A 144,179-nucleotide genomic window follows, 5' to 3' on the forward strand; every position below is an offset into this window, starting at 1 on the left:
AAAGATGCAAGTCACTCTTTTAATGTGAGAGGTCAGAACACGCGAAACAGTACAGAATAACGGGAGGGGCTGGAGAGAGTGAAGGAGTGAATCCAGTGCAGGTGGAATCCGGATGAGATGAACTATGAAGACACCGAACAGGGACACGAACCAGAAGGATAGCGGACAGGAAAACAACCGAACAAACACTGAGGACATCAAACCAACGATCTGACAAAGAGAGGAAATAGAGATGAGTATAAATACATGGTGGTAATAAGCAGCAGCTGGTGCAGTGAATGAGATCAGCTGGCACGCTGATCAATGGAACAAGCGGTAACGCCCACTAACACACGCTCAAACACACAGAACAACAATAACACGGGACATGAAGGAAACAGCGAATTCATGAATCGTGACACTACTGACGAAAGGCTTCCCAAGGTGTTTTTCCCTGGATTTAGAAGCTGCAGTGTTTTGCCACTGCCTCAGATGACCCTAAGTTGTATTCCTGCTGGGAAGCATGATAAAGTGGAAAGGAATGACATCGTTTGGACAAATAAAATCACCTTTAAAAAGCTAATGGGGTGGATGTGATACCCTTTCTGGTGGACATCCCGTGGCCTCAGCACTCAGTTCCAGTTCTCTATGTCCCGGGCTCACATTTTGTTTGCTGAAAGGGATAGTTCACCCTAAAATTCTGCCATCGTTCACTTCACTCACCCTCATGTGGTTTCAACCCTATATGACATTCTTTCTTCCATGGAACACAAATTGAGATGTTAGGCAGAATGTTATTATCTGTCACTATTTACTTTTATGACTGGTGTAGCCACACAAACATTGCCTTATGCCCTTGTTCCCCTAACAGCCAATAGCTTACTAGCCTCAAACCACGAACCGCTAACGTCAGAGGCTCAGGTGGGATAATGTCAGCACCAAAGCTTTCAAAACAACAGCAGCTTCCGATACTAAACCATATCGCTTTCATAATAATAAAGATAATTACACTGTGAACACCTGATGCAGCGATGAGAGGCACATTCATTTGATGTTATCTGGTATGGTGCAGCAACTCCAACCATTTATTTCCCTGTTATTATTTGTTACAAATATACTATATGTGAATTGATTGCTCTTATTTAATTCATTAAGTATTTAAATCACTTCTGACCTGTTCATCAAACCCAGATCGAGTTGATCTGATAGATACTGAATTAAATAACTTTTGATGTTAAAATGCTCTCGAACTATACTTCATCCACATTTCTAAGATAAGATAATGTGAATTACAAATATCATATATCATTATAAATGTTATTTGTTATTACTTTTATCTGTTGTATCAAAAGCCTGTGGCAACATTTATAAGCAATAATGAAATCAATTATTTTGGATGATAAAATACGTTTTTAAAACTCTTAAAACTTTCAAACTCTAGCTTCTTTATATTAACTCCATGCATATGGATCAAAATCCTGTCAAAACTATTGCGGTCACAGGTCCAAAAATAATAAGTGTGAATCAAAATAATAAGTGCAAATAAAACAAATAATAAGTGTAAAAATAAATAAAATGCACAGGTCAAAATAATAAGTGCAGATCAAAATAATTAGCGCATTTAAAAATATTACAAGCATTAATCAAAAATATATAAACATATAAAATTTGCTGCAGAAAGAGGGCCTGGGTATCTCAGCAAGTAAAATGCTGACTATCACACCTGGAGTCATAAGTTCGAATCCAGGGCGAGCTGAGTAACTCCAGTAAGGCTTCCTAAGCAACCAATTGGCCCAGTTTCTAGGGTGGGTAGAGTCACGTTGGGTTAACCTCATGGTCACGTCTCCGCAGTAACATGCTCAACAAGCTGCATGATAAGATGCTTGGATTGACGGTCACAGACACAGAGGCAACTGAGATTCGTCCTCGGCCACCCGGATTCGTCCTCGGCCACCAGTCACTAAGCCACAATGAGGACCCAGAGTGCATTGGTTATTGGGCATGCCAAACTGGGGAGAAAAAAAATATGCTTCAAAAACAACAGAAAAATTAGTCAAAAAAGTCAAACGCCGGAAACACCTCTGATCTTTCATAAAAGGCCCATGGGAATTTGCGAGTGGTATTTGCATGCCCCTCCCCCGAACATCTGGATCGATGGTTCAAGCTATGCAAGCGATTTCCATCCCTCACCTCAGCAAATGTAAAAGAGAATATATCCCAAAAGAGAGTATATTCCTAAACTAGCATAGCAACACAGAAAAGACACGTCTTTTTAAAGATGCCCTTCCAGTTGTGTGTTATTCCTGGTTGCAGTCAATACCTCTCGCCTTCTGATGGTTACAATCACTGTCTTTCGTGCCTGAGTGCGGCCCATGCTGAGACATCTTTCATGGATGCGTCATGTCCTCATTGCAAGGCAATGACCATGGCAATGTTGCAGTTGCGGCTCGCTTTCGTAAGAAAGATAACCACCCCAGCGGCTCCCTCCCTTGGTCTTCCTACCAACGGACATGAGGCCAGCGAGCACTGGGGGTGATTCAGGGACCTTATTGGGACCAGTTATGCCCATGGACCTCCCCATCTGCTCGTCACCGCTCAGGTTGATGCATATGAGACTGCTTCAGCACTGGCTCTGGACTTGAGTCCCGAGATGGGCATGGCGCCAAGGCACACATCACGTGGCCATCATGCTGATCTGTCGCCGTCTCTTCAGCCCTTGGAACAACCTTGCATTTCTACAGGCAGGGGTTCCCCTAGAGCAGGTCTCCAGGCGCGTCGTGGTTACAACCGACGCCTCCAAGACAGGCTGGGGTGCCACATGCAACGGGCACACGGCTGCCGGCCCCTGGGCGGGCCCGTGGCTACGTTGGCACATCAACTGCCAATACTGCTGACAATACTGCTCGCCCTGTAGAGGTTCCGGCCATTGATCCAGGGCAAGCATGTGTTGGTTCGAACAGACAACACGGCGAAGGTTTCTTACATCAACCACCAAGGCAGGTTACGCTCCCCTCGCCTGTCACAACTCACCTGCCGTCTCCTCCTCTGGAGTCAGCAGCACTTCAAATCACTGCGAGCCACTCAGATCCCGGTCCACCTCAATACCATGGCAGACGCACTGTAATGTCAGGTCACCTGTTGATCTCCCCAGAATCCTCCCATTGCCCGCTCTGGTACGTCCTGACCGAGGTCCCCCTTGGCATAGATGCGCTGGCACACAGTTGGCCACCTGTACTACGCAAGTATGCATTCCCCCCAGTGAGCCTACTTGCACAGACCCTGTGCAAGGTCAGGGAGGATGAGGAGCAGGTCCTCCTTGACCTGGCACACAGCTGGCCACCTGTACTATGCAAGTATGCGTTCCCCCCAGTGAGCCTACTTGCACAGACCCTGTGCAAGGTCAGGGATGACGAGGAGCAGGTCACCCTAGTGGCCCCTTACTGGACCACACAGACTTGGTTCTCGGACCTCATGCTCCTCGCATCAGCCCTTCCCTGGCGAATTCCCCTGAGAAAGAACCTTCTTTCCCAGGGATGGGGCACTGTCTGGTGCCCGCAACCAGACCTCTGGAACCTCCATGTCTGGCCCCGGAATGGGATGTGGAAGACCTTAGTGGCCTACCACTCACTGTGGTAGACACATCACTCAGGCCAGGGCCCCCTCTACGAGGCGCCAGTATGCCTTGACGTAGCGTCTGTTCACTAAGTGGTGTTCTTCCCAACACAAAGTCCCCCAGAGATGTGCAGTCAGCTCAGTGCTTTCCTTTCTGCAGGAGAGGTTGGAGGCACGGCTGTCCCCCTCCACCTTGAAGGTGTACATCGCGGCTATAGCCGCGCACCATGACACAGTTGACAGCAAGTCCTTGGGAAAGCACAACCTGATTATAAGTTTCATAAGTGGCACTAGGAGGTTGAACCCCTCCAGACCTTGCCTCGTCCCCTCATGGGACCTCTCTATAGTCCTACAAGGCCTCCGCGGGGCTCCCTTCGAGCCCCTTGAGTCAGTAGACCTTAAGGCACTCTCCTTGAAGTCTGCCCTCCTGACAGCGCTCACCTTCATCAAGAGAGTTTGGGACCTGCAAGCATTCTCTGTCAGCGAAACATGCCTGGAGTTCAGTCTGGGCTACTCTCCCGTGATCCTGAGACCCAGACCGGCTATGTGCCCAAGGTTCCCACAAACCCTTTCAGGGACCAAGTGGTGAACCTGTAAGTGCTGCCCCAGGAGGAGGTAGACCCAGCCTTGGCACTGCTGTGTCTGGTGCGTGCTTTGCGCATCTACTTGGATCGCACACAGAGCTTTAGGATCTCTGAGCAGCTCTTTGTTTGTTTTGGTTGACAGCGAAAAGGAAGCGCTGTCTCCAAACAGAGGATCACGCACTGGATCATCGATACCATAGCCGTCGCCTACCAGGCTCTGCACATGCCGCCCCCTGCTGGCCTACAACCAACACGTTTGCGAGATTTTACACTCTCCAAGTTGAGCCAGTCTCGTCCCGTGTCTTAGCAGGAACAAATGGGTAAGTCCGGACCGACCGGCCGGGTATACCGCTTGCGCCTAGCACCTTTCACCTTCCTCGAGCTAAAGTTGTGCGTTGTTGATTCCCAGCAGTGTTCACAAATGTGTTCCCTGGTTGATTTCCTCCTAGCCCTGTGGCAAATAAGTTTGCAGAGAAACTCACTGCCAGCCCAGTACATGTGCTAACTACGCCCCGTGCTGGGACAGGTGCTCCACATGCGCTGGTTCCCTATAGGCAACCCCTTGTAATGTATTTTCCGCTGAAAAACGTTTCCCGGTTGGCAAACTGCGTCTTCCTTGGGCAAACTGCGTCCCCTCTGCCCCAGTCTCCATGCTCTTAGAGCTTTCTCCCCAGCATTGGGTAGGACATACCATGGGAATTCTCCACATGACATACTTCCGATTAGACTCGGCAAGACCATGTAACGTATTTCCACTTAACACCCCACCCCCGACAAGGACACTGGCGTCCCTGTCGGTAAGCGAATTCTCTCTTTTTCTGGGGAGAAAAAGAGGGAAAAGAGGCACGACGAGGACAAGTCTGTCCCCATTCTTTTGAGTACTCGACTCATCCCCAAAGGGCTGTTCAACACTCACACTTGCGTCAGGGGAGGTTACGGGCCGGACCGGCACGCTGGCTAAGCGGCACACAGCAGTCTGCTCGTCACGCAACGCCGATCCACGTAACCCAGTTCAGCCAGTTGTGGCATTTTTGTAGGAGACCCCTAGTGTCACTACATCGACACAACGTCGAGTGAGTGACAGATAGGGAATGTCCTGTTTACTTTTGTAACCTCCATTCCCTGATGGAGGGAACGAGACGTTGTGTCCCTTCTGCCACAATGCTGAACTACCGCTGAAATGGCCGGGACCTTATTCTCGGCTCCTCAGCACAAAACCTAATGAGCAGTATGCACATCCCCTCCTTTTATACCTGTTTCCAGGGAAGGGGCATGCAAATACCACTCGCAAACTCCCAAAATTATTGGCAGTAAACCATAGTGGAGAAATAGCGACAATTCCCATATCTTTCATTTTCATCCGTCCGAAGACACCAGCAAATTGTGCTGGGAAAAAATTACCAAAAATGGCTGATTCTGTTTTAAACATCTAATATTTTTTCAAATTAATAAAAAAATGTCTAGGATAAATCACTCAAATACATAAATATGTCCCAGGAAACAATTAGCTTAACATTAAAAACATACATTGAATAAAATAAATGCTCTTTTTTTTCTGGCTACGACATTGCATCACTTTTCCATACAATGAAAGTGATTAAAGACTACAATATTTTCGGTTGAAAAGCTAACATCTCTTTTTGTGTTTTACGAAAGAAAGTCATGGACGTTTGGAACATGGGAGTGAGTAAATGATGACAGTTTTTTAATTGTTGGGTGAACTATACCTTTAAGAGGGTTTAGGACAATACCCCTCAGCCTTTGTGTGACTTTGTGTGTGACAGATTTGTGTGAATAAGCTACAACCAAACAAGGCAAAATGTAGCCCATTACCTCAGTCTGGGGTAATGCTAACTGTCTGAGCATTCACACATATATGCATGTGAAAACACACATGCGCTGAGCAGAAATGCCAGTGGAGCTCAGTTTAGCTTTGAGTAGTAAAGTGCCTCTCTGCTCCTAATGGGCTATAAATCAGTGCAGTCGCAAGCCTGTTTACTGCAGCAGTGTCCTGCTCCTTCACTTTACAGCCCATGATGGAAAAACCATTTAAATAAACACAGGACCCATTACATCTGAATCACTGCCACCTCAGCACAGGGAGTCAACACAAGCCAGCACACTCTGCCAAGTTTGTAACCAGTTACCCCTGTATTTTATTATTCTAAGTGAATTTCAGCCTCAGAAAATCCTGAGACGGACCAGTGAAGCAATATTATTAATCTTGTATAAATAAGAAAATCAGAAATGAGAATGGCTCACAATTGCAGGGGATTTTTGGATTAGTTTTTTTTTATATATAAGTTAAACACCTAAGATTATATCAGGTGGGGTTGGGCTGAATGTCCAAGCTTCTGTTTTCCATACAAGGTAAGTGGATAGTGATACTGACAAGCTTCAAAACGTTCAAAAGCACCGTAAAATTAGTCCATACCACTCGTGTGCTAAATTAAACTATGTTAGGGACTGGCTACTTAAAGAAAATAACCAAACGGGAACCATATATTTTATAGGGAACATTCTGTGTTTCCTTGATGGATTTAGGAACACATGAGGTGATGAAATTATGACTACATTTTGATTTAAAAAACGTATAGTTCAGACTCCATATTATTGGCAGTAGAACTGGCAGTTCATTCTGATTATTCATATAAATAAATTATTATTCAAATAATTATACATTTTACAGTGGTGTCTTTAATCATTTTGCATGATCGAACTTGCATTGTTTATAGTGCTAAACAATGTAAATTCTTGTTTGATCATGCAAGCTGCTGTGAACGAGCCTCTCTCTTAGCGCTCATAAAAGCACAATGGATGTAACAGAAAGGAAGATTTCCACTGAAGAAATTACTTAATTTTCGGGCTGTTTCTAATGTAAACCTATCCTATGCCTTGGTGCTTTTTTAAGCTTTGAAGTCACTATACACTGCCACTGTATTGCAAAGACGGACTGAGATATTCATTAAAATATCTACTTTTATGTTCTGCATAAGAAAGTCATATGTGTTTAGATTGGGCTGAGCGATATGGCTACAAAAATTATATCTCATATTTTTCAGCCTATTGACGGAATTCAGTATATATCCTGATAATTATGTATTTGCTCTGAAATTTGAAAGTCTTTTTATCAGAGGAACCACCATTTAAATCAAAAAGCCATTGTGGCCAAGTAGATTCACAATGTTTATATAATATATTATGTAATAAAAATCTAGTTAAAAATATTGTAAGCATGTATTTCGCAATTTTTCAATAAATGAACACAAGGAACAAATATATAAAATTATTTTCATGTCTATGCACCGATTTAACAATAAAGAGTATTAAAAGCAATATTTAACTAAGTATAATGTATATTTAACTAAAACACTCTTATGAATGAATATGGTGTGCAAAATAATTCAGCTAAAACTACTTCACTCACTTATTTTTTTGGAACCTAGTTGTGGTGGTGGTTTAGTGGTCTAAAGCACATAACTGGTAATCTGGTAATCAGAAGCTCGTTGGTTCGATCCCCACAGCCACCACCATTGTGTCCTTGAGGTTGCTCCGGGGGGGATTGTCCCTGTAATAAGTGCACTGTAAGTCGCTTTGGATAAAAGCGTCTGCCAAATACATAAATGTAAATGTAATGTAAATGTAGTAGAACGTTATTATTATTATGATGATGATTAGAATTTTTTATACAATAGAAATACATGTCAGTAGTCTTTACTTAACCTTCACCTGGAGCTTTTATTTTGGTGAAAGCTGAAAGTGAAATGCACAAAAATTATAGTTTATAAATTACAATGATCATTGTTGCAAATTTGGTGAAATGCTGTCATCTCCTCCTTTACTGTGTGTCTGTGATACTATGCCCCTTTTTTTACTTGTATAGTAACTTGGCAGTTACAAATCTTTGGAAATGCGCAAATGTTTGAACCTGCACTACTTTACTTTCAAAATGAATCGCACATTGCACATTTTTTTGACTTTCCAAAAAAGAAGAGAAAACGAAATCCTATACAGTCTAAATAGTCTTTACAAAACTGCGTTGGGGGCCCAGACAATAAATATATATTACATATTTTTTTTTGCATTAAAATTATTTTCATATTTCTTTACATACAGATATCCAAGTATGGGGGCATAGAAGCTCTTGTGACTGAGGAACAATACTGTATGGGGGTTCAGGTGTATCTCCAGAGAGAAACTTTTGAAAATGTAAAAGTCTGAATGGACCATTTTTGTATTTTCATTAAAGTGAGAAAGACTAGTCTACAAACTAGTTATTGTTTTGTCTTTCATCCTTGTCAGAGATGATGACATCTGAATAATTTCACAAAATTAGAACTTAAATCTATTTGTTTATTATTTAAGGCTTGGGACATGCTGATTAATAAAACTAAATTTAGAAAGAAAAAACTTTATGGTCTAAAGGGGCTCTGGAAACATGCACATCATGTTTACGCACATGTGGGGAAAAGAGGAAGCAGCATCAGTGAAGAGTGTTTCAGCGCTAGAGAAAAATATTCAAGAATACAGAGCAGAAAGATCCAATATGATGTAACCGGCACTGTTGTTTTGTCACGCTGCTCACTAGAGATGAGGAGAGGGCGTATCAGTCATCATGATGTCTTGCAGTCCAGATGGAATCAATCTGGGGTCAGGATCCGGAACACGGTGACCTGCGTAGTGGGGACAATAGCAACTTCATACAGTCTGAGGCGGCGTTACCACTGAAATCCGAACAAAGCCACTCCCAACGCAAGGGAACCGCTTGCCCTGCGCTGCTGTCAATTTTACAATCCACCTCGCAAGCTTGACCATTGTTGCCAACTTAGCGACTTTGTCGCTATTTTTAGCTACTTTTCAGACCCCTTTAGCGACATTTTTTCAAAAAAGCGACTAGCGACAAATCTAGCGACTTTTTGGACAAACCTTAGCAACTTTCCAAATTCCAAATATCGCCAGTACTGCAAGCGTGAGGTCTTACTTCCCCGCTGCGTCTGCTCTGTTCAGTGAGCGGCTGAGAGGAGCAGCACATTCCGTTGACTGCACGCCAGCGGACATAGACATGAATGAGCTGCGCATGTGCACGCTGTGTTAGCAGGAACCAATCAGTGATCACATAGCAGCTGCCTTCTCCTTTTTTTTTTATTCAAAACATTTAATTTGACCGTTTTTTCTTGGCATGCGCTTATATTCACTACTAATCAGTTCATTCCGGTTCGGTTTCTGAACTCTCCGACTTCAGATCGTATATTTACAGACTCTATACATTTTACTTATCCAAACACAACAATAAACCTTCTTCAAACTCATAAACATGTAACGTTAGCTAAGTTCCGTTCCGTTGTCTAACAGAAAATATGTAATTGAGAACCGTTTTACAGGACATTCGGCTATATACTTATATAACAACAGTATGAGCACGGTTTAGGGGAGATAACCGTTATTATAAACTGAAGTAGGCTACAGTACCGACAAATTAGGCAGAATGCAAATACGACGCGATGACGTCATTAATATGCTAATGACGCATGACGTCATCTGGCGACATTTAGCTACTTTTCGAGCAGGCTTTAGCTACTTTCCATTGAAAATAGTTGGCAACACTGAGCTTGACACTCGGTTTTCATAGGAAGGAATTGAAAGCGCTCGCTCGCATTCGTGCCAGTGGAAACATACGATAAGAAAGCCAAACTGCTAGTGTTTTTAGCAACACGCATGTCTAGATTTAGAACATGGGCTACATATAAAAAATGACTCAAAAGCTTATCGTCGATATCGTGGAGTTTTTTTATCACGATAAATATTGATATCGTTTTATCGCGCAGCCCTACTATATCTTTTTACATTTTTGTGCCTTTTGCTGCAAAACCACATTCAGTTATTTTTGTTTGCATTTGATTGTGCATTAACACATGGCACATGGAAGCAAAAACACACACACACACACGTACACACGCACACACATGTTGGTGCAGCTGTCATTATGAGGACTCTCCATAGACATTATGATTTTTATACTGTACGAACTATAGATTTTATCCCCTAACCCTAACAAAAAACATTCAGCATTTTTACATTTTCAAAAAACATAGTGTAGTGATTTGAATTATGGGAACACTAGAAATGTCCTCATAAACCACATTTATAGCATAATGCCCTTGTAATTACCAGTTTGTAACCTAATAAAATGCCCTCGTAAACCAACCAATCCCACCCACACACACACACACACACACTCTCACATCTTTTGTGAAAAAAGGCATCCATATCTAAAAAGTGTTTCTTGGCACAGCTGAACTAACACCAAAAAGGACAGATTCTAAACTCTATTAAAACACTGCAGTAACTATGCATGTGCGACGAGCATCTCTGTGTGCCAGCTCTCAGCTTGAATATTTCTATTCTGAAAGACACTGAGATCAAAATACTCTCTGCGTCTTTCTCTCTGTCTCCCTCTATTACATTTTTCCTCTTTTGTCCGTTAGGAAACAATGGTGATAATGGAGGCAACAGTGAAGAAAAGAGCGGGAACTTTGCCCAGGCATGTTCCACATCTTGTGCACGGCAGGAGAATGCTTTGACAATCTGACACTTTTAAATCCAAGCATCATTTGTATTAATAAAAGTGAGCATAATCGTCTCTCTCTCTCTCTCCATTAACAAGCAGCTTCCGGAGATCTAAAAAAATTTGATGAAATTCTTCATACAAAGTTTTTATTTCGCCTTATGTTCCATTTCATACTGAATATCGCTAATTGTTTTGCACTGCCAGTATGGAAATATTGAGAGTTTCTTGGCAAAATGGTCCCCACTAATATATGCTCTGTGAGTTTCCTCTCCTTGGCTGGTCTAATTAGCGCCAATGGAGGTGTTGTCAGCCCTCCTCCATCTCTGCAGGTTGCAGCAGCTGTTTTAATTCCAGCAAGAGCAATGCTAAATTTCATTTAGACCAAAAACCTCCACATTACATGCAGACAGGTGCAGGAAGTGCAGTGAATTCACACCACTGTGAGTGACGGATCAGTCAGCCTCCCCAGTATTTCATGTAATGTCTCATTGATGTAGCAGCATCACACTTTTTGTTCTCCCAGAATACGAGATTACGTTTCTGAGAACTGAGATTGCACAGCTCCGGGACTAGATAAAAGGTCAACTTAACAGTGATGACCAGTAGAATTATCCACACAGGGGCCGAGCCAGAACCCAATTTGTCAGGATTCTTTATGAGGGTTGACAGATTCTGCGACTCAGTGGGGAGATGGACCCATGTTATGCCAAGCATGGATGTGCAGGTAATTAAGACTGTGCTGGAGTCTTGTCACTGACATTACCCAGTGCTGTAGTCTATGTCCATTACTCATAGTAAAGCTCATTACAGAGACCAGAGGACTCTGTTTCTTATCACTATATTTCAGCCTCTATTTATGGAAATGGAGAAAGATAATTAACTCAACAGAACTTCATCTTTCAGCAGGAAATATGGACTGATATAAAAAGTCCATACAACTCATATAATGAGAGTCGACATGGCACTTATAAACATGAATATATAGCTCACGATGTTGAATTTTTCTAACTCTTCTCATGAAAAATCTGTGACAGGAGGTTGTATTTATTTTGTCAGCTAAATCTGCTTTCTGAATTTCAAAACTGCTCCCAGTGGCAGAAGTTAGTACTGCAGTCATGCACATGCACAACGCCCTGTGCAAGCACAAGAAAATCGATGGTTCAATGGATGTCACGTGATTATCGGAAACAGTATTAACCAAACAGTACTAAGGAAAGAAAACACAGAATGGGCGATTTTCTTAAACAAATGAGTAATAATTACAATAATGTATTCTTAACCAAAACATTAGCCTAACCCTAATCATACCAGAACACTGTAAAATGTAATAAATTTACTTTACTTTAAAAGTTAGGAAAATTATAAATTGTTTGGCTCAAGTAAAGTGGAGTATTCCTAGTTCACTTTCCTTGAGCCAAATAAGTACATAACTTACATGATTTTTTAAGTAATGTAAATCAATTTGATTTTACAGTGTATTGACACCAAACATGTTATTTCACTTATTTCTTTGGAAATGTAGTACAACCCCAATTCCAAACAAGTTGGGACAGTAAGAAAAGTGCTAATAAAAACAAAAATGTGTGATTTGTAAATTATATTCACCCTTTGCTATATTGAAAGCTCTACTACTACAAATTATATGATGTTTTACCATGTGAATTTCATATATTTTTTTTTAAATGTACAGTAATTTCAAATCAGATGATTGCAACACACTCCAAAAAAGTTGGGACATTCGAGTGTTTAACACTGTGAATAATCACCATTTCTTCTAATAATAGTTATTAAAGTGCACATTTAAACGTGCCTAATTTTGTTTTAAAGGTCTCATACAATAGATTTACATGCATCCAATGTCAAAAAATTTTAATATGCTCATAATTTAAATTGCAGCATTAACTTTTTTTTCCCAGTGTCACAAATGGCTTGTTCAGTGATCCGTTCTAAAGGATTCATTCTAAACTCCACATCAGAGAGCCTTCTCTGCTCTGATTGATCAGATGTCCCAGTCTGTTGTGATTGGTCTACAGCTTACTGCACGTGTCGGAAAGTAAACGCCAACTACTATATATGAGTTTCAGCTCCATCTGAATAAATGTCTGTTTTACCTTAACAATTTGAGCCCGAGTCCGATAGTGATACATCGGAGGATCAACCCGAATCACCATCGCAAGCACAACGAGAACAGGAGGTTTATCAGTGGTAAGTTTATATGTACAACACATTCTCACCCGACTGTCACGCACGACGCTGGCAGTTTGACACATATTGACGCCGGTATACCTTGGCGCATTTTTCGACGCAGGGCAGTCCCATAGACTTCCATGATCTCCCGAACCGAGCGTGCAGCGTTCAAATGTCACGCTCGGTAAGCTCACGCCGCATACGGTGGACAGTCGAGACTGCGATAAATAACAATCAAAAGGAATAGGCTGCAATGGCCCTCCAACTGTTTTGTGATGTTTAAAACCCCGACACGTCACGTTCTACATATCTCGAACCGAGCGCGCAGTGTTGAAATGTCACGCTCGGTAAGCTCACGCTAACGGGTCGAAAGTCGAGACCGCGATCAATAAAATCAAAGGAATACGCTACATGGCTCTCAACGGTTTTTATGTTTCAACGACGTCGTCGAGCCAAAGTACCCGGCGTCATAGCGACGCCACGGGGTCCTGCCCGAGCGTCCGTATGTGACGAGTTGGGGTGTGAGAATGTGTTGCAACGTAGTTTGACAATAACGTGAGTTAGCCAGTTAGCAAAGGCTAACAGCTAAAAGGCTAACAGTGCATACTGGCTGTACACGTAAATAGACCAGAGGCTGTTTTTTTGTTACCAAATTACATAGGTTAGTACAGGAATTAAGTCTGGAATTACTAAAATCTTATTTCATGTGTTCAGAATCGGTTCTTTCTTTTGGGAGTAAATAACTCCTTTTGCCGTGCACTTTGATTTAACATTTTTTTTTATTTAGTACATTCACAAACAGCTATATGACACACAACATGAAAGGTAATATTTGAAAAAACATAATAGGTGCTCTTTAAGCATTTGGGCACTGAAGACAAAAGTTTGTTTTTTGAAAGTGGAATTTTACCCCATTCATCCATTATGTGGGTCTTAAGCTGCACAATTGTACGGGTCTTTGTTGTCATCTAATGCGCTTCATAATGCACCACACGTTCTCAATTAGAGACAGGTCAGGACTGTGGGCAGGCCAATCTAGCTCCCATACCCTCTTCTTACACATTCATGGACTTAAAATTCAGGTATGTGGTTTGATGTTGTCCTGCTGGAAAATTCAAGGATATCCCTGGAAAAGACTGTGCTGGATGGCAGTATAGGTTGCTGCAAAAATTTTACATATCTATCTGCATTCATGGTGTTCTCACAGATGTGTGAGTTGCCATGCCGTGGGCACTGATACACCCCTGGCCCAAACAGACACTGGCTTTTGGACCTGACGATAATAACAGCTTGGATGGTCCTTCTCCTTTTTGGCCCGGACAACATGGCGGCTTTGTTTTTCAAAATCTTTTTGAAATGTGAACTCTTCAGACCAAAAAACACAGTTCCACTGTTCTACTTTCCATCTAAGATAAGACCGGTCCCAGAGAAGTCGGCAGCGCTTCTGGACAGTGTTGATGTAGTTCTTCTGCTTTGCATAGTAAATTCTTAACTTGCATCTGTGGATGAAGCGGCAAATTGTGTTGTCTAACAAAGGTCTACTATAGTAATCCCATGTTCATGTTCATGATATCCATTGCAGATTAATTATGTATTTTAAGACAGTGATGTCTGAGGGATCAGAGATCACACGCATTCTGAAGTGGTTTTCGTCTTGCCCTTTAGGCACCAAAATGTTAACAGATTCCTTGAATCTTTTTACTATATTGTGCACTGTAGAGAGTGAAATGCCCAAAATTCTTCCAATTAGTCTTTGGGGAACATTGTTCTCAAAGTGCTGGATTATTTGCTCAAGTATGTGTTGGCAAACAAGTCTTGAATGATCCTTGCTCTTGAAGGACTAGGCTGTTTTTGGAGGCTCCTTGTACAGTATACAGTGCTATGACACAATTGCCTCAACTGTTTAACATCTCCTGTTTCACATTGTTATTTCAACTCATCAAATTGTTATTAGTCTTAAACTGCCCCTGTCTCAACTTTTTTGGAGCGTGTTGCAATCAACTGATATAAACGTACTGTACATTTTCAAAAGAACTATAAAATTCACAAGGTAAAACATCATATAATGTGTAGTTGTGGTGCTTTCAATATAGAAAAGGGTGACTACAATTTACAAATCACTCCTTTTTGTTTTTATTAGCAGTTTTCATACTTAGCGATTGGGGTTGTATCTCGCTAGATAAAGATCAAAATGGATTTGGCCTAAAAGTCACAGTGCAGGTGATTTTGGAGCATGAACATTCAACAAGAAATGCCACTTGTCCAGAATTCACTGCATCAGGTCCAAAACTAGGTGGGAAAACATTTGGAATTAATACACCAATTTCCTGTGTGATCATTTTCAATGAACACTGAACAAGAGGGATGGAAAATGTGCAAAGGGTAAGACCAAGAGGGGGAGAGAGAATGATCACACCATGCTCCCCAAATCTGGAAAAAGTTTAGCTGAGGTTATGGTGAGGAGTGGGCAAGGTGCCCAATAAAAGGATCATTTATGCAGCTGTGTTCAGTACAGTGAGGGCCTCCGCACAAAGATGCCCTGTTCTAGGGTTGCCCATAAATTGGGGGTCTATGAATAGCTAGCTGTGCAGGACTATCGTGGCTCTTTCTCCACCACTCCTCGAGTGGGGAGAGTTTGAAAGCAATTTCCCCCTGTTAACCAAGCTGATTTGTGGGACACTAACAGCCAATGTTGACGTAGACCTCACCACTATTTTTTCCAGCCATGGCATCTCCTGGAGGGAATATCAAGCCACTTTATCACATCTTTCCCACAGAGGCTGGAAACTCAAGGCCTGTGTGTTGGATAAGGGCTCTTCTGCTCCCATCCACACTAGGTTAGATTAGACACACTGTCATCATTCTGCCAACAAGGAGACATAGTGTATCCTCAAGATGAGCAGGGATGGTTAACACAATCATGTTGGGAATACAATCCCCATGTAGCAGATCAAGACAAGTTCAGCTGGGGAGGTGGAGGGTTTTCAGATAAAACTCTCACAGCACGCTACAGTGAAACTGGCTTACTTGCAAACTGATCTAATTTAAATGTTATGTTAAGAGAACGCAATTGGATTGGCTGCCTGATTACATGTCAAAGGACCTATCAGCTTACTCGAGCTTTGGCTTGACATATTACATGTGAGCAAGCTGATTGGCTAACTAATAACAAGTTCAAAGAAACTATTAGTTTGAGCCATTCAGAGCACCAGTCCTTACCAAGAAATGGGAATGTAGACCATAAATCAGCATGATTTTGCCAAGTATGACACATGCCTGGGTCATGAAACCCTAACCTAAACCCCACCCCTAACCATTAACTACTCACAAAATCAGAGGCAAATTATGATAGATGGAAGTTTAAAAGACTGGTGTACAGGCCCCCAACCATTTCCTAACCCTATCCCCAACTCTAAACCACCTCGAAAATCATAGTTAAATTATAATGGTTGGAGGATGATAAGAATGGTGTACAGACCCCTAACTCCAACCCTAAGCAAAACCATAACCATACCCTTTCTCTTAATACCTAATTTCAATTGGTTTGTACAAATGTTGTTCTAGGACCAACAAGGATGTTCCTTCAGGAACATGTAATATTTGGCAAAATCACATTCACCAAAGGCCACGTCAGGTAGAAGTTTTAGAGCATTTAAATATTTATCAGTGTAAAAGTACCATAATAAGCACCTTCAATTACCTGTGGCCAGTGGGCATGCAGCGTAGTGGGACCCACTGAAAGTTTTATTACAGGCTGATGCATTCAGTAGCATCATTGTTTGTCATTACCGTCTCTCAGCGGCTCACACACTGTGACCACAACAGAGCCTTGGCCTCAATGGAGTGCTGCTAAAACCTGCATTTGCTGGAACACACTTAGCAATACCACATCTGCAGAGTGGCTATGCTCATCTCCTGGTGAATACATCTTTGTTGCAAGTTAGACTGTTAAAAAGGCAATTTCTTCAGTGATTCTAATATTAATAACACTTACATGGATTCACTGGGTCAAAAACCGAACTGGATTTTGCTGCATCTGGAGTTTTTGCCAATCTAAAATGGAGCAGACAAACCCAGGCACCTGCATATTAAGCCTCAGCATCCTGGCATCTCAGCAACCCACGCTGTTGCTGCCTAACCCATTACGTCTCACACAAAAGATGTTTTTCCGCCACACGTTTTGACATTTTCTTGGGAATGATAAAAAATGAATGATGACCTCAAAAGTCTTTTACATCTGCGTGAAGATCAATACGGTGTGGGCGAGTAGGTTAGGGGGTCTCAAGAGGTTGGAGAAAGGGAAGTGTGGGGAGGGGGGTCTTCTTCGAGGTGTGATCTGCCTGTACATGAGCTGCCGGATTCTCTAAGTATCGTGTTTAATTGGAGGCCCAGGCTGGGGCTGGCAGATGGGGTGCTGAGCAAGGCTGTCAGTGCAGAGTGGTGCGGCAGGGCGGCAGCAATGCTGGAGCTTCTCTCCATTGAGAGCCCGGGAGTCCTATACATTATTGATTGCTCCTCAGATAAAAGAGGATGCTATGCCGTACACCCTGCTTCTCTCGGAGGAAAATAAAAAAGGGAGACACAGAGAAGGAGAGAGAGAGATGCCCTGACTTCCAGCACAGAGTCAAGGAAGAAAAACAAGACCTTGAGAGTTTGATTCTTATACTTTTACAATGTTAGAGTATCAAAGTACTTCCAATATTCATTATTCATGGGTAGGCCCATCAAAAAAAGGTATTCTTTTACAATGCTTTATCTTTTTAAGTGGTTCTTGTAAATACCATGAAATAATATAATTTTTGTAACATCATTACTGTCATTTGAATTCTGAACATTCTATAAATGTAAGTCAATGGGTGATTTTTTTACTATAATGTCAAATTTGAAAATAAAAAGAAAAGTGTTTAGAAAATAAAGTTTGAATGGAGGGGTCCAACTGAGAAGCAGAAAAAGGAGTAATTTTAATAAAGTGCTTGACTTGCAAGTACCATAACAAAATGCATTTCAATGTCCCTCAACACAGACAATGTGCATGTGTACACCAACAGTCACGCCATGCCCATAACAAGCCATAAAATTTTTTATATTAATTTAGGTCAAATTGAACTTATAGCCAACAACCGAGGCAAATGGCACATAAACCTTCCCCTCCAACAAGAGGTGCTTGAACAGTGATCGTTGGCACAGGTTCACCCTCTCAGTCACCACACTGATGTGACGGAGAGACAATAGTGCCCTGCTTCAGGACAGTATGGAAGCTTGGCCTCGGCTGCCAGTCCACAAGGCCCATGGGACATCCACAAAGCCCATGGAAGCAGCAGATGTCGGGGCTGCTGTGCCGCAACACCCTCGCTCCTACCCTGGGGCTGTGTGCAGAACGAGCAGTGTTTATAGGACAGTGGGACAGATGGCAGGGGGTAAGGGTAGGGCTGAACAGAGTATGCGAGCAGTCTGCAGTGCCAAAACTGGATTCATAGGCATGTATGACATGTTTACCTCTGTGGACTGAAACCTATAAAAATGTGCCCTTCAATGGTGATGGGGATATGCCTCTGGACTGTTAATGTGGAGCTGCAAACAGTTATTAAAAGACAGGTTCTTCTCAATCATATCTAGCTGTTTCAGCAGATATTATAGCTCACAAATATTTTGGATGCAATGCTATGCAATACATGCTATACATATCTAAAGGATACTTTTTTTGCAATAAAATACATTTTTACTTTTGTGCACACTTATGCATATTATATCAAATGTATGTAGAATACAACACATCTATCTATCTATCTATCTATCTATCTATCTATCTATCTATCTATCTATCTATCTATCTATCTATCTTAAATAAAATGCGTACAAATAGTTGTACAAATAGATGACTAATTGTGTCTCGCAAAACTGAAGCTGCTCTATGAAATAAACGTAGGCCGGGAGGATAGCGCCATCTAGTGCTCAGGAAATTTGGGACTTCACCAAGCAGATTTACTCAACACACCTCCAAAATTGTATAAGCAGCATCCCTAGGACAAGATTCTCCACATCCCAAATGTAGGCCAAGGTGTCTGGAAAAGAAAATGACAGAAAACTATATCTTTATGCAACCAGGAATAACAAAAATGGCGAAGGATTAGTGTCATCTCTCAAGACTGGGTATGAACAAAAACAACATTATCATGGCAATAAGACTATATAATTTATTTACGGTACAAACCTTTCATGTTCAAAGCTTCCATAGTCTGAAATTAAACGGACCAGAAATCCAAACAGATGACACAGATCTTTCAAGATCTAGGCTACGGGCTAGGCCCACACATTATCTCAGCACTCATGAAATGGGCTTAAGTTGAGATGACGTGTTATTATTCATCGCAACGCCCCGTGTTTGACCATTAAGATGATGGATGTAGCATCCATATTGGCGCGCAGGTGAACTGTCTGTGTCCTACTACACCAGGAGACCCGTCTCTTGACTTTTTGAACTCGGTTGGCTTCTCCATACGACGCCAGCCATCTAAGCGCTTCGTATATCACGGGTGAGAGGAAACGATGGCATTGCCATTTATAGCATTTATGCTTTGCCGCCTCACCGACATAATGAGCACATTATGCGCTATGACTGCTGCTCGCCCCGCTCTTTAAATATTCACGTCCAGTGTACAAGAAAGAAAAGGTACGACAGTTGGTGAAGAGGGACCACAAAACAAATGTATAGTACTTTGGGTCATCAATGTGTCACAAAAAAAAAAAAAAAATGGAGGTGAAAAATTACCTACACGCAGCAAACTCTGAACGTTCATCTAACGTTAGCAAATGGTTCCAGTTTGTTTGTTTTGTTTTTGTTAGGTATTTTTATTTTTTATTATTTAACCTATTCCTAATGTTCTAGGAATGTTAATTTTATATATATATATATATATATATATATATATATATATATATATATATATATATATATATATATATATATATATTAACCCGCAAAATTCTGGGAATGGTAGTTTGTGGTTCAAAAATAAATAAATTATATATATATATATATATATATATATATATATATATATATATATATATATATATATATATATATATATATATATATATATATATATATATATATATATAATTTATTTATTTTTGAACCACAAACTACCATTCCCAGAATTTTGCGGGGATGTTTTTTTTATTTTTTTTATGGCAACCTTAAATTAACTTATATAGAATGTTCTCTAATGGTTATTTTTAGGTTTTATTATTATAACTACAAACTAACCGGTAACACTTTGTAAGTTGGTTCCACTCATTAACATTAATTTATGAATTAGGTATCATGAAAAAACAATTAAAGGAATAGTTCACCCAAAAATGAAAGGAGGAGGAAGTGCGTTATTGGATATGGATGTCTTGTTTGGAAGGCTGCGTCATTCAAAGGTCGCATTTGTCATATGGAATTTGCATACATCACCGAGGCTCTCTCGTTTCAGAAAAGGGAGTAGGACACTCAGAATGTGACCTTCTTTCACAGGAATTTGGAGGATGCATGAGGTGTATCCTTCATGGGCACTCACAACCCACAATTCTTTGCTTCAACGGAAACGTCTAAAAAGAAATATGTCAATTTGTCTGTAAATATGATGTTCAAACACAAGTAATGTTAATTCCCAAGTTGAAGTACCTCGGTAGATGGGTCCAGAGAATATAATATGTTTAATTATATTTATATATAATTAAAATAAAGTATTAGACTAAAAGTTCACCTGTAAAATCTGTTTGCTTTTCTCTCTACATCATTATAATTCTACTCAAATTTACCTCATACATTCCCTTCCCAAGAGTTTCCTTCTCACTCAAAGCACTCGCGCTTGTTAAAGAGTGGCGTGCTGTCATGGCAAATATGTTACGATGTTTCCGCTTATCCTACAAAGGCCATCAAGTTTAAATTAGGCTTGTTTAAAGGAGGACACTCGATATTCTTCAGTCTTCAAAGGACACATCCAACCTAGCATGCAGCCTTCCAAACGAGACACAGCCATTGTTTACAATAAAAACTTGCACAGAGCACAGACCAAGCACGTTCACAAACCAAAACAGTCCAAAACAATATATAATAAAATTAAAAACAAATTCCAAATAATAATAATAAAAAAACAACGTAAACATTGGAGATAGGTGCTTCCTGACTCCTCCTCCTCGTGACGCGTGACCTTACCAACGAGCTTACATCATCCCTCTCATGAGCGCACATCTCAGAGATGTACAAAAGCGAACATTTGTTGTTAAAAAGTTGTAAAGGGATCAATGGAAATGAGGAGGCGTAAACGATCTCTCTCTCAGAGGCATAATAAGCCTAATACGGGACCGGGTGCGTAGGATCACGACCCGGCCCCACCCTCTGCCCTGCCACAAAAGTACAGGTGAAACTCGAAAAATTAGAATATCGTGCAAAAGTTCATTAATTTCAGTAATTCAACTTAAAAGGTGAAACTACTATATTATATAGACTCATTACAAGCAAAGTAAGATATTTCAAGCCTTTATTTGATATAATTTTGATGATTATGGCTTACAGCTTATGAAAACCCCAAATTCAGAATCTCCGAAAATTTGAATATTACATGAAATCAATAAAAAAAAGGATTTTAAATACAGAAATGTCGGCCCTCTGAAAAGTATAATCATGCATATGTACTCAGTACTTGGTTTGGGCCCCTTTTGCATTAATTACTGCCTCAATGCGGCGTGGCATGGATGCTATCAGCCTGTGGCACTGCTGAGGTGTTATGGAAGACCAAGATGCTTCAATAGCGGCCTTCAGCTCTTCTGCATTGTTTGGTCTCATGGCTCTCATCTTTCTCTTGGCAATGCCCCATAGATTCTCTATGGGGTTCAGGTCAGGCGAGTTTGCTGGCCAATCAAGCACAGTAATACCATGGTCATTGAACCAGGTTTTGGTACTTTTGGCAGTGTGGGCAGGTGCCAAGTCCTGCTAGAAAATGAAGTCAGCATCTCCATAAAGCTTGTCTGCTGAATGAAGCATGAAGTGCTCTAAAATGTCCCGGTAGACGGCTGCGTTGACTCTGGACTTAATAAAGCACAGTGGACCAACACCAGCCGATGACATGGCTCCCCAAACCAACACAGACTGTGGAAACTTCACACTGGACTTCAAGCATCTTGGATTGTGTGACTCTCCATTCTTCCTCCAGACTCTGGGACCTTGGTTTCCAAATGAGATGCAAAATTTGCTCTCATCAGAAAAGAGGACTTTGGACCACTGAGCAACAGACCAGTTCTTTTTTTCTTTAGCCCAGGTAAGACGTTTGACATTTGAAGCCCATGTCCAGGACCCGTCTGTGTGTGGTGGCTCTTGATGCAGTAACTCCAGCCTCAGTCCACTCCTTGTGAAGCTCCCCACACATTTGAATGGCCTTTTCCTGACAATCCTCTCCAGGCTACGGTCATCCCTGCTGCTTGTGCACCTTTTTCTTCCACACTTTTCCCTTCTACTTAACTTTCTATTAATGTGCTTTGATACAGCACTTTGAGAACATCCAACTTCTTTTGCAATTACCTTTTGAGGCTTTCCCTCCTTGTGGAGGGTGTCAATGATGGTTTTCTGCACAACTGTCAGGTCAGCAGTCTTCCCCATGATTGTGAATTCAACTGAACCAGACTGAGAGACCATTTAAAGGCTCAGGAACCCTTTGCAGGTGTTTAGCTGATTAGAGTGTGACACTTTGAGCCTACAATACTGAACCTTTTCACAATATTCTAATTTTCTGAGATTCTGAATTTGGAGTTTTCATAAGCTGTAAGCCATAATCATCAAAATTATATCAAATAAAGGCTTGAAATATCTTACTTTGCTTGTAATGCATCTATATAATATATTAGTTTCACCTTTTAAGTTGAATTACTGAAATTAATGCTGAACTTTTGCACGATATTCTAATTTTTTGAGTTTCACCTGTATATAAGTATTGTTTTGTTTCTCAAAATAATAAATCGTTTGGGTTCAAAAGAACATTATTTGTCAACTGGAGTCGTGTGAATTATTTTGATGCACCCTAAATATGCATTTAAGACCATCAAAAAATGGAGTACATCCACTTGAATTGTTTAAAGGAGGATGCCTGAAATGAAATCCTAAAAGTCTTCAATTCTGTTTTGATGAAGAAAGAAACTCATTGAAGAAGGATACATCTTGGATGGCCTAATGGTGAGAAAATGATCAGCAAATTAAAATTTTTGGTTGAATTAGTCCTTTTTATATATAGTATAGTAATATAATAATATAGTAATATATAGTCCTCCCATATATATACATCATTTATTAATCTTAGTGTTAATGCAATTGTTCATTGTTAGTTTATGTTAACTAATTTTGTTAGATTATTTACCAAATTAAATAGACATGTTGCAGGGAGGATTTTTTTTTCCTACCAGAAGGGCATTGAAGTAGTCCAGTCTATATATGAAAAGAGCTTGGACAAGAAGTTGTGTAGCATGATATTAGATATGTGTAGTTAGATATGAAATGTCTGATTGGGTGGACTAATCCTTCAACTTAAATTAAAACCTAAAACTCTTGTTTTGTTTCCTTGCAATCACTGGTATTACCTTCTGGAAATGTATATCTAGTTTATAAAGGTCAATAGACTGTTATTAGAACTTTAGCATCATGGAAAGGTCTGATTAGCTTCCAGAGCTACCACTTAAAAAATGTTACGTTACTTTGATCCCCCCTTTTCCACCTTGGTTCATAAAGCTGTTTATTTTTATTACCAATCAATTAAATTTGCAATTAAAAGACAAACAAGCAGAACAAACATGAAGCAATGGCTGGTTATAGTCCTTGAATTGCATATAATTTGTTTGAGGACGTTTTACATATATTTAGTGACCCTTTGTCACACTTTCAAGAAAATAAATGGAAAATGGCTTTCTCTTAATTCAAACCCCTTTAAAAGCACTGAATGCCACTTTTTAACTGTTTGCGTAACCATGGAAATAACACATCTTGACTGGAGGAGGTAGAGGGTGTGTTAAAAGGAACATAACTTATCATATGAGGACATCCACTTTTCTAAGCAGTCCAAAAAAATACACTGTATCCCAAGGTTAGTTGTAATAAGTAGGCATATAATTACCTTAAGAGTTTGTGAAATTTCCGCACAAATGCAATTTCCATCATTCAGGCACAACCTTGAACATGGCTTATGGTTTTGCAACACTGGTTTTGTAACAAATGTTCTAAGAGCACTTAAAATAAAATACGAGAAGTTAGATAGTGCCCTAAAAATGCAATTTTGTCAGACAGTGAAAAAATACTTAAACATGGCTAACACTTACAATAAGGTTCTATTTGTTAACAACCTTAGTTAACATGAACTAGCAATGAACTTTTAAAGCATTTTATAAATATTGGTCAATGTTTACTTTAACCTATAGTAATACATAAACAAAAAAGAAAAAGGTATATAATGTTAACATTAGTTAATGCACCATGAACTAACAATGAACATTTTGAAATTATAAAGATTAATTAATGCTGGAAAAAAAGTATTGTTCATTATTAGTTCATGATTCCTAATGCATTTACTAATGTTAATGAAGGGAAGCTTTTTGTTAAGTGTCACCAACAGATTTAAAATCCATAGACCACAAATATTTGTTTTCTTTTTTTTTTTTTACTTAAATGTACAAAAGCATAATATGTAAATAAAACCTGAAAGGACATGTGCTGTAGGCTGCATTGTGTGAATGTGATCATCCGCGCATGCGCAGTGCGCGCGCTCGAGTAGCTCTTTGGCTTATGAGTACAGCGGGCGAGTGATGGGAAGCGCGTAAAGAAGCGACAGGGGATCGATTACTTACATTTCGGTAGTACTTTATTTTACCTTTTTAATATATTAAAATCTCCGGTTACATTTGCTGATATGCAGTTGCTCAGCTGAGCGACCGCTGTATTATAAACAGACTGAATATGAGGGACGTCGTTTAAATTAGATGTATAGCGACGTCTGTAATACTCTCTGCATCTGGCTTATGTAGCCTACTGGTGCTATTATGTAATGACACAGACGCGTTCAATTGACTTTATTGACTTTGCATTTATTTACATGTTTATTGTAATGAAGCATCGCCGTCGCCGGTATTTCAGCATCTCTCGATGCGCTTGATTTCATCGCAGTACATTTAACACTGATTCTGTACGAGCCTAATGCATTAACGTGTGACTTAGAAATGATGAGACAGAGCATATAGATCTTTACTGTAAAATACAAAAATGTCATGAATTTCATGAAAGAGACAGTCACATTGTTTATATCTGCTGGAGTATTTCATAAACAGACAATAGTGGGTTGAGTCATTCTTATAAACACTGTATTATAGCTGCATTTTCATGTCAAATGTTAGTATATCTGTGTATCTAATATAGCTTATACATTTGTGACTGGACAAACTGATACAAATTTTGATGATGCATGACAAACTAATTTGCATTATTCTCCCTTTAGCCTAAGCGTCTGTTATTCTGATATTCCAGTTTTAGCAATAAACCATTTGTGTCTTGATTGTTCAGAAAATGTGGGGATTTATTAAGCATAATTTGTTGACCAAATAACCTATATCATAAGGCATTGGATCTATGCATGTAACTCTGAAGTGTGTGGAAGAATACACAAAGAAAGACTTTCAGTATTGAAGTGTTGAAGTGAATGCTATGCATGGGATAATGATGCTCTTGACAGCGGGTATGAAGGAATGGGGGTGCGGACGTGTGTGAGTGAGGGAGTATGATTCACCATTGGGTGGTTTATCACTTCTAAGGCAATGTCAGCTACAATAGTCATAGATACTAGCCTACTACTAACATTCAAAAGAATGAAAACCTATTCAGGGGGTAAAATGAGAAAAATATTGACCAAAGTGATTGGTTGCAGCTATTGAAACAGCATTTGAAATTGTGTATTTTTACCTCACACCACAAAAAGGCTGGAGAAGAAAAAACAATCTTAGAAGAATTGAGATCGCATTGAGGAATGCAGGATTTAAAAAGCAGCTGCCACAATTGGACAAGTGTTTCCATATAACTTAATTACCTAAGAACTACATCAGTTGAGGCTGAGAGGGAAAATAAATGCTTTCCTCAATATTTGAGGATTGTCTTGTAGATTGCCTTTAATGATCATGGGATTGTAATCACAGGTCTGAGAGATTGTCTCTTGCTCTGAGTTTTGTGGGTCTGGTCAAATGGTCGAGTCTGGCTGTCGTGTTTTCGGAGTGCGCTCCTATATACACCACTTCTACGAGGAGTGCACAGCCTCGATGAGGGAGCAGCAAGAGGACTTTCAGAACCGGCGGTGGAGCTTAGGCCTCTGGAAGGTATTGGAAAGAAGTTTCATTGTACTATGCACTTTGTTGTTACAGTGATTCAAACCAAATACCTTGTTTTTAAGCAATACGGTACTATGGGTAATGCTATATTGTGAACATTGCCACTGCTAAATGGAGTTTTTAAGCCAGATGCACAGTAGAATAACTTCATAAAAATAATAAGGACACAATTTTGTGTTCAAATTAAATTTAAAAGGAATAGTCAAGGTTCAATACAAGTTCAATCGACAGCATTTGTGGCATAATGTTGATTACAACAAAAATCATTTTGACTTGTCCGTTCTTTCCTGTAAAAAAGGAAAAAATTGAGGTTACAATGAGGCACTTACAATGGAAGTGAATGGTGCGACATTTTGGAGGGGTTTAAAGGCAGAAATGTGCAACTGATAATTTTATAAGATCACTTGTGTATTATTTTAGCTGTAAAGTTGTTTAAATCATTGTTTTTTTACGGTAATTTTATGTTTTTAGGGTTTACAGCATTACGTCGTCATGGGAACGGAGTTATAAAATTGGATATAACTTTTCACAGTTCAGATAGTAACAATTTTATCACACTAATATTATGCTAACAACACACATACTGTTTACATCTTGTGGCTATACTTTTGAAACATTGAGTATTTGAATTGGCCACCAATTGTAAGTGGCTCGATTTAACATGGCATTGTGCTTTTTTGGAAGAACAGGAGGATGAAATTATTTTTGTGGGGTAATCAACATTATGCTACAAATGCTGTAGATTGAGCTTGACTTGAACCCGGAATATTCCTTTGTGGAAATTCATTAAGTGCTTAATTAATTAGCCTTCCTCTACAATATATAGTCCCCGACATAGTCTAAGGTTAATAGCTGGCTTTTTGTGGTGCTGTGTGGTGATATGCTCAGTAGCTTGTTCAACAGGCGTTTCACATCATACCTGTTACTAATTTTTGTGTTTCAGTCTAACAGAATTGCTGTTTTGACTAATCAGCATTCAGGACTGGAATTATCCGTTTTTAAAGTCGTTTTCAAACCAAAATTCTACTGATTCTGTTGTGATTTTAGAATGTTGTTCTTAGCCATTGTACTTTTTCTAAATGTTCTTTTACAATTGGATGCTGCTATTTATCGGCATAGCATATACAAAACCAATAGCAGTTAATTTCCTGATTGCAGTCATGAAGCTCAGACCCTCCTTTCAAACAGACTTCTGTGGTTCTTTGGTGTGCACAAATCAAATCAATTAACAAATCAATCAAACTTCAAAACCAAGCTCCATGCTAAAACCTCTTGTGTGAAAGCAATATATCTTCTGCAAGATGTTGATTCAAGGGAAAGTTGACCCAGAAATGAAAATTCTCTCATCATTTACCCTCCTTACCTTATTGTTCCCAACCCACATGATTTTCTTTTTTCCCTGGAACACAAAAGGATTTGTTAGGCAGAATGTTCATCTCAGTCATCATTCACGTTCATTGTATGGAAAAACGATACAATGAAAGTTAACATGACCGAATCTAACTTTCTGCCTAACATTTCCTGATGTGTTTGAGAAAGAAAGTCAGTGGTTTGAAAAGACAAGAGAATGAGTAAACAACAGAATTACAGAATTTTCATTTTTGGGCTGTCTATTTCTTTAAGGGCTGGGTCTGACCGCTCTCTCCCTCTCTCACTTAGGTCACTCTTGTTCTTGGTGCAGTGATACTGACAGTGGGGCTGGTGGTCATGACAGTGGGCTATGCCATCCCCACTCGTATTGAGGCTTTCGGTGAGGGGGAGTTGCTGTTCGTGGACCACCAGGCCATGCGCTACAATCGGTCGCTACACATGTGCGTACTGGCCGGGACTGGGCTTCTCACACTGGGTGGGGTTTTGATGGCAGGAGGAATCGTGACGTCTAACTTCTCCATGACTCCCACAAAACAGGAAGACTCCAGCCAACAGTCATCAAGAGGAGAACGGAAGGGGGGAACCAGAATTCCGAGTGCAATGAAAAGTCCAGCAGACCCTGTGATTAAGCCTCCCAGTCCGGCTTCTAGTGATAGAGGAGTATCTCCTCTAGCTAGGGACGATAAAGTCCAGCAGAGCTCATAAAAGAGCTGTATGATAATCCCCATTCAAGAGCCAAATTGATGTCAAAAGCGCCTAAATTATTTCAGTGAGAAATTTGAGAGTGTCTTATGTGTTATGTATTTTGTGAAGAGCCAATGGCCAGAAACATACTTTACGCTAGTATGCTAATACAAGTGTGAATGCTTGGCAAGTGCATTGCCAGAATGCTGTCCTGTTGAACATACTTAGGCCAGAAACATACTTTGCACAAGTACACGTACCAAAGCGTGGTCCGGTTGAACATGCTCAATGTGCGTTCTTGCGTTACTGTGGCGGTAACAAAGCTCAGTACGCGAGGGGACGATAGAGTTACCTTGAAAATTCTGTGCCATTAAACTGAATGTTATTGTTCAAAGTTGCGATAAATATATTAACTTTAAAGGTGCCCTCAGTAATTTTTTCTCATTAAAAAAGTTTTACTCCTAAAGAAATTAATAGTTATATTGACACAAGATAAGAAGACTCCAGTCATATCAGTAACTTTATAAAAGCTGTTTAAATATATCTGGAGAGGGTCCTCTCATGGGCTAGTCATGTTAGGATCACATGACCTGCCAAATACTACTAGCTTTATCTCTGTATTCCCCCTGTTATTGGACATTGTCCCCACATCAACTACATTAATAATGGCTGACTGTGAATAGTGCATTTCTACAATGGCATTGGTAACTGAAAACTATTGCATTTTAATAATAATGACGTATCTTGGCTACTGTCGTTTGATGACATATTCAAAAAGTGCACCTTTAACTTACATTTTCAATAGTCTCAGCCTCAGATAGCATGCCCACTGACCCCACAGTCCATTCTCTAACTGTCTGATGCATATAGCACACAAAAGTGGAAAATGCTTTCTCGATCAACTAAGCACAAATGTGATGCAAGACTATGCACACGGGACATTTTATCAGTCCGTCTGGAAGCCGAGTTGTGTTCACAAGGTTCCACATTGATAGAATGAGTGCTTTTAAGGACAAAGTAATCACATAATTTTCCCATGTTTGCCAAGTTAGTGGCACCAAATATTTTAAAGATATTCAGAGTTTTGCGGATGGCATGTAGCGGAAAGTAAAGCATATATCCACGAGCAGATCTATATTTTCTGCTTTGCTAGTTATGTCTGTGAAATTCTCTACAATGACATTTTAGTGCTGTGCTGACACTTACACTTTCCTGTGTGTTTTCTGTGCAATCATTCACAGAGACTCATGAGCCATTATATAAATACGTTTTTCTCCCATGTCGGTCTTTAATAATGGTATGATACATCACTGATAACCCTTTCCCAAAACACCACGTAATAACAAAACCAACTGTGTCGCTTAACATCTCATTAGGTGGCTTTTCCTGTCTAAATGGGCAGTTCTTGGCCAAATGAAGCTCCTAAAGAGCCCATACCTACGCCGCTGTCATAGGCCTGGCTACGCAAGGCTGCTTTCTCAGCAACATTCTCTTTAAACTATTTATCCATATTGACAGTTGTTGACTGAAAAGAGAAAATTCACCATAGAAGCAAACCATTCACACTAATGTCCGCTATATTGCCCCTTGTGGCAACATTGGAATGCAACACATATTTTCATTGTGTAATGAATTGTGTTCTGACATTTTTCAGAATGCAACATTGCACACAATCGAACTTGTGTAGTTAGAATCACATACTTGTGTAGAGTATGTTTTGACCTTTCTTACAAATTGTGCATTCTTGCGTCACTATGGCGGTAATAAACCTCAGTACTCAAGGGGGCAAAAAATCTTTGAATATTATTTAAACTTGATTTGTATCTATTCAGATGCAGTAGCTAGCTATAAACATGTTGACAGCAAACTTACTTGTTCTGTGAGATTCACTTTAAACTGTTGTTCCACCATGATAGTAGTTGACCTGGAAGTAAAACTGACCATAGAAGACTTTATGCTCATGCCCTCAATAGCGGCGGCCCTTGCTGCAAAATGTGTGATTTTGGAGACCAACGTGTGTAATTGAGCTTGCATAGCATTCATGTGCATGCGCTGAGTATGTTTTGGGCTTCTATTGTTTTTATATCACAACTGATGGTATCTGTTGTTTTGTACTTGTCTAATTATTGCCAAAATATTTATTGTATTCTTATAGTATTGATCAAGTGTTCAACCAATTTGAGGGATGCAAGTTTCAATGCAGTTCTGTTTAAACTCTCCAACTCTCACTGTCTCTGTTTCATAGTATCTGATATTCTATCAGGTATTCTACTCTTGTGATCATATCAGATTACTATATATATATATATATATATATATATATATATATATATATATATATATATATATATATATATATATATAGTTTGCATTTAAACCTACTTTTTCATCGGCCTCAGTTCTGAAGAATATGAGATGGGCAGTAACAAGATTCATTGTATACTACACTGTGATTGTCTGCAGTCTTAATATCTCATTATGTTAATGTATGTAAAAGCTCTTCTCAAAACAAGTACAATAAATCAATGTCAGCATACTCAATCTATTTGTGTGGGGGTTTTTTTCCATTATTTGTTTCTGAAAGAAGGGTCATGTCGATCAACATGTGCATCCTTTATTCATTGATGGTGTAAATGAGAGTAAACCAGCCTCTGAAAGGTGTGATCTTATGGATAAACAAGCGTTCTCTTTCATAACGTGATGCGCAAAGACTGTAAATAGATGCAGGAAACATGTATGACTCATTCAAACCCTCTTCTCCATTTCCATTAAACCAATTTCTCCCTCTTTCTCCTTTGAGTTGCTAGGGCACACTGTGAGTCATCTTTGGTCATATACCAGTAATAGCTCACAGTACGTGGGCTGTTAACAATCAATTAACCAGAGCTCCATGAACGTAGAGCCATCATCAAGAGCTGTTCACTCTGCTGTGTCAATGCACATCCAGAAAACAAGAGAGACAGACAGAAAAATAAATGTTGTTTGTCTTCAGCTTTAGTTCATATGGTTGATGCCTGTAATATTTGGCAGCTTGTTATCAGATGTTTGCTTAGAACGAGCATACCAGGTGAACTCCACTGAGTGTTGATGTGCGGCCGGCACTCAGGTGGTGTCTCAGGTGCCTTAGTCTATATTACATGTTATTGTCTGACACCTTAATGTATGTGTCGGTACCTCATCCACTGAGCATTCCAGCAAATTTCTCAAACAAAAGTCATTGTGTTCAGGCATATCTGGGCTCAGACTGCTTGAAGTGGAGAGACCGGGCCTGTGACACTGAACGGTTTCTTCGGTGTGAAGTGGGGGGTGGGGAAATGAGACAAAACTGACATGCTCCATTGACTGAGCTGTGGGAAATGACTCACTGCTCTGAGAAACTACACGACAGAAATTCAACGCGCTTATGAATACGTTGTGCTGATGCACTCGAGGTTTCTGCAATTAAAAGCTTATTGATATTTGTCCATAACAGCTGATAAAACCCAGCATTATTAGTACTTTCCTTTGAAGAATATGAGATAATTGAGGTCTCTGACACTTATTATACAATAAGTATAATGCATGGATGCAAGACCATGCAACATTAACAGATACTGTACACTGTTGTACTTAACAAATCTGTAAAAAATTGCAATAATTTTAACGGTGAAAGACTGTAAAAATGCTACTGTAAAAAACGTTAATCGGTTAATGGGTAGTTACCTTAAATGGTAATATATTTAAAAAGACAATACATGTAATTTTACAGTAAAATGTATTCAGATGTTAAAGTATGATTTTACCGTATAATTTACGGTACAAATGTATATTATGTTTAACATGCCCGTACATGTAATTTTATGATAAATTAATGTTAAAATGACAGTAAAAAAAATAATAATTAAAAATAAATAATTGAGCAATCCCACAATTCCCTACGTGACCCATTACATTACATTTCATTATATTTTATGTTACAGTTCGGCTCGTAACTGCAACAAAAAGGGTGATTACAAAATAGATACGGTTACAAAGTATGTATTTATTAAAAAATTATAGGGGAAAAACATAACAAAATGAACAAAAACAAGACATTCAAATGCCGATCAGATCATCCATGGCTTTGAGGTAGATGAGACAAAACGAAGATCTCATTGTGGTTGAGTTCTTAATCCAATGGCCCCTGCCACCTCCATATTCCTGTAAAAAGACAGAAAAGAACAAAGAGCATCGGCCCTACCCGGGTGACTAACAGGCATTTAAATACCCACAGCCCATCCAAACCAGGTGTTCATAATCTTACAATAACAACCGGAGAGCGACAGATAGAAAACAACATGGGAACTATTCCCATGACATATGGGAATAGTTCTGTTTCTTCTTATTTTTAATATCACTAATCTACATTGGAATGTTCTCTGTTATATCTGATGTAGTTTAGTTCATGTTAACTGCATTATTTCAATTTCACATGTGTTCCCCTGATGGTGTTTAGTGTTTGTTTGTGTGAGTGACACTTGAGCACTGTCTTTTCATGTTTATTGGCCATTGCTCTTGGAAAGGCCACTATTGATAAATGTTGTCATCATGTGACTTTCTGTAATAACCACAGTGTGTAGCAATACATTTTAAAGTGAAAAACAGATTTCAACAGTTTCAGAAGTTAAAAATATTGAGTTTATATAATTTAATAATATAAACGTTAATGCACCATAAAATATACAGGCATCAAAATTACATCCTGTAAAGCCTGAAGGGTGCTTACCGTAATTTTTATGGTGAATTTCTAGCAACCACAGCTGCCAGTTTTTTACTGTAAATTTAACAGGTTTGTTTTTACAGTGCATGTGCACAAATATAGAAATGCATTTTTTTATTGATTTAATCGTACAAATATTTGTTCTTTATTCCCTATTGTTGATTTAATGCAAACAATAATTTGCACATGCACCTGCTGTACCAGTCAAACATTTTGTCACACTTAACTGAATTTTAGTGTCATGATCTCAAAAACCATCTGATCTAAGGTCTTATGCTTAAATGATAGACATTTGTTTTGTACACTAATATAAATTGGGCCTTTTTTAATTTAATTACAAAACTTTTTTTAAAGATTAAATGGATAATTAGACCAGTTAGTAAAAGAAAATCAGGAAGCTCCTTTAATATTGTTTAAAATGATCTCTTGTATCACCTCTTGAAGATAATTTCCGGAGTGTAGTGGCTTCTTTAAAGTATTTTAAAATATAAGAATCTTCAATTTCATAATTTTAATAACTATTATTGTAAAACATGAGAAACTATGGTAAGCACTTTTAACATTTATTCCTTAATTTACTATTTACTTAACTTATCTATTTTTCCGTTACTAGTATTGTACTTATTTTTTACGAGTAACAGTAAAAATTTTACTATATTGTTTATATTAAAAAATATAATAAATATTGAGCTGTAAAATCTTACTAGTAAAGCTAGAAAAAACTTACTAGTAACTTTAAAATCTACTAGTAGCTGTTTTTCCATTACTAGTCCTGTATGTATTTTAGTAACACTTTCTATGAAGCCCATATTGTAAAGTCATTATAACTGCATTATAATCAGGGGTTAATTGGGCCGGTATGGTCCGGAATGGCGTTCTGGCACCTTTGATTCCAAAAAGAAGAAAACAATGCTTGTTTGTCAATCCATCCCATATATTGTATTCTCCAATGTGGTTTTTGTTTGATCCCTTGAGACATTCCATCACTATTTAGCAAGTGTACTTGTTCAAAAATAGTGTTCTGCTTCTGTACTGTGCCATGGTCTGATCTCTGATTCACAGAAATTGCATAATATGGAACCAACTGCTCACTCCCACTGTAGCAATTTGCTTAGTTTTGTTATAAAGCTGAATACACGAAGGGGTTTTGAATCAGGAATGAATCACATCCAAAGCGACATCAGATCAAAATATCATAGGCCTACTACTTGTGAACAAAGACTGTAAAAGGTTTCACTGTTATTTGTATATTGATGTGTACTCCATTTTTTGATTCAGCATATATTTAGGGGTCCAAGCACCGAAGGTGAAGGAATACTATTTTATTTGTTCAGATTTGTTCTTTGTTCTTATTTTTCTTCTTATTTTTTTTCTGCCCTAAAAGTGTCTGGGTGTCAAGTTGTAGAGTTTCCAAACTTGAGAGGATGGTTCCAAACCCCCCCACCCCCCCAGACACACATCCTTCAGACACTAGGTGGCGCTATTGCGAACAAAACAAAATCACATTTTGGGCCATAAATCTTGGGCTGTAAAGGCTAGAAACAAAATAATTTTTTCCTCTGATCCCTTGCATTATGCCAAAGTGTTTTATCGAATTTTAGTTAGAATTTTGCTCCGCTCCTTCGTTTTCCCGCTATTTTGGATTGTTTGACATTTTTTTTAAATGAACTCGTCCTAGGCCGTTTGCCTGATTGGAACCAAACCAGTGCAAAATGATTCAGCAGAGTCCCAATATGAAAATCAATCAAAGGAATTTTGAAATTCTGATTTATCGTCAAACGGTATGCCAAAACGTTCGTAGTGGGTGTGTCCATTTTACTAAAACAGTTATAACTTTTCAAGGGATTGAGGTATTATCACCAAATTTGGTTAACATATGTATAGGCTCATGCTGAGGTCACACAAAAAATATTGCATGCCTTTTACCTCTTGGTGGCGCTATAATAATTACTTATTATTTTTACAAAAAATGGCTGTAACTATGGAACCGTTGATCAGTTTGACTTCTAAATTTTGCATGCACTGTCTTTGATGGGGTGCCATCAAGGTCTATGAGCACAGTCGCACATCTTTAAAAACATGGCCGCCATCGACCAATAAGATTTCAGCAGCTTTTATATAGGGTTCAATAAGGCCGATCGGAACTAAACTTGGTATGCCTATTTGTCTCTTAGCCCAAGAGGTCTGTACAAAATTCGACAAAAATTGGCCTCCTGGAGGCGATATTGCATTTTACATGCATGTAAATTGTTGTATATGTCACTGTGTTTAAAAAAGAAACACATTATTCAGACCATGCTGTAAACCTCCTCATTCTAAACAACTTTTCCTTAAGCAACATTGGTTTGAAACAAAATGTTTAATAAATTCTTGAGATTATTTTAAAAGATTACTTTTTCGAACTAGTCATAGGCCATTTGACTGATTGGAACCAAACCAGAGCTGAAATATTCAACATTCCCAAAATGAAAAATTATAAAAGGAATTGTACCATTTTAATTTATCATCAAATGGTATGCCAAAATAATAAATATGCCATAATGTGGTTGTCCTCTCTCATCAACAAGACATTTCTATCCGCAGAACTGCCGCTCACTGGATGTTTTTTGTTTTTGGCACCATTTGGAGTAAATTCTAGAGACTGTTGTGTGTGAAAATCCCAGGAGATCAGCAGTTACAGAAATACTCTAACCAACCCATCTGGCACCAACAATCATCCATGCGATTATCTAATCAGCCAATCGTTTGGAAGAAGTGCAGTGCATAAAATCATGCAGATACGGGTCAGGAGCTTCAGTTAATGTTCACATCAACCATCAGAATGTGGTTAACCCCTTATTATAATGAATTCTAAATGTCTCAAAAAACATCCTATAATATGTTCTTAGTACTCATATATATCTGTAGCTACAGTTATAGAATAATACTTAACTTATTCATAGGTATACCTAAAAGGGTATAATGCATTACAACAGATTAAACATCCAATTTTATCCTCAAAAGTTGTAATGGAATATTCAGTATTCATTAGGTATCATAAACGTGTTGGCCACAGAAGCAGCACAGCATAAACACTAAACAGTCACAAGGATTGGCATGATTATATACAATTAGTGGTCTTGACCTGCTTTAATTAAAGTTACAAAAGCATCGTCTTTTTACTGTATATACAGTAATAAAATAAACTTGTAATATACAATATATTACAAGTCAAGCTGAGTTTATAGAAAAATGCACAGTGTACAAAGGAACACACATTATTGATGTACAATTTGTGACAGTAAGAAAAACACTTGTAAAGCTACAAGGTTAAAACAATTGTAAACTTCCACAGATAAAAGTTGATGTTGGACATGTTATAATGCATTATATTCTAAGGTATAACAGTGAATAAAATGTAAGTATTATAATGTATTAATTGAGGAAAACATTATTTATGAGATGTTACATCCTATTATTTGATACTTTATGAATGAATTATAATGCATTTATAATGCCTTTACAATCAGCTAGTGTCTATTCCATTTGTTACTAGTAACATAATTTCTTATCTCACTGGTTACAACTGCTTTTTTTGCTTGTGAAATGTAATGACTTGTCAAAATGGCTACTGTATAATTCAATACAAAATGTAACTAAATGTTTTCCTTAATTTTAAAAATAATTGTAAAACGTACTATTCAAAACATATTAGTATCCTTAAAACGTATTAGTTTTAACACACCGAGCCACCGAGATATTGCAAGGTTAGAGTCAACACACAAGTGTGGGTTGTTTTTTAACAATAGGTAGCGCTATCTCAAAACTGCTCAGGTTTACTCAGGATATGAAGTAAATTATGTATTTACATTTTCTTTTATATCTGACAATGCTTTTAAAAGATATATTGATTTTTATTTAAATTAAACATTGTTGACGGACAGTATGGCTGATATGTGAAAAATTGGTATCGTTAAAATCCTCATGACCCAAGGAGTCAAAAGACACCAACCTCATGATTTCAGGACATACAGTTCAAAAGTTATGGGAAAAAATATATATTTATGTATAATAGCTTTTGACCCATAGGTGGCAATGTCTGCAAACTGTGTATGTATCCTTAGATCATTGTCCTGATGAAGTATACCAAGTTTCATTTCAATTCGACAAACCGTTGAACCTTAAAATACAATCAATAAATCAGCCACAATGCAGAAGAAACAAACCAGACAGAAATTACAGGGTGAGACTCTAAAACATCCTCATTGCAAAACATACACACCCACTACACACACACACACACACACACATACACACGCACATGGTTGCAAAATACATTTTCCATCCATCCATCCATCCATCTTCAACCGCTTATCCGAAGTCGGGTCGCGGGGCAAAATAAATTTTATTAAAGAAATTTTGAAATTGCTAAATGTTTACTCTGATTATTCTGTTTTATACTCTTATTGTATTTTTTTCAATTTTGCAGTTAATTTCTGTTTCTTGATGTTAATTTGTTTTTTTTTACATTATAGTGCATTTACATTGAGATATTCAATTTTGATGTTTGAAATAAATTGTTGGTAGAAAAAATATTATTCTGTGTTTCTGTTGTCTCTTTATAAATCATGGTAAATGATCTGCATTTATATAGTGTCTTTTTAACCTTAGCGGTATTCAAAGCGACTCATTCACACACACATTCACACACACATTCATACACCAATGACGGCAGAGCTGCCATGCAAGGTGCTAGCCTGCCATTGGGAGCAATTTGGGGTTCAGTGTCTTGCCCAAGGACACTTCAGCATGTGGAGTGGTGTGGGCCGGGAATGGTTAGTGGCAGACGCACTCTACCACCTGAGCCACAGCCGCTAAAATACTAAACTTTGAAAATAATAGTTTGATAATGTCTGAATACAGATCCAAATGCATATCTTGTGATAAAATATAAAATTAGGTTACAACAAGCCATCAGACTGCACAGTAGTGTAGTGTCTTCAGACTTCTACTGGCATGACATGGTTTTCAAGTCATGTTATTCATATTTTGTTCACCAGATGTAAGCAATCTGCCTCCAATTTATGTTTTATTCTTATATTTTCTTCGTGTTTCAACTTATAGAAGTGTTGGTTATGAATTTTTGCTTATTTCTATATGCAAATTAAAGGTAAAATGTAGAAATGTAAATGTACATAATATAAAAATAGCAAAAAATCCCAAAAGAAATGCACAATTGTTTGTTCTTACTTCAGGGAATTTTTTTTTTTTATCATTATCATCATCCAAAAAAAAAAAAAGTATTACGTGTCTAAACCTTCCGGTTAAAAATGACAGCGAATATCAAAGTAAGGTGCCATTTTTTAAACCATAGGAGGTTATTTTTTCATAAAATTCAAAATGGCAGAGAGGTTATATGGCTGATGTTGGAAAAATTGACAGAATATTTTAATTGAAGCAGGAATTACACAATAAAGTATGGTCTGCATTGTAATAAGCACAATATAAAAATTCAGAAATCAACAAGGCACAAATTTTAAACCTGTTCTTTCCTGGAGTCAAACTCACAACCATTTGACTTGTGTTCCAATGTGCTGACCACTGGACCATTCAGTTGACACTGCCCTTACAAATTTCATTCAAACCGGACAAAGCATTTAAATATACATTACTTTTCATAAAACAAAAGATGGCAGAAAGATTTTATGGCTGATGATGAAATTATGACCCAAGGAATCCAAAGACATCATACTCATCATTTTAGGACAAACAGTTCAAAAGTTACAGACAAAAATAGCCAATTTTGACATTTCTTGACACTGTCACCAAACTAGTATCCTTATGTTTAGGGGTAGTTGTAGGGGTGGGCTTTAGGAATAGGGACCAATGACACCTTACTATGGTTACTATGGTTATGGTTGGTTGTAGGGGTGCACTATAGGGATAAGGACCAAACAGGTAGCAAGGAGTAAGAAACTGGCAAGGAGTCAGATTTTGGTACAACACGGTCACTTTTATAGGAACTGCAACATTATACAGAGTAAATATAGTTTTGTAAGAATTATATTCCAATGCTCGCTGATGATGTAAGAGATGTGAGCAAATGAAATGACATAAACTGTCAATTAAGAACATCCATTGCGACTCACGTCTTCTTACGACTTTCACCTCAGTGGAAAATTAGCTGGAAAAAAGTTTATCTAGGACGCATCAAGGATCTCGTGTGGTGGGACATACATAGAAAATTAGAAAATATGTGGAATAAAATCAAGACATGTCCATTATAACGAGCTCATCATGATATCGGTTCAATGTGTCTTCATGTATTTGTGACAAGTGCAGTTTCACATAGAGACGGAGACTGGGTCATGTATTTTATCATAAATATAGGCTAAAAAACAGTTAAATTATCTCATTGTCATAAGGACAAAAAAATGCAAATAACAGTTTCATATTATTCATTCAAATATTTATATCTGTTACCCATGCACCAGTGTACGACATATTGCCAAATGAGTCTTTCAGACTGGATTTAAGGTCATTGGTTGGTGAATTGCTCCAAGGCCTGAAATGTAATGAATTTTGATAATATAACACTAGAGAACAATACCTGAAAATTCCTCAAATAAGTGGCCAGAATGTACTGCTGTTGTTAGACAAGGAAAGTAGTTTTTTTTACATTTAGCATGTGCTATCATATTTATTAATAGTTTGGCTATTGTATAGGCCTATACAACATTACTTCATTTATATACTCTCACTGAGCACTTTATTAGGAACACTATGGTCCTAATAAAGTGCCCAACATGGTCTTCTGCTGTTGTAGCCCATCTGCCTCAAGGTTCGAAGTGAGATGCTATTCTGCGCACTACAATTGTACATAGGTGCTATGTGAGTGACCGTAGCCTTTCTGTCAACTCAAACTAGTCTGGCCACTCTCAGTTGACCTCTCTCATTAATAAGGTGTTTCCATCTGCAGAACTGCCTTTCACTGGATGTTTTTTGTTTTTGGCACCATTCTGAGAAAACTCTGGAGACTGTTGTGTTAAAATCCCAGGAGATCAGCGGTTACAGAAATACACAAACCAGCCCATCTGCAACATTCATGCCACTGTCCAAATCACTGAGATCACGTTTCACCCCATTCTGATGGTTGATGTGACCATTAACTAAAGCTACTTACCCGTATCTTCATGATTTCATTAATTGCACTACTGCCACAAGATTGGCCGATATATATATATATATATATATATATATATATATATATATATATATATATATATATATATATATATATATATATATATATATATTAATCACTTAGTGAGTGTAAATATGCAAAATAAGGGTATGGCCAAAAGTTTGTGGACACCCATTTTTAATGAACATAATTGGTTATTCCAATGAATATATTGTCATTGTAAAGAATTGTGTGCTTCCAACTTTGTGTAACAGTTTGGGCAGGACCCTTTTCTGTTCCAGCATGACAATGCCCCTGTGCACAAAGCGAGGTTCAGAAAGACCTACACAAAGTCTAGAAATAACCCCACCGAACACTTTGGGATGAATTGGACAGCAAGCCAGGGTCCACCACCCATCATCAGTGTCTGATCTTACTGATGCTCTTGTGTCAAACATGTAAGTGGGAGCAAAAAAAAGAGCTATATTCCAATATCAAATGGAAAGCCTTTCCAGAAGAGTGGCAATGTTGGGTAAATTACATAAAAAATAGTAATCCACTACAAATGATTAATGATTTCTCTAAAATTGTAATCAGATTACTATTATGTAATTGTACAAGTAATAACATTACTAATTACTTTACTTATAAGTTACTTTCTAAAACGCTTTTCCGCTCAACAAATTCAAAATAATGTCTATATTTCTTCTTTGTTTCTTCATTAGTGCACACAAGTCATACACTCAGAACCTCACATTTCTCCTTCACAATGTCTCGCTCCGGGGCCATAATTCATGGGTTCTACATAAATAATATATTAGAAATAAGCATAACCCTATAATGTACTTAAAATTAAATAAGAATGAGCAGGTGTGCAATCTGTTGGTACCTTTTATTTGTCTATCTGGAATGAAAATAGAAAAGCTGAATATATCAAATATAAATTTGGCTTCAATATATGCAGTGGAATAATAGAGTGAATGATGGGTGATTACATCAATTCATCCAATATTTAATTTACGCTTAGAGTCAGTTGCTTTTTGGGGGGCAGCAGTGTGCTGTGATCACCTATGATGTGACATAAAAATACACACTAACTAGACCAACAATCACTAGAGCTAATTCAATGTTATTTAATGCTGAACGAAGCCGATTGAAAATCTGTGTTTTTGATAAGGAGTCTGACATCGACCGTCAGCGCTCAGAGTTTTTTTGTACTTTTGTTTTTTGACAGACACATTTGAGTCATCATATTGTGTGGCATATTTAAACCTCGTCTGTCGTGAAATTAAAAAAGTTTTATTCCAGTAAGTTTTGTATCTTTGAAAGACCCATTATACAATTTCACAGTTTCACAGCCCGGTTCCTATTTGCCATCGCTGAAGTTTGTCAAACATAAAATGTTAATTGGATAGCTAAGTGAGAAATATTGCATTCAATAGAATCCACCTCCAGTCAAAATGTTGGGAAAAAGCAATATTTCAAATGAGATTTTAATTTGGATAATCTTTTGAACTTTAATAGAGCCCGAGCCAGTGGGCATATTGCGATTACCACATCATTATTAAACAAAAGTGACACAAAACCATCAATTCTCAGTCCGTGACAGATAAACGCTTTCACTGCACAAATAATATTAGTTCTGCATACTGACGCCAGCTCTTATCTGCCTCTGGTTTATTGGGTTCACACTGCTGTCAGGTGCGGAGAGATTTGACAGAAATGTTTGCATATATGAATAGCGGCACACATATGTTGGCAGATCCTTGGAGGGAGCCTGAGGTGCGGTGAATGAGACAAGTCCATATCGTCATTTTAATGAAATTCTCTCTGCTCATCAAACAGGGAGAGAGTGATTATACATGAAGAGGGACAGAGAGACGAGATGAAAGGTATGGTTTCCAAATTTCACCATCCATATTCCCTATCATTATCATATTAATGCATGCCATAAGTATGGACATGTCTTGGGGTTGAAGTGATAGAATTATGTGGGGATGTCAATGGTTGGTGGATTTAGACACAGCTGGGCTTAAGACAAGTGAAGTGACAGTCAGTCCTTCAGAACCTTTGTGATTCTGTCCTCATACAATCTCCTATTGTATTTTATAATTATTATTCATTAATTTAGTGTGGTTAATGATATAAAAATATACATTTAAAAAACAACATAATTAATCAATTACCATCTTGATTTTTTGAGAATCTGTGGCAGTAGTGGGCAGTCAGCACTCAAACTGTACAGGCAACGAGCCATGTCAAACCAACAAGAGCAACAGTGAAAACACAGCATATTTTTGTGCTCAAAGACAGCTGGAACCAGGGCTTTTTCTATCTATAAAGTGTATAGGTGGCCACTTATGGCCCTCGAGCCACCAAGGGGCCCCACAAAGCAAGGTCGTTTTTTTATTCTAAATATACTAAAAGCCGCAAGATTCAGGCAGCATTTAGACAGTTATAGGGGGCCCCCTTGTGGCCTGAGAGGGAAGGGAAAATGTAACTAAGGTAATGCGCATGCTCAACAAGGTTTTTTGTCATCATGAAGTGCACTTCCAAGTAATTCTTTTTTTTTTTTTTTTTTGCATTTTATGTAATTAATAATATATTGCAATTTTAAGTTAATATATAAAAATGTGTTAAAGACCAAGCACAATAGAATGCAAAGCGGTCAAGATGCATTTTTCAAAGGTGCAAAGTATCCGTCAGACACATGAGCACATAGAACAAAAAATAGAGAGAAGTATGCCAATAATAGCGTTATGTTCAATTATATATATATATATATCACAGTTAGTTAGTTAGTCTTTATTTTTGAAATACATGTTAGCCAGCAGGTGGTGGCAAAAGATCATTTTTGTGTGTAATATGAGCCAGTTTGTGACGTAAAGTGAATCCGTTAGTCATTGTTTACATAGAACAGTGCTATCCACATTGGATACATACTGTTTAAAATGGCGGAGGACATGTATCTATAGTGAATGACATTTGCGCATCGGCTACCACAAAATAGAGAGGAATACCCCACTTGGACGTCTATATTCCACTGAGAAAACTGACCTTCAGAACGCTGACAGCATCTCTGATTGGGTGTGGCACATGCTCCATCTCTCTCTCTCTCTCTCACACACACACACACACACACACACACATCCATCCGTCTATCCTTGTTTATCCAATGACTATTTCTTAAGTGAACATTTTGAATTACTAATGGAGGCTTGGACGCATCATTTGTTTTGAACCAGCAACGGCAGATTCTGATCGGTCGCGTAATAAAGTAGTTCCATTCACAAATGTGGTTTTATGACCGTACTCAGTTTTTCCTAATTTTTTTTTAAATTGTACTTGTTCATTGAACTGTTGTATATAAGCAATATCACACTCGCTATCATGCTATATACGCCCTAAATCAGCACTGCTGTAATTACCTATGGTACTTCGGCCTGCGGCCGAATCACAGCAGTGCTGATGTAGGGCCATATCGCACTCTTGCTCGTGTGATATTGCTTAAATATATATACAGCATAAATATAATTAATTGTATTAAAAATGTTAACTGATTGACAGCCCTGTTTATAATCTTTGATTTTAAGAAACAAAACAGGAATGGGTAATTTATTCAGAAAACAACTACAACAACACAAAACTTTAATATTTCTATAATATTAACTGACATTTTATCCTGATAATTTAGTTTTTCAATATTCATTTATCTATTTTTGTGATTTCCAAAGTTTTTATTTGATGCATTCTCTGTGTGAATTAAATTTTTTAATTGCTTCAAATAAACAGATTTCTGACTTTCTGGAAATAGAATTACACTTTTACAAATACACATTTGAAATCTATGATGAAGCATGGATTTAACCTTTTCCATATATATATATATATATATATATATATATATATGTATATACATATATATCACACTTATACATATACTTCCCATTATGCATACATATCATGTCGAACCATTCAGTGTAACTCTTCAAACGTGCTTCTAAATCAATTCTTGTTGATGAAAACACCCTGGATCGATAATCACACAAAACAGGTTTTGCAATAAGATCTTATGAGATCTCAACAAAGATAGACATGTTTTGCATTAACACAATGCAGATGCACTGAATAGTCCAGATTATCAGACCCATCTCTATTCACAGTGAAAACTAAAATGGCCTTAATCATTAGACATGAATTAGCTTTTATTTCTGAATAACCAAATGATCATACAAAAACCACTCTTGAATAACTCACACTTTCCTACTAGGTACAATTCAGATTGTACTAATATGACTCCACTCTGTCCATTCATGTAAAAGACAACCAAAGAAAATCTAATAATTACACTGGAAGAGAATTTCAAGGGCACTTTGGTAAATTCTGATGGCCAGGTTGCATAGCAACTTCATCCATTCAGTCCAACTCAGTGTCAAATACTTCTTTTCAGCAGCAATTTCAGATGATGTCATTATCTATTAACAGCTTGGACACAGGTGGCAAAATGCTCCACTTTCAAGAACCCAAGAAGTAATTCTTAGTCTATTTTTACTACTAGGATGATGTAATGCTTCTCCTGCCATGAGCTGGGTCGTTTCATTAGCCTTATAGCGCCACCTTGGGGTTCTAAGAAGAACTCCTTTATGTAAGTTTCTCTAACAAATTACATCATGTGTTTACATCGTAGGCACTGTTAAGCTGAGATGACAGATCAGAGAGGAGTGAAGGAAAAAGGTGGGCAAGGTAAGAACATTTTGAGAGAGAGAGAGAGAGAGAGAGAGAGAGAGAGAGTGGCTGAGTGAAGGTGTATGAGTGACAGAGACTAATAAATTAAATGCTACTGGAATTCTGTTTAAAAAAACTAGCTAATATTACTTTAATACCACTACAATTTACACCCAAGACAGATGTTATCAAGCCTTACATAAAGACTTTGGTAGCAGTATCATTGTACAGTGATGATATATATATATATATATATATATATATCATCACAGGTTATGTCACAGGTGCCAAATGTGGGCAACATCATGACATTGACAATGCTAAATTGCGCGTGGATTTTTTATTTTTTATATATCGAACGGTGTTACCATGGAAATACGATAAACATAAAAAAATGGGGAAAAGGAAGTGTCTTTATGTATATCACATCTTCTGCATGCATCGTGTGATATACATAAAAATTTAGCCAAATGTTTGGCCTTGTGGGCTGAACACATTTATGTGGCTACGGTAGGTCATGTTCGTAGTGCTACCAACTGGTGGTGTGGCATGTTTAACAGACTTCAAAATATCCCTCTTATGTTTACCTGAATTGCTTAAAAAAATATTTTGAATGTCAAGACCGAGCAGATTTAAAATTCTGATGGAATTCTTGATATCTTACACATTGTTGCATGGCAATGCATTGTGAATATCCCTTTCTTCCTATATTTCGGTGTTTTTGAGGCACTTGGCATGCTTAAAATGTCATTAAATTTTCCACAAACAGCAGAGTTGTTGGCCATTAGGACTCTATAGCACCCCATTTAAAATGGGTGTGTAAGACAGCCTCTGTAGAACGCCCATTTTCACCTACAGTCACCAAACTTGGTGCATATATAGTTCTCACCAAGCCGGACAGCTTTCATAATTAAAGTCATTAGCTATGCCCAACAGGATGTTGGCCATTTTGGATTTTATGAAAATCACAAGCTCTGAACTTTGAAATACTCCTCCTAGGGGACTCCTGTGACTGGCACCACATTTGTGCAACATCATGCCAAGACACTGAAGATGCTAAATTGGGAACAGATTTTGATTAATTAAATGGTGTTGCCATGGAGAGACGTTAAATTAATGGCAAAAAATGGGAAACAGGAAGTAATATCCTCTGTGTGCAATGTGTGATTAAGATCAAAATTTGTATGTATGTTTAGTCTTGGGGGCTAATCACATATTTTGGGTCACAGTCATAATGCCACCACCTGGCAGCAGAAATCATTTCCAATTCTTCTGTTAAATTTACTAAAATAACTCAGACTCATAACAGAACCTGCACATTATCCCATGATCCAGATTAATGGTCTTGATATTGTGGTTTTATAACACCCTCTTGTGGAAATTTGCACTGCTCTGACATTTGAAGGTGGTTAAATCAATGTCTTCTGAAACAGTCTAGTTGGTTTTGGGTGAGAACAGACAGAAAAAATGATTCCTTTTTCACTGTACATCTTCATATTGCAGCCTCGAAGAACAATAATGATCTCAAGTTCGATTACACTTCCTTGTACTTGGCACATGCGCAGGGCGCTAGATGGCACTGTAGGAAGTGTAATCGAGCTTGAAATTATGATCGCCAAGGAGACTGCTGCCAATTTCTTCCGCTCCAAACTCCTTTGTCTGCTCGTATGAATGTAACACATAAGAAAGTGTTTCACCGCTGTTCAAATGCACTTTGGATAGCATCATTTATATGTATAAATGTTTTCCATCTGAAAGGACTAAATATTAAATGAAACAAATGAAAATAAAATGCAAAGTAATCTCTTCAGTAATCGAAATACATTTTGAAATGTAACTGTATTCTAAATACCAATAATTGAAATTGTAACTGCAGTGGAGTACAGTTACTTTTATTTTGTATTTTAAATACATAATCCCGTTACATGTATTCAATTACTCCCCAACCTTGCCCATAACCAATTGTAGAAGGCATTGATTAAACCCCTGGAGTACAAGTAAAGGAGCATTTGAATTGAATCTCAGTTATAATATTTTCAAAATAAAATTTGAGGGACAAAACTGCATTGTTTTGTGCTAGTTGACAGTTTAATATGGACTTAATTTGATTTGTTGTCCTGTGATTTTAAATAAGACAGGCTGCAGGTATGAAATGTATGGTACCATTATAATATAAGTTTCTTTTTAAACTTAAGTGTTTAGAAATATAATCACTTTAACCCATCTCAAAAAGTACTGCAAACATATTTCATCATACCTCTGTTCTCAACAAACAATTTTCATTTAAATGCATTTGTAGGAAATTCAATTAAAACAATAGGCAATAGCATTATAAAATAAGTCTGTGAGAGGTAAATCTCTACTGTAAAGAATGTTGTATTGATGGAAGCATTCCTTTCATGTAGAACCAGACACATTTTCAGGTTCACTCAAATGCTCTTTAACCATTCAAGCACACCATGGTACTGTACCTGTAGTAACAGGCATCATTTTATTTGTATTTTTGTTTGCTTTCAATGTTCCTTAACAGCATGATGAACATAAGCCAAGACAAGTTTGTACTTAAAAATCACACACACGTGTGTTATAAACCAAATTACACTTTATATAGAAAAAAAATGGTAAAATAAATCTCTTAACAAAAAATAAAACACAAAGCATTAAAATTCTGTCAGTATTTGGTTTCAATTTCTAATGTCATTCAAAAAAGAACAGCCCTGGAGACAAGTAAAACTGCTTCAAGGGAATAAAAAATATAAATAGAAGATTTTGAATAGAAAAATCCCCATAGTAATTTTCCCAGATGCAAATTCAGACTCAACTTTTATATATTATCTGTACACACAGTAGTACACACACACACACACACACAAGCAAAAAAAGTCCCCCACACACAGAGGGTGACAAGCTGTGATGAGAAAAAGCTGTGTTCAGTCCTGCTTCTTGCCATGTAAAGCATAGGGAGTGTTTGTATCACAAGGGCTGAAGTCAGCACAAAAGCCATTAGTTGAAGGCTGAGACACTGAGGGTAATGCAGATTCTGTGGAGTGATGAGAGGCTTGCTCATGGAGACAGTGGTACTGATTCACAAAATCTGGACATTTCTCCATAAACCGGAAAAAATCATCTGAAATGGCAAAATGTACAACCACCATTAAATGAAAGGCCATTCATGTTTTCTTTAATAACTCCAAAGACATGACATGATAAAAACGACAAGATCTTGCATGAACACATGAGCCACCATGAATGAGATTGTCTCATTGCGTTCATGAACCTGCAATGTATGCCAAGATTTTCACTGAAAAACTAAAGAATTTCTGGTTGTTTCTCACCAAAACTAAATAATTTGGTTGGTCAGGATAACTAATAAGCAGAGAATGAGTGTGTTTACATGCACGTTCTTACATGATTATGCTTAAGCCGACAAAGCGTGCAGTCAAGTAAAAGCAATAAACACGTTCCTCTATCGGCGTAAAGGTCATAAACGGCTTATGAATAACCCGACTGACATGGGTAGATTTTTGCCTATTATGCAGATTTCACGTGTCATGTAAACACCTTACCCTGTATTCTTACCGGTTCATTCAATGTGTGCACGTGTTGAGTACATGCCTCTTCACGGTTTGACATTAAAAGTAGAGAATATCGCAAACTTTTCAAATGTCAGGGATTTCTTGCCTTAAGCGCTCGACAGGAGGAACATTTTGGATTTCGTGAGGTTTGTGAATTAAATCTTTTTAAACTATATATCTGCATATTTGCAAATGGTATATGATATTAGTTTTATTGATATTAGGCTTTTATCATTAGAAAGGTTACAGGGAACTGTTGTGGAGAGACTGTTAGAATACATGCTTCAAAGGAAAATGTACGAGTGCTCACAGGATGCTGAAGTTTTGTGAGGTTGGTTTATTACATCTGTTTAAATGAGATATGAGCATATTTGCAGATGGTATATGATATTAGTTTTATTGATATTTGCCTTTTTATCATTAGACAAGACAGTTAAAAGTTACAGAGAACTGTTGAGGAGAGAGGGGGAGAATAAAATAGATGACCACTTTAACATTATGAGCTCAAACGCGTCAGCCGAGGCTCTGAAATTCAAACAGTTTAAATGACACTGTCTGTGTTGCACAGCTGCCTATTATTGTAGTAAGACAATGGCACATAACAACAAAAACTGTGACTGGTCATTTACATGTCTCAGTCGCTTCAATGCAAGCAAGTGATTTTCTGTGACCTCAAGAGAAAAATATCGGCCAAACGGGAACGTTTATCTGTAATTATAAAAAGTCAGAATATCGGCCGGTTTACCGGCCTCTAATATATTGGACAACTACTAGTTAAGAGGTACTTTCCCCATCATTTGATCACTGAAACGGTTGTGTGTCAGTGTAATGACTTCGGGCAGACATATAGCAAAGGTTCCGCCCTACTCCGACCAATGTATATGCTGGTTTATTAAAGGTATATGCATTAATTGCGATAAAGAAAAATGTTAATTAAAGCTAACTTTGACAGCTCTAATTATGAACTATTTTATGCTTTGTGCCTCTGTCAACTAGTCATTGATCACATTAGTTGCATTAGTGTTAGACTTAAGTTGTGGTTGTTTTATACATTGACACACCACACACTGCAGCATCAGCAGTCTATTACATAAGTCAAACATTGACTTATAAATTAGTAAAAATTAGTAATTGAGCAAACCCTAGCACAAAGGCTTCAGCAATCAAACATGGATAAGTTAAGCAATGTGTAGGGTCTTACCAAATGTAATCTTCCCTTTGTCTTGACAATCTAAGGCCCTGAAAAGATCACTAACAGTGACCTCTCCAACTCCAAGAGCTGTTTTCAGAATGACAGCCAATTCATCTTCTATAACAGCTCCGTCCTCTTGTGCTTCAAACATCTGGAGAGACAGAACAGCTACAATAATGTCTCAATGTTCAATGTTCAAACTCTACATGTTTGAAAATACATATATCAGCATGTCAGAAACTTAACTCACCCTGAAGGCCAGTTTAATGGTCTCCAGATATCTGAAAGGTCTACAGACTACAGACAATGCGATGACATACTCTCTTACATCCATCTCACCATGCTGGGAAAACACACAATCCATTAAAATAACAACACTATTTGAGACACATTATTTAAACACACATCAAAAATGGTGGTGTTTAAACTAGTAATCAAATTGTTCCAGCAAAAACATGTTTAACCTCCTCAAACAGTGAGAAGATATCCTGGACTGCTTCATTCACGGGTTGGTTTATGTACTGAGCAAAGCCCTCCACATCCAGTCTGGTTCCACTCATATTCCTGGCCCGGGTGGCTTCCTCATACAGGACTTCATCTGTGACCCCTGTCTTTAGTCTGCAAGATGGCACAATATAATGAAAAACTGTATTTTAAGTATTTTGCATTAAACTTTTTTCATTAACATTAATTAAGTGTGTGTCTTAAAAATAAAGTAATTATTTAGCTGTTAATTCCAGTGAAAAGTGAAATTAAATGTACACAAGTATTGGAATTTCTTAGTATTTGGCATTTGCCCCTTTTTGCTTTAATGACAGAATGCGGTCAAGCTGTAATAATATATATACATTGTGTGCTTCAATGGAACAGTGGAGCTCTGTATAAAAGTGTTAACATGATCAAGGTCACAAATTTGATTATTTGATTAGTGACCTAGAAATAGTGCAGGATCTTAGTAGAGAATATTTCTTGTTTACAAAATACGAATGAATAAATAATAAAATAAATACATGCATACATACATTTCAAGATTTCCAGTGTGCTCAGACATTTTGACCCCTCAGTATATCAGATTTAAAAATGCCAGACTGTGATCTTTATATTGTGATTTAAATCATAAAAGCAGTGTGTTATTCTAAAGAGCGTAACCTCAGGTAACCAATAGCAGGGGTACGCAAGCGGGTTCCACGAGGTTAAGCGAAAATAATTGGATTCAGTAAAGAAATGTGCTTTAACCTATAAAACAAAATGTATGACTTAAAATAAAAATAACAGGGATTAGGGTGGGATAAAAATCTAGATTTTCAGATTAACCACAAATATGAACAATCCTAATACTGATTAAAATCCCAAGATCAATCTTTTAATATGCAACATTCAGCAGAGATCCTTTCACTGAATGTCAAACCAAACTTTTACTCTCAACAAACAATGTGTGTCCAAAGACGAGATCCACAAAATCCATTTGTCATTGATAATGTCTCTATTAATATCAGCAAAATAGAAACATTTAAATCTAATAAACAAGCAGTGTGACTAATTGATACTGTATACACTTAACTGAAATGCCCTCTCTGAAATGCCAGTTTTCTTAGAGACAGTACCGTTTTAGTGATTGTTCTACAGATCTATGTAAATAGTACAATTTATGTATGTAAACAACACACCTGTAACAATATTTATATACACAAAATTATGAAAAACTAATGATAAAATAAAATGTATATTTTCTAATGTAGTGAGTTAGAAGGTCCCTGTAAAATTAACAGCATTAGCTAAAATATTTCAAATGCAATAAAAATAAACATTATAACAGAAATATACCAAAAACAATTAGAAACAAATTGAGAGATTGTGAATCAAATTGGGAAATCTTTATAAATACCCAGCATTAATAGGGACGTCAATAGATCAAAATAATTAATCATGATTCAATTCAGGATGTTGCAATTACTCTTGCATATGTAACAAAGATTACATCATGTATTATTTCCCATATGCACCCGAGGTTGTCGTCAACTATAACGCCACCTGCAGTGAAAGAGAGATTGCAAGAAATACCTGGCAAAGTGATAGTTGTGAACGCCCGGCACCTACCGCTTTCTACCGAGAGAAAAGACGAAGAGCCTGTGGATATTTGCACTTGGACTGAACTGATTATTTTGATTGTATTTAAGAAAAAAAATTATTCGCACTAATTAAAACAGTTCTAATCACTAGTCTGTAACTTCCTCTTTTTATTTTGTACATTGAATAATACAATATTAATGATAACATTACATTATTTTCCAGATGATTATTGCTATATCAAGGCGCATCTGGTGGATGACATGGAGTGTTCTAAAAATTGGAAACAATTATTTTCTATGAAGGTATGTATGCACACACCATGGGCTCACCATCTCCAGAGGCTGTTAAAATATTTACTGCCCCACGTAACTCAACTTGCATAGTTTTCCATTAAATTCGACCAAAATTATTATCAAAAGGCCATAGATTATATATTTTAGTCATTACTGGATTATATATTGTGTACCAGTATCTTTCATAGAGCCTACACAATGTATTTTCAGTTATAAATATCTCTATGTGGTTTGACAGCTCGAATTAAAGCCCTATTCAATGCTACATACAAAGGAAATTGCATAATTAACGTCACCATTTCTAATTGTTCAGTTTGCAGTTACACCAGTTTCATACACTAACCTGCAAATTCAGTCACTATGTTAATTCTTGAAGAAGCACAAAAACCTTTGCAACTCTGGACTGCTATCAGCTTGCATTGTGTGTGTGATATGCCACAATCGGCTTTAGTAATCGTTATGTCACCCCCACTTGTGGTCTTCCAAACCTTTTACGTCAGGCCACATTGAAATGGAATGCAACTGACAGTGAATTGAAAAGCACACAATTCAGGTTTCTTAATTTAAATGTCAGCTTATGTTAATATATCGATGCATCAAATGTATCGATAAAATAATGTGCCGATCAATAATAGATATTTTATGACATCCCTATAGTACAAACATTTGTTTTTTAAGGTACTTGAGCCTTACTGATGGTGCTGTGGGGGTACTTGTGGCCAAAAAGTTTGGGAAACAATGACCTATAGTATGACATATTCATTCTTTTGCAATTCCTAAAAGAAGATCTAGACCAACTAGGTAGTACATTTATGTACACTGCCTGGCCAAAAAAAAAAAAAAAGACGCATACTATAATACTTCATTGGTCCGCATTTATCTTTCATTACGGCAGACATTTGTCACTGCATTGTTTCGACAACCTTATGCAACGTTTATTTCCATCGAAAGTTTCATACATGTTTGCCCGAGATCTTGCATTTATGATGGGACAGTTGAATCATTCTGTAAAGTCTTCTCCAGCACATCCCAAATACTTTCAATGGGGTTAAGATCAGGACTCTGTGGTGGCCAATTCATGTGTGAAAATGATTGCTCATGTTCCCTGAACCACTCAAACAATGTGAGCTGATGAATCTTGGCATTGTTGCCATGGAATATGCCTGTGCCGTCAGGAAAGAAAAAAAGTCCATTGATAGGATAACCTGGTTATTCAGTACATTCAGGTAGTGAGCATACTTTATTTTACTGTTACATTACATTGCTGAACCTAGACCTGACCAACTGAAACAACGGCAGATTATCAACTAGGGATGGGAATCTAACGATTCCGGTTCCAGTAGTTCTTTTAGTACTTCTGTGGAAGAATTATTGTAAAATGAGAAATGCAATTCTTATTGGATTTACTCTTCAGCACATACCAAAGACTTTCAATGGGGTTAAAGTCAGGACTGTGGTGGTTATTTCGTGTGTAGAAATGATTCCTCAAGCACCCTGAACTGCTCTTTCACAGAGAATTGTTGCAAACTGAAACATTCATCACTGTAATAATGATCCAAACATAGGCTCTTAAGTAGTTGCTTATTCAAATCCAAAAAGAGACCTTTTTTTTTTGTCCAGCAGTACGTTAACTCACAAAGCCATTTTTTACTTTTACTTACTCTGATTACAGTACTGCATCCTTCAAACTTGTGCATTTCTACTTTTGCATATCTTTATCCAGCTCACTAGAGGGTGCTGTGTTCACTGCCAAATGAACACCACCAATAAAAATCAGCCTACTGCTGTATCATCATGGTAAAATCAATCCTCAGTTTCTAATTCGTAGTAAACAGCCTGTGTCTCACTTCCTCTCATTATGAGCACATTGCTGGCAGACAGATATCTGCGTTTGATTTTTCATCAGTCAGCACAGTGTTGCTCATATTATAGAATGAAATGACTGTTTATGGCATGGCTCTAATAATGATTACTTATATATCAATACTGTGATATGTAGAGCCCTATAGATGAACTGGCTGATGGAGCGATCTGTTGAATGACTAATTCATCCCATGATCAAATCCTGCTACCTCATGTCCCCAAGACCTCATATACTGCCCTTCATCACTGTAATCGAACTAAAGCAGCCCTCTCACAACACAACTGACAGACTAACCTAATCGCTAAACTGCTCACATTACATAACAAGATTTCTTGTCATATGGTTGTCGTAGCAGTGCACATGTAACACTACAGAACCCAGATGAGGTGCACAAATTACATGATCTTCGGCCAAGATGCATGCCTGGCCAACAACGAAAAATAATTCACGCGAGAAACAAGGGTTATCACGGTCCAAGTTTTTGGTGCACTGATTTTGGCTGAAAAACAAAAGAAGAGAAAATAGATTTATTTATTTTTTTACTAAGATGTGTGCAGGCTGTCTGTGTCTGTTTTGCAAAATGAGTTGGAGGTAAATAAAATACAGCAACAACGTCAAGAAGAGTGCTCAGACAAAAAAAACAAAAAAATATTGTATTACAATAAAACACAATTTTGATCAAATTGTGGCTTTCAATTTCTAAACATAAAGATTCATAAGATGTGATTGGCTGGAGCAGTTCGCATTGTCGCTTCATCGCTCACACTATGAGATTATGTGCAGATAATATCAAACATGCTTGCAAATATAGCAAAATTAAATGCTCATACTTAAGGAGCACCTTTTTGGATGTGATCTGTGGGTTCTGTCACAGACCTCAGAAATCTATCTACGACAGCAAAATACGACCAAAACTGTGTATTGAGGGCACATCTTAACAGAACACTGCTGTCCAATAAAAAAGCCTAATAACTTATTGAATCAAAATAGACAAATGTGTTTGTGGATAACATTTGAGGTCTGTAAGGCCAGATTAAAAAGACTCTCCCATTTAAGATCTCAGCTTCCTGAACTGGTGTGCAGGTCTACTCACCTTAAACACCGTACCAGTCTGGAAAACTCCAACAAGCACGTGTGTCTGGGCAAACATAGAGGGCCTTTGGCCATAGAAAGCTGGCAATCTTCAAATGAATAATCCATTATGGGCAACCCCAGTGCCCTATGGAGAACACACACAACGAAAGAAGAGAGGGATGTAAACGGATATGCTTTATTATGGATTACAGGACCCTGGGGCCTGCCTTACCTCGTTCTAAACCTGTATGACTGACTGACGTCCGTGGAGCACAGAAGGAGAATTTAGGCATAATGGTAGCCTCAGTAACCATTCACTTTCATAAAAAATTTTTCCATACCATGAAATTGAATGGGGCCAACATCTCCTGTGCTCCACGGAAGAAAAGTCATAATGGTCTCCTATTTGAATAGCACTCACTTAGCCATGATGCGCCTCACATTGTTGGCAAACAATGCTGGGTCCCTCTTCTCCTCCTCTGATGGGGTGTATGTTGGAAGATACTGAACAGACAAAATATTGTTTTCAATAACTCTGATCTGTGCAAGCACAAGCTAAAATATTAAATCTCACAAAGCTCTCACCTCGATTTCTACAAAGTTATGTAGCTGGCATAAGGTGAGCCACAGAATCTTAAACCTGAAAGAAAGATATTGGGATTTTATTTCAATTCATAGTAACCAATCCATGCATGCACACAACACAACTAACTTGACAGTTAGTCCACACCTAGAGTTCTGATGAAAGGTGTAGTGAATCTGTTCAGAGGTGGCTGGCTACATCTCTTGAAAATATGTCCAGGAATCATTTCACTACAAAAATCAAACTAAATTATATATTGCAAATAATATATTACAATGATTTTCTGTATTATGGTAATGAGAATTGGGGGGCTTATTTGTCATGATTTGGGGGTGAAATATGGCACGATTCACAATTTAAATAATTACACACAATTAAAAAATAAAACATTTTTGTTGTTGTTGTTGCATTACAATAACAAGACTGAGATTTTCTGTACTACGGTAATGCGATTTAGGGAGGAAATGTACAAAGGAATAGTTCACCCACTGTATGGACCTACAGAGCTCAGATATTCCTCTAAAAATTATTATTTTTTGTTCAGCAGAAGAAAGTCATAGTCCATCTGGGATGGCATGAGGGTGAATAAATGATGAGAGGATTTTCATTTTTGGGTGAACCATCCCTTTACTAGTCATGATTTTGGGAAGAAATTGCAATTAAAAGGAGTAGTTCAACTAAAAATTGTTTTTATACACCCTTAAGCAGTGTATGACTTGTTTTCCTCTGCAGAATACAAATAAAGATAATTTGATTGAGATCTGATTTGAATATATCCATACAATGCATGTCCATGGGGTCCAACTGTTCCAAGCTATAAAAAGGACAAAGCCAGCATAATTTGGAGTGGTTTAATCCATGTCTTATGAAGCCATACGGTCATTTTTGGACGAGAAATGGACCACATGCTTTGCCAACACTATTCTCACCAAATACCGATCGTATCGCTTCTTAAGAAATGGATTAAACCACTTGAATCCCATGAATTATATTTATGCTGCCTTCGTGTCTTTTTTGTTGCTTGGAAGTGTTGGACCCCATTGAGTTGCATTGTATGAATATCTTTGCATCAGATCTTCATCAAAATATCTTCGTGTTCTGAAGAAGAAAGTCATAAGAGTTTGAAACAGCATAAAGGTGAGTAAATAATGAGAGAATTAAAATTGAGGTGATCTATTCCTTTATTTGTCATATAAAAAAATGTATAAATACTTTCCAATCAAATTTTTCACATTACAATAATGAGACTTTTATTATATTAAAAGGTAATAAGAAATGGGGTTGGAAATATTCTTAAATGTCACGATTTGGGGTGAAATATGACCTGGACATGTTCTTGGCATACACTCAGCTATAACAAACTACATTACTGCCATTATAAAATACAGAAAGTATAAGTAGGAGTGAATGGGTTCAAGAGAACTACAGAGAACTCACGCTCCAGGTCCTTGCCATGTCCACGAGATTGTATCCTATTGCGGAAGTGAGAAGAGAAAGAAGGGAATGAATAAGCTTAGCATCTCAAACACACATATCAAACATGCATGTTTAACCAATCGTTTCCACCTAAACAAACAAACCATCACATAGACACTCAAGTCAAGTGGTTATTATTGTCGTTCAACCATATACAGTTAGTACAGTACACAGTGAAACGAGACAATGTTCCTCCAGGACAATCGTTGTCCCATCAACACATAATGCTAAAAAGTGACTTAACCACTGGGACCTGACCTTGTTCCTCTCATAGCATAACCTTGAATATGAGTGCCCTGTTCTTAAATTCCAGTAGGAATATGCTCTATGAGAGGAGCTCAGACGTGCTCCAAATTTTCCAGGGAGTCTAAATGAAACCTGATTGCTACTTGTATTATTTATGAAAAAGATGGGGTGAAGGGGAAGATGGACAGAAAGAGAAAGGAATGGACAGGAGAACAGGGATGTCAAAATTACTGGTCGAAACTAAAATGAAAAGTAACAATACCAGTTTTTCTACTGTACCGGTAGTACTGGGACTGACAGGTGCAAACAGTCACTCATGTATCTGTGCACATGTATGCGTGTAATGAATATGCAAACAATCAAATGCATTTCCTGGAAAAAAGGCCCATCCCTTTTAGGTGTACTGGGCTATGTCCTACGTGAATGTAAAAAGTTGGGACAAAAAAAATGCATGCATGTCCAAAACAAAATGTACTTGAATAATTACTTGAAGAACTTGAAAGGTAGTAAGTGCTATGTAGTTAATTGAGAAACATTTGAAGGCTTAATTATACATTACGTTTCATACATTTTTTGTAAACTAGCCTTAAAAAATAAGTATGTTTAATAGCACATTAGTTGCTATAGAATATTAATGTGGTATCAAAAATAGTGTGGAATTTCAGTGAACGACTGAAATTTTGGCACCATGAAAACCCTAGCAGACAGAGAAAATGAAGGTATGATTCCTTTGATTGATACACTGTCCAAATTCAATGATGAGATGTTTGATCTCCTGCTTATAGAAATCAATGGGCTGCAACAAAGAAAGCCACAGGCTTCATAAACAGTGAAACATAATCCAGACAGCAATGAGTGGCTCAACATTGACACTGTAATGACACACCCTTTTGAGCGGAGAGGTTATTCTTACCATCTCGTTGGGATAACGCAACAGTACAGGCTGTACAGGAACTCCAGGGATGAATGCACCTACAAAAAAGGAGGGAGAAAGGGATGGTCAAACGAGATGAGAGAGAGAGAGAGAGAGAGAGAGAAAGTGCACTCGTTGACTCACACAGAGACTGGGTGTGGCATTTACTATAAACTATAGCTGATCCCTCCCATTTAATGTGCTGAAACATGACCCTTCTGTGCAAGAGTGAGTATGAAAGTATGCAAAGTAGCATTGTGATGAGCTGAACGTGATCACCCAAAAATGAAAATTCCAGCATCGGCTACTTACCCTCATGTTCTTTAAAAGACGAATTACCTTTTGTCTGTGAAACACAAAAATCCAGGCTGCTCCTTCCCATACACTAAAAGTGGATGTGACTACTGCTTCAGAACACTTGGAATGTAGTGCACAAGTTGTAAAGGCCAGGAGAATTTTTGGGCAAACTATCCCTTTAGATTCGGCTACAACAGAGTAAATTGAATATAGAAAACAAGTGCTATATCATTTATATGGGTGTTTCTTCAACTTCAGGCACCTTTAAGAACTGTGACCTTCTCGAAAGTAGTCTTAAAATTCACACTCTTGCCATTTCCTTTTTACATTTTTTACTAACAATGTCCAATAGTGTACAGTATGTAAAGAGTACGATAAAAAAAAAAAGGAGATTTATGTAATTTTTGTCTGAAAGTCATTAAAATTCCCACTCGTGTCATTTCCAAAACATCTGAAATTCTGCATTGTGTTTACCGTAATTTCCGGACTATTGAGCGCACCTGAATATAAGCCGCACCAACTGATTTTTAAATAAAATATTATTTTGAACATAAATAAGCCGCACCTGTCTATAAGCCGCAGGTGCCTACCGGTACATTTGAAACAAATTAACTTTACTCAGGCTTTAACGAAACACGGTGTGGCAGCGGGGGCGTGGTCAAGCACCCGTCCGGGAGAGAAAAGCGGTAAGGGCGCGTACACCTGAGCTAAATTATGTCTAACACCGGTGTCTAATTTCAGTAAGCATGGGGAGAGCGGCATAAAAAGGCAGCAGCCACAGAGCTGAGAGAGTGACACACGTCAGTCTAGTGTTGGCGCATAGAAGAACTGAGAAACTTTATAAAATTGATTGTAAACATTGCTGTGGCCATTAAAAGCCTTACCTGGAACGTCAAGTGCCCTGCTGAAAACTGTCACACTGGTGCCCGTGTGACAGTTTTCCCAAGAAGGACACGTGAAGCAGGGCACTTGAAATTAGACACCGGTGTTAGACATAATTTAGCGCAGGTGTAAGCGCCCTTACAGCTTTTCTCTCCCGGACAGGCGCTTGACCACGCCCCCGCTGCCACACACGGCTTGTAATAAAACATTTGCAGTAAACAGTAGCCTACCAAGAAAGTCATTGGTCACTATCTTCCTCCTCTTGTGCACATGAAACCACTGAAGTCATCTCCTTCGGTGTCGGAGTTGAATAGCCTCAGATTTAGTTGTCTTTTTGCACTGAGTCAATTCCTCACGCTGCTGTTTCCAACGTCTTATCATCGACTCATTAAGACCAAGATCCCGTGCAGCAGCCAGACCAATCGCCTTCAACTTGAAAGCAGCATCATATGCGTTTCTCCATGTCTTTGCCATGGTGAGGGTGACAAAATGACTACCGTAATCAGAATGATGGGATGTTTGAGCGCGCTCGATTTAATCTAAACAGTAAACAAAAAAAGTTGTTTTGACCTTAACCCGTTCGGCAATTTCATTGGTCTAATGAAAGCGTCATGCCGCCAAAAAACTGAGCACGTCACAGAATGTTTTTTTTTTTTTTTAAATTTTATAAAATTTGAAAGTGGGAAAAATCCATATATTAGCCGCGTCATTGTATAAGCCGCGAGGTTCAAAGCGTGGGAAAAAAGTTGCGGCTTATAGTCCGGAAATTACGGTAATAGAATACTGCGGTGGAAATGATGGTGAATGAAATGACATTAACTTTTTTTGAATAAAATTACCGACTCCTTAGCCATGATGTTAGCCTTAGCAAGACAATTATCTTCCGTATCCTAAATAAACAATAAAATAATATTTCAACACTTTTTTTTTCAGAATTTTGCAAATTTACATTGTGGTTGGAAATGACCTTAAATATATTCTGCTCACAAGTGATATTTAACACAGTTTTTCTTTGTTTTCTACAAACATGACTTATCCCTCATATTTCATCTCAAGCATGCACTTTACTGACACTTCTGTTGACTTGGTACGCAAGTACACTAACTTTAAAAAAAAAATATATAATACTAGTAATATCACACATATATATATATGTAAGAAGCAAAACTGCTGTGCCACAACTTTGGGACATTCATAATTTAAAACAAAATAGATGATAATTATCACACAATAAATACTGAATTATTGTTCAGATTATCATACTTTAAATGTAAATAATAATTTGTATTTATTTACATAGTTTAATATTAAAAGTCTGAGACGAGGCTAAAACAGTCAAATCTGCACATAAAATATTTGAAAACATATGTGATGAAGGCATGGACATAAACCACAGGATATGAAATTGCCCGAAATCGAAGAACCACCAAAACATATTCTCCCTCAGTCTAATCCATGTCAGTCAGACCTCACTTTTGGGAAGGTGTGGAGGGAAGAAAGATGCCCTTCAGCTTGCAAACAGCTCCTTATTACCTGCTGCTAACAGACACTTACCAACCCTTCACTGACTGTACTTCCTCACCTTTTACATAAACGGACAAAAGCAGCTCTGAAATGGAGCAGGTCAAATAATGCAAATGTACCCATCTTTCATTTGCATTTTTCATCATTGACGTGTCCGGAGTACAGTGATAAAAGAATGACACCCAAGCCTAACCAATCAGACCTGGCATCATTATGAATAAAATGAGTACAGCCAATCACAAACCTTTGAGGAATGTTTCCTATGAAATGGAAATGACAAATGGAAATGAAACAAACACCATTGGCCAGGTGAAATCAACCTACAAATGGCTTACTTGTAGTGGACTCTGCATATTAAGCTGGGATATGAGAAAGAAACTAAACACTGAATAATTACATCAGCTTTAATGTATATTTTTACATTTTTAGAAGAAAATGACGTTTGCTCACGCAACCTAGGCAACACGATTCTGGGGTGTTGTTGAAGATCACAAGTCTGATTGTTTAGAAAAAAAATAGCACAAGTCTCTTCAACAATGCATATGATTTAGGCATCATTCAGGACACACTGAAGTTTTACACTTTGGGGGCCTTTCACACTGGCAGTTTAGTCCAAAACAGAGCACAATTTGCATTAAAAGTTGGAAATGTGAATTCTGAACCCATGAATACCTGTAAGAGTTGTTCTGAGCTTGGTTGCAATGGAACTGTGGCGCAGTTCATGTGAGTGAAAAAGCAACCTGTACTCGGGTCCGCACTTGTTCAGGAAGTAAAATGACTTGCGCATGCGTTTTTGCTGATTTAAGCATGATGACATCATAAGTTGCACAAAAAACACACACATGCATCATGAGTGTCATTGAAACGTTGTGGGACACATAAATAGGTGAGGTGCCTTTTATTTATGTGCATGAGTCAGCCTGCAACCAGCTGGGTCCTCAAAAAAGATCCTCAAAGAGCATCAGATATAGTCACCTTCTCCTGGACATGTACAGTACAACTGCTGAATTACAGCATAGGATGCACATGGTCACGTTTGTGATGACGGAAAAGTACATGGGTTCGACAGAATCATATGAGAGTCTAAAAACAGACCAACGCTCCGGGGGGCACCGGAAACAATCGCACTTGGATTCAGACCGCAGTAAACATGCCCAGTGTGTAAATAAACTACTAACCTAACTATGAGCAATAGTAATAGTGACTCTACCACATAGTCTATTCAGAAGCCTTATAAGAAATATAACTGGATAAGTTTAAACTTTAGAACTCTTTGAACAAATTGAAACTCTGTCTCTGGTCTGGTTTTTGTTTTGGTGAGCTGTAAACTTCCACAGCTGATCTTGTTTGGAACAGTGAGAGTTCCAGAATTAAAAGTTGTATGGAGAAAGAGGAGGGGAGGGGATTAGAGGAATAAAGCTGATTCCATGACTGACAGAGGTGGGGATATGAGGAGAATAGACCATCAGACCACAGTGTACACAGGAAGAGGAACCACCAGATCTCTCAGTGCTGCGAACCGTGATGAGCCGCAGATTAGACAGGGAACAAAGAAAGAACAAATATACATAAAACACACCAAAACACACACACACACACACACACACACACAGGCTAAAGATTTAGGAAAATATTTGGGATACAGTCACATCGAATGTCGTTCATAATATTTCTCACACCCATAAACTCCCACAAACTCTGTGTGTGTTTAGTTAGCAGATATCGGAGGTGGGGACAGACAGAGAGAGGGCATACATACCAGGCTTAAATGCGATGAGACAGGATCTATTGGTGCATGTGCCCTCCGGAAATATCATGATCTAAAAAACAAGCCGCAGTCAGAGGAGAAATGGCTTATTAATCGGGTTGTCAAATATCAAGGTTTCAGTAGTTGGTGCTAGGCCTGTCATGATTATTAAATAACCTCCTGATCTAACTATGGATATTTGAGACAACCGTGATTATTGGGCATTCAAATTCCTATCACATTTTTAATGCAGATAAATGCCATGTTTGGCACTTTGTCTTTTAGTTGAGTCAGAGCATCACTGAGCCGCATCGCAGAGTTCAACAAGCTCCTGTCCTGAAGAGCAGGTGAAGTGCCACAATATGGTGTCTTTTTTATAATCATGTTTTAAAGTACATAGCGTTAAAAGCATACAACTACTGATATTTAAGCACATATGAAGCTGAGAAAAAAAACAGTTAGTGGGACCATTCATTTTTGGTTTCAGTTATATTTATAGATTTACTATATAAATTACATCTCAAAAGACATAATTTTAACTTGTATTATAAAATGTATTATTTTCCAATATTTTATCAAAGGATGGCCCCATAGGTATCCACAGAGGTCTGGGCTAAGCCCCGAAAATCCACTGACCTAGAACCACCCCTGATTCTCAATACCACAGAAAACATTTGCTAACATGATGTTAAACACACTCCTTTATTAGAAAAGTCCATCCATCCATCCATCTTCAACCGCTTATCCGAAGTCGGGTCGCGGGGGCAGCTGCTCCAGCAGGGGGCCCCAAACTTCCCTATCCCGAGCCACATTAACCAGCTCTGACTGGGCGACCCCGAGGCGTTCCCAGGCCAGTGTGGAGATGTAATCTCTCCACCTAGTCCTGGGTCTTCCCCGAGGCCTCCTCCCAGCTGTTATTAGCTATTAGAAAAGTTAAAGACTCAAATTAAAACTACAGCATGTTGCCTTAAAATACTTTCTAATGAAGTAAACATTGCTTTTAGTTTTGAGTTAAATACATACAGTATGTGAACTACATTTACCTTGACACAGGTAAAAAAAACTAGAGATTCTGAAAACAAGTGTAATGCAACAAAAGTGAGATGCAGACAGAAGTAGGTCAATACTAAGGTTATGTTCAATGATATGAAAATATAATGCTTTTGAAAAACTGAATTATAATATTTATTGCATATAATATTTATTTTAATCCTTATATACTAAATTATCTTTATTTGGGGGCATTTCTCAGTTGATATATGCAATCAATTCGATTAATTAAATCGGCATGTACAGTGAGGAAAATAAGTATTTGAACACCCTGCTATTTTGCAAGTTCTCCCACTTGGAAATCATGGAGAGGTCTGAAATTGTCATCGTAGGTGCATGTCCACTGTGAGAGACATAATCTAAAAAAAAATCCAGAAATCACAATATATGATTTTTTAACTATTTATTTGTATGATACAGCTGCAAATAAGTATTTGAACACCTGTCTATCAGCAAGAATTCTGACCCTCAAAGACCTGTTAGTCTGCCTTTAAAATGTCCACCTCCACTCCATTTATTATCCTAAATTAGATGCACCTGTTTGAGGTCGTTAGCTGCATAAAGACACCTGTCCACCCCATACAATCAGTAAGAATCCAACTACTAACATGGCCAAGACCAAAGAGCTGTCCAAAGACACTAGAGACAAAATTGTACACCTCCACAAGGCTGGAAAGGGCTACGGGGAAATTGCCAAGCAGCTTGGTGAAAAAAGGTCCACTGTTGGAGCAATCATTAGAAAATGGAAGAAGCTAAACATGACTGTCAATCTCCCTCGGACTGGGGCTCCATGCAAGATCTCACCTCGTGGGGTCTCAATGATCCTAAGAAAGGTGAGAAATCAGCCCAGAACTACACGGGAGGAGCTGGTCAATGACCTGAAAAGAGCTGGACCACCGTTTCCAAGGTTACTGTTGGTAATACACTAAGACGTCATGGTTTGAAATCATGCATGGCACGGAAGGTTCCCCTGCTTAAACCAGCACATGTCAAGGCCTGTCTTAAGTTTGCCAATGACCATTTGGATGATCCAGAGGAGTCATGGGAGAAAGTCATGTGGTCAGATGAGACCAAAATAGAACTTTTTGGTCATAATTCCACTAACCGTGTTTGGAAGAAGAAGAATGATGAGTACCATCCCAAGAACACCATCCCTACTGTGAAGCATGGGGGTGGTAGCATCATACTTTGGGGGTGTTTTTCTGCACATGGGACAGGGCGACTGCACTGTATTAAGGAGAGGATGACCGGGGCCATGTATTGCGAGATTTGGGGAACAACCTCCTTCCCTCAGTTAGAGCATTGAAGATGGGTCGAGGCTGGGTCTTCCAACATGACAATGACCCGAAGCGCACAGCCAGGATAACCAAGGAGTGGCTCTGTAAGAAGCATATCAAGGTTCTGGCGTGGCCTAGCCAGTCTCCAGACCTAAACCCAATAGAGAATCTTTGGAGGGAGCTCAAACTCCGTGTTTCTCAGCGACAGCCCAGAAACCTGACTGATCTAGAGAAGATCTGTGTGGAGGAGTGGGCCAAAATCCCTCCTGCAGTGTGTGCAAACCTGGTGAAAAACTACAGGAAACGTTTGACCTCTGTAATTGCAAACAAAGGCTACTGTACCAAATATTAACATTGATTTTCTCAGGTGTTCAAATACTTATTTGCAGCTGTATCATACAAATAAATAGTTAAAAAATCATACATTGTGAATTCTGGATTTTTTTTTTTTACATTATGTCTCTCACAGTGGACATGCACCTACGATGACAATTTCAGACCCCTCCATGATTTCTAAGTGGGAGAACTTGCAAAATAGCAGGGTGTTCAAATACTTATTTTCCTCACTGTAATTCATTTGATTAAGTTAATTGATTGACAACCCCACTAAAAATGTAGAAGTATAGGAGTGTTTATCAGTCAGAAGGCTGCGGCCTCGTTAGGATGGATATGTCTGCTATCTCGTAGTTAAAACGGCGTCGAATGCAGTCTCAATAGGGAGGACCCTTGAAGGCAGCCTTGTTTCGCAGCCTTTGTTTGCCATATTTTGGAGGATGCATCAAGTGTATCCATCCTTCATTGCCTTCAAATCACCCACAATCCCTTGCACGGGTCCTAAATTGTGACCGTGGAAGCAGAAACCTTTATGACATAGCCATGTACACTTTTTTCCCACTTGCAGCAATGACAATGATAAAAAATAAAAAGTAGTTAAGACAATACAACAAATTAGAAGACACAAAGCACAAAAAATAAAAGGGCAATTACATGATTTTGAAAAGCTTGAAATGTTTTAAAGTTTTTACAATCTAGGGTTCTATATTTTCATACTTGAAAGGGTTTCAATATAAATTCTAAGGATCAGTGTTGTAAAATGTAGTATATAAGAGGCTTTTTTTTTTTCTAGCTTTTTCCTAAAACAATTCAGAGATTAAGTACATATTTCTCATTTTCTGAAGTGGGTTTTCTAAACAAAGTAAAATATCATATGGTTCTAAGCATATGGTTTGCCATGCACACATACAAGTCTGTCTCATTCTAGCATTGAATAACACTGAGGAGGAGCCTAGACTACAGCCTCAGAAAAACTCATCTAGGAAGGACACAGGCCAACTAGGCTAAAGCATTCCGATTGAAAGCGGGATGAGCATTTATAAAATATCCATTGAAAGGAGGGAATCTTAAATGTAGTAGGCAAATCGTGTAAAGCAGTTGAAGACAGGGGCGTTTCTAGGGTCAGTGGATATTCGGGTCTTAGACCAGACCGTAGATACGCAAGGAAGGACACCTTTGATGAAATTTTGAAATATACATCACTTTATGATAAAACTTTAAAATCTGTGAGGTGTAATGTTCAACAATGACAAACCATGGTTTACAGCAAAACTCAGGCTATTCTTCCATTTTCTTATTATCATCTTATTCAGTGAAGAAAAAAATAGTCCCTCAAATATTGTGAATTTGCACACAATAGCCAGTGGTGGAGCCACATTTATGTGCAGGTAATCATTGAGAAAAGAAGAACAAACTGAGTTAATACCATTTGTGATTGAGAGGACTGACTCACAGCTGTATATAGAACCAAATAATCAGGATATCTGCAGGTTCAGTTTCAAATTATGATAACATTTCTGTCACATAGGCAGTGATAAGTTTTTATATCTGTAGATTTGACCACACTCCACACAACTAAGCAATTTTATATAAATAGTTGATTGAAAAAGACACCATCAAATGCATAACTTAATATCAAATGAAGAGGCATGGAAACAAATGATGGTTCACCTTTTCTCAGAACTAACTTCACTTTTTTTTGGCCATTTTTACAATAACTTCAACTTAATTTTAGTGGATGTATAAAGTAAGTTCCCCTCATGTTCATACAGGTGTCCTCGCAGAGTAACCATAGGTGTAGTTCATCACATTTACTATGAGCATGTTCAACTAACAGTTGATGACCAGAAAGTGTCCAAATACTTTGCCATGATTTTGAACAGCATATTTATAGTTTTAAAACCTACACTTTTTTGTTTTGCTTGAAAAGTGTGTTTTGTTATCTTTCTTTCAAATAATTGGCACATGGACAACTACTTTGCTATATAATGCAATTATAAGAATACAATGCATTATACATTTTTAAGTGTTGCTTAAATGTCCATATATTCTTTGGGGTCACCGTATACTGTATATTATACATTGCTTGATTGCATTATTTAAATGAACAATAATCAGATGAATAATCAGATCGAGTTTAATTAAATACTTTACACAAATGCTAAACTTTACAGACACAAATGGTGTCGAACACAAGATAGTGGTCACTTGGTTCCCAAAGGAAGTAACGAAGTGTTTGAGCGGTACCTGAGGCCACTCGCCAGCAGAACAAGCTCTGCGTCTGATCTCCTCAACGGTCTTCCTCCGAGAGTCCTGATCCGAGCGGGACACAAACACAGGCCGAATGAATTTAACAAGAGCTGAAAGAGAAATAGAGAATACATTTACATTTTTGGGTGAACTATTCATTTAAACTACAGGCAGTCATGCAAGTATATTGACCAGTAGAGGTGTTTTTACAGCCATACTTAAAAAGGTCACAGAGGCCAGTCCTGCATGAGAGAATCACACAGTAAAAAGCTTCTGGAAATCTATGTCATTAAACACACACACACACACACACGCACCAGCAATAAGCAGACCATGTGCGCAACCACTGCCAAACACACATGCACGCACGCACGCACACGCAAATGAGATAAGTGATGACAGTCACTGTCAGAGAAGTTAACCCTCATGGGCCAACTACCCCTAAACCAGTTAAGCCAGGGTGACCACATAAAACTGAAGACCAGCAATCTAAATACTCATTGTTATGAAAACCACAACTTTTGAATGTGGACACATTTGATGAACATTTACACCTCATAACAAATAGAATAGAAAAACATTTTCTGACCACCATCTCCAACAGCTGAAAGTAAAAAAAAAAAAAATACAGATGCATATATATATTTATAAAACTCACTGCCCCAGACTGGAATGTTTTTACTCTCTGCCTTCATCACTATAGAGGCCATTGTCATAGTGACAGGTATCGCATCAAAGTAGGATGAGTGGGGGGCCATTGTGAGGATGGGCGCTTCACTGGGAAGAGCTGGCCGTCCTTTCACACAGACCCAATGGAAGCCTCCAGAAAACCACATGGCTCTCATGATAGCCTTCAGGGCCAAATCCACCAGCCTGAAGAGAGAGAGAAAGAGGGAGCCAGAGAGATCAGTTAAATGGTAGTTTATCCCTCATTTCCTGACATTATGTGATGATTCAGTTGCCTTCTTTTCTATGTTAAATGGACTGTAGTCCACATAATACAGCACCTCAAGACACCACAAAATCGAAAAGAAAGCTTTGTAGCATTTAGTCCATGCCTGTTAGCATTCTGGATCATCTATGCAAGGGTACTCCTTAGTTTTGACAAACTTTAGCTGAAATACAACTGTACAAAAATGATTTATCTTCTGGGGGGAAAAAATAACCATACTGTTGATGGCAACTCTTGCACTAAATTTTTGTCCACTTAAATGCTCTAGAATGAAAACATACCATCCCCTAATAACACACCTCAAACTAGCAATAACAAAAAGTAAATGATAGTGATGTTCAAGTTCATCCAGCACTGTGCAGACCGATGAAACTGACTTGAAGCAATGCGTGTGGGTTAGAAATTGTATCCGACTTTATTCAGCGCTACCATGAGCCGAGACCAACTGACTGGCTCAGCCACTGCAGTTGGTCCAAAACGGCTGTATAAACTCTGATGATGACATGGCTTATTCGCGATTGGCCAGACTCACCAATGACAACGGTGAAGTGTGTTTCATGGGCCGAGTTCACAATGGCATATTACATATACTACTCTTTCTACTTCTGCCATGTCAGTTTAAATGTAGTACAGGTGAAACTCGAAAAATTAGAATATCGTGCAAAAGTTCATTAATTTCAGTAATTCAACTTAAAAGTTGAAACTAATATATTATATAGACTCATTACAAGCAAAGTAAGATATTTCAAGCCTTTATTTGATATAATTTTGATGATTATGGCTTACAGCTTATGAAAACCCCAAATTCAGAATCTCAGAAAATTAGAATATTGTGAAAAGGTTCAGTATTGTAGGCTCAAAGTGTCACACTCTAATCAGCTAAACACCTGCAAAGGGTTCCTGAGCCTTTAAATGGTCTCTCAGTCTGGTTCAGTTGAATTCACAATCATGGGGAAGACTGCTGACCTGACAGTTGTGCAGAAAACCATCATTGACACCCTCCACAAGGAGGGAAAGCCTCAAAAGGTAATTGCAAAAGAAGTTGGATGTTCTCAAAGTGCTGTATCAAAGCACATTAATAGAAAGTTAAGTGGAAGGGAAAAGTGTGGAAGAAAAAGGTGCACAAGCAGCAGGGATGACCGTAGCCTGGAGAGGATTGTCAGGAAAAGGCCATTCAAATGTGTGGGGAGCTTCACAAGGAGTGGACTAAGGCTGGAGTTACTGCATCAAGAGCCACCACACACAGACGGGTCCTGGACATGGGCTTCAAATGTCAAACGTCTTACCTGGGCTAAAGAAAAAAAGAACTGGTCTGTTGCTCAGTGGTCCAAAGTCCTCTTTTCTGATGAGAGCAAATTTTGCATCTCATTTGGAAACCAAGGTCCCAGAGTCTGGAGGAAGAATGGAGAGGCACACAATCCAAGATGCTTGAAGTCCAGTGTGAAGTTTCCACAGTCTGTATTGGTTTGGGGAGCCATGTCATCGGCTGGTGTTGGTCCACTGTGCTTTATTAAGTCCAGAGTCAACGCAGCCGTCTACCGGGACATTTTAGAGCACTTCATGCTTCCTTCAGCAGACAAGCTTTATGGAGATGCTGACTTCATTTTCCAGCAGGACTTGGCACCTGCCCACACTGCCAAAAGTACCAAAACCTGGTTCAATGACCATGGTATTACTGTGCTTGATTGGCCAGCAAACTCTCCTGACCTGAACCCCATAGAGAATCTATGGGGCATTGCCAAGAGAAAGATGAGAGACATGAGACCAAACAATGCAGAAGAGCTGAAGGCCGCTATTGAAGCATCTTGGTCTTCCATAACACCTCAGCAGTGCCACAGGCTGATAGCATCCATGCCACGCCGCATTGAGGCAGTAATTAATGCAAAAGGGGCCCAAACCAAGTACTGAGTACATATGCATGATTATACTTTTCAGAGGGCCGACATTTCTGTATTTAAAATCCTTTTTTTTTATTGATTTCATGTAATATTCTAATTTTCTGAGATTCTGAATTTGGGGTTTTCATAAGCTGTAAGCCATAATCATCAAAATTATATCAAATAAAGGCTTGAAATATCTTACTTTGCTTGTAATGAGTCTATATAATATATTAGTTTCACCTTTTAAGTTGAATTACTGAAATTAATGAACTTTTGCACGATATTCTAATTTTTCGAGTTTCACCTGTATGTCATTACCAAAGTGTTTATTCTGACTCCTTCAGTTCGGCTATATGCAACAAATATCAATGTTTTTATAACGGCACAATTCTCTTCTTATGCAATCTTAATCTTATATTTTTTTTTTCATAAATTATTTTAAATGATTAAAAAAAGATTTGCCCCCTTTATTGGTATTAAAATAATATAGGCCTATATTAAACTTTCTTCTTGTACACACAGGAACTGTATTAACCACAACATAACCCATTCAAATGTAAAATTCAAGTGTAAATCTAAATTGCTATCAAATCCGCTTCATCTGCAATAAAGAAAACAAACATAGCATGAATGGCTGTGAGGTTCAGCACACAATGGGAGGCAGGAAGTGTCTGGCTTGATGGCTCTTTTTTTCCAACTCCTTCCCAACTGCAACTGGCAAATCTTGCAGAATGGTAAGGCGAACCGCAGTTCATGTCATACACACCACATGGTTCACAGCTGAAACTAAAGCCTATTGGCAATCTTTAAAAAAAAGTGACAAATCCTTTGATATGTCCAACCCCAACTTCCTGTTACCACAAAAATGTATTTGGACTATCTTGTATTACACATAGCTAACTAATATTGGCATTCTATTCATGCACAAAGTTTGAAATTAACACCTGCCAACCAATCAAAAGCGGGTATTTCATGAGCAGTGGCAGGTACTTTTTGCTCATCCACCCGCTACTGTGGTGGGCACCCTGTAAACAGGAGTGACATATGACAAGAAATGCTTTTGGACACAAAGACCAAAGTCTGAAGAAACAATTATATTTTTGAGAACAGAGGAACACACACATGCACAGAGTGCTCTCTATGTAAATGTATGAAAAATCAAAGTGGCTGGAAAATTATGCATTGGGCAAAAAGTTAATTTCATTCCCCATTCATGCTATATAGACAGAGAAACTAAGTGGAGCCTGGTTTCTCCAAAGGTTACTTTTCTCCATTAACACATTATTTAAACCGCACAATGAGTATTTAAGACACAACAGCACACTTTTCTGTAAAGCTGCTTTAAAACATGACCTTTTCTTTAATAAATTTAACAAATTCGAGGTTACAGAGTGCATACAATATATGTTAATGGGGCAAATTTGTGCAGGGTTTTAAAAAGGCAGGTATTTGAAACTTACAATTTTATAAAAGCATTTACACAAATAATACACAAAATTTAACAGAAGAATTGGAGCTGTAAAGTGGTTTAATGTTTTTAGGGTTTACAGCGTTTTGTTATCATGGCAACAAAGTTTTAAACATGGATACAACTTTACACAGAAAAGGTTAGTAGACGATTTTATCACACTAAAATCATGTCAACACGCATAGTGTTTACATATTGTGGCTATATTTATGAAACCATGAGTATTTTAACGTTTACGGATTGGCCCCGCATTGGATTCAATTCCACTGTGTGCCTCAATGCAACCCATATTTTACTTTAACAAAATGGACAGACAAGTAATTTTGTATTTTTGTGGTAATCAACATTATACCAAAAACCCCATCGATTGAGCTTAAATTTCATTAATCAAAAAGGAATATTCCAGATACAATAAATGTATTCAAACTCTCTTCAGAGAATGCTGGAAATCCTGACTTGCAAACAAAAAAACATTTTGGTCAATTGGTGTAAACAGACCTTTACATGTTAAACTTAAGATTACTAAATGGTAACTCATGCTACATATTAGCAGCTCTACAAAAGATGCTGCTGACTCATGCACAGTAACGGAGACACTCATATTCTTTCAGACACACATGCACAGCAAGGAAATTAGTAGTTCTGGAGCCTGTATCTGGCCATTGTAGGTAATTCAAGCATGTATGTGCAAACTTACAGCACAATATGTAAACCTCTCCACACCTCACAGGAACAAACTTGTGCACAATGGTATTCAGAGATGCACACAGTAAGAAAAGCCCTGCTGCATCAGGTGATAGTGGAATGAATACGGTGATCGTGAAAATGCACATTTAAGGATATGAATGGAGTGGTGTGATGTAACTCAGACACTGTATGGGTGACACACACACACATTTTTACAATTTATATCAGATCAGTGAGGAAGAACAAGCACTCCTAGTCCTAGATCTGAAAGCTCCATTCCAAACCATAGAGAACTGTCTCGCTGTCTACTATCTACATAGCCTTTGGAAGGTAGTTTTCTGTGTGCCATTACATCTTGCACATAGTCGAGCATTCTAACCTTTCCAAGTATACTCTTTTGACTGCAAGCCTGTATGCGCACATGTACAATGCAAGCACACTACAACTGCTTTGTGATACTCTTTAGTCCAGTAAATTGCAATGGCATGAGCAGACAAAGCTCACGTATGCGAAAATTCTATGCATCTAGAAAAATTGGGCTGCACACAGAACTTTTCTTTTTACACCTTAAAAATTAACTATTCTAAATGTGTGCTTTCAGTAAGTTGAACTGCAAATGCCCAAAAGTGTTGTTTGTGGAGGTGAATCTGATTTAGATTTTTTTGATAGGAATGACAATGTACGTTTGTCCCTGACAGCCTCAATCTCTTCAATGGTTTGTACTGCTGTTTAAAGTGTTTTTGAATCGTTCCGCTAATAAAACATTGAAAACATATCTTTCCAAGAAATTTCAGTAGACAAAAAAACTCTGCTTTTTGACAGCTTTATACAGTGCAGGTCAAAGGATAGACGGTAAGTTTATCCCTCACAGCCTCATTTCATTCCCATCAAAAAAAATAAAAATAGCACTACTGTGAATAAGGTCTATTGACATTGCATTTAATGACGTAAACTCTTTTCCTTGGACAGCATGGCTACAGACCAGTGACGCACCTATTGGATGTCTATTGGAAGGTAAAAGTATTGCAAAACACAAGAGCTTCTAGATTTGAATTTGAGAACTTGTATAATAAATGTGTGTACAAACATGTCAATACCCCCACACATTTTATTTATATGTTTATTTATTTATTTATTAGGGCTGCACAATTTGGGGAAAATATCATATTGCAATTATTGAGGTTAATATTGCGATATGATACCATTTGTTTATTATGAGTCAACTTGCTTGGTTATCAAGGAAAATGCACAAATAGATTACTGATAATGCTGAAATTTGAATTTTTCAACTCAAACATACAACAACTATAAATGCAGTGTTTTCAAATTAAAATATATTTACAAAATTAAATAATATCTTTGCATTACTGCAAACATGTTATTTTCTCAATATCACACCTAAATAAAATAGAACAATAAATAAGAACAATAAAAATTCACAAAAATACGATTGTCCAAACAAACAGGGACATTTAAGCAGGATGTAACATGTACTTTCTATAAACTCTTTTGAAAAGGAAACTGGATATAAAAGTGTGGTTCACTCAAACCACTAAAACTGTTGTTGTGTGTATATATATATATATATATATATATATATATATATATATATATACACATACACACACACACACACACACACACACACAAATACACACACATTTTATTGTTGTCGTAATTTTAAATGTTATTTTTCACATTAGATAGATCTTATGATGATCTCATCAATGACGCAACACTTTGCGAGATGCAGACAGCGGGGCTGAGAGACAAGCGTGTGCATCACCCGGCTGAAATTTATATCTCTCCCGGTTTTGACTCCCGCTCAGATTGTCTCTCTTCCGCGACTGGTTGAAGCGGTGGCTCTGACAGCACAGAGAATGACAGTTTTGGAGTTTGTGTTTATTTACATGGCATGCTCCTGTATTATATTAACTTTAAGGATAAAGACATATCGCCAAGCTGTGATCTGTGTTTCGGTGTTATTTTTTCAGACCACTAGTTCAGTGTCTGTCTGTTTCGGCATCCATCTTCACCTGATTTCCACGCTGAACACCGAAAACGCACATGACATGACCACACGTGCCACTCCCTAAACTGAGACTGACTGGTCATCTTTTTATTAGCTGTGTAGAAAATGGGCAAACAGCTCTCAGAGAGAATGGGCTGTCACGTCCACACATGCAATTATTTATTTCATAAAATCCCAGAATTTGCCGTCATATAATCGCACAGGCTGACATCGCGATTGCGATATGATTAATCATGCAGCACTAATATACATGTTAAAGGGTAACTAAACCCTAAACCAACTTTTTTTAGTTAATGATCTGTAAGCATGGGGCTTTATTAGTACTGGTCATTGATTCAAGTAATTTTTTTGACATTTGTGTATAAAGTGTTTTAATTCTACAATATATGGTGTAAAAACGTCTGAGTGCTGCCCTCTTCAGGTTGAACGGTGGCTACTGCAGTTGAATTTTCCTATTGGCTGTTCCAACTCACCACGCCAGATTCATGTACATGTCGTCTTGCGACCGTGTGAGGAATAATAATAACATAGAGTCTGACAGCAGCTGTCAATTAATCCGTCACTACGAGTCTCAGGTGACCCCCGCTCAGCCCCGCACTCGGTTCGTTCCCTCTATCCCCGCCGGGGTCTGCCCACTTTTCCTGCATTTTCAAATATTTCTAGTGGGTGGAGTCAGACTCTGAGCAGGTGTTTAGTTACCCTTTAATGTATGATGCGCTCATTCAAACAAACAGTTGCTGGTGGAGCTGCTGCTTTTCTTAAAGAGACAGTACCAATTTATTGGTTGTACAAGTATGCATATAAGCAAACATGTAAAAAACAATTGTAATGTATAGTTTTAATGTATAGTAGTGGCACTTAAATAATGATTTTTATAATATAATTACTAAATAATTGTTATATGTGTAATTCTATTTTCATTATTATGTTCCAACCTTCTGAATATTTTGTTAAAAATGTGTTTGAAATTTTAAACAGTGAAAACGGCTTGTATCAATATTAAAAAATAAAATTTCACAATTTAAATAGATAGAATGTGAATTTAAAAAGAAAAGCTAAAATCAGATTAAAATGATCAAAAGAGAAATAAAAAATAAAATCTACAATCTCACATACTACAGTATATTGTGTGGTCATAAACAGTATATGAAAACCATACAAATGTCAAGATCCCCCTTCTCGGATTTCAGTTGCATTTCACCTATATGTCGTCAAATGTCTGGCGAGAAAAAAAACTAGCCAATGGCGATTTCTCCAACATGTTAGTAGAGGGACAAGTACCCATTTGCCCTGATAGATTTTAACTATATCATGGAGGAATTGCACAAACCTTGATCACAAGCATTTTTTTTTTATTATTTCCTTAGCACAACTGCTGTGACAAGTATGAGGAAAAATATCAAACAATGATCTTTATGCAATCATATAAGATATAACATATAAACAGGATTACGTCTCCACCATCCCAACACATATACGGTTTGTGAAAGGATATGCAAATAAAAATTATGCAATACTGCTAAAACATGCCTTTGCATTTATTTTGAATGCAGTAAGTAATTTGTTCAATAAAATCAAAGCAGTAAAGTCATATATTGCATGTCTGATGGTAGTGGGTTTTTTTTTTATATGCCACATTTCTCAGGCTTTAGAAGCCTGTTAAACGTGTGAGGAGGATGTGGATTTATCAACATTTTACAAGTCTGACAAAATCATCCAGGCCAATTAAAACATGTTAAAATTGGTTTTGTTGATAGTTCAAAAAAACACCAATATACTATATATGTATTCACTATAAACCATAGATATCTCTTTATAGTAAAACATTTTAGATTATATAGTGCTTAACAGATTGTTAAAACTGCAGTGCTGGCCATATCCTACATTGAAAGCTGATGCTCAAAAGTGTCCGTAAGCACGGTTGGCTGCTAATTTAAATCAATAGCAACATTTCAGTACTGGGACATTTCCCTCAAATCCATCTGCCATGCTCAATAAGCTTGCTGCAATGCATTCTGCAATTGCCTTATCCATAAAGGATACATGCGACGCTGCCCTAGATTTTGGCCTAAACGAGCCATCTTGTAAGGCAGCATAAGGTTGCTGCCTACTCTGTGGAAAAACCTATAAAATGATAAAAATGCTGTCTTGATAGGCAGATCACATTGCTGCTCCTATGCATAAAGTTCTGCTTAAATGTATTGCATTGCTAACTCTCAAATAACTAAATTACTTCTGGTTGCTTTTTTGCTGCAAATCACTGTCAGTATGAACACCCCTTTAGATTTAGATCTGGTAAGAGTGTACAGCCATGACAGTAGTCTGAATGCAGAGGGCATGGGTGAAGCTCACGATCAAGGGAGTGTAACATTCCCTAATTCTCGCATCTGATTAAAGTTTCTTAACTGTTGTACTTACCATCTCCACCAGGAGAGATGCTCGACTGTGTCATCAGAGCAGCCAACTGTAGCCACAAACGCAAAGGGCCAGGCCAGCAACATCATGAATGCAGCAAACAGCAAGCGCACAGGAAAGAGTGTCACAGTCATTATGGCTATCTGAGAGACAGAAACAGAGAGAGAGATTTTATAATCCAAACTATTTTCACGTTAATCCAGAAATTGCCCAAAAGGCTTTCTAACAGTGCTACAGTACACAGGAAGTATGTAAGGTATGAGGGGCATTTGCGAAAAAATATAAGAGGGGTGGTTATAGGAAAACAGAAATATGCAGTGAAACCGCATTTCGCTTTGCTAGGCTGTGCGATGCTCTGAAAGAGTGAGAAAGAGAATTTATCCAAACTCATGTTCACCTCCTCCAAACCTCTAAGTATTGTCATCTATATTTCAGAGAAAGATAGTGGATATATTTGAAACATTCTTACACAAAACGTAACATGATTTTAGTTTTACAACTTTGAGAGATTGATATCTGTAGTTAATCTCAAAATTACTTCAAAGCTTACCATAAAAAAATAAATAGGAGAAACCCTGGAGCCTCATTTCTGAAACGCACGTACAACTAGGGATGGACATTGATACAGATGTCCTGATTTGATTCTGATTCACAAGCTCTTGATTTTGATCTAGATATGGACCCATATGAATCGATTTCTGTTACAATGTCCATTTTGCTTACATATTAAAGAACTCATTTCTCAGCTAATGCTCTTGATTTGAAAGGAACATTTTAGGCAACCCTTCTAGGTACATTGGCGCCCAAAAGTTTGGAATAATGTACAGACATTTGTCTTATGGAAAGAATTTGGTACTTTAATTCACCACAGCAGCATTTAACTGATCACAAAGTATAATCAGGACATTTAAAATGTGAAAAATTACTATTACAATTTGAAAAAACTACTTAAACTACTTCAAAGAGTTTTCATTAAATAATCCTCCATGTGCCGCAATGACAGCTTTGCAGATTCTTGTTATTCTAGCTGTCAGTTTGTCCAGATACTCAGATGACGTTTCACCCCACACTTCCTGTTGCACTTGCCATAGATGTGGCTGTCTTGTCGGGTACTTCTCACACACCTTACAGTCCTGCTGATCCCACAAAAGCTTCAGAGAGTTTTTCTGTTGTCCAATGTATGTGTTTCTTTGCCCACTCTAACCTTTTCTTTTTGTTTGTCTGTTTCAAAAGTGTCTTTTTCTTTGCAGTTCTTCCCATAAGGCCTGCTGCACCCCTGAGTCTTCTCTTTACTGTTGTACATGAAACTGGTTTTGAGTGGGTAGAATTCAATGAAGCGGTCAGCTGAGGACATGTGAGACATCTATATCTAAAACTAGAGACTCTGATGCACTTATCCTCTTGTTTAGTTGTACATCTGAACTTCCACATCTCTTTCTGTCCTTGTTAGAGCCAGCTGTCCTTTGTCTTTGAAAACTGTAGTGGACACCTTTGTATGAAAGCATTGTATTGCCTTCATTCATCAAAACATTGATTGACTGACGAGTTTCTAGAGAAAGCAGTTTCTTTTTTGCCATTTTTTATCTAATATTGACCTTAAGACTTGCCAATCTATTGCATACTGTCTGTGGCAACTCAAGCTTCATTTAATGAGCCAAATAGCTTTCAACTGTGTTTGATATAATGGCAAGTGATTTTCTAGTACCAAATTAGCAAAAGGGGTGTCTGGGCCGTGATGGAGCACTGCCGGCACTGAATCAGCTGCTCAATGGGAGAGCAAGATAAGGGGCAGTTGGAGACGCAGGATCAAGAGAGAGAGAGAGAGACGTCTATGTAGAGTCAACATGTAATTTGGAATATCCAATGTAACTATATTAATAGTTTTTAAAAGCTAGGAGGGAAGAAGAGACAAAGATACAGTATGTAGAGCAGGGGTGCACACACTTTTTTACGTGATGATCTACTTTTAAATGACCAACTCAATAAGATCTACCAACTAAAAAAAACTGTTTTGTTTAAAAAAAAAAAAAAATGCTTGTTGGGACTACTGCATTTATGCCTACATGGAATTCATCTTCTAATTAATAAAAAAAAATATATAATAATGTTCAATGTTGATATCATTCAATTTTAACACTAAACCCAAAACACCTACAGCACAATATAAAAAATAGCCAGGGCATTTACCTTATTCTGATGACTTGCACTGAATGGAATCAGACAGTAGCTGCTGGTAGCTAGCCTCAAAAACTGCTAGCATCGCAATTTCGCGCTCTGTTCTCAGAAGCCCTTGGAAGGCACAAACCTAGTTGTCATGGCAACTGAATAAACAAAAATCTCGCCTGGTCAAAATGTACTCGTCAAGTGCAAGTCAGACAGAAACTAAAATATGGAAAAATATAATATTTATTTGTATTAAAATTTAACAAAATACATTTAAATTTTGTGCGATCTACCAGCATTGCCTTTGCAATCGACTGGTAGAGCGCGATCGACGTATTGGGCACCCCTGATGTAGAGGAATATATATGAATACAGAAATATTCTAATAGCTGTACTATAATATGCAAACATATTAGTTGTGGTTCTTTTTTTTTTTTTTGTCTTAGAATAAATGCTTAACCCGATTTGCAAATCATACATTATGTTTGAAAATTTACGGACTTTATATAGCATTCTGTTCCAACATATAAGGATATTTGTGGCAGTTATGTGGAGCTTGTTTACATTCTAGAAAGTTTAAAATAACAGAAAAATCCAATTGTGCTCTAGCATAATTAGATGCATATGGAGAGCCATTCCTGATTGTACAAGTACAAGCCATTAGGTCACATCACATGTTTCACTCCTATAGGCAAACCAAAAAGTGAGCAATATCAACTGCGATTCTAAAAGCAAATAGAGGAGAATTCTGGTGATGGAATGGCTCATGTAAACTGAAAATGAATTTGAATGTGAAATTAAACCACCATAGCATGCTTTAAATAACTGCTTTCTGTAAAAACACATGGTCAATCCAAACTTAATTTTCAGCACAAGAGTATTTCCTCAATTCCTGTACAAAATCAAAACTACTTCCCTTGATATATATTATGACATTCACAGTTTAAAAAGGAAATGGCCGAATCACAATTAAGTCGATGTATTTCTCTTTAAATAAAAATTATGACTTTTGTTGTATCATTCAAGATATTTAAGGCGTGACCTTATATTTTGGAAAACTGAATTGAAGACATTTTAAGGATCTGCCGGAACCCTGTTTAAGTCCTCGAATTGCTCCAGTGAGTTTAAGTTTCAGCTTTAACCCTCATAGTTGCAATTAACTTAATGTTCTTTATTTGTGGCATCCAAGAAACACTAATGCTATATGTGTAAAAATAACAATAGTAAATTAGATTTTTTTTTTTTACATGTTCCTTTGACCTAATTAAATCCCATTGGGCAGATATAATTGAGAAATTTGGCACTGCACTTCTTTAAAAGGTGATAACAGTAAAGTAAAATTTTTCTATCATCAATTTTATATGTATTTATTTTCTAATTTTATAATGTGAAATTTATATAAAAGTTATAAATATTATTTTGAGAACAAAAAAGGTCATTATGTTTCAACATCTTTTTTAAACATTCATGTTTTTTGAGATGGGCCTTGGGGCTTTCAGACTCCAAAAAAGGTCAAATTAGGTCCATGCTGAATGTCAGAATACATTTCTTATGAAGGTTACCATATATTAAAAAATAAACATGCAAAATAAGTAAATAACCTACTTGTATCATTCAGATCATAATATGTTTTGATGTAATTTTATTGAAGCTTGGTGCTAAAATTATATAAGTTTAAACCTGGTGGATTTTAGCTAGTGTGTCACAAGAATCCATGACTAAACAGAAATGCCACACACACATTCAGACCCTGAATGGTTAATGAATCTTTAATCTGCCTGAGAGTATGTGCTTCCAAGTTCCAAGAAAAATGGACTGACTCATGGCACATGCCACTTGGGTTAGCAGATATTACACCGACCATCGTTACAAGGGACTTTCAAGCATTTTATATATTTATTTTTAATTTATTAATTTTATTTTAATTGAAATGTATTTTATTATTATTTATTTTATTTTTGCCATTGGCTAGATAAGGCATAACCAAAAAAATAACACAAATGGGGAAAATAACACCTTTTATCAGCTTAGTTCTTTAAGTGTAGGACAGAATAGACTAGTTGTTCAGTTTTTGCTTAGCATGAAAAGGAACCAGAGTTCAAATCTACACCCAACATATTTATTATATACGCACGTGTGTGTGTGTGTGTGTGTGTGTGTGTGTGTGTAATTGCATATCAACTTAATAGCCACTGCGATTACCATATATTTTCGTTGTATTTAAAGTTGCAAATTTTAAGGAAGTTCCTTGATCGACAATAGTTAACGCTAATTAATGAAAATATATTAATCATCAACAATAACAATAGTAAACTTTAACCGGTGTACAGCGTGACACTCAAAAAATGCAACCATTTGCACTTTTATAGACACAAGCAGTTTTTTTCAGCACACTTAAAAAAACAAAACAAAAAAAAAACATCTAATTCATTTTCACAAAATTAGAACAGAAATCAATTTGTTTATTATTAGAGGATTGTAACATGCTGATTAATAAAGATACATTTAGAAGGGAAAAACTTTATGGTCTAAAAGGTGCTTTGAAACCACGTTAACTCATGCGGCGCTTCATGTCTACACACATGCAGGGAAAAGAGGCAACGTGTGCGGAGCGGGACAGAGCAGAAATGATGCATGTTTGTTGCTAGAGAACAATATTCAAGATTACAGTGCAGAAAGATTAGAGCTGTTGTCCACATCACTGTTGTTCTCTTGCGCTCTTCACTAGAGACGATGAGAGAGTGCAACTGTTGTAATGAAGTCTTGCGGTGCAGATGGAATCAATTCGGTGTCCGACGTAAACGAATTGTTAGCAAGGCAGCTAACATTAGCAAGTTCATCCAGTCTGACCCTACGTTACCACTGGCGCGTTGTGAGCAAAGCCGAGAGCGTTTTCAATTAATTCCAACGAAAGCAGAGCGTCATGCTCACAAGGTGGATCGTAGGATTAACAGCGGTGCAGAGCAAGCTCTCTCCTAGCGCTGTGAGCGCCTTTACATTTATATTTACATTTATGCATTTGGCTGACTCTTTTATTCAAAGCGACTTACAGTGCACTTATTACAGGGACAATCCCCCCGGAGCAACCTGGAGTTAAGTGCATTGCTCAAGGACACAATGGTGGTGGCGGTGGGGATCGAACCAGCGACCTTCTGATTAACGGTTATGTGCTTTAGCCCACTACACCACCACCACTCCGTTGAGCGGATTTCGTCCACCCCAGTGGAAATGCAGCCTGAGAAAGCCGAACTGCTTGTGTTTTAGCGACACAAGCTTACAATGGATTTTCTTTATCATGATATACATCGATATCGTTTTATCGCACAGCCCTACTAGGGACATAAATGTTGGTAGATAATGACAGAATGTTCAGTTTTAATTAATGATCTGGTGCAACACAATTTGACTGACCACATTGTAAATGCACGATTTCTCAAAAGTCTGAATATGCATGGCTTTCCTACACTGGTATTCCAAGAGTAGATTTCTTCTTCACACTGCTTAATTTGTGGAGACTGGAATAAAGTTGTCATGCCTTACACTCCCAAATACCTCATTCGACAGGTCCAATTGTGTAACACACCAGTCTTGTTAAATGTATTGGGTGTTCCCCATAACACAACTGGTTAAGACTGTCTTATGGTGCACTTCCACTGCGTTACAGTTCAACTGGACTCAACTCTGCTCATTTTACTTTTCTGAGCTTGCTTTTCCACTGCAGTTTAACACCGCCTCAATGTGGGTAGGATTATAGGCTGATCGTCATAGTTGCACCGCCTCTAAAACAGTGACAATCTTAAACGTAACACAAACATTACTCACCATAAACAATAACATGACCGCTAGCTGTGTGCTACTAGCTCATTGTGCTGCATAAAGCAGTTGTTCCTTGGTGATTTTAAACAAGTGTAACAGTTAAATTGGCCTGATTGTTTTAGAAGCAAGCTTCCAGTAGCTGGACAACTAAATAAAGTGAAGCTTCCAAGCAGAATATAGAGTTAACATAACAAAACGTACCATCCTCCGCCGTGGCTGAGCCCTGGGCACTCTCTCTCCCATTGCTTGCTGGTCTATTGCCATAGATGGCGTCTATTTGGTCAAACCACTTCCACTTATTTCTGTTTGAACCACTCCGGCTGTTATGTATATTATTTCACATTGTTTCATTTGTCTGCACCTTGTTTATTGACCACGGCGTGGTTTTGCGCATAGCCATTTCTTTTTACAATTCGAAAGTCGTCTGAACACATGATACTGCTATCGCTGTTGCTAACTAAACTAGTGGGTTGATGTACCTTTTCCAGTGACGCTGGTAGTGATGATTCTCTGACCAATCAGTGATCTGCAGGGTTTTGATGTCACGTTTATTATCGGCTCGGCTCGCTTGGAACTTCAACTGAGGTGGTACTAAAAAAAGTACCAGGTACTATTCACAGTGGAAAACCCCCAAAAAGCAAGCAGATTCGAGTCAAGTGGAGCTGTACCATGCAGTGGAAAAGCCCCATTAGTGAGATCAGAGCATCTCTGTTAGAGCAGTGATTAAATGTGGATGGGCTCACACGACAGCTCTATTAGGAAGAGATGAACCGAGGATGCTGTGGCCTGTTTAGTGTTTATTTATTTATCTTGAGCAGCTGTCAACACCTGCGGTCCGCCCTGACAAAAATATTAAACTGATTTGGAGGCTGAGGCAATGGCTCTATTGGCAAAGTGAGGGAGCGAGAGAGACAGTGATAAAGAGAGATGCATTCTGTTATTTCTTCTGGCGAAAACACAGGAGAGAAAATTTTGAAGAATCTTTACACCGTTCATGAAGGACAAAAAAATGTCTTCTGAAACCAAGCTTCACAGACATGTCACTATGAAATGCCATTGTATGGAAAAGTACATTGTAAAGGTTCTTCAGAAATTCTCTTTTTGTGGTCCATGGATAAAACAACTGCACAGAGCAGTTGAGGAACAACATGAGGGTGAGTAAATAAATTACACATTTATTATTTTTGGATCAGCTATTCCTTTAGGAACAAGAATTATTAACCCAATCTTAACCTTTACCCACTCCAACCTATTGTATCATGTCCCAGAAGCAAAAGACACACCACTGATCCCAGCCTATGGGGTCCCATTAACAACCTCCCCCCATGCTCTCCATCCCTATATTCCATCTGCTCCCAGCCTAAGGGGGGGGGGGGGTGCATCCAATCTCTACCGTTAAGAAGCCATATTCACCCTAAGCTGTATTCTGCAGCTAAAGCTTTTAAAACCACTGTAAATAGCAGGTAGATAACGCTTCTTCCTTTGAGTGGTGTTAAGAGCTACTATGAGTCACGAAAATAAATAAACAATACAACACCTATAAAATGTAGGAATGAAGATGTCTTCAGTGACGTGGCCTATCTGAAAACTGGATTGTTACATTTACAAAATGGGAGTAGTACTTGATCATGTAAAATTTGGCACCATGACGCTAGGGAGTTGTAGGTGATTCAAGTCTTCTGGGTGTAGCTATGCAGTTGCTGGTGTCCTGAATAGTGATATTCTGACATTTTTAATTACAGCATCGGCCGATACATATTCCTGTTTGGCCGATTTTTTTCTTGAGGGTGCCGAAAATCGCCTGCTTGCATGAGACGCGACTAAGACATGTAAACAACCAGTCACGGTTTGTTTTGTTGTTACGTGCCATTGTATTACTACAATAATAGACCGGTGTGCAACAGTGTCATTTAAACAGTTTGCATTTCAGTGCCGCGGCAGATGCGTTTGAGTGCTCATCTGTTTTATTCCCCTTCTCTCTCTCCTCAACAGTTCTCTGTAACTATTAACCGTCTTGTCAAAGGATAAAAACGCAAATATCAATAAAACTATTATCATATACCATCTGCAAATATCTAGTTTAAAAAGATGTAATAAACCAACCTCACAAAACTTCAGCATCCTGTGAGTGCTCGTAAATTTTCCTTTGAAGCACGTATTCTAACAGTCTCTCCACAACAGTTCCCTGTAACCTTTCTAATGATAAAAGCCTAATATCAATAAAACTAATATCATATACCATCTGCAAATATGCAGATATCTAGTTTAAAAAGATTTAATTCACAAACCTCATGAAATTCAATTTTTTTCTTCCCGTGGAGCGCTCATCTAATATTTTCCTCTGAAGTGCGTATTCTATCATCCAGAATCAAAAACTTCAGAATCAGGATAAAAAGTTCCTCTGATTCACAAATCATGATGGTCACTCCATAACAATCTCAGCAGGCGATCCAGGCCGTTTAAACTGTCAGGAGATTGAGGCTCGCGCTGGATCCACACAAGAGCAGGAGAGCAACTTCAAGGCTGCATCCTAAACCAGGAAAATGCTGCCTCCAGAGGATGTATACGGACGTAGGATGAAAATAAGGTACTTTTCAAGAGTTCCATTCATTCAAAACCGCTGTCAGTTAAGCCATTAACTGATTAGGCAACAAAGTAGCATGTCAGCTGCCTACATTTCAGATGCAGCCCAAGGTAAAAGCACTTCACGTGTGCTATAAGTGAATGTCTTATTCACTATGCACTGTATGTACAATTGGTTTGATTAAATATTTTTTTGAGTAAATGTGGTTGCTAACGTTAACATGCCATCCATGGTTGCTGGTCTACTGTGTGTTCTGTTATTTCCTTCTTCCTGATATAATAACAATTTCTTCGTGCAAATAAATAAAAAAAATGTGATAACTAAACAGAAATCTGAAGAAAAATGCAATCTACCATTTAAAATGCAATATAATTTTTTAGTTTTCTGTGAAATTGAATAAATGTTGTGCCAAATAAGTGTTTATTTTATATATATATATATATATATATATTTGTTTTGCAATTTTCTGCTTGTTATGTAATATATTAAATTGTGTGATAAATCTGCATTGTATCGGCATATCTCTGTATATCGGCCATTAAAAAACACAGTGTAGAGCTGAAGAAGGCAGGGCCGGGCTGGAAAGATGCACGCCCGGTCCCCAATCAGCCTGATGGGGCGCGCAAGGGATAAAGGTGGCCGGTGAAAGGGGGTTAAAGGGAAAGGAGGCGGCGAGAACCGGCTTAACAATATAAATAATTATTTCAATAAAAAGACACACACAAACACATACAGGGCTGCTGCCCGTAATTCTCTCTCTCTCTCTCAAACTATTGTCACCGTCTGCCTTGTCCCTCGCTCACCCCATCAGGCTGATTTGGGACCAGGCATGCGTCATCTCTCCGCTCTCCACTTATATCGGTCGACCACTAGTTCTGAGTGGTTACATACTGGCCCAAGTCAAAAGAGAAAACCTCATGACACAAAGCCAATGAGGTTTGATGTCACTAAGTGCCACCACATTTTATTTGTGCTCCGTTTACAGGAGTTGATCGATGATTTGTTAGTGAGTGATAACCTACATTTTGGTTGGTTCAGCATATGCCTTCAGATGTCTACTTTTATTATAATTTTGGGTGCTTTTGTTTTAGCTTTAAAATGTAAATCACCATCGACTGCTATTGTATGGAAATCAGCAACCACCATCTTTAAAATATCTATTGTGTTCTGCAGAAGAAAGTCATACTTGTTTTTAATGACATAAGGTTGGGTAAACACAGTTATAACAGAATACTATGAGTGAACAATTCCTTTAAATCAATAGGTTTGTTTTGTGTATTTTTTTTATTTTATTATGTCATGAAATTTATATGAACATTACAACATTTTGGCAGTTCAAAATTTAAGTGCCGTATATCACGTTTGGTTGCAGGTTTCCAGTTAAATGTCCAGCTGGTTCGTATTTGGATGCAGTTTTCAGATGAATTTTAGATAATTATCTTTTTAAAACATACCTCCCTAACCCAAAACTTTTGCTTGAACTTAACAACAGTGTTTTAAAATATAAATAGAAACAGATCAATATTTAAGTCCTTTTTTACTATAAATCTCCACTTTCAAATTCTTCTTTTGTTTTTGGCAATTCGCATTCTTTGATCAAATCGCCACCTACTGGGCAGGGAAGAGGTCACTTGCATTGTATGGACTTCTCACCCACACCTATCATATTGCTTCAGAAGACATGGATTTAACCACTGGAGTCTTATGGATTACATTTATGCTGCTTTTGTTTTGTTTATTGGACCTTCAAAGTTTTGTCCACCATTCACTTGCATTGTATGGACTTAAAGAGTTGAAATATTCTTCTAAACATTGTGTGTTTAGCAGAAGAAAGAAATGCATACACATCTGGGATGGCATGAGGGTGAGTAAACGATGGGAGAAATTTCATTTTGGGGTGAAATCTCTGTCTAAGCCAGAAAAAAATCTGCTTTGTACACAACCACTCTACACCAATCAAAGAGTGTGTAGAGAGAAAAGGGTGGCATGACATGGAGCAGTTGAATCAGTCTTGGCAATCTGAAGCATCTAGTGTAGAAGGAAAATTCTGACTCTTGCTAGTGAGCAATTCCCAGCACTCTTAAGTTCTTGCTACACTCCACATTCCTTTAGGATCACCATTAATCAAGATCTCCAACAACATAAGCTCTAGTGTCACTTAAGGGAACACACTAAAAAGCATCCAAGACTTACAGTGCCTCCAGAAACAGTGACGTGCTAAGCTCATGCTTACAACTGGTCGCCTGGAGAGCAGTTATAGAGAATTTGAGGTCTTCACCATAGCTGCTCAAAGATATGTTACGTAACAGTAAAAGCACTAAAAAGGACTCGGCACACTTGTCAGGACATGTCCATGAAGAAATGCCATCAAGAAAAATAGAAACCCAAGAGAGCAATAGCGGCTTTCCGGGGTTGAAATGTAATGCAAATGTATAGCCTCACAGCAGGAATTTCCAAGCCTACTCATGACCACTTTATTGGTCTCCATGGATTTTTGCCAGCCTGCTACTTGAATGAGAGTAAAACTAATGACACTTGAATGCTGAAAGCTGTCTGATTAGTACAGAAGTCTTAAGGAGCTTCCTCCCTTTTACAAGAATATGCACAAAAAACGTTTTATGTGCCATGTCAGCAGGGGGCAGTCATCGCGCCTCAACAAACCTCAAAAGCTGTGCAGCCACAGAATAAAAGCAGATCAGGATGTGTTCTTGACAGCTGGACAAAGCACAACAGAATACAGGGATCTCAAGGACGCGATTTTCATTGTTTCCACTACTTTTAACTTTCTACAGCTCCAAAATAGTCCATCTGACACAAGTGTAAATATATACATTTTTTATTCAGCGTTTTTACCGTGACTTCTCTTCAGCTCCCGAGGCTTTATGGGATAGAACAGTGTCCAGTGGGTGCGCAATTCATAATCTCGCTGGAAATAGGTCATCCGGAGTATTTCTCGTTTACAGTTTTGTGCATACTGCACAATTGCCATACTGCTTTTGGCATATATAATAGTGAAGTATGCATATTCAGACACATGGTTTTAGTATTTGTCTACACTGCACCAAATTAAAAAAAGGAAATGGTCAAATCTATGCTCATGTCCATCCTAACATCTCAGCATGAACATATTCATGCATATGCTGTGTCTGAAAGACTTCACTCACCATTCAATACATGCAATATGAGAGCATAAATGACTGATTTAGACACAACTGTACACATAACTTTGTATATGACGTTAAAGTCACGTTGCATCCAGAATGATAAAAAAAAAAAAAACTTGTAATAAACTAAAATCGCACTCTAAATCTAATAACATTTCAAATTCCTTATGTATTCAAATGGTTTGAATCAGGTTGGTACTTCATGTGGCTTTTTACTTTTCAGACCACAAACACTACATAAAAATGATTAATTATTTTTACTGCTTGTCTGATCAAAACCTACTTCCTAGTGCTCAAAGATCTGACCTTGTCTGGTTTATGAAATCTGAGCACAGTGTCCTTCAGAAGTCTCTAAACTCCTCTCTACCTGATGAAACGTGAGGATAACTGTGGATTCTATTATCAGATCGGTGGCTCTGAAAGATTTCCTGTGTGACAGTGTCTTTGCTTTCCATTTCCCACAAACAACAGGAAAGGCTGTAGGGTGGATGGGAAGATAGAGATAACAGTTAAACAGGGGGAGTGGTTTAAGAGATTGAAACACTGTGTTCTCACATATCTCCTGTAAAAGACACTTGAAACCACTTGAAGGCAATGACATAGATTTAGTTTGAAAATGTGTGTTTGTGGGGGAGGGGGGGTGCTAAAATAGAATTGTGACATCCATCATCTGAAGGCGTGATGCGGTGCGACGTGACGCAAAGGTCGCTTCCAGTGTGAATAAACTTGTTGATTGTAATGCAAGCTTTATTAACAAAGTGTCAATGTAGAGTTGTGATTTTGCGAACTTGTTATATTGATAGTTGTGGGAGTGAATTGCAATGAGGTAGCTAAATAATTATAGTATAGCTGGAGTGTCATTAGCAAAATTGCAGTACTGTTCTACCTACTTACAGTACGAGTACAATTTTTAAAAATGTATAGTCCCTCTCTGCCCAACCATACAAAATGTTCTGCTGGGCAGCGTTTCTCTTCTATTTAACCTCTACGAAGCATTGTAGATATTTGCTAGAATATGTCAGAAGCACCAAAAAGCACATAAAGGCAGCATAAAAGTAATCCTTAAAACTCTGCTGTTGAAATCCATGTTTTCTAAAGCGCTCTAATCGATTCTAGGCAAGAACAGACCAAAATATTATATTTCTCTGTACATCTTGACATTGTAGTCTCTAGGCACGATCATGATTTCAAACTTGATTATACTTCCTGGTGCTTGACGCATAGGAAGTGTAATCGAGCTTGAAATCTTGATCACAAAGGAGACTGCAGATGTCAAGGTTCATAGTGAAAAAGGAGTTACATTTTGGTCTGTTCTCACCTAAACTTAATTAGAGCACTTCAGAAGACATGTAGTAAACCACTGGAGTTTTATGGATTACTTTTATGCTGCCTTCATGTGCTGCCTTTTTTGGAGCTTCAAGGTTTTGTCCACCATTCACTTGCATTGAATGGACTAAACAGAGCTGAATATTCTTCAAAAAAATCTTTATTTGTGTTCTGCTGAAGAAAGAACGCCATACACATCTGGGATGGCATTAGGTTGAGTAAATGAGAGAATTTGTATTGTTGGGAAAACTCTTCCTTTAAGACAAAATTTGAAAGAAACTATGTTAATTTAGCACCATGGACAAATTTAGAACGCAGTACTGCTGCAGAGACCATATATTATCATATACTTGTGTGAGGTTCAGATACTAAAATAGCCCCTTGCTAGTAAAAGCTCTGCAGTTTACATTTAGGAGATGCAGATTTTATGTTAATACTTCCATCACAGTGTCAATGAATCAAAGTTGTCCATTTAATCACCTGTATTTTTTTATACACCCAGGAGTTCTGTATTATTGTTTCATTATAAATATGGGGCCGCGCAATACAGGGAAAGCGTTTGAAATGCAGACGCTTTTGTGTTTGTTTGTCAGTTTGAAAGTCTTTCAAAGAAACTTTGGGCACTGTAGTGGAAAAGTACGTTATCATAGCCATGGTTGGTAATTTATTAGACGCCCTCCCGACCCATATATCTCCTACACCTGCGAGAATTTTGATTTGAGAACTCACTGATTTTAAGCAGGAAAACACGCCGCGTGTCGCTGATCGCTAAATATAAACCAAATAAGAATGCCCATAGTGCTCTACCGTCACACAAATGCTCAACTCATTTTCCATCATATGTATACTGACACTGGGAATTCTCAATCATGGTTTACTGTACGGCGAAGTTGTCTTTACCTTGAGTTTCTGCAAAGGAGTAAATCTTAACTCGTGCACGAAAGGATTTTTAAAGTGTGAAGAAACCACCGAGTCTTCTCCATCCTCCGCTGTGTGTAGTTTTTTGTAAGCAAACCTCATTCTAAGAGGAATATCCCCAGCAAATGCTTCAGCACGGTGTCCGTCTTGTATACTAAGCACTTCTAGACTGCTGTAGTTTTACGTGCGCTACAATTCAGTTGAGTCGCTCGTGCTGGGCTTCTATGTTGACGCTGCCCGCTCCTGTTACAGTTTACCAAACGATCAGCATCACCGCACGAGTTTCTATTGTGCGCATGCGTGATAAACGCAAGTCCTGACATCACTTCTGAGCTGTCTAACTAAGCACTGTCGGTATCTTTCATAATAGTGACAGGGAACTGGTTAGTTCTCGCTCTACATTGCCTAGGGAATTATTTACGTGTACAGCACACGTGCTCAAACCGCCGGGATCTTATCGACAAAACATCTTTCCGCAATTGGGAATGATTCATAGTACTATTCCGCTTATAAATGGTAGTCATTCATGTGTTCAGTCCTACAGTTGACAATAACATCTTAAAAAGGGACTTCTCATAGCATAATACTTCTGAATGCTGATCTGTCCAAGCTAGCAGGAATAAGGTTGTTTATCGGTGCATAAACATAACTGAGGGCTTGGACACAGTCCCTCTATGTGACCAAGCAAATATTGCTTTCTTAGTATGCATTATATATTTTCAAATAAATGCAATACAAACAGTTTCCAATTTTCTTGGTACTCCATCTAGATGACATATTTTAAGAATAGAATTGCATGGAAGAAAACCTTATATAATGGCATAAAGACTTTTGCAGAAAAAGGTCAATAGTTTTGATTTTACTGAAGCAGGTTAGGAAAAGCATTTGAGTAATGACGCTTGAAGTATCAGCATTGGGCGCCCTCTGCTGTACAAAAAGGAACAAAAATAATGTCTGGAAGACAGGGATGACACAAATAATGTCTACCTCAAACATCATCATGAATTATAAAGAAGTTGTTACACATGAACATTAAATTAATTTGAATCATCTTTGCAAACTTAGAATGCATCATAGAATTTAGTATCATCAAAGAAACCTGGACACTGGACCCCTTCTTCTGCGGAACACAAATGAAGATTTTTAGAAGAATACAGTGAGAATATCTGATCTTAATTCTGTAAATCCATAAAATACAAGTGAACGGTGACCAAAACTTTGAAGCTTCAAAATATACACAAAAGCAGCAGAAAAGTAATCCATATGACTCCAATGGTTTAATCCATGTCTTCTGAAGTAATCCAACCGATTTCATGTGAGAACAGATCAAAATAACGTTTGACAACTGCAGTATCCTTGGCAATTATGATTTCAAGCTTGATTACACTTCCTACAGCGCCATCTAATGTTTGCAACAAGCAAAATGAAGTGTAATCGATTTTGAAACCATCGTCATACCTAAAGACTGCAATAGCATACAGTTCTCACCCAAAATTGTTTGGATCTCTTATGAAGACATGGGTTAAAACACTGGAGTCATATGGATTACTTTTCTGCTGCTTTTAAGTGTTTTTTTGAGTTTCAAAATTTTGGCCAACATTCACTTGCATTGTATAGACCTACAAAGCAGAAATATTCTTCTAAAAATCTTTATGTTCAGCAGAACAAAGAAAATCATACACATCTGGGAGGACATGAGGGTGAGTAAATAAGACAATTTTCATTTTTAGGTGAACTATTCCTTTAATGTCTGAATTATGTTTAGTTTTCAGATGAGTAGGTCCAACTTTATTAGAAACTCTACATGCTCAGTACAACAGTCAAGTCATCCTCACTTAATTTGAGATATAAAGCAGTGGTATGACAACAAATACTAAAGCCTCAAATAATTCACCCCTGCCGCTGCTTGTGTCTGGGGTGAGATTTGCAAAAAACAAACAGCCTTCCACGGCGGCAGACGAAAAAGCAGTCTTTGCAGCGTCTTTTAAGAGCAGTTTTTGTCTTCATGCCAGCGGACGGCTGAACGCACACAAGCTGCTGGCATTGTCCAAGCAAGGACGAGAGGAATGGAGTGTGTAGTTTGCAAGGTGGGTTGACGACTGCCCTGAATCGTGCAGTTGCAGCTGTGATGGTGGAGATGCATCGCTGTGCACCGGCTGCAGGTAAGGAGCTAAGGGCAGTACACCTAGCAACTTGGGAGAATTGCCGAGTCAAGGAACCAATAAGACAGGAGAGCTGCAGTGGTGCCATTATCTCAAAACCTGAAGAGAGAAAAAAAAGAAACTTTGCATGTGCATCAAGTAATTTCAGTAAGACTGCCTCAATCATTTATTCATTCGCAAGTACCCTAATTCAAAGTCTAAGGCTGTTTTGCCAAAGACGGACCACTTGTATAAAAATGAAAGGGAGAAATTGTAACGCCCAGTATGGTTAATGTAATAAAAATCCTGCCTTTCAGGTAAAAGGAACCAATCACCTTTTATATAGACAACGCCTGTCAGTCAACTTGAGAACGCGCATGCGCATTAATTGGACCAGCGTGATCCGAGCTAAAGAAGCCCTATTTATGATCAGTGTTGTCATATTTCACTGCTGATTTTATATATGTTCTTTGATCGTAAACCAACCGTTTTGTAAATTTCGATCCTTCACCATTTAAGTAGACAGAAGCTGCAGGTTTATGCCGCATGTGTAGAAAATAGCTGTCCGGCAGCTTTCCAAAGATGGCCACCGAGTGGACTGACTAGCCTTGAAAGGCACTTTGGCAGAGTCTGGGTCAGAACAGATTACCAATATTCGTTATTTTTGTATAGTTAATATTCCTAGCTGCAGCCTAGAACAGAGAACTGACCTCCTTTCTACATTATGTACTTTATGAATGCCGATATGCAACGCTTCATTAAAACATATCTTGCAAAACACTGTAAACATCACACTTAGTGGTTAGGCTAGCTAACACCAACAACCTAGCTGAGCACTTTCTCTCTAGCGCCAACTAAATTGATGGGTTTTATTGAAACGATCAGGACCAAACAATCAAACCAAAACAAATGCATCACATACCTTTCTGATTTTACCGTAATTAACGCACAAATCCCGATTTAAACCCAAAATGCATAAGTATGAAGCAATGTCACTATAGTGACAAGCAGCATGCTTCATACACAAGGCAACTGTGCGACTTCTTATGACGTAATGACTTTGAGGAAAGTCGTGATGCACGCATGCGCACACACTTAAGCCAGAGGTCTGTTGTTGTGCTTTATAAAATAAGAAATACATGTTCTAAATAAACTTGTATCATGTATGGTAAGATAAACATGTTTAAATAAACATAAAAGTAGTAGAAATGAACAAATCCGTTGTTCTCAGACAGCAGGGGGCAGCAGAGGTAATGATCATCACGGGCAAACATGGCAGCCACCCTTCCAAAGATCTTGTCCTCAGGTAAAAATACGAGGACTTTGCTCAATGTTTTGAAAGTATCTGCAGTTTCATCCCAGCAATACAGTGTTCTAGTTTCTAATTATGGAGAAAAAATTACACATACCGGACAGGTAAGGATAAAGAGATATAAGCCCCTAATATACAGTAGGCTAATTGGATTTCTGTGTTCTCTATTTATTCATTAGCAATTGTTGACATCTCGATGTTGCTGAATCGAATGTCATGACTTTACTTACATTAATTTAGTATTTCATACATTGAATTACTTGTTTCAATCAGTGATGGGACAACGTCAAATCCCGCTGCAGAGCTGTCAGTGTTATTATGGAGTGGTAGCTCTTAGTTTAACGGTTGCTCGTATATTATTGCAGGTCTATGACGAAAATGATGCGAGAAGAGCTAGATTCGCCGGTAGACAAAAAGAGGTAACGACAAATACACATAGTTCCCAGACAGTTTTAGTAAACTAACTATTCAATTGTACATGTAAACTTGGTGGCAATCCGTGCTCTGATCTAGTCATACTGTAAGGTAAAGCATTGCATTTACATTTTGATACAGTAAAGGCAATGAGTAAAATACAGTTTGTTGACACATGGATCTTTTATACTTTAAATACACAGGTGAATGAAAACTTTGCAATCAACTTGGTTGCAGAAGAACCAGTGACACATGTAGAGTCAAGTGTGGTGTCCTGTGATGGAGGTGGAGGGGCTCTTGGCCACCCCAAGATTTACATAAACCTGGTAAGAAAATGACAGTCTAGATGGCATTTACACTCACTTAGCACTTTATTAGGAACACTTTGGTCCTAATAAAGTGCACATCATGTTCTTCTGCTGTTGGAGCCCATCCGCCTCAAGATTCAATGTTTCGTGTATTCTGAGATGCTGTTCTGCTCACTACAATTACAGAGTGGTTATCTGAGTTACTGTAGCCATTCTGTCAGCTCGATCAATCTGGGCATCCTCTGTTGACCTCTGTCATCATCAAGGCTTTTCTGTCTGCAGTACTATCGTTCACTGGATATTATTTCTTTTTGGCACAATTCTGTGTAAATTCTAGAGACTGTTGTGCATATTGTGCAGGAGATCAGCAGTTACAGAAATACTCAAACCAGCCCGTCTGGCTCCAACAATCATGCCACGGTCCAAATCAATTAGATCACCTTTTTCCCCCATTCTGATGGTTGATGTGAACGTTAACCGAAGCTCCTGACCGAATCTGCATGATTTTATGCATTGCAATACTGCCACACGGTTGGCTGATTAGATTATCGCATGAATAAGTAGGTGTACAGGTGTTCCTAATAAAGTGCTTATTGAGTGTATTAACTCACCTTAGGCTATTACTTAAAGGGATAATCACAAACATTACTTTTGCAAATAGAAAAGATTAGAATAGAAGAACAGGGAGACCTGCAACAGATGTCATGTACCACACAAAGCCCCCCACAGAACATTGTGCCAGTCTGAGATTACATGAAGAGACAGAAGCAATTGAGACAGCCGAAATAGATAGAAGAACTGTGGCGAATTCTCGATCATCCTATCTGCCAACAACCAAGATTAACTGTTTCCAGGTGTACCTAGGAGAATTGGTGCTGTTTTATAGGCAAAGGTGGTCACACCGAATATTGATTTTAGCTTTTTTTTATGTTTACAGGACTTTGTATGACATTAAGTGATACATTAAAACTATTTCATTATTTTTTATGACATCCTCCTTATGCATAATTATTCACAAGTGCCTAAAACTTTTGCACAGTACTGTATTCATATAAAAATCTCATCTGGGATGGCATGAGGGAGAGTAAATGATGAGAGAACTTTCATATTTGGGTGAACTATTTCTAAAGGAATTTTTCAGGCTTAAAGCAAGTTGAGCTCAATCAACAGCATTTGTGGTATATTATTGACGCTTGCAGTGGAAGTGAATGAGGCCAGTCCATAAACATTGAAATACACACTGTTCAAAAAGTATAGCCACAAGATTATACATTACACATTATACATGACTTGAGTGTGTATTATGTGTATACATTTGCTCATTAACCTTATCAGTTGTAAAGTTATATCCAATATTACAACTTTGTTGCCATGATGACTTGATACCGGTAAACTCTAAAAGCTTTTATCAAACTAAAATCATGTAAAACAGAGATTTCCTAACACTAAATTCATGTTAACACATATAATGTTTACGTCATGTGGCTAAACTTTTGAAACCGTATGTATTTCATAGTTTATGGACTGAACCCACTCACTCCCATTGCCTTATTCTAACCATATTTTTTAATAAATGGGGATTGAGTTGAAAATAGTTTTATGGTAACAAATATTAAGCCACAAAAGCTGTCTATTGAGCTTAACATTAACCCAAAATATTCTTTTAGATGCAAAAGCGTGTTTCAATAAGAATTTGATGTTCCTGAAGAAAATACTTGATTCGGTTGAACTAATCACATGTTTAGGTATTAAAACATATGTGTGCCCCCATGTTGCATAGAACATATTATTTATAATAGTGTCATGCATTAATTCATTAACTTTTTTCACAGGACAAGGACACCAAAGTTGGCACGTGTGGATATTGTGGGTTGCCGTTTAAGCAGAAACATCATCATTGAGGCACTGTCATTTTTTTGTGTGGTCTATACATTATTCCCCATTGAAAAAATGTCAACTTTTTCTCTGTACAATAAATTATTATTACGTTATGAAAGCTGCAGCCTCTTATTCTGATTTTTATTGATTCATTTTTTTGGAGCCTTTAGAAAAATGTTATTACCTACAAACTTCAGAAGTGTAATTCCTCTAGACTGATTTCATTGGTACAAAATGCTCATGCGTCAATACTACTTTTCACAGACAGAGGGCGCACATGATCTTTTCAAAAGGCCCAGCACTTAAAAGAATTGAATGGAAATTGATTTGTCAGCATTTCCTAAAACATTTACCATACTATTGACAAGAGGAAGATGTATGAAATAACTATTTGAGTTTTAATTTGGATGTTACCTTCCTGCTACACCTGGTTTGCTCCACTCCCATTTGGATCTTCTCTCATGTGGTGATAAAATAAACTTAATAAATAGAAAAGGCTATATTTATTACTTTGTATATTCTGCATATATACACACACTGTACATTGAATTACATAACTAGGAGAAGAGCAACCCTACCTTAAAATTATAACAGTTTGTTTTACTGTTGACTGACCTTTGATTTAACCCAATAATTCAATTAAAACCAACTAAATAAATTCAAGCAGTTACATTCTGTTCCACAAAATCAAGATGTCAGTCATCACCCAATTGCTAATAGATAAACAGACATGCATAGCAATCCAAAGCCTGTGTAGTTAGACTGATTGTACTGTTAGCAAAGCTTTGCTAGAAGTGTATTGAGCAATACTGTTTAAGCCAACAATAAGTCATTCTTCAAAGGCCTTTATTCCTTTTTGGTTTGGTTCAGTAAGTTTGCAATGGGAGCATGCAAGCAATATCTTGAGTGAATGTCATGCATATGTGCCCTAAATGATCTGACAGGTCTTATGTATAAAATCAAATACTGTCATCCAGCTCTGAAAAACAGACCTGCCAAGACTGGACGCCTCAGGCTTACATATCCAAATTGATTTTCCTTTTACAACAGATGCTCTTGGTTAGTTTATGACTTGTCATTTACTTAGTTTAACAGTTTGAAGCAGTTCTAAGAGGTAAGACATAAAAAGGAGAAAAGACTGAAAGAATAGAGCAACCTGCATCTTTATGTCCCAACGAACTATGACTACGTCCCTGTCTCGTCCTGCTAAGATTGGTGAAAGTCAAGGGGGATCTCGCTTGATAAGAAACACTAGTGCGGAACAATGGTTGAGGAAGATCATATATATATATATATTTCATCAAAAGTATTCTCTGCCGGCATGGCCATGCCAAATTGGCCTTGTGGCGGTGTGGAGGAAACACAGTCTCTAGTGGTGCATGCAGTGGAACTGAGTTTTCCGGCTGGCGGCCCTCAGGTTGAGAGAAAGGCAGCCACGGTGCTATAATTGGGGCTGGTGACAGAAGGCAAGAGACAGCGTGATGCCAATTAACCCTCATCTGTGCTATGTCCTGTCCTTTATGTGTGATAGGTAAGGGAAAAGCTTCATTGTTAAGGGCTGGTGCTCTTTCTTTATCAAGAGGTGTCTAAATTGCAGGTGGTTGGCTAGTTTAAACATTGCTCTGAGCAAAATCGTGGGGTGAAACTGAGCGTATGAATTGTGCTGCATATAAAAGTACATTGTCTATTATTTATAACGCTAAAATGAAGCCAGCATAGATACAGAAGGTTGCATTTTCTCCGAAAACGTCATCTTTCACAGTATAAATTGCTCTGTAGTACTTGGCAGGTGCTGTATCATGATGTATCAATGCGATTCTTGCCCTTTTCCATTTTAGCAGTAGCATAAATGCTTTTTTTTCATTTACATCATTTCATATAAAGAGAATATCTCAGAAGTATTTACTTTTTCAGAACAGCCTTTCACTTCACTCACTGAAAGACACATCATTGGATCAGCTAGTTCCCCTTATAATTGCTCTTCCGAACTGTCACCAAGAAACTGAAGGTCTCTGTGATATGGCCGTTACCTTCATAACAGTCTGCACTAATCACAGTCTGCCCCATGTACTAGAGTCATGACCTTTACTTATGAGGCTGACCGTGTCATGTTTCTCAGTGCTGGTACAGGATCCACCAGGATAACTATTGCCTGAAGAGAATTTCATGTATGAAGCAATGTGTGTGTCTGCCCTTCTAAGTAAAGATAAAGAGCTGAAACCTGCTTGCAATAAATGAATGAAACGAATAAGTGAAAAATAAACACTATCACTTACTTCATATACTTTTAAACAACATATGTTTATGTTTACTTGTTTGCTGATTGCTTAACTGCTATACAACATAATGGCCTATAGAGGCAATAATCAAAAGACTCCTAAACACATGAATTGTAATTTTTCATGTAGGAAATCATGAGCACTCACATTAAAATGAAGACTCCAGTCATTTCAGTCGCCTTATAAAAGCTGTTTTATTCTACATGGACAGGTTCCGCACATGGGGGCGGCCATGTAAGAATCACATGACCAGCTGAATACTACTCGATTAATATCAGTACCCATCCTGATATTTGACACTTTCACTCATTGATTAAAGTAATCATGGTTAAAGTAAACACTTGCTCCTCTGAAAGGTTGCTTGTGTATGTCACCATGGGCCATGTTTACAGGAGTAGAATGTTGTTGTTTTCTTGACCTTCTGTGTTTAACACACAAGCTCAACACATCCCAACCATGTAATCCGAAGCTTGCATAACTTCATGTGATTTACATATACATTTATGCATTTGGCTGACGCTTTTATCCAAGTGACTTATAGTGCACTTATTACAGGGACAATCCCCCTGGAGCAACCTGGAGTTAAGTGTCTTGCTCAAGGACACAATGGTGGTGACTGTGGGGATCGAACCAGCAACCTCCTGATTAACAGTTATGTGCTATAGCCCACTACACCACCACCACTACATTACATTACATTACATGGCTGGAGAAAGTAGATGATACCAACACTGTAAATACCTTGGTCGTGATTCCTATTAAGCTTGACTATGTGGACAAAACTAATGCATTGTTTTTATACATATTTCTTTTTTTAAATGGAGAAGCTGTACATTGTATCAGCCTTTGCCTCTGAGGAACATTTTTTATGTTTTTCTTTAAAAAGTGGGATTACTTTCTAAATCTTTAGAATGAAAATTACTCTGTGGTCCAGTGATGCAGTGAATATTTAGATTTTAGCCTAATAGTCGGCCTACGATGTAGGGTACAATGGGGCTAAAGGCACACCTTAACCCTTCTATTGTGTTGAAAATCTGCATACACCTTTTGCATTTGCAGGTAAGTTTTGACCCGGTGGATTTTTAAGCTTATAAAAAATTATTAATCCAATTGTTTTAATCAAAAAACATATTGTAGATCATTGTTAACTTTCTAGATGTTCATACATGTACAATTATTTATACTTTTGACATGTTAACTAACCAGTTCTGTTAGTGAGTTTGCATGAGACTGTGTGTGTATTTGTGTGTATGTTTGTAAACTAGATGCAGTCCCATTTTGAGACAAAAAAGTGTGTGTGAGAGCATGGGAAAGTGTCTAAATGTAAGTAAAAAAAAGTCGAATTCAAAATGTGCAAAAATATCTGCAAAATAGCACGTGTAAAGCCACAATTGATGCCCCGGTCAATATTGAAATACATTTAGTTTTACTGAATATTTATGGAGGAACATAATTTGTGTGAATATAAATAATAACGAGGTTGTTTTGAATAACATTTTATTATTTTTTTTTAAAGGTGGCTCCCTCAATTGGGGTAAAAAACCCCCAAGGGGTTATATTGATATCATGTAGATACCAGGGCAAAAGGTAAAGGGCACAATTTGTGAATGTATGTCTTTTGAGACAGCAAGATGCTTTTTTTAAGTAACAAATTAAGATAATGCTTATTTAAAAAAAGGCTGCACAATTTCTTGTTAACTTCATGTAAGCAATCTCAAGTATTCTATAAACAAATTAATCTACATTGTGATTTGGATCAGTCAATATGAGCCCACTTTGAACATTCTTCATACCAAATCTATTCCTCCCACATACTCTTTATAGCCCCCCATCAACAATAGGGCTTTTTACCTCAAATACCATCCTTTACTGGCCAGTTATTGAAAATGTTTTTATATAATCACTTTGAACACAATTGAAAATGAAAAATTACTATTTTGTCTCAAAATAAATGTGATCATTTCCAGGATATTCATTAGCTACACACATGTACAACATTTAAAAAATATATAAACTTTTAGATCAAATGATTCTTATAATCAAACTTTAGACATTACACAAAATTATCTCATGGAACAGGAACATGCAATTGAGTGACAAATTCCAAACACTCCTTATATAATGTACCTTTCTCTAGTAGACTTTAAGGAATATTCCGGGTTCAATGCAAGTTTAGCTCAATCGACCACATTTTTTAAATCCTTTTGATTACCACAAACAATTATTTTGACTTGCCCCCCAAATGTAAGTGCTTTTATAAAATAATAAGCTTAACATTTCTGTCTTTAAACCCTTCAAAAATTGGCCCCATTCACTTCCATTGTAAGAGTCTCACTGTAACCTTTTTCTAAAGAAAAGGAGGGACGAGTCAAAATAATCTTTGTGTGTGTTTTTTAAGTATGTAAGCTAATTCAATACAGCTTCAAAATTCAGGTTTGAGGTATTACTGTGTGTAATTTATGTTGTAGAATAAAACATCTGTTTACCACAGACCTTATTTTACTCAAGTTCAAAAACTCCATTATAAAAACCCAGAGGAAAACCCAGAGGAAACACATGGAGAATTCTTTCCGTTCTTTCCAGTGTGCAGATAGTTTATTTACTGAAAGGTTGGATGTCAATATTTATTACCTTATATATAAGTTATTTATACGGCCGAAAAAGAAAGGAATTCTCGGATGATTTCACCCTGAATAATTTAGCCTGAAATTTTTAATCCCTTACAAGGTTGTGGCAGGTTTCTCCTCTGTTCTGATGAATACTTTATCATCATCATCATCATCCTAAGCTTCAAACTGAAGGGGAAAAAAAAACACCAAATTAAAAAGAAAATAAAATACAGAGTGGCTTTAATCGCATTAACAGACAATGAGTCATCATCTCCATAGCTTAATGTTTATTTTTATTTTAATTTATTTTTTAGCCAATGATTTGACAACGAGTTCCATGCACAAATTGTTTATTTTTCTGAAGGAGTAAAATACGTTTTAAAATGCCTCCAATGAGGAAGCTATTGTTAATAGCTCAAATAACTCAATAATTTGGACTGTGAATGTTTTCCAACTACTTTCAAATAAGACAAGTATGAAGGCATACTATTTGTTAAATTATGATAAATTAAGCTTATACTTTACTTCTTTCACCGGGGATTAGCATTAGACGCTCACATGTGTAATGAGTAAACCGTTGGTTTTTAAAAACTGAGCTTCTAATTTCAGAGGCGGTATTTGTTCATGTCTCTGGTGACTGTGTCTCGTTTGGAAGGCTGCGTCCTCCGGAGGTCGCGTTTGTTGGCCGCATACGTCATCGAGACTGTGTCGTTTCAGAAAAGCGAGTAGGACACTCCGAATGTGACCTTCTTTCGTGGGAATTCGGAGAATGCATGAGGTGTATCCTTCGTGGGCACTCACAACCCACAATTCTTTACTTCAACGGAAATGTCTAAAAACAAATTGTGCCAATTTGCCCATAAATATGATGTTCAAACGCAAGTAATGTTAATTCCCAAATTGAAGTACCTCAGTAGATGGGTGCAGAGTATATAATATGCATAATTATATTAATATATAATTAAAATAAAGTAGTAGACTAAAAGTACACCTGTAAAATCAATTTTCTTTTCTCTCTACATCATTATAACTCTCCTAAAATTTACCTCATACATTCCCTTCCAGAGTTACTTTGTTCCCTTCTCACTCAAAGCGCTCGAGCTAGTTAAAGAGCGGCGTGCTGTCATAGCAACCATGTTACGTTCCATTTCCGTTTGTCCTACGAAGGCCGTCTCGTTTTTAGACATGTTTAAAGCAGGACACTCGGTATATTGCAGCCTTCAATGGACGCGTCCTACGTAGCACGCAGCCTCCCAAACTAGACAGCCTGTGAAAGCCAGCAATTCCTTGTTGACATGATCAGTCTCTTAAAGGTATAGCCTATTCTGGGTTCAATACAAGCTCAATTGAAAGCTTTTGTGGCATGATATTGTTTATCACAAAAATACATTTTGACTTGATCCTCCTTTTCTTAAAAAAATCAAAAATCTGTTTTACAGTGATTTACTTACAATGGAAGTGAATTGGGGCCAATATTTTAACGTTAAAATACTCACTTTTTAAAAAGTATCGCCACAAGACAAAAACAGTATGTGTGTTAACATGATTTTAGTGTGATAAAATCACTTACAAACCTTTTCTGTGTAAAGTTATAGCCAATTTTACGACTTCGTTACCATGACGATGTAATGTCAACAAACCCTAAACAACTGTAAAAAATGTAAATAAACATTTTACAGCTCAAATAATACACAAGTTTTAACAGAATAATTAATGTAAGTGCTTTTATAAAATTATAAGCTTCACATTTCTGTGTTTAAACCCATCAAAAATTGGCTCCATTCACTTCCATTGTAAGTGCCTCGCTGGAACCCAAATTTTAGCTTTTTTTTTAAAGAAAAGGAGGGATGCGTTGAAATGAAATTTTTGTAGTAATCAACATTATGCCACAAATGCTTTCGATTGAGCTTAAATTGTATTGAACCCGGAATATTCCTTTCATGTAATGCTTCACTGATTACGGTTGTAGAGGTACCGCTGATTTAACAGTTTAGCAGTTTGACACTTTGAGTATTTGAATTTGTCATGACTCGGTGATTCTTACTTCAATCTTGATCCAAAAGAAAATGGGGAGGAAAAGATCAAGTTATTTGTGGATGTAGAAGATGTGTACCTTTATAAAACCGATGCCCGGGAAATAAATTTTATAGGCCTGTTAAACAACATTATGCCACAAATAGGCTACTGTTGATTGTGCTTAACTTGCATTGAACCCAGAATAATAATTTAAGAACATTTCAGCACCACGGACAGCGAACAACAGCAAAAGTCACGATTTCCCTTATTTCCCTTTATTTTGAAGAGCTGTGAGATTACAAACTGATACTTCAGATTGGCGAAATCTGTTTCTTGTGCTATTTTCTTTTTCTTTCTTTCTTTCTGTATTTATTTTGTGACAGTTGTGACATTTTACAGAACCTGAAAGTGAAAAGGTGATAAATCTTTCTAAATTCTACGTTGCTGTGTTGACAAGTTATAAATATATAGCTAAACAGACTTTTTCAGTCTTTTTTTTTTATATATTTCATCTAATATACAAACAACAGCTTATAGATGCAAACTAATAATTGTCATTTTAGAGCTTTCCAAACCTAGCGTGTTACAATTGTGATGGCATAACGGTTTGGTGACTCATAATGTCAATTTTCAGTAAACTGCAAACATTTGTGGAAAACTAGCGTCCCATTATAAATGATCATGAGAAGAAGTAATAGGTCCTGAGTGTTCATGGTAGCTATTCTGTGTGAAAATGGCGTCAGTCCAAAACTCTGTGGAGTTGCTGCAAGTTTGGTTTAAGTTGGTGTGCCGGAATAAAGGATCGGGAAAGACGCCGTCAACCCAGTTTCTCAGAGTGGCCACTGGAGACTCTTGTTGCCTCTTTTTTATGTCTGAGTCTGAATCTGAGTTTGTAGAGCATGATGTTCCTTGACCTTTATGCATACATGAAGAATAATCATCTTGGCTTAACGAAGTAGCAGTCTGTGCAAGTGACCAGATTTTTGGTTTGGTCTCAATGGTCTTTTGGTCTCGCTGAATGTAGAACTTTGCAGTTTCAGAAGTTGGTCTCAGGAGGTCTTCACTGAATTCAGGAACATCTCTCGAAAGTTCGGTTATGGTGTCATGAAAAGGCTCTGTATCTGGACATCCATGGGCCTCGGAGCGAACGCGCACAACAAACGGCGGTTTCAATTCGCACTCAGAGCCATCTGAATCCACAAGATCTAAATCTTCCAGATCGCTATGAAGTTGATCTGTGTCATCTTTTCCATTGTTGTCTGAAGGTATGTAACACACATAAAACAGGTTATAAGATAAACAACACTGAGTATGATAAACTTTTTTAAAAAAACTAAGTTTAAACCGTAGCCACACCTAACAATGGTATATGCAATGGTTGTATGCCAAGAAAAAAATGTACATCAAAAAGCTTTCAACAAACCATTGGTTTTTAAAGGCTCCGCCTGTGACTCATCCTTATCTTCTTGGTCGTCATCGGACTCTTTCTCTTCTGAGGTCTTATTGCGTGGCGACCACGTCATCTTATTCTCCTTCTTGAGTCTCCGGCGCGCATTGGCGAACCAGGTGGACACCTGAGTAAGGGTCATCTTAGTGATGATGGCCAGCATGATCTTCTCACCCTTGGTGGGGTATGGGTTATTTTTATGTTCCTGCAGCCATGCCTTTAGTGTGCTGGTGGTTTCTCTGGTAGCATTTTTCCTCCTTGTACCCACATCCATGGATCCATATCTAAATAACAATGGCAAGTATTTGTGCAGGCTTTCCAAATACAGCTATTGCACAAAAAGCACATGTATGAAACCATCTTGAAGGTAAAAAATGTAGAAAGAAAAAAGGAGATTATCCTTACCCATATCTGTTATATTGGTACTGTCTGATTGGATCATAGTAAGCAGAGCTTTGGGAAACTCTTGAATGTTCTGTCGCTGACACATCTTTGTCACTGAGTTTGCCCTATTATAAAATCAAAAAACCAAAAAGAACAAAAATGACCCCTATCTCAAAAACAAGGTCTTCCAAACAATCTAAACATTGAAACTGGAATGAACTATTGGAATGAAAAAAAAAGATGCATACCAGAGGATAGAATGAAGTTGAATTTGGCCCATAAGTGCTGCAGGTGTCATAACCATGGTTCTTTGAACAGGAGTTGCCATAGAAAGTGGTGGGGATGAGGTTGTGCTGGCCAGAGGCCACAAGTCTACTTTCATATACCGGACAATAAAGCGAGGCTTGAGGAGAAGTCGCCACTCCAGAGTCCGACAGAGCACCACTACTGGCCCCATAGCAGGTGCTCAGGGCATTAGAGGACATTAAGAGCTGCCAAAGAAAAACAAACAAGCTATAGCAGGCTATGGCTTTGCAATGAAAAATTTTATATTGTAAAAAAGAAATCCGTAAAATGTACAGTAAATTACCAGCAGCTGTGTTTGCCAAACATTTACCGTAAAAAATACAGTGTTTCAGGCTTTACGGGATGTAATTTTGTAACTTGATACACTAATATTCTGGAACTATAAAATCTTCTTTTCACTTTAAAATGTATTGTTAATCACTGTAGTAATTACAGAAAGGCACATGATGACATAAAGTTCATCAACGAAGGAGATGTCCAATACATGAAGAGACAGTGCTCAGTGTCAATCACACAAACACAAAAAAAATTAGGGTAACACATGTGAAATTAAAATAATGCAATAAACTAACTAAACTACATAAAATATAACAAACAGCTATTCTCATAAAATATAATAAAATGTGATGGGTCACGCAGAGAATTCTGGGAACGCCTGATCATTGTTTTTTACCGTAATTTTAACAATAATTTACCATACAATGTACATTTACTCTCTTGTTAAACAATATAATTTTTTACTATTAATGATATGGTAAAATTATACTTTTGCATTTGAAAAACATAATTTTTTACAACATTTACCGTGAAATTACATGTATTATCTTGTTAAATTCATTATAATTTTTACTGTAAATTTTAAGGTAATTACTCGTTAATCAATTAACATTTTTTACAGTCTTTAACCATTAAAATTACAGGAATGTTTTACAGTGTAAGATGATTCTGCCTTTGTTGTTGTTTTTTTTATTGAGCTTTAAGCCTATAAAGTCTACTGTAATATTCCTTACTGATCTTACTGTAGCAGCTTGAATTTACAAATTTTTCATATTCATGATTTTGCAATTAATGACACTGACATGCAATAAGTTTAACATTGACACTCTGATGTAAAGTTACACAAGAAACTTACCTGGGGTGTTGCAGGGTATGGGTAGCCAAACTGTGTAAATGACATGATGAGTGTCCAGCAAAAAGGAGAAGGCTGCAGTCTAAGCTGCAGGTCATCAGTTCATCGGGGAAATCTTCCATTAACAGTAGGCAAACAGTCCCAGCTTTGTTATCTTGGTCTCACAGACAAATAACCATAATTGTAATAAAAATAAATGCAAAAGGCAGTAACAAGGATTCGCCTCAGCTTGGTGTCGCGTTATTTGTGAAGTTGGACAGATTCATAATAAACGTTGGCACAGTTGCGCGTTGTTTTAAACACCGATGACTCTGACGTCAGGTGAACAAATTTAGAGGTCTAGAAAACAAATTCGAGATGTTGCGAATCACGCTAAAAGTTGTTCTGTACGCAGCGAAACAGTTTAAGTTCAGAGTCAAACGATGCGCTTCTGTGCTTTGAAGCCGCACTTACTTTGAGAGACCTCCCTCTACAGAGCCCGCGGGGTCTCGTTCACATTAATGAGGGCGTGTTCAGTTTCCCCTCGCTGGAACACATCTGACTTCAGTGCATATAGACAGCTCGATCACAGATGATTGATGACCACCGAGAAATCATTACCATAACTGACTTTCTATGTTTCAAACACGTTCGTACAATTAAATAGTACTGGAAATGGGATAACAACAATTACTGGACTGTAAAACGTACACAAAATAATCACATGTAGGCTTTATTAAGACGCATTAGTTGAAGATCGATATCTGTCAAAACACTGTTCAGTCCAGTTCTGACATCAATAGCATGCCTGAACTAATTATTATGGAATGTTGTGGACACACCTGTATGAGAGAATAAAACGATGCGTTATGGAGAAAAGTATGTAAAAAAACAAACAAACAGTATTAATGCTTAAAGTTAAGTATTTGGAAATGTTTGGGTACATTATTTTCATTTTTACTGGCAAAGAGTGTTAGATATGTGTCTTATTTTAAAATACATTTCTCTCACAATCAGATAAATGTTACGGTTCTACAGTCTGCAAAACTATCTGTAAGCAAAAAAACTGACATAGGGAAGTAGACTATATGTGACTTTTAATAACACAGAAGTGGCTTAAAGAGATAGTTTATCCCAAAATCCCATTTACTCATCCTCATGCCATCCCAGACGTAAGTGACTTTCTCTCTTCTGCAGAATGCAAACGAAGATTTTTAGAAGAATATTTCAGCTCTGTTGGTACAATCAATGCAAGTGAATGGTGACCAAAACTTTGAAGGCCCAAAAAGCATTTAAAGGCAGCATAAAAGTAATCTATATGACTTCAGTGGTTTAATCCATGTCTTAAGAAGTAATATGATAGATGTGGGCAAGAAACAGATCAATATTTAAGTCCTTTTTACTATAAATCTTCACATTCACTTTCACATCTGAAAATTACATGTGGTGCCTGTTTAGTTTCACTTTCACATCTGAAAGTGGAGATTTATAGTTAAAAAATGAGTTAAATATTGATCTATTACTCTCCCACATCTATCAGCTTTTGAAAACATGGATTAAACCATTGGAAATGTATTCATAATTTGTATGCTTTTTGATTTTTTTTACTTTCAAAGTTCGGGCCACCATTTACTTGCATTGTACGGACCTACAGAGCTGAAAAATTCTTCTAAAAATCTTTGTTTGTGTTCTGCAGAAGAAAGAAAGACATACACATCTGGTTTGACATGAGGGTGAGTAAATGATGAGAGAATTTTCTTTTTTGCATACATTTTAAATACCTTTGGATTGTTAAAATCTTATAATCAACGTTTTGTTGTGTATAGCAATATTCAAAAAGATCTTTAGAGGTAGAAGAATTTTTGGCACTTACTGAACTATCCAAAACTGAAATCTGATACATGGCAATATAAAGCATATATACTGTATTAAATGTGTGTTCATGTAGGCCTACATGCTTTTCATATTCTTATACAGTACACATATGCAGCATATATTTCAAAATACTACAATTTTCATATATGCAACATGCACAGAAATGTAAGCGCATCGTAGTTCTAGCGGGAAGACTAGCAGCTGTTCATCATCACACCATTAGCTGGGTAACTCCTAGCCAATCGCATGTAAGCCATTGCTTTATAAGTCTGCTCACAATCTATCACATTGCTGTTTCAGTGTGCTAACACGACAACCTCCACCACCCCACCACCACCAGTTGAGCCCTGTCCCGCAAGGGAGTAGGCTCCTCGCCCCTGCCTCCTATCTCCTATCCTATCCTATCCTAGGATATGACGGTTCCGAGTACAACTCCCTCGGACCGTCAGACGGGGCCTACGCCAAAGAGAGACATTACTTTTCTGTTTTACATTCATCAAATAAATGGCATCTTAAACCTCACTCAATCCTGCGTGTCTTCCCGATAGAACTAAATATATGTTCATATATGGCCATGTAACTAATATATGTATGAGAAGAAAATGGGCATTATTTTGGTCTGCTCCCATTAGTACACTTAGTAGTCCACTTCGTAGTTTTCTACACAATTTAGTTTAGTTCATCCCCATTTTATAAGCCTTGTAAAAGCAAAATCAAAAGATAACACAATATGTATTTTTGGACATAAATCAATCCTTTGTGCACTTAGATTCAGTGATATCTCTTAGAGTCACCTTAAATGTGTCTCTCAGCCACCTCTGGACTCTTTCTTCATTGTGGCAAAGAGGTTTGGACTGTTAGAGTTCATTTAATATGTATAATGCATGAGGGCACTTCTGTCATTTACTTGACACTTTTTTTCTGAAGACCAGAAGCTCCTCCAAACTCTTCATTAGAGTTTAAAACACTGACAGATATCCTCCAGACTGAAAGAGCTCAGTGATTGGAATCTTGCTTGTCTGGGCAGCAATATATTTAACACAACTGATTATGTTGTCGCTGTCACATCTGTGTGAAGTAACTGGTATTTCACCTGCTGTGGCATTTCTTTCTTTCTTTCTTTCTTGTTGCAGAACTTACATTTAATGTTTCTTCTGTTTTTTTTTTTTTATTATTTTTTTTATTTTTTTGTTGTTTTTTTACCTAACAATTATCAATAAGTCATATTGCTATCTTCAGATAGTTGAAAATAAACCACTCTTCCATATTAATAATCTTAGGATCTATTGATCTTCTGTTCTATCATTTATGCAGTAATAAACACTTTTGCAATGATGTTGAAATATATGGAATACACTCAATCTGTGATTATGTTATATTCTCTATTCTTACCACTATTCATATTGCATAGTTTACTCTACTGTCCAGTTAAACGGTATTTACCTGACCCAGTGATTTTGTTATTGGCTTTCCAAGCGGTTCTGTGATGGTTTTACCTAGTACAACATTAACATGACTCTGTCATAATTGAGGCCACGAGTGCAAGAGACGTATAAAGTGTTTATAAAAGAAGTTGCAGAAAAAGACAAATAAGGCACATGTGGTGCATTTTGAATGAATGATTGATGTGCAGAAGACCTTGTAAAGAAAAGACCTGGGAGCTTATCATAGTATAATGAACTCTGGGAATATAAATATGTCAGTATGCACTTACATATTCATCAAGGAATGAATAAATATGTCAATGCATTTCAGTAGTCCAGGAAAAATGCTACTAATAAACATAACAAGTTAGTAGCATACAGTTGTTTTTAGTGACAGTCCAACAGCTGCATTTGATTAATTATAGTTGGACTGATATTAGATATTCATTGTGGTGATGGAAGTGAATTGCCTTTCTACTGCTTGCAACTGTGCTACTGTTGGTGAATTCAACATTAAGTTCAAACAATAGTTCCTCTCGATTTAGCTGTCATTTTTAAAAATGACAGTCAAATGTAGATCACATAATTACTTTAGGTACCTCAAACTTCCAAAAGACAGCTTTCTGTTTCACAACCATACGAGTTAATACACAGGGAAGGAGAGTGAATTGACAAAACATGTTTGGATCTCTTTGATGTTTCTATATGATGCAGACCAGATTAGAAAAGATACTTTTGTAGGACATCCAACCACTATGCAATTGAAATGGAGCTCCTGGATGGACAGCTGCTAGATAAAGTTACATCATAATCTCCTGAAATGTTTGTCTCAATAATTGAGACAATGGAAGATGAATGGTGTGGAAACGGGTCTGTTAGATGAAGAGACCATCATTCATTCTTACAGGCAAATACAAATAGCCAGACCTTTGACTGACAGGTTTTTTTTTGTTGGTCTTGAGATGCACCACATGAACAAAAGCTTTATTTCCATTCCAAACTCCAAACACAGACAACAGTGCTTGTTCAATATATGAGCACTCTTTTCATGGAACAAATGAAATGTCATTCATGTGAGTGAACACTCTTTCTCCTGTCTCCAGGGACAGTGGATAGTGGGGCTCTGCTCTATGAAATTGACTTACTTTCAAAAAATAGAAAGGTATAAATCTCCCCTCGATTGACCCTCAACCTCTGGCTACTTTCTCCTACTCTCTGTCTTTCCATTTTTATAACACTTAAGTCTGTCCAAAACCTTCCCTCATCCCCTTTCTATCTCTGGCATGTTTGCTTTTGCATTTTGCTCTGGATGGTCCAGGTGGGACCAACTGCATGCTCTCAGGCAGTCTATTCATTCATCCAGGCAGAAAAATGGAGGGTTGGGGGGAGAACAGGAAATGGAATGGGAGTTGACTCTCATCTCACACACTTTAGCCCTGAAGAGCTGCACCTTGGGGAACAGTGTCAAGTGATCTCTGACACTTCATTCCCCCTCTACACAGGAACCCTCTCTGACAGACACAGTCAGGGAAGAACTCCAAACTGATGCTTGCTGGAGCATCTTAAAGGAATAGTTCAACTGTAGTGGGGTAAATGAAGCAAAAACGCCAGAGGGCTGTTTGTTTAAACAGAGGAAAAAGGTGAGGAAGTCGTGCTGAGGTAGGTGCGTGGTTGCTCTGGTCTGTGCTGTGTCTGTGAGTAGGTGAAAGGGTCCGTAGTGCAGTTCAGCTCAGGCTTATTACTTAGGGTGGACAGAGCCGGTGGGAGAACAAGAGAAGAGCAAAGAGTGCGTTAGAAACAGCCAGCATCTATGAGATCTTCCCCCTTTAATGACTCTCCAGCAATCTTTAAATCCCCCTCTACTTGATGAGACAATGGGGAACAGGTGTGTGTGATTAGCCCAAGCAGTGCCGTTGATTATGGGATATCATTTACTCACCCTCATGACATTCCAAACCCATTATGTGGTTCTATCATTCTTGTAACTCAAAAGGAGATATTTTGAAGAATGTTCACACTGCTCTTTTCCATACAACATAAGCATACAGTTACCTAAAGCTGTCAAGCTCCAAAATGGACAAAGATAATGCACCATAAAAGTAGTACATATCCAGTATGGCTCATGCTCTATGTTCCAGCCATATATCTTTGTGTGAGGATCAGGCCAAGTTTTTAGTTGTTATTCACTGAAAACTTTGCCCACTGCCATAGCTTTCAAATGTTATATTCGCATTCCGCATATTCAAACTTTGACCAATATTGTATTGTGTCATTGGCATCAAGCCTGATGCAACACTTATCAGTGCACCAAGTTCGAATATTCACATGCGTAAATGACTGAAGCAAATTCTTGAGCAATTCTTAAAGGGGAATGGACTTTTTTAAGACCTTAAAAAGAAACTATCTGTGCCCTGGTCTCTGTGTAAGCACTGTCTTTACAAGATTCACTCAAATAAGACATCCTGGTTTAATATCAACATAGTTTCATGACAACTCGTGACAGTTCGAATGAGATGGCGAAATCGTAAGATATTGTATAATCTTTATTCCCATGGAGACCAACCAATCAACAAATATAATTTTAAATTAATCGATATAATACAGGCATAAAATACAGTTTAATGACCTCTTATACAACTTTATTTTAAGAAAGGAAACATCTGTGAACAAATTTGGTTACTCATTCAGTTTTTATTAAAGGGATAGTTCACCCAAAAATGAAAATTCTCTCATAATTTACTCACCCTGTTGCCATCCCAGAAGATTTTTAGAAGAATATCTCAGCTCTGTAGGTCCTTACTATGCAAGTGAATGGTGACCAACATTTTTAAGCTCCAAAAGCACATAAAGGCAGCATATAAATTATCCATATAAATCAAGTGGTTTAATCCAAGCCATCTGAAGTGATCTAATTGATTTTGGGTGAGAACCAACCAAAACTCCTTTTCACTGTATTGCCATATTGCCATTGCAGTCTCTAGGCATGATCATGATTTCAAGCCAGATAACACTTCCTAGTTCTTGACGCCTGTGCAGAGCGCTAGATGGTGCTAGGAAGTGTAATCAAGCTTGAAATCATGATCGCCATTGATGCTGCAGATGTCAAGATTTATAGTGAAAAAGGAGTTACTTTTTGGTCTGTTCTCACCTTAAACCTATTCGATCGCTTGAGAAGTATGGAGTAAACCACTGGAGACTGATTGATTACTTTTATGCAGCTTTTTATACTTTTCATGTGCTTTTTGAGCTTCAAAGTTTTGGTCAACATTCACTTGTATTATATGGACCTACAGAGCTGAAATATTCTTCAACAATTCTTAATTTGTGTTCTGCAGAAAAAGAACAACATACACATCTGGGATGGCAAGAGGGTGAGTGGTTGAGAGAATTTTCATTTTTGGGTGAATTATTCCTTTGAATTCAATGTGCCAATAACCTGTAATACGCTTTTCCCATATTTTTCCAAACCCAGATGATTTAATTCCTTCATATCACAGTGAAATCACAGTGAAACAGTGATTTTCCTATTAAAATTATGGTTAGGTTTAGGTTTATGGTTAAACTTTAAGATACAATTATGATAACATTGTTAATTGGTTTGTTAATTTTTCTCTATGAGAGTAAAATTCGTTTTTGTACTCATGCGATTTCTTACAATTTTGCAATATCGTATTATTATTACAACTTGTCATGAGACTGGGTTGACGAATATCCTTTTTGGTTCTGGAACATTATCGTCAACTAATCCGATTATAGGGTTCGGCTTAGTTCTGGGGTTCAGAGCATTCTGGTTAGCTATATAAAAATTTCATAGAAATCTTTCTTCAGGACTAACAAAGGCTGTTGAGACAGGACTTTGTCCTACTTGTGTAAATCACATGGGTTAACAGCATAAATATCTAATTCTTGTTTAAGCTTGTTTAAGAGTTTAAGCTTGGACCAATCATCTTTGACAGTATTATAACTTAATTAGACCATTAAATGTGGCCATGTTACTAGACATGAAATACCTTCATATGTCAGAAATATGCATTGTGCTCTACATTCTTTTGACCTGATGGTGATATGAAATTGATATTTGGATTCTTTCAGATGTATCATGATTTATGCCTATTTTCACTTTGCTCTGGGATATTGGACCTGAACATTATTTATCAGTCTAGGCTTGAGTTACTTTTCCACATGTATTTTTGCATAAATGTTGGCAAAAACTTTGTTGTGGTTTCATATGAAAAGCTCTGCATTAAATTATAGAAGATACAAGAAAAGAACCCATGCAGTGAGCCCAGCTTGACGGTGCTAATGGAACTTGGCCTACACTTTTGTCAATTATCATTTAAATGACCAAAATCATATTGTTTCCACTATACACAAAGCCTGATGTATCCAAGAGCTCAACAAAAATGCTTTTAGTCCTCTCCAGAAAGGGTCTGGACACTGTGGTCCTTGCACATGTGTAGTCTAGGGAGTGTAGACCATATTTCTGTGCATTTCATTTAGCAGGAGAGTGGTGAGGTCAGGGTATATAGTCTTTACTGAAACCTATAGAGTGGACGTCATCAGAACTAGCCCACAGTGGTGTATAACAGAGTCTGTGGGAATCTGAGAGTTCACTAGTGAAAATGTTAAATTTTTTGCATAGTTTTCTAATTTATTACAACTTTCATTAAAAAAAATTCAAATTTAAGTGAAAAATTGAAATGTGAAATTGACACAAAATTTTCACAAATTAGCTTGTTTGATTAGTGACAGTAGATATACAGTATATATATATATATATATGCTGCCTAAACAGCACCAACCCACTGAGGAATGGACTCTACAAGACCCCTGAAGGCGTCCTGTGGTATCTGTCACTAATACATTAGCAGCAGATCCTTCAAGTCCTGTAAGTTACGAGGTGGAGCCACCATGGATTTGGTGGTCCAGCACATCCCACAGATGCTCAATTTGATTGAGATTTAGGGAATTTGGAGGTCAGGGTAACACCTTGAACTCTTCATCATGTTCCTCAAACCATTACAGTGTGGAAGGGCGCTTTATCCTGCTGAAAGAGGCCACTGCCATCAGGGAATACCACTGCCATGAAGGGGTTTACCTGGTCTGCAACAATGTTTAGGTAGGTGGCACGTGTCCTCAGCTGACAGCTTCATTGAATTCTACCCGCTCAACACCAGTTTCATGTACAACAGTGAAGAGAAGACTCAGGGATTCACTTAAGGGAAGAATTGCAAAGAAAAAGCCACTTTTGAAACAGAAAAACAAAAAGAAAAGGTTTGAGTGGACAACGAAACAGACATTGGACAACAGATGATTGGAAAAGAGTGTTATGGCTCTTAACCCCATTGAGCTTTTGTGGGATCAGCTAGACTGTAAGGTGTGTGAGAAGTGCCCGACAAGACAGCCACATCTATGGCAAGTGCTACAGGAAGTGTGGGGTGAAATGTCGCCTGAGTATCTGGACAAACTGACAGCTAGAATAACAAGAATCTGCAAAGCTGTCATTGCTGCACGTGGAGGATTTTTTAATGAAAACTCTTTGAAGTAGTTCAAGTAGTTTTTTCAAATTGTAATAGTAATTTTTCACATTTTAAATGTCCTGATTATACTTTGTGATCAGTTAAATGCTGCTGTGGTGAATTAAAGTACCAATTTCTTTCCATAAGAGTAAAATCTGTACAGTATTTTAAACTTTTGGCTACAAGTGTACGTATGTATGTCTAATGACTATGCCATTCCCATAAACCCAACACAAGCATAGCAAATTGGATTACATGTATGACAGAACAGTGTAGAACTACCAGGTACATGGACGACAACTTCTGGTCCACAACTATTATCAATTTCTTTACACACTACATTTTTATTTATTTATTTATTTTTAATAAAGTAAAACTTGTTGAGGGAAAGCCAAGAGTGTGCAAAGTTGTTATCTAGGCAAAAGATGGCTACTTTGAAGTGGCTAAAATATAATATATATAAATTGGCCACTGAATAATTACACATTACCTATTTGTATTACTTGTTGAAGACTTTATTATTATTCTACAATTTGTAAAATAGCAATAATAAAGGACAAGTATGTGTGTCCAAACTTTTAAGTAGTTTATATAGCAGATTTATACATTGTTTGTTAATGGATCTGGATCTATAATGTCACTGTTACGTAGCCTCATTATGAGATCAGCTGGAGATCAGCACAGCAGAGTTAAGAAGGATGATGGAGAAGTATGAAGCAGTGAATGTTTAAGGAATGTTCAAGTTTAGTTACGAACACAATCTAGACAGCTGTGTCGAGTTCCAGGGAGCTCTTGGTAGTGTATGTGCGTCTGCTTGGCTTGTTTTCCAGGCCAGTGCCGCAGAGAGCATGAAAGCTCTTTAAAGTATGCATTTCCCTGTCCCACTGAGAGCAGCGTATTCCTCCCCATCACTTCCACTTCATTACTCCCTCACCAGCCATGTATTATTCACCCACATTCAATCCATCCTCCACTGGGACCACCGTTAGCTTAAAAACCATTTTAGCCTCTTTTACTATCTAAAGTCTCTCTTGCCCGGTCTAGTTTTCTTTCTATCTGTTCCCCTCTCTCTCTCTATTTCTCTATATTATTTTCTCTCTTGATTCCTTCATAATCTAACTCCAAACTAACAAAAGAATAGTTTTCAATAAAGGGGAACTAAATGTAAAAAAATAAAAAGCACATTCAATTGTTCTTCAAACCATGCCTACCCATATAATAGCTACTTTAAACTAAAACAAAAGCTTAAGAATTTTGGTCAGAATCGTAATGCATTTCATAATGCATGGCTCTTCACAGTTGCTGATAGTTTACTATTAGACATATCCACATTTCTGCTCTGTTGAGAGTGGATGTGAAAAGGTGGAGAGTACAATGTCACATGCTGAATTCAAGCGCCACCATCTGGACAATCTGAGTAATGCAGGTACAGAATATTGGAAGTGACAATCCACAGCCATCCTTTGACCCTCTTATAATTTTAGCACGATTATATGGGTAGGTCAATCAGTTGTGCATATACTGATCAAATGTACATCCCTGTGAGGAGTAGGACATATCATCAGGACAAATGATATGTGTAAACCTCACAAAATTAATATGTAAGGACTTGTGAATGGACAAGTAACACAAATAAGGACTTTGAGTTATGTTGTGACTTTTCTTGTAGTTGTGGTGTGCATTTTTACACATACAAACTTTGTGTGTGTGTGTGTGTGTGTGTGTGTGTGTGTGTGTGTGTGTGTGTGTGTGTGTGTGTGTGTGTGTGTGTGTGTGTTTCTGAGAGGGGTATGCAATAATGGAGAGGAAATGTGTAATGACAGCTCCGGTCAGGCAGAGGACTACACAAACCTCATCTGGAGGAGAGCAGCCATGTTGATGGGCCAACTATGATCCTAGTATGACGTGTGATCAATAGACTTTTAATAGACTACATCAATACTACCATAATCTGTATTTGTACCATGCTCACTCACACGCGCGCGTGCACACACACACATAAACACACACACAGAAAGTTTCAATCTGTCACTGTGATATAAATATTTTTCCACTTTCTTTTTCAAAGACTGAATTATGTATTGTGTTGTCAGAACGATTTGTATTGATGTGCATTGTGAAACTTACTCTCCATATTCATCGTTTTTGACAGATAGGTATTTTTTCTATTTTTTATTTGCTCAGAAAACTTTAAACATCTTAATTTGTGTACACTTAACCCTTACAAGAATAGTTCAACCTAAACTTAAAAAAGTAAAGCAACCAGGTACAAAGCATTTTGAGTTTACTCAACCTCAGGAAAATTAGTTGTACCAATTTAACAATTCAAGTTAGATCGTAAGTTCCATTAACTAATAAAATTAGGTCAGCAATCTAAAAAAATATTAATGATTTTTACAAGAAAATCTAAGTTCATTAAACTTGCATTTTTAAGTACAGCTGACCATAATTTCCAATGCTCTTGATATGAAAATGTATTCTTTATTAAGCAGATCTACATTTCTACACAAGTTCATAAGTCAGCCCCACCAAGGTAGAAGTTGGACAAATATAAAAAGTGGTGTAGATAAATGTTACTTAAAACTTTTAAGTTAAGTCAACTTAATAGCTGAATAAACATCATCAAAGCGAACACTAATCACCCTGAAGGTGACTTTATACAAATTACAACTTTACAGCAAAACATAATTAAAAACACACAAAGAGCTAAACATCTATTAATTCAAAACAGATTATTTACTAACTATTTACATATTCTCATAAGTTGACTTGCTTTGACCAAACACACTTAAATAAATTCAACACCAGGGATTGTGTAGGTAATGCCCACAGCTACAATGCGTCTCTAGTGGTCATGCTCAGTAGCAGTTGCAACAAAGTGTAATTTATTGTGCTTAGACTCAAGGTTTCCACAGATTTTTACCCAAAAATTGTCAGGACCTTTCCAAGGCTTGATGTTTATGACTACGAGATAACATCCTTAAAAATATCAGTTAAAATCAAAGTTTTTAAATTCCCTGATATGTCCTGATTTTCCATGTCTGTGGGAGGCCTGAATTTATAGACTTAGTTTCACAATGTTTCCACAGACAATTCACTAAATGGACAATTATATAGGCCTACCGTTGTTTTGCAAAAAATACACGTTGTCAACTAGTAAGATTAAATAATCATTTTTTTTTTTTTTTTTTATACATTAGATAACTGTCCAATCAACTTTTAAAATTGAGTTTATCTGACAAAACTGTAGTTGGATTTTTTTTTAGTCACTCTCGTGTTGTTCCAACTCTGTATGACATCCTTTCATCTGAATGGTGACTGAGACTGACATTCAGCTTTACATCCATCCATCCATCCATCGTCAACCGCTTACCCTGTGTACAGGGTCACGGGGGGCTGGAGCCTATCCCAGCTAACATTGGGCGAAAGGCGGTGGACACCCTGGACAGGTCGCCAGTCCATCGCAGCAGCTTTACATACTTCAGCTTTTTATGGAATAAAGAAATTCATATAAGTTTGGAACAATGTAAGGGTTAGTGATTGATGAAAGGACATTTTTGGGTGAAATATATAATTCAATATTTGTAAGAAGTTAACTTTTTAAAATTGACGTCAATATTCGCCCCTGAAATTGATTTGCTGGGGAATTTTATTACCTTTATGAGGGCAAATGTTTTCCTAATTGTTTTCGTTTAAAAACACAGAGTGATTTGTGAAATACAAAAGTAGCTGTATACAGTTATGCATATATAAACAATGCCAAATATAATAACACAGTAAGCTCTCTGCTAGAATACATTTTATTAGTATGTTAGATTATACTGCTTCCTACTCTCACAGTAGATTTTGAGGTAATCGATATTTGTTGGGATCCCCAATTTTCAATGTGTTGCAAGCTATTTTTAATAATAATAACAACAACAACAAAAACACTTCATATTAGCTACACATTTTTATATCTCACCATCAGTGACGGCAAATACAGATATCTGACTACTACAGGACACTACTTTGTCTACAGAGGCACTAAACCCATATAAAGGCCTAGAACAGTCTATTATGAAATACATTTTACAATAAAATGCTACACATAAGATAAAAAAGCCCTGTGACGTTTGCCTCAGTCACCATTCACTTCACAGATGCAATGAAAGTTCCACGGAAGAAAGAAAGTCATGCTTGTTTAGAACAAATAGGATGCATAAATTTGTTTAATTTTTGGGTTAGCTTAATTTTTTTAACATAGACCCCCCAGACACAGACCACCATGGCTCGACCTCATTCCCAGTCTATGGTATACACACACTCTCAATGTTTCAACCTCCATTTGGTCATCCCTCAATGATGGGGTATCCCATGACACTAATGATTCTCAAATGATTTGGACAACTATCGCACAGCTTGTCAGTACAGCATTTGATCCTAGCATTGCTTTTAGACCACCAGTTATACATCTGTTAGCATGAGATAAGAAAATGGCCCACAACCTTGCAGCAGCAGCAGCAGCATTGTTTGTTGATAATAGAAGAATTCTGCAGAGCTTTTTCTTTTTTTTAACGCAGTACTGAGTCAATGATGGTTGGATAAATTACCTGCTGTTTGCCAATTGAACTCCCTCAGATAGTGACAGCCGTCAATACCGCTCCACTTCTCTCTTTTCCCAGGAGGGTCACTCTACTATTTCAAGGGAGTGCTCCACTGAGAATTCAGTGAGATCTAGCATACTTTATCCATTCTAGTTCTAAAGTGCAAAGAGAATCAGGCAAAAAGAGAGTGAAAGAGAAACAGGACACCCGCCAACTGTTTATGTGACCAATGATTAGGCACAAGCTGGCTGGGGTTAATATGGCCCATTTGACTCAATTACATAAAGCACTGACTGGGGAAGGGGATGAAAGAAAGATCAAATGACAGTCTTTCACTCTGTTCCAATACCTAGTTTATCATAGGCATGCTCCCAATGCAAAAGCTTTTCCAAAAGGTAGGCGGCAAGAATATGTTACTTTCTAAGACACCATCTTTTGGCTAAAAGTGGCTAAAAAGGGAGTATCACATGTATAGTTGGTGGAGAAGGCAAATTCATAACGAACTGCAATGAGTAAAAAAAGAAATGAATAAATAAAAAAAGAAATCCAACCAAGATGGTGGATGAAGCAACATGATTCAACTTCCGAATGTTCATGTATCGTAAAATCAACCCTATTCTGCCGAATTACTGACATGCACAATCCCCCTTCAGACATTTTTACAATAGTTCAAATGTGTTTTCCCTTCCCACTGACACCTGGAAGTAATCATGTAAACATAAACAATGGTAAGTGCGTTTTGGAGGTTGCATGTTTGCTCTAAAATGAACATTTTAATCCACTGATGGTTAGATTTAGGGTTGGGCTTTGGGTTAGTGGGTGTACATCCTGCTTTTGGTGCCACCCTGTGCACAATTCACCTGAAAACTGGTCAACAACACTTCCAGCTTCGGCCACTGGGGGCAGTGGTTTAAATTTCGGTAAGCACAGACTAATTGCGGCAGCAGAACTTTCTACCTCCTCTAACCAAATTCTCAATGTGATTAGTCAGGATGAATTAACCTATGGTAAGTACAAATTGAGTCAATATCTATGTGATACTATACTATATATTTATATACTATAAATTTATACCATAAACAATGGAAACATTGGTAAATGGTTCACGCTGCAACCCCCCAATGTTCAAGCCAAATCTACGCCCTTGGATAAAGATATGTAAGGGATAATTCACAGTCAGTCCAACATTATTTCAAAATAAACCCTGATGGTCTTGGTCAGATCTTGTTGGCCATCATCCAGAAGGGGTGTATTTTGTGATAATGACCAGCTGACTGCACATGATATGACTTTTTACATGAACATTTTCAAAATAAATAAATGGAAATATTCGTTTGAGTTCATATTATTTTATTATGTGAGAATAATGAGTGCTAGAAACATGAAACATATTTTCATCAACAGTATTTTTTTAAAATTAAAACAGTTTGATTGCTGTCATGATAATTTTGTTTTGTCAAAGGAAAAAAAGTATATATATATTTTTTTATTTTGTCAAAGAATACAAAGACAAGAAACACGACTTGCATATTAATAGACATTTTCGGCAATAAACTGGTTTATAAAATTAATACAGAATATCGCGTATTTAGCTTAGCAACATGCTAACACCAAACTGTTGTAATACATTCATACAGGAGACGAGTCCACTTTGTACCATTTGTATAATACACGGATGCCTATGTAGAGTGTTCCAAATCAGTCACTTATGAAGTTTCATGATGGTTAAAATGCTGCCTTAAAAGGTAGTTGCCTATGTAGGCAGTAGACATCAAGGCACCTCACTAGCTCTGTCTCTTTCTGTTCCTTTCCCTTAATAAGTTTATCATTCAATCTGTCCATCACATTGCCTGCGTCCACATAAATGTGCCCCACATAAAACAATCTCCTTGAATAGAATTTTCAAAGAAAGTGATTTCATTAATAAAGATGATGAATGCACACAACTGACATGCTGACACTCGTATAACAATAAGCATAGCCTTTGTGGTCAGCAAGCTTTGTGAAGGCTTCTGTGCAGATGGACATATTGACAGCCATCAGATAATTCCCACCCTCTCTTTGTAATGAGCTGAATAATGGCTGGTTTAAACACCATAGCCAAACAGATGAGTGCCGTTTACATTAAAGCACAATCCCATTAGTCTCCCTTTAATAAATGACCTATTCCTGTACAGCAAGGGGGGCTGACTCGGGTGTGCCCATCTTCTGCTGATAGGGGCAGAGCTTAATGAAATGGTCTTTTGTGCGCTTGGTTGAACTCATTTGATTTTTTTCTCTCTCCCTGCAGACTTCCTGTATCCTGTGATAAGTCCTCGAACCACTGAAGCCTATAATGACTCCATTACTGAGACCCCGCCAGACTGTGAGTGTGTGTGCATGTGTGTGTGTGTGAGAGAGAGATAGGGAGAGAGAGAGAGAGAGAGAGAGAGGGAGAGAGAGAGGGAGAGAGAGAAGTAGTGTTTATGTATGTGTGCATCCCATTATCAAGTGTAATCATTTTGCAGTCAAGCTGGTAATGAGGTGTAATATTGCCCAATATGATAACATACACATGCAAACACCCCTCCCAATTTAAATTCACACGATACTTATATTTAAAATATATACATTCTTCTCACATGCAGTGGAAACCTGCACTTATATAGGTAATCGGCTAGTAAGTTTCATGAGCCGAAACAACCCTTATGTAATAGGCCGTCAGTCAGAGAGTTTAATCAACAGGGCTCTGTTCATTTCTACAAAGTTGCTTTCCACAGTGCTCATTTATCCTTGCTTTTTATTGGCATTGATGTTGATCTAAATGAATAATCTAGAGATGAGAGTTATTTATCAGCATGTCATTCTAGATTGGCAGCATGACATGAAATGCACTGCAGAAAAAAACAAAATGACAATCCTTCTTTCAAGCACACATTCATATCAGTGCCAGAATCTTCATTAAGTTATGCTTTTTACATTGTTTGTGAGGTAAAAGTTTGATGGGTTGTTTTTGCCAATTTAAGTAGATTACTAGATCTGTATTAAATATGTAAAGCTATTTTTAATATGAGCTCCTGTTTTTACCTCTATGTTGGTGTGCAGTCGACAAACTGTAGGAAAAAAGATAGATCTGCTGTGTTCTTAGAACACTTATACAATTTACTGAAGTGAATAGATATAGTATATAGACAAGATTGTTTATACATGAAAACGTACAGACATAATTCAAAATCATTATAATAAGACTATTATTGTTGTCTTTTGATAAATGTCATGATCAGCAGCTCATAAACTGTATGGAAATTATAGATTTGCTTTGTTCTTATAATACTTTAAACCTCTACTAAAGTCTCTTTGTAGGTTTGTAGACATTTTAAAGGATTAAAAATGTTTAATCTTTGATTCAGTGACTAACTAATTTCACACAAGACACTCATTTGTCAGCACCTTCTGGAATCACCAGAAATAGTCACTGAATCACTTGGATACATTTAAATCCCACAATGAAATAATTAATAGCACTTGCACAATTCTCATTATTGTAAATGGTTAAATAATTGAACTCTTGAATCTTTAAAATACTACAAATATTAAAAGTAAATGATACGTATATATTAATATAATACTTATATCATACTTATATATAATATATACTGTAACAATAATACTGCAGTGTAAGTGATGGGTCTGTGTGAGCCACCTACTGGCAGCTGTTCCCCCCCACACACACACTTTTAAAATGACTGCTACGCCCCTGCCATCTACTACAGTGGAAGACACACAAGGTCAATTGGCAGTTAATTTTCTTTTTGCCTCCCGAAGCATGAAACATGCATATGCAAACACTTTCTCCTAAACATACTCACACTCTCTGTAATGAAATCATCCAAGTCCTTTCTACCATTGACTTGTCACCACAAACCTTGTTTCATGCAATTGCAATTACCAAAAGTGAGTGAATTCTACAGCCTTAGGGGAAAATCCATACTGCAATTCACATGCATCAAACTGAGTTAATCTTTATTCATCTTTAACACTTAATGTCCATCAGACAATTATAACAGTGTTGGACATTTAAAGACAAAACACAATCTGAGTAAACTCATGACACTGAAATAATAATAAAAAAAACATAAAATGTGGTATAAAACACTTAAATGCATTAAACTGATTAAAATGAAATAAGAAGAGAAATTACTTTTTCCATTAAATGTAAACAATTGGTTTATGTAGGAACCAGGAACATTATTTATTTTACTGTAAAAGTGTGCATATTGCTTTATTACAGCCAAACATCAAATTTTGCTATAAATGCTAAGACAGTTTATTTTTATTAAGACCATTTTTATTTCTAAATAAAAACTATTTTTATTATATTTTAAAGTGAAATATTTTTGTTAAGTTGTATGGTAAGAGTTAATGTAGAGTTTACAAATTAACAGGTGTTAATTATTTTTACATTTCTTTAAAAATAATAGCATTGATTTACCTCAATTAAAACAACATTTAAACCTAATTTAAATTTCCATCAAAATAAATAGTGTTATCCTTAAATAACATACATCTTATGAATTAAGAATTTAAAATTAATAAAGAACTACATGTTATTTGTACATTTAAATAAAAGTTTTATTATTAAATTCAAACATGTTTACATCTTACCCATGGCATTTTGAACAAGAACATAACCACAAATACTGTAAAACCATTGATGTCTCCACATAATGATTAACTATGACTAACTATGATATTATGATTAACTACAGGTTTCTATAAAGCATACTGTATTTTTGTTTTTAAATTAGTAGCCTAAACACATTAGGAACAATAATTACAACTGCAATAGGTGTAATAAAAACTAATTAGATTACTCACTCCCCTAATAGATATTAAGTATGAATTGAAACATTTCTGCAGAAATGCAGTGTTCCTACAATAAAACCATAGTACATTTTTGTCACAAGGGAATATACCTTACACTCTCAGGAACACCTCAGTGGTTTCTAAATATGGTCTAAAATGAGTCTTGTGAGGGAGACTCTGTAACAAAGCACTGAGGAAAGATCTTCTGGCTCTTCTCCATTAAATTCTAGAACAACCACAGAAATTCAAGCACATGCTGCAAACACCAGGGACAAGGATTAGGGTTTGAACATCGTTGTTAGAATTGAATGTAAATCTTTTGTTTGTTGGTTTTTACTGTCTTTGCCAACTAGTTCTTGCAACTCGAATGGTCCGTGTGTCACAGCGAAGATGGATGGGTCACGCAAACAAACCAACAACTGAAGCGATATCAAAGTGCACTGTGGGACCGAGTACAGCTCTCTCAGCCCTCAGCAGGACTGTCTGCACTGATTTATAAATGGACGAGTAATAAACGCTCGTTTAAATAGCCCAGCCAGACAAGAGACTCCACAGAGCAACCTACTCAAGCATGACACTTCACTAAAGTAACAAGGCTCATATTGGGGTAATTGTATCAACCTTCTGTGAGGCCCAGGGCCATGTTTAGAGGTCATAAATCAACTAGCGGCCTCCTTTTGACACGACTATCAAGGGGTTTCTGTGTACTCTAAATAAGTCAGTACAAAGTCATTATTTTGAATGCGGATGTTGTGGCTGTCTTAGTTTGTTCAATAGCGAAACTTAAAAGAATAACTAAAGTCAAGTCCAGTGGAGTTAGAACATCATTAATCCTAGGCAATATAGTTTATTTCCTTCTCATAAGTTATTCTCTTAATTTTGTGCATTAAACGACAAATAAAATGGAAATTCTGTCCTCAAACTCACCCTCATATCCTATCAAACCTGCTAGTGTTTCGAAAACTTTGTTTCTTCCATGGAACACAAGAGGCCCTGATTGTTGATGGGCAAGCAATACCAACTTTTTTTACCATCCAATGAAAGTGAATAGTGAGCTCACATCTCCTTTTATGTTACACAGAAGAAAGAAAGTCATTTGGGATTGGAACTAGAGGTCGACCAATAAATCGGTTTTGCCGATTCATTGGTGGCGATAGCAACTTTTAAGACTATGCGCTATCGGCAGAAATTAACGCAGATATTTTGCTGATAGTTTTTGTCTCCGTGGGTGGAATTGAGTGTTTTGAAGTATGAACACAGGCTCTGGAGGTAAAATATGGCTTCATTTAACATAATAATCCATACTTATTGTATATACTCACTTCGATGTGTATTCCCATCAATGCACACTACCCGGACGGCTTTTGTGTTGCGCGCGGTTTCCGTGTTTTTCAGGCGATGTCTGTATCTAAAAGGTGATTGGATCTTTTACCCGTAAGGCAGTACTTCCTTTCTACATCCATTGATTGTGTTGAGTGTTCCAATTTCTCCCATTCATTTTAATTGAAGTGGCCTGTCTCTGCTAAATAGTCTCTGATAATAATCAAGTGTTCTAATTTGAAGCTAGTATATGGAAACGTGCCCTATCAGCACATACATCATGTCTTGTAGTCTTTATGTCTGTACCTGTCACAGAAAGGAAAGACTAAGGCTATGTTCAGACTGCAGGCAAATCAGATTTTTTCTCAAATCTTTTCAGGCAGACTGTCCGAACTATTAATTGCAATTGATCAAATCAGATTTGCATGTTCAGACATAACCAACCTATCTGCATGCGTTGCTTTGGTAACGACGTATGCGTAACCACGTGACGATGATTTCAAAACAGAAGTGGGAAAAATGGAGGTGCATCATCTCGGTAACCAAATAAGCGCCCTGTCTAGTCGCGGTGAAGAACTCCTCCATCGCACAAGAAAAACTTGTAGGAGGAGACTGGTAAATATTGTGATGTTTCGTGCTGCAGTCACCGATTTTTGATGTCATCGTTGTGTGACATGTTAAAGCGACACAAAAGACCATTTGATATCCGAATTGAGCAGTCAGAGCGTCCGGACTAGGACGCATCTGAAAAAATCAGATTACAATTGCATTTGAAACCACTACCCAAAATCAGATTTCATGTGGTTTTTTGCTGTCCAGACTTTCAAAATCATCTGGATACAATCTGGATATGCAAAATATTGTATTTTTAGTGGCAGTCTGAACAAGGCCAAAGTACACTTTCTTAGAAAAAAAAAAAAAAAACATTCAGTAAATCGATTTTAAAAACTTTCATTTTGGCTTTTTCCACCACCTTAGTTGTCGGTACCTGTAAAATAGAATATCGGTGAACATTCATTTGGAAAAACAGGGAGATGAGTAAATGATGAGTACATTTTCCTGTTTGGTGAACTACATTTAGGATTGAATCATTAGTTTCAGCATTAAAATGTTAAATATACTACAAACACTTACAAAAATTCTAATAAATTGTTTATTTGCTCTTACAATTACTTTGTGAATCAGACAAATGGGATTACTACATTAGGGTTAATTGGAGTAATCTGGGACATTGCATAATGTGGGACACCTACATTTTTGCATATTTCTTGCTCTGTCACAAGCAATTATTACAAATATATAATCATGATGTGGTTATCACAATAAATGTCAAAAAAAGTGCAAATTAACCAAATTCAATGTTCTTTGTGTCCACGCCTGAGAAAAAGTCCTAATCATCTAGAGACAAGTGTACTTTTGCAAATAGTTGATGCTGAATTGAAACAAACATCTGGTGGTAAATTCAGATTTCTAAAACAGTTCTGAATTTCTTTTACTAATTTTGCAAGTGCCTGTACTGACTTGCTTTCTCATTTCAAAGGGTTTTGCCTCTTAGTCTGAGATCCTATTCACCTTTCTCAGATAAAAAGACATGCATGGAACTGATCAAGTCGAATCACAGCAAAGACAACAAACTCTCGGCCAGAGTCAATTCAGTTGGCGCTCACTTCAGCTCTTCAGCAGAGCTTAGGAGAGCAGAAAGAAAGAGCCTCCACAGGGTCACAAATTCAAAGGAGAGTTCTCCTTAAGACTCATGGGTAAAAATCTCCTAAGCCTATTTTGTTTTCAAACACTGCTGTCTCCCCCTCAGTCTCACAGCGGGGCTGTGGTATCCAAACATGTCTTCATTTACTCACTGTGTGTTAGTGTGTTCGCAGAATTCCCTGCTGAAAAGGACGTCTCAAATACGCTATTATTATCGCTTCATCAACTCTCATTCGGTGTTTTTCTGACCTCTCACCCTGGGCTATGGCAACAGTAAGAAAAATGTCCATCTTGATTGACAGCACTGAGAAAATCCGGCCCCTCCCCTCTTCACCAATAGGCATTTCAAAAACTTTGGGGAACAATGGAGGTTTGGGTGTAATGGATCAATGAGGGGATGATGACTGTCAAAAGAGCACATACTCCTCACACAAACCTGATTATCTCAGCGTGACGGAGGCCAGTGGGAGAAGCAGGGAGTGCTGTGGGGAGGTCGGCCCCCTGCTGGGCACCTCCAATTGGGCTATCGTGGAACACGAGGACCAGGCTGTCAGGCCTTGCCCTCTCCCATCCAGCAGGGGCCTTTACCAAATCTATTCATAAGAGCAGGGGCGATTCTCTTTCATCAGCATCTCAGTTAAGTTGGGGGATGGAAACTGCGACCATTGTTCAGCACAAGTGGTGAAAAGACACTTCGCTCTGCATACCTCAACAAGCAACACTTCCTTAAATAGTGCGAAAGACACCCATAGCTGAAGCCCCGAAATATCCTCTTTATGTGCCTTGTTGAGAATGTGAAGGGAAGGATCTGGGACAGAAAAGAGCAACAGGAGAGCCCCATCTCAGATAAAGCCCTAGCTAATCTGCTTTCATTTGGGCTTTGGGAGCAGCAGTAGATGTTTGTCCTCGTTGCACCTCTGTTTCCAGGGCAGACATACAGTATTAGAGGCCTGCAGATTAGTCATGGGGATGAATACATGTAGATTGGATGTTTAGGCTGCTTTTCACATAATTTCAAAGGGTGAGATCTGTTATCACAAAATCCTAATCTCAAGACACGGGTTGGAGCATAATAAGTAAAAGATAATGTTTGTGTGTGCATGTGTGTGTGTGTGTGGGTGTGTGTGCTATGTTTATATTACATTGTGGGGAACCAATGTCCCCACAAGTATAATAAAACCTGAGATCTCCTACATTTTGGGGCCCAGCCAGCAGTCCCCACGAGGGAAATAGCTTATTAAACATACTAAACAATGTTTTTTTTTATATATATATAAAAATTCTAAAAGGTTTCTGTGAGAGTTTTAGGCGTAGGATTAAGGTTAGGGGATAGAAATGATTGTTAGATCTGTATAAAATCCATAAAATGTGATGCTATAAAAACAAGTTTGTTTGTGTGTGTGTGCGTGCGCGTGTGTGTGTATGTGTGTGTGTTTGTGTGTGTGTGTGCATGTGATCTTCATGCTGGTGTAGCGGGAGGCCTCTAAAATAAACTATCAAAAGTTGATTAAAGATTTACGTGTGTGTATATATATATATATATATATATATATATATATATATATATATATATATATATATATATTATTTTAGATTGACATTCCGCTCCAAGTGGGGGTGAAATCAATATAATATAAATAAATAAAGCAACAAGTCACAAGAAGCCATGGTACTATATATAAGCACTGTAATAAATAGTACCTTTTTTCTTTTCATAAAAGGCAACAATAATATAATAAAAGACACCGATATTAAATAAATAATGACATAAGTACTTGTAAAAGCTGAACGGTGTCTTTTAAAAAGATTTCAGGTTGAATGCAAGTTAAGCTTTCTCGACACATGTGTGGCATAATTTGATTTGTCCATTGTTTTTTTTTTTTTAAAAGCAAAATCTGGGTTACAGTGAGGCACTTACAATGGAAGTGAATGGGGCCAATCCATAAACTTTAAAATACTCACGGTTTCAAAATTTTGCATATTCCTTTTTATTTTAAGAAAAGAATGGACGAGTTGAAATTATGTTTATAATAAGCAGCCTTGAGTATCTTATTGCTTTAATAAAACTACACCAGTGTTCATTACATATATAAGTACTTAATTGGGATTTCATAACAATAATATCACAATAAATAATTATTTATCCAAGTAATATAGTTCATTTACCTAACTGTAGGTGATTGTAGATATGTAGAATTGGCATATTAACAGACCTTATGTAGGGTAGCTACCATATGTCTTACAGGCATACACTCACTGAGCACTTTATTAGAAACACTATGATGGTCTTCTGCTGTTGTAGCCCATCCGCCTCAAGGAACATGTTGTGCATTCTGAACAGAGTGGTTATCTGAGTTACCTTTCTGTCAGCTCAAACCAGTCTGGCCATTCTCCGTTTACCTCTGTAATCAAAAATGCATTTCTGTCTGCAAAACTGCCTCTATTTGTTTTTGGTACAATTCTGGGTACATTCTAGAGAATGTTGTGCGTGAAAATCCCAGGAGATCAGCAGTTACAGAAATACTCAAACCATCCCGTCTGGAACCAACAATCATGCCACGGTCAAAATAACTGAGATCGCATTTTTCCCCATTCTGATAGTGGATGTGAACATTAACTGAAGCTCCTGAACCATATCTGCAATACTTTATTCATTGCACTGCTGCCACATGATTGGCTGATTAGATTATCTCATTAATATGTAGGTGTACAGATGTTCCTAATAAAGCACTCAGTGAGTGTATTTTAAAACGTTTTGGCAGCTAAATGATCCACACCAAGGTATACAATAGTACAAACCTTTGAAAGGACTTTACATCTAGCCCTTAGCTTAATTTTCATTCTCTGGTTTCAGATTTGTTGCTCATTCGATCAAATTTTAGGTTCTTAACTATCTGTTTTATAACATCATTTTAAAACCAAATCATGAATACCTTTGTCACAGACTAATTTGAACCTATTTGGCTGAACTACACAGCGTTTTTAGAGCAGTACGAGTCCTCTCTGCTCTCTCTTATCCCTCTCTCCGTGTAGAGCTCACCTCTGGGGCCAGCAGCCCGAGGCTACACTGCACGCACTGATTATTTCACCATAATTAAGAGTCCGCAATCTACAGGGATGCATCCCTTTTGCTGTGTAAGCTACCTCAACCTTCATCCTGTAACGTTACATCAGTATCATTACTATTTTGATTTGATTCAGCCCTCTTCAAAGGATTCAAGAGCCACACGCTTCAGTGAAACACACTACCTTATAAAATCAGTTAAGAAAACAGGGAGTGACCGATTCCATGTACTGTGAACAGGGAGACATTGGCTGTACTGGCTGCAGTGTGATTGACAGCTGGGTTGAATCTGTATGGACGAACTGTGAGAATAGGATCTACTGGTCTTGTCCAGCAGGGAAAATGACTGTGTGTGACTATAGCTTTGACTGGCAGGTGGCAGTTCTGAGGAGATACAGAACACGATTCCTTCGCAGGGGGCTAAGCAGACACAGGATTGGCCAAATCATCAATCACAGGAATGATTGACAGGTGTTGGCATCAGAAGTGTGGGCACTAACTTCAGATGTTGATGCTCCCAGCTAAAAAATACAAATTAAAGGGAGTAATCAATCTGTGTCAACAGTAGCTTTCCATTATGTAAAATGCAATTATAAAACTGCATGAATAAACTTAATACATTTACTGTAGGTTGCATTAGTGTTTCTAATCATACTGGTTTATGTTATATTAGCTTGACCAAGTTTTATTTGTTTAGTGCTTTTCACAAAATACATTATTTCAACACAGTTTTTCAAAAGGTCATGTCTTAAAGGGATATTTCACCCAAAAAGGAAATTTCTCTCATCATTGACTCGTGTCATCCCAGATGTGTGTGACTTTCTTTCTTCTGCAAAACACAAACAAAGATTTTAATTAGAATTTCTCATCTCTGTAGGTCCATACAATGCAAGTGAAAGGTAACCAGAACTTTGAAGGTCCAAAAAGCACACAAAGGCAGCATAAAAGTAATCCACATGACTCCAGTGGTTAAATCCATGTCTTCAGAAGCAATATGATAGATGTGAGTGAGAAACAGATCAATGTTTAAGTCATTTTGTACTATAAATTCTATTCACTGCCCAGTCGTTGCCAATATGCACAATGAATGCAAATCGCCAAAAACAAAAGAAGAAGAATGCGGAAGTGAAAGTGGTAATTTATAGTAAAAAAGGACTTAAATATTGATCTTTTTCTCACCCACAAATCAAATAACTTTTATGCTGCCTTTATTTGCATTTTGGACCTTCAAATTTCTATCCCCCTTTCACTTGCATTTTATGCAAGTTAAAGGGGGATAGAAATGAGTAAATGATGTCAGGCCTTATTCTCATCATGAGTAAATGATGAGAATAAGTTCCATTCAAGTAAATTGGAACTTATTTCAATAGAAAAGTTATATGGCCGCCAGGTGACCTGACTTGCCTTAAAGGGACTTTGAATATACATGAATGTGCAAGAGATTTGTTTTTTTTTTTTTAATGAATTTTGTGCATTTACCTTAATGCATTTTTGGCAGATGCTTTTTCAAAAGCATCATTGCATTCAAGGTACTACTTTTATGATACTTCTGGGTGCTTTTATAATCTTAAAAATTATTCACTATCAACTGCCTTTGCATTGAAAAAGATTTTTTTAATTTGTGTTCCGAATGAGAAAGAAAACATGCAGGTTTTGTACAATTTGGTGAACATTAAAATTATTAAATAATAATTAATATTTTCTATTGCAATGGCAAATGATAAGGAACACTTACAAGTTTTAAATGAAATATCGACCACTGATAGCTGAATAAAACCTATATTTACAGTATATCAGTTTACTATATAATAAATATCATTTAATTTGATCATTTTAGGATACAGCCCAGTCCTAAACAGTTTTTAATTACAATAATTGTCTATTCGCATTGGTGCAGTGCAGAGCGAGTGTATTTGAACTGATATGAAGTGATCCACTGACCTAAGCACCAGACCTCCACCGTGTGGCTAAATTCTGAAAGATGATCTGTTGACATCTCCATCACTGCAGGACACACACCCTTTACATTCATAGCAATGGCCTAAACCTTAACGTTACATTGTGTCGTTTACCCACGTCCGTTAAGATGAGTTTTAAAAAAAATTTAAATAAATGTAGACAAAGAGCACAGCCTGACAAGAAAATCAGATAAAGATTTATTGCTTTACACTTTCTATAAAACTCAAAATGCATCTAAATAGACTAAAAGTTTGGAGTTAAATAGGAATTTGTGCAGGGCATATCAAGGTAATCTGGGCCCCCTGATTATATATTGCTCTGAGCCCAGTTCCTATTAAACAAATAGTTTGTAATTTGTTGTGGGGCCCCCTGTACCTTTGGGCCACCTTTTACCCTTTTAGCTACAGCCCTGAATTTGGGCAGAAGTAGCCTACACAAGCCACGTGTACAGTAAGAGTATAATGGACAATGTGCAATCCCTTAGTTGAAAGATAGAGGGCAGCCTTGTGACAAGAACAGTCAAACAGCACACAATTTATCAACGTACAAACCGTCAATTGTCAAACAATTATACAATTAAATAGTATGATTGAAAACAATGAACAAATAACACGTGTAAGTTTAAAATGTACACGTTTATTAATTTAGCACAATTAGGAAATGGTACAAACACACAATCTCACACAACCAAATTAGCCGACTCACCACAACAAATAATTACAGCAACGAAAATATAGCCTACATCATATTTCTTAAAAACGTTGGTGATGAATTTATCTTTACTTTGCTTTGTAGTGTGCAACAGGATTTTTATTTCACCTAAAAATATATCTCCGAACACACGTCAGACACCCTGCAGTGGCTGTCATTTAAGCGGTGTAAATAATTGAGGAATAGCATTTGCCGCCATCCCCTGCATGATATGTGTCTATAACAGAGCATCAGATCTTTTCTTTGAGAGGAGTGTGATGTTGTGACACACTGAGTTCTCCTCAACAGCTAATCGATGGAGGAGTCACTGACAGTCTTTTCAAGCTGTTTCCAATATGGGCTTCCTATATATCCTGCATGTTTAATGAGAAAGCGTTAGGTCTACTATGTACAACACTTTGGTTAGCATGACAAATTCATTACATTAATGTCATTGTTAAGTCATTGTAATAGTTTTAAAATTTAGAAATATAATAGAAATAATTAAAAGATGTATAAAAATATTTCAAAAAATAAAACAGCTTGGAGAGTGAAAACTTTTCAAGCTAGTTAGCCGCTAGTTAATTAAAGCTTCATGTCAGTAAAGTCAATTTCAACATATCACACCTTGCAGCTATTTCTGGCACTACGTCATGTTAGCTTAACCTTGCCAAGACACCCTGAAGCTAAGCTTGCTGTTGAAACAAAACAGAATTAGGTTACAAATGTCTAACAGAGACGTGTGGGCAAACTGATACAGCAGACGCCGCCGGATTAGGGCCTGTTTTCATTTAATCAAGTTTTCAATAAACCTCTGAATGTTCTGATTTTGTCACGAACAAACGAGCCTTGTACGGATGTTTGTCCAGGAAAGCTGCTCACCTATGCCTGGGTGAAATAACTTCCCTCCCATGATCCTCTCTGCCGAGTCTCACTTGCTATGGGATTATGGCATAATCAATCACGGCTCCTCATTACCACAACAAAGTGCTGTTAAAAATCCTAAAGCTTATTTACATTTTCTACAAAATATGAACTTTATTAAATGGTCGTATGAGTCCTCTTTTGCCTGTTAACCACAAACATTTTTAAAAATATTCTCAAACCACTTTTCATAAGTGACTCATCTTTTGTCCTTATGAAGAGGAAACGATGTGTGAATATTTCAGAGGTGCTGGACTCAGGGGAGGCTCAGCATAAACAGGTTTTGTAATTCAATGTGTGAAGACTTCAGAGGGCTTTTTCTCGCCTGTTAGAGGAAGACAGGGGAGAGAGAAAGCCTATTTTAGTTTGCGTGAAAGCCTATTCTAAAATTCAAAATATTTATATGTGAAAATAAAGAAATCAATATGTTCTCGCATTCTGTTGTTGATTCCAGGAAATGTATATTTTGTGCTTCACACTATCAGCACACACACACACACACACACACACACACACACACACACACACACACACACACACACACCCATGTTGGTCTACCTATCATTATGAGGACTTTCCATAGACATAATGACTTTTATACTGTATAAACTATAGATTCTATCCTCTAAACCTAACACAACCCCTAAACCTAATCATCACAGAAAACTTTCTGCATTTTTACATTTTCAATAAAACATTGTTTAGTGTAATTTTTAAGCGATTTGAATTATGGGGACACTAGAAATGTCCTCATAAATCACATTTATAGCATAATACCCTTGTAATTACTAATTTGTAACTTACAAAATTGTCCTCGTAAATCACAAAAACACGCACACACACACACACACATATTTTTAAAGAACTCTGTGTTTCATGCCAGGAAATGAATGATCTCTTGAGTAAAACAAAATTTGTGTTGTTTGTGTTATAAAGGACAAAATATGAAAGCTACAAAACACTGTTGAGCCACAATTAAGAGTGAAACAAAGTCGATTTAGTAGGAGATAGTAAGACAGGGGTATAATTACATGACAAAAAAACTGTTTCATTTTTTCTCCTACAGTTAATTAGATATCAAAGATACAGAATCAAGTCCCAGATTGTAGTGTGTGTGTGTGTGTGTGTGTGTGTGTGTGTGTGTGTGTGTGTGTGTGTGTGTTAAACAATTGCATCTTGAAAATAATTATTTTGCAATAAAGTATGAAAGGCTGTTCCATGTTGTGAATAAAATCACAGTAAAAGAGCATCCATAGATGGGCCGATTAAGCAGGGAGATTCTATTAGTATTAGTAGATATTTATACGCAACACTTCCGTGTACATTTTTGATTACTTGCATAGACACTGAAATGTACAATATAAACATATTCAAAGCAGCATCTAAAATGTTATTACTTTTACATATAAACAGCTTTATAAAGATGTACAAACTTTACGAATGCTATGATGACTGGTTGAAATGGAAATTCCCGGAACCATTATGAGGATATTGCTGCAGGTAAAGAAGTTCAATACTGAAACACAATCATATTGAGGAGCTCTCATTTATCACTAAATGAGCGAGTATGAAATATAAGTGGAACTTAGTAAATGTTATAGTGTAACATAAACATACATTTCACTTATTTACTCATTTGTGAGTGCTTTTGTAATTGTTCAGAATCTTAAGATTTTTTGAACCCCAAAGGATTTGTAAACATTTTTACATCTATAAAGATGTTCAGATATAATGGAGTTTATGTTTTAGATGCTGTCATTACATCGGTATTGGATGTTTTGTTGTCTATGCCAGTGTACAAACTTTTACGTGATACTACCACACTTCACGTACATATGAATACTCATGAAATCATGTTGGAATATTCAATAGACCACCTGCTACCACTTCAGACTGTATTCACAACATAGGACGACCTCAACTCCCTTATGGCTTTTATGAAATGGATATACTACTACATAAGAGAATATTAAGATCAACATTTTTCATGAATACATTACTAAGCAAATTCGGTTAAAATTTACATTAATGTTCCTTTTGTTAAGAGTTTATGAAGGGTTTATTAATGATTAATACGTAATTTACAAATAATATGCAGTTATAACAACATGAATTGAAAGGGCAACTTTCATGCAATACTTGCCAGATAGTGAGCATTTTAACTTGAAGGTAATATATAGTATAGAAATGCTTAATACAAACCCTAATTCATACAAATATTAATCCAAAAACATAAATGCCCTAATTCATGATTTATGTCACAATGCAGCTAAATAGATTGTTATTGTGATATTTAAAGGTATATTACCCACTATAATAGGAGGAGTTTTTTTTATGCTAAACAAGTGTTATTAAGCATTTATAGCATGTGAATAAAATAGCTCAATATGTGACAGGTATTGTATGAAAGTCACTTTTATGCATGTTGTTATAACTGCATATCAATGATTTATAATGCATTTGTAAATTACTTATTACTCATTAATGTACCCCTTTATAAACCTTTTACAAAGAATACATTATTATAAAGTGTTACCAAGAAGACATAGTCATGGCATGTAAATCAAGGTTAATAGTTGGCTTTTATGAGTGCTCCACACAGTAGCTAGTTAAATAAAAAAGCTAAGTAGTTTATTTTAGCACAGATGGAACACTGCATTGACCAAGCAGCATCCAGGATTTTATCTGTTTTTATATTAGCATATATTGCAGGTAGCCTATATTTTCATAAATTACTTATATTGATGCATGCAGACAGGTTAGCAGAAGCTGTATGCTAAATGTCATCACATATGGCTGCTGCTCCCTCTGGACTGTCCTGTCAACCAAGCAAGACTCCTTCCTGATGTCTTTACAGAACCAACAGGATGAGCACACACTTTATCAACCAGTCATCAATCTTTCATCGGCCTCTTATTCATAATTAATGCCTTTACACAGCGGTTGATTGTGGTCCATACAGGTGTGTGTGTGTGTGTGTGTGCACTTAAATATAACATATAACAAGGTTATGTGGTAAAATGTGTCAATATCGATGTTCACGAAGTCACTCTTGCAGACATGAACACACTCCTCATTTCTGCTGGAGGAATAAATCCAGACGATTTCCCAGAATACATTACACAGGAAATAAGAGGAGACCTCTGCTCTCTCTTGGACTTCAGATGTCTTTGTGCTTCTAATGGAGGAGCTTTCCTCTGATATGATTGAAGACAGAAGAGCTCTCCTGGCGCACCCCCAGGCCAGCTTCTCAAAGGGAAGGAATAGATTATCCCCCTCACTGAACCCCAGCAAGTCAGACAGCCAGTGCAGGACATTATCATGCCAAAATATGGCATCACTTAATATCCATGGCAACGAAATGTCAGTAGATCTCCACACTGCATGCCAGAAATGTAACATCCTTTGGCATTAGATACATGGGCCAATTCATTTACCAATGAAAACTGTACAATTCAAGCATTCAACAAGTTATCATTGCAGTTTTCATGTTGCGTTCCTGTTTATAGTGGTGGATTTCAGAGGTAATCACTGTAGACAGAAGCCTGAAGGGGTATTTGCCCCCCACCACCCATATTGGTTAGTAGATTTAATTTTGAATGCAACTTTGATAAAGAAAAATGATCCCACTTTGTATCAGGTGTCTTTAACTATGTACTTTCATTAAATAGTGTAGGGTTAGGGTCAACAGTGTAATTACAGGTGTAATTACATGAGGATACTTTACAATGTAAAAATCATGTACAGTATCCCACATTAATTTTTTTAATTTGGTAAATCTCATTGAGTTCTACCAATATGCAAATAATTTGCATTAAACTACAAATTCAGTCATAATCTACCAACCCTTATTACCTTTTTATTGTGGAACATAGTTACTATCAAGATGCCAAAGCTGCGCTTTTCCATTCGACAAAAATGCATGGTGGTCACTTGCTGTCAAGTTTACTTACACTTTAATTGAGTAAAAATAGGAGATAACCTTCAAATGATAATTAAATGGTTTCATTCAAATCAAAAGTATTATTTCATATGACTAAAGCAATCAGAAAAATTAGGTTACACCAACAAAAGGTCTTAAATCAAGTTGAAATGTATTCTTGAGATAACAATTACAGGTTTACACTTTTTCAGTGTATAAAGGTATAACTAATTTATAAAACCGTTTTTTTTCTGTACTCATGTCTTATCTTATTTAAGGCACCAAGAGAAAAGGGACCGCTACTGGAACCCTTATTAAAAATTAGTTGTGTGACGCCCCTGACAGTAGATTTGTACAAAGGATGGTTTGGTCCCAGTGGGGTCAGGGCAGAGTGATTGACACAGGGGTGTGTATTATTTTCACATGAGTGGATTTGCAGTGGAGGGAAGGGTTGAGGAATAATGCATTAGAGCACTCTAATCTGGTTAGGATAATCTCAGTCCCACTGCTGAGCTCTGAGAGAAAGAGAGGGATGCTCGGGGAGATGCTTAGGAGCGCTCAGGAAAGGGAATGTCAGATGGAGACCCTCAGGTTGAATGATATATGAATGTGAATGACTGCTACGCCTGATCCGTTCTTACAGGCTGACTGTGTGTAAGAGTACAGTATTTTCAGCTGAACAATGGATTGACGTCATGAAACATATGAAGATAACATTACAAATAAAGTAAAAAAGTATGTTGTTAACTGAACAGTTCACTCAACTGGTTAATTTTAGTATCTTATTATAATTTTAAGATACAATTAGGGCTATTTGCAATTAATATCGTGGCAAATATCACAAATCCTGTCAGGAACAGGTCATATTTCACCTCAGAAAAGAGGTTTATCAGTACAATATAGTAAAGAATTACAGAATTACCTGAATGATGCTATAATAACAATCACAACTGAGAATAACACAAAAAACAAGTAATGATGATCTAATGACAATCACAATTGAGAATAATACAAAAAACAAAACAAAACAAAACAAGTAATGATGATATAATAAAAATCACAACTGAGAATAACACTCAAAACAAAACAAGTAATGATGAGCCAATAAAAATCACAAATGAGAATAACGTGCAAAACAAAACAAGTAATGATGATATAATAACAATCACAATTGAGAATAACACGCAAAACAAAACATGTAATGATGATATAATAACAATCACAATTGAGAATAAAACGCAAAACAAAACATGTAATGATGATATAATAACAATCACAATTGAGAATAACATGCAAAAAAACATGTAATGATGCTATAATAACAATCACAATTGAGAATAACACGCAAAACAAAACAAGTAATGATGATATAATAACAATCACAACTGATAATATCATGTAAAACAAAACAAGTAATGATGATATAATATCATTCACAACTGCGAATAACATGCAAAACAAAACAAAACCAAACAAAACAAGTAATGACGATATAATAACAATCACAACTGAGAATAACATGCAAAACAAAACAAGTAATGATGATATAATAACAATCACATTTGAGAATAACACACTAAACAAAACAAGTAATGATGATCTAATAAAAATCACAAATGAGAATAAAATTCAAAAGAAAACTAAACAAAACAATTAATGATGATATACTAACAATCACAACTGAGAATAACATGCAAAAAAAAACAAAAAAACAAGTAATGATGATATAATAACAATCGCATTTGAGAATAACACACAAAACAAAAGAAGTAATGATGATCCAATAAAAATCACAACTGAGAATAACATGCAAAACAAAACAAGTAATGATGATATAATAACAATCACAACTGAGAATAACATGCAAAACAAAACAAGTAATGATGATATAATAACAAACACAACTGAGAATAACATGCGAAACAAAACAAGTAATGATGATATAATAACAATCACATTTGAGAATAACACACTAAACAAAACAAGTAATGATGATCTAATAAAAATCACAAATGAGAATAAAATTCAAAAGAAAACTAAACAAAACAATTAATGATGATATACTAACAATCACAACTGAGAATAACATGCAAAAAAAAACAAAAAAACAAGTAATGATGATATAATAACAATCACATTTGAGAATAACACGCAAAACAAAAGAAGTAATGATGATATAATAACAATCACATTTGAGAATAACACACTAAACAAAACAAGTAATGATGATCTAATAAAAATCACAAATGAGAATAAAATTCAAAAGAAAACTAAACAAAACAATTAATGATGATATACTAACAATCACAACTGAGAATAACATGCAAAAAAAAACAAAAAAAGATGATATAATAACAATCACATTTGAGAATAACACGCAAAACAAAAGAAGTAATGATGATCCAATAAAAATCACAACTGAGAATAACATGCAAAACAAAACAAGTAATGATGATATAATAACAATCACAACTGAGAATAACATGCAAAACAAAACAATTAATGATGATATACTAACATTCACAACTGAGACTAACATGCAAAACAAAACAAGCAATGATGATATAATAAATATCACAACTGGGAATAACATGCACAAATTATATAATAACAATCACAACTAAGAATAACACAATAAACAAAACAATTAATGATGATATAATAACAATCACATTTGAGAATAACACAATAAACAAAACAATTAATGATGATATGATAACAATCACATTTGAGAATAACACACTAAACAAAACAAGTAACGAAGATGTAATATCAATCACAACTGAGAATAACACAATAAACAAAACAAGTAATGATGATATAATAACAATCACATTTGAGAATAACACATTAAACAAAACAAGTAATGAAGATGTAATATCAATCACAACTGAGAATAACATGCAAAACAAAACAAGTAATGACAATATAATAACAATCACAACTGAGAATAACATGCAAAACAAAACAATTAATGATGATATACTAACAATCACAACTGAGAATAACGTGCAAAAAAAAGTAATGATGATATAATAACAATCACATTTGAGGACAACACTTAAAAAAAACAAGTAATGATGATATAATAACAATCACATTTGAGAATAACACGCAAAAACAAAACAAAACAATTAATTATGATATAATAACATTCACAACTGAGAATAACATACAAAACAAAACAAAACAAGTAATGATGAATTGAGAATAACACACAAAACAAGTAATGATGATATAATAACAATCATAATTTAGAATAACACACAAAACAAACAAGTAATGATGATATAATAACAATCACAACTGAGAATAACATGCAAAACAAAACAAGTAATGATGATTCAATAAAAATCACAAATGAGAATAACATGCAAAACAAAACAAGTAATGATGATATAATAACAATCACATTTGAGAATAACACACTAAACAAAACAAGTAATGATGATATAATAACAATCACAACTGAGAATAACATGCAAAAGAAAACAAAACAAAACAAGTAATGATGATATAATAACAATCACAAATGAAAATAACATGCAAAAGAAAACAAAACAAAACCATTAATTATGATATAATAACATTCACAACTGAGAATAACATGCAAATAAAAACAAAACAAGTAATGATGATATAATAACAATCACATTTGAGAATAACACACTAAACAAAACAAGTAATGATGATATAATAACAATCACAACTGAGAATAACATGCAAAAGAAAACAAAACAAAGCAAGTAATGATGATATAATAACAATCACAAATGATGCAAAACAAAACAAAACAATTAATTATGATATAATAACAATCACAACTGAGAATAACATGCAAATCAAAACAAAACAAGTAATGTTGATATAATAACAAACACAACTGAGAATAACATGCAAAACAAAACAAGTAATGATGATATAATAACAATCACATTTGAGAATAACACACTAAACAAAACAAGTAATAATGATCAAATAAAAATCACAAATGAGAATAAAATTCAAAAGAAAACTAAACAAAACAATTAATGATGATATACTAACAATCACAACTGAGAATAACATGCAAAAAAAAACAAAAAAACAAGTAATGATGATATAATAACAATCACATTTGAGAATAACACGCAAAACAAAAGAAGTAATGATGATATAATAACAATCACATTTGAGAATAACACACTAAACAAAACAAGTAATGATGATCTAATAAAAATCACAAATGAGAATAAAATTCAAAAGAAAACTAAACAAAACAATTAATGATGATATACTAACAATCACAACTGAGAATAACATGCAAAAAAAACAAGTAATGATGATATAATAACAATCACATTTGAGAATAACACGCAAAACAAAAGAAGTAATGATGATCCAATAAAAATCACAACTGAGAATAACATGCAAAACAAAACAAGTAATGATGATATAATAACAATCACAACTGAGAATAACATGCAAAACAAAACAATTAATGATGATATACTAACATTCACAACTGAGACTAACATGCAAAACAAAACAATTAATGATGATATAATAACAATCACATTTGAGAATAACACACTAAACAAAACAAGTAACGAAGATGTAATATCAATCACAACTGAGAATAACACAATAAACAAAACAAGTAATGATGATATAATAACAATCACATTTGAGAATAACACATTAAACAAAACAAGTAATGAAGATGTAATATCAATCACAACTGAGAATAACATGCAAAACAAAACAAGTAATGATGATATAATAACAATCACAACTGAGAATAACATGCAAAACAAAACAATTAATGATGATATACTAACAATCACAACTGAGAATAACATGCAAAACAAAACAAAACAAGTAATGATGCATTGAGAATAACACACAAAACAAGTAATGATGATATAATAACAATCATAATTTAGAATAACTCACAAAACAAACAAGTAATGATGATATAATAACAATCACAACTGAGAATAACATGCAAAACAAACAAGTAATGATGATTCAATAATAATCACAAATGAGAATAATGGGCAAAACAAAACAAGTAATGATTATATAATAACAATCACATTTGAGA

The 144,179-nt window shown here is 37.1% G+C and overlaps 4 protein-coding genes across 4 annotated transcripts; 2 read left to right on the plus strand and 2 right to left on the minus strand.

Moving 5' to 3' along the window:
• The first annotated feature begins 24,734 nt into the window (after positions 1 to 24,734).
• Positions 24,735 to 30,655, plus strand: nrsn1l (neurensin 1-like). The gene is made up of 3 exons (XM_052093308.1): positions 24,735 to 24,810; positions 26,140 to 26,316; positions 27,988 to 30,655. The coding sequence occupies exons 2-3, from the start codon at positions 26,185 to 26,187 to the stop codon at positions 28,402 to 28,404; spliced, it is 549 nt and encodes a 182-aa protein (XP_051949268.1). The 5' UTR covers positions 24,735 to 24,810; positions 26,140 to 26,184; the 3' UTR covers positions 28,405 to 30,655.
• A 16,400-nt stretch (positions 30,656 to 47,055) lies between these two features.
• On the minus strand, positions 47,056 to 91,338 carry LOC127620176 (lysophosphatidylcholine acyltransferase 1-like). Its single transcript, XM_052093298.1, has 14 exons — positions 91,042 to 91,338; positions 77,092 to 77,231; positions 68,313 to 68,527; positions 67,652 to 67,764; positions 62,757 to 62,817; positions 58,295 to 58,353; positions 57,097 to 57,131; positions 55,662 to 55,716; positions 55,498 to 55,580; positions 55,096 to 55,221; positions 50,240 to 50,393; positions 50,026 to 50,118; positions 49,785 to 49,926; positions 47,056 to 48,135 (listed from the first exon to the last, which is right to left on the minus strand). The coding sequence occupies exons 1-14, from the start codon at positions 91,159 to 91,161 to the stop codon at positions 47,939 to 47,941; spliced, it is 1,593 nt and encodes a 530-aa protein (XP_051949258.1). The 5' UTR covers positions 91,162 to 91,338; the 3' UTR covers positions 47,056 to 47,938.
• A 3,123-nt stretch (positions 91,339 to 94,461) lies between these two features.
• On the plus strand, positions 94,462 to 97,220 carry LOC127620183 (NADH dehydrogenase [ubiquinone] iron-sulfur protein 6, mitochondrial-like). The gene is made up of 4 exons (XM_052093309.1): positions 94,462 to 94,616; positions 94,878 to 94,931; positions 95,130 to 95,252; positions 97,067 to 97,220. Exons 1-4 carry the CDS (start codon positions 94,473 to 94,475, stop codon positions 97,133 to 97,135), a joined length of 390 nt encoding a protein of 129 aa, XP_051949269.1. The 5' UTR covers positions 94,462 to 94,472; the 3' UTR covers positions 97,136 to 97,220.
• Positions 97,221 to 104,685: 7,465 nt separating this feature from the next.
• Positions 104,686 to 107,330, minus strand: irx4b (iroquois homeobox 4b). The gene is made up of 5 exons (XM_052092619.1): positions 107,286 to 107,330; positions 106,096 to 106,338; positions 105,869 to 105,972; positions 105,440 to 105,747; positions 104,686 to 105,275 (listed from the first exon to the last, which is right to left on the minus strand). The coding sequence occupies exons 1-5, from the start codon at positions 107,328 to 107,330 to the stop codon at positions 104,686 to 104,688; spliced, it is 1,290 nt and encodes a 429-aa protein (XP_051948579.1).
• Positions 107,331 to 144,179: the final 36,849 nt, after the last annotated feature.

This window comes from Xyrauchen texanus, chromosome 26 (assembly GCF_025860055.1).
Source record: "Xyrauchen texanus isolate HMW12.3.18 chromosome 26, RBS_HiC_50CHRs, whole genome shotgun sequence".
NCBI classification, from domain to species: Eukaryota; Metazoa; Chordata; class Actinopteri; order Cypriniformes; family Catostomidae; genus Xyrauchen; species Xyrauchen texanus.

Bases quoted from the DNA above. Each gene is read 5' to 3' on its own strand.
- nrsn1l (XM_052093308.1), top strand. From the start codon at position 26,185: ATGGTCGAGTCTGGCTGTCGTGTTTTCGGAGTGCGCTCCTATATACAC. The intron at 26,317-27,987 runs GTATTGGAAAGA...TCTCTCACTTAG, and splicing joins GGAGCTTAGGCCTCTGGAAG to GTCACTCTTGTTCTTGGTGC.
- LOC127620176 (XM_052093298.1), bottom strand. From the start codon at position 91,161: ATGAGGTTTGCTTACAAAAAACTACACACAGCGGAGGATGGAGAAGAC. The intron at 68,528-77,091 runs GTAAGTACAACA...CTCTCTCTTCAG, and splicing joins CATCTCTCCTGGTGGAGATG to GCTGGTGGATTTGGCCCTGA. The intron at 62,818-67,651 runs GTACCGCTCAAA...CTTGTTTTTTAG, and splicing joins CTGCTGGCGAGTGGCCTCAG to ATCATGATATTTCCGGAGGG.
- LOC127620183 (XM_052093309.1), top strand. From the start codon at position 94,473: ATGGCAGCCACCCTTCCAAAGATCTTGTCCTCAGGTAAAAATACGAGG. The intron at 94,617-94,877 runs GTAAGGATAAAG...ATATTATTGCAG, and splicing joins AAATTACACATACCGGACAG to GTCTATGACGAAAATGATGC. The intron at 95,253-97,066 runs GTAAGAAAATGA...CTTTTTTCACAG, and splicing joins CCAAGATTTACATAAACCTG to GACAAGGACACCAAAGTTGG.
- irx4b (XM_052092619.1), bottom strand. From the start codon at position 107,330: ATGTCATTTACACAGTTTGGCTACCCATACCCTGCAACACCCCAG. The intron at 105,748-105,868 runs GTAAGGATAATC...ATTGTTATTTAG, and splicing joins TACCAATATAACAGATATGG to ATATGGATCCATGGATGTGG. The intron at 105,276-105,439 runs GTTTGTTGAAAG...ACATACCTTCAG, and splicing joins GGAGCCTTTAAAAACCAATG to ACAACAATGGAAAAGATGAC.